At 48.7% G+C, this 144,179-nt stretch overlaps 2 protein-coding genes and 1 long non-coding RNA gene across 4 annotated transcripts; 2 read left to right on the forward strand and 1 right to left on the reverse strand.

Moving 5' to 3' along the window:
- The first annotated feature begins 20,446 nt into the window (after positions 1-20,446).
- LOC140409113 (aquaporin-3-like) lies at positions 20,447-55,944 on the forward strand. Of its 2 annotated transcripts, none has more exons than XM_072497231.1 (6): positions 20,447-20,591; positions 21,685-21,811; positions 30,045-30,182; positions 34,145-34,263; positions 54,523-54,740; positions 55,468-55,944. In XM_072497231.1, exons 1-6 carry the CDS (start codon positions 20,544-20,546, stop codon positions 55,640-55,642), a joined length of 825 nt encoding a protein of 274 aa, XP_072353332.1. In that variant the 5' UTR covers positions 20,447-20,543; the 3' UTR covers positions 55,643-55,944. The 2 variants fall into 2 exon arrangements, with proteins under 2 accessions (XP_072353332.1, XP_072353331.1); XM_072497230.1 differs by having other exon boundaries at positions 20,466-20,651.
- LOC140409114 (uncharacterized) lies at positions 31,968-66,239 on the reverse strand. The gene is made up of 5 exons (XR_011940281.1): positions 64,935-66,239; positions 63,857-64,081; positions 48,764-48,880; positions 35,552-35,737; positions 31,968-34,078 (listed from the first exon to the last, which is right to left on the reverse strand). It is a non-coding gene; the product is annotated as an uncharacterized lncRNA (long non-coding RNA).
- Positions 66,240-79,133: 12,894 nt separating this feature from the next.
- Positions 79,134-111,998, forward strand: LOC140409115 (aquaporin-3-like). The gene is made up of 6 exons (XM_072497232.1): positions 79,134-79,305; positions 92,776-92,902; positions 100,568-100,705; positions 104,460-104,581; positions 105,850-106,067; positions 108,237-111,998. The coding sequence occupies exons 1-6, from the start codon at positions 79,198-79,200 to the stop codon at positions 108,409-108,411; spliced, it is 888 nt and encodes a 295-aa protein (XP_072353333.1). The 5' UTR covers positions 79,134-79,197; the 3' UTR covers positions 108,412-111,998.
- Positions 111,999-144,179: the final 32,181 nt, after the last annotated feature.

Raw genomic sequence — 144,179 nt, forward strand, 5'->3', positions numbered from 1 at the left:
AACAGACGAAGCCTGTGTGGAATATAAGGAAAGTAGGAAGGAAGTTAAGCAAGGAGTCAGGAGGGCTAGAAGGGATCACGAAAAGTCATTGGCAAATAGGGTTAAGGAAAATCCCAAGGCTTTTTACACGTACATAAAAAGCAAGAGGGTAGCCAGGGAAAGGGTTGGCCCACTGAAGGATAGGCAAGGGAATCTATGTGTGGAGCCAGAGGAAATGGGCGAGGTACTAAATGAATACTTTGCATCAGTATTCACCAAAGAGAAGGAATTGGTAGATGTTGAGTCTGGAGAAGGGTGTGTAGATAGCCTGGGTCACATTGAGATCCAAAAAGACGAGGTGTTGGGTGTCTTAAAAAATATTAAGGTAGATAAGTCCCCAGGGCCTGATGGGATCTACCCCAGAATACTGAATGAGGCTGGAGAGGAAATTGCTGAGGCCTTGACAGAAACCTTTGGATCCTCACTGTCTTCAGGTGATGTCCCGGAGGACTGGAGAATAGCCAATGTTGTTCCTCTGTTTAAGAAGGGTAGCAAGGATAATCCAGGGAACTACAGGCCGGTGAGCCTTACTTCAGTGGTAGGGAAATTACTGGAGAGAATTCCTCGAGACAGGATCTACTCCCATTTGGAAGCAAATGGACGTATTAGTGAGAGGCAGCATGGTTTTGTGAAGGGGAGGTCGTGTCTCACTAACTTGATAGAGTTTTTCGAGGAGGTCACAAAGATGATTGATGAAGGTAGGGCAGTGGATGTTGTCTATATGGACTTCAGTAAGGCCTTTGACAAGGTCCCTCATGGTAGACTAGTACAAAAGGTGAAGTCACACGGGATCAGGGTTGAGCTGGCAAGGTGGATACAGAACTGGCTAGGTCATAGAAGGCAGAGAGTAGCAATGGAAGGATGCTTTTCTAATTGGAGGGCTGTGACCAGTGGTGTTCCACAGGGATCAGTGCTGGGATCTTTGCTGTTTGTAGTATATATAAATGATTTGGAGGTAAATGTAACTGGTCTGATTAGTAAGTTTGCAGACGACACAAAGGTTGGTGGAATTGCGGATAGCGATGAGGACTGTCCGAGGATACGGCAGGATTTAGATTGTTTGGAGACATGGGCGGAGAGATGGCAGCTGGAGTTTAATCCGGACAAATGTGAGGTAATGCATTTTGGAAGGTCTAATGCAGGTAGGGAATATACAGTGAATGGTAGAACCCTCAAGAGTATTGAAAGTCAAAGAGATCTAGGAGTACGGGTCCACATGTCACTGAAAGGGGCAACACAGGTGGAGAAGGTAGTCAAGAAGGCATACGGCATGCTTGCCTTCATTGGCCGGGGCATTGAGTATAAGAATTGGCAAGTCATGTTGCAGCTGTATAGAACCTTAGTTAGGCCATATTTGGAGTATAGTGTTCAATTCTGGTCGCCACACTACCAGAAGGATGTGGAGGCTTTAGAGAGGGTGCAGAAGAGATTGACCAGAATGTTGCCTGGTATGGAGTGCATTAGCTATGAGGAGCGGTTGAATAAACTCGGTTTGTTCTCACTGGAACGAAGGAGGTTGAGGGGCGACCTGATAGAGGTCTACAAAATTATGAGGGGCGTAGACAGAGTGGATAGTCAGAGGCTTTTCCCCGGGGTAGAGGGGTCAATTACTAGGGGGCATAGGTTTAAGGTGAGAGGGGCAAGGTTTAGAGTAGATGTACGAGGCAAGTTTTTTACGCAGAGGGTAGTGGGTGCCTGGAACTCGCTACTGGAGGAGGTGGTGGAAGCAGGGACGATAGTGACATTTAAGGGGCATCTTGACAAATACATGAATAGGATGGGAATAGAGGGATACGGACCCAGGAAGTGTAGAAGATTGTAGTTTAGTCGGGCAGCCTGGTCGGCACGGGCTTGGAGGGCCGAAGGGCCTGTTCCTGTGCTGTACATTTCTTTGTTCTTTGTTCAAATGTGCCCAAAGTCACACTTAGAAATGTTTCTGTTAAATCGTGCGCACTCTTAATGTTTTAATATGCATAATTTAGAAATATCTTGTGAAATAAACATTCTAGGACTGATCCCTGGAGCACTCTGCTGGTCACAGCTGTGCGATAGAACTGTTAATTACCACTTCCCTGTGCATCCTATTATTTAGATAATTCATTATCCATTTTGCTTTTACAAGTTTCTGTGAAGCTTCGTATTAAAAGCCTTTTGAAAGTCAATATGTATAGCTCTCTACAGTACTAGAATGCTCTTACCTTGTTGAACCCTTAATGGATTCCAACAAATTTGTGAGGCATATCCTGCATGTCATAAAGTTTATGCTGGCTGGGACTTATTGCCTTTACCCCTTGTTAAATGTACTTAAAGTGCTTCCTTTATAATAGACTTCAGTGTTTCTACTATTAATGTTAAGCTAATAGACCCATAACTCACAAGTTCACACTTCTGACCTTGTTTAAAAATTGAAACAACAGTTGCTAAGTTAAAATATTTTGTTATTATCCTTGTATTTAATGGACTGTGTAAAAATAAATTCAGCTTTCATTCTCTTCTGTTGGTTTACTGATCAATATGCAAACCACACCAGGGGTGGGATTCTGCCGTAATCGGCAGGGTGGGCAACTCCGGCGGGATGGAGTGGCGTGAACCACTCCAGCGTCGGGCCACCTCAAAGGTGCGGAATCCTCCGCACCTTCAGGGGCTAGGCCCGCCCCGGAGTGGTTTGCGCCCCGCCGGCTGGCGGGGAAGGGGCTTGGCGCCATGCCAACCGGCGGCGAAGGGCCTCCGCTGGCCGGCGCATGCGCGGGAGTGCCAGCGCGTGCTGGCGTCATCCCGGTGCATGCGCAGGAGGGTTCGTCTCCGCATCGGCCGCCATTGCGGAAGACCACAGCGGCCGATGCGGAGGAATAGAGTGCCCCCACGGCACAGGCCCGTGCGACTGCGGATCGGTGGGCCCCGATCACGGGCCAGGCCACCGTGGGGGCACCTCCCGGGGCCAGATTCCCCCGCGCCCCCACCCGAGAACCCCGGAGGCTGCCCGCGCCGCCAGGTCCCGCCGGTAAGGACCTACTCCAATTTACGCCGGCGAGATTGGCAAAAAACGAGCGGGTCTTCGGCCCATTGCGGGCCGGAGAATTTGGGCAGCCCCAGGGCCCATTGAGTCGCGCCGATCCCCGGCATTCTCCGAGGCGGGCGGCGCAATTCACACCGTGGCGATTTTTGGGGGCCAGAGAATTCGGAGGACGGTGGAGGAGGGATTCACACTGACCCCCGGCAATTCTCTGACCCGGCGGGAGGTCGGAGAATCCCGCCCCAGATTTTTCTTTTAAGTCTTATCTATAATTTGGATATTCCACTTCCACTGCGAAAACATCAGCCTTAATTTTGCACATGTATCGCACATGGAGGCCTCTTAACCAGCTGCAATTTCTGCTTCTGGCCATTAACGTAAGATGAACGTGGTTTCCCGCTGGCTGACCAATTAAGGGCTGGCCATTGTGAGACACACCCTGGCATTGGAGAAAAGCTGCCATCAGGGGCTGGAGGATGACGGGCACGGGTCCCATAGGGACCCAGCGGGGGATTTAAATGTGACAGGGGCAGCACCCTAAATGTTGCCAGGGATTCTTGAGGAGTCCCAGGGAGTTCTCAAGGAGACAATATAAACATTGTGGCCACAGCACCTGCTTGACAGGCCAGACGAGAGGGCAATGCCGGTGAGCATCCTGCTTTCTGCTTCCCGGACAAAAGCTTGCGCACTCTGATGGAGGCAGTGAGTGCCTGATTTTACATTCTAATGCCATGGAATGGCAAGAGGAGGCCGCTACACCAGACAAACGAGGCCTGGTCGGAAATGGCAGCACAGGTCATTGGGCACGATGTGGTGTACTGCACCTGGATCCAGTACCACAAAAGGTTTAATGATTGTCTGTGCTAAGCAAGGGTGAGTACTGAGTTGGCATGGCACTGTGTGGAGAACGTTAGAACGATGGCCATTCTTCATGGTGCTCAGCGGTGTAAGATTCAGAGTAACAGAGAAGACACAGAGACCTGTACTTGCCAAGTGCCTTGAAGGTAGGCAGTGGGCAGACACAAGACTTTGATTTGATTTATTATTGTCACATGTATTAGTATACAGTGAAAAGTATTGTTTCTTGCATGCTGTACAAACAATGCATACCGTACATAGGGAAGAAAGGAGAGACTACAGAATGTAATGTTACAGTCATAACTAGGTGGTGGTGAGTGCAAGCAATGGAGGGTCCTCGCATCTCAAATGTGAATTTCTAAGCAAGAGTCCTCAGTGATCCAGCAATGGCGATACCATCATGATGCTGCTGTCTATAGTCACACCAGGCCACCTAGCATGCACATTCAATATGTGATCATTGAAACCACTGATCTGTTGTCCTCCCTCCTCAGATGCACCAGCCTCCAGAGGCACCCAGAAGCCTGAGGAGCCTCCAGTGACTCTCACAGATTGACCTGTGTCACACCGTCTCTCACTATCACGCACCGACTCAGATACATGCACGAGGGTGGGCTTTAGTCCTTCGGCTCAGATGGTTCTGCATTATGGTGAGGGCACGGCACACTCCCGCCAATAGCTGGGGGATGTCGTGTTGGGTGCTCTGCTACACAGACGAACCAACACGGTTGCAGATGGTACAACTCTGTTTTATTACTATCAATAACAACATCTGTAAACTTGTTACTGTGGTTCGTTCATTACCCTTTAACCCGTGGACCTAGCCCTAACACTATCTTGGAGAGGCACTCAGCACATGGTGAATGTCTGAGTGGCTTGCTGTGAGCTCTGTGCTCTGAGCTGTCTCCTGCTGGAATGAGCGGGAACTGTGGTATTCCCCGTTTTATAGTGCGTGTGCCCTTGCTTGTGATTGGCTGTGATGTTGCGTGTGTGTTGATTGGCCCGTTGATCTGTCCATCAGTGTATATGTGTGTTTGCACCATGATGTTTATCTGAATATCATGACTGGGGAGGCTGAGGCTGAGACTCAGGACACCAGGTGTCAGAGGACTGCTGAGACCAGCATGAAACTGAGTCTGAGGCAGATGATGAACCTCTGGATTCATCCAAAAGTAGGTCGATGCTGAATGTCCAGCGGGATGTGCAGGGAGATCTGGCAGAGATCCCTGAGGGTCTGCATGCCATGTTTTCTGTCATGGAGGAGTCCATAACAAGCTTGAGTACTGCGTTAACCCTCACCACTGAGGGCACAGCCTTCTCGATTGAGAGAGTGGTGATTCTCATGGAGAAGCTGCACCAGGAATAGCCCTCACACATCAGCAATGACCTCAATGAGAGATGGATGAGGCACCTAGTCCACGTGCTTGCCTGGGAATTAGAGAGCTGGTTGAACTGCCCCATGCTGAGTTTGAAAGGAAGGTGAGAAAAATCAGATAGTGACATTACAGGAAAACAGCAAGTTCATTGCTTGGTAAGAAACTACTATGAGGGACTATCTTTAAATTTACTGTAAATTGTATAGACATATTATTTTGGAAGAAGTAGCTATACTTGAATTTAACTGAGAAACACTGGGAATAAGGGAAAGTCAGGGCCAGTATAACAAGTAATCCAAAGTAGAATAAAGTTTACGTAAGGGAAGTACAGTAAGAAGTCTTACAACACCAGGTTAAAGTCCAACAGGTTTGTTTCGATGTCACTAGCTTTCGGAGCGCTGCTCCTTCCTCAGGTGAATGAAGAGGTATGTTCCAGAAACACATATATAGGCAAATTCAAAGATGCCAAACAATGCTTGGAATGCGACCATTAGCAGGTGATTAAATCTTTACAGATCCAGAGATTAGGTAACCCCAGGTTAAAGAGGTGTGAATTACATCAAGCCAGGACAGTTGGTAGGATTTCGCAGGCCAGATGGTGGGGGATGAATGTAATGTGACATGAATCCCAGGTCCTGGTTGAGGCCGCACTCATGTGTGCGGAACTTGGCTATAAGTTTCTGCTCGGCGATTCTGCGTTGTTGCGCGTCCTGAAGGCCACCTTGGAGAACGCTTACCCGGAGATCAGAGGCTGAATGCCCTTGACTGCTGAAGTGTTCTCCGACTGGAAGGGAACATTCCTGCCTGGTGATTGTTGCGCGATGTCCGTTCATTCGTTGTCGCAGCGTCCGCATGGTCTCGCCAATGTACCACGCTTCGGGACATCCTTTCCTGCGACTCGGCCAACGTTGTCTACCTCATACGCTGCAGGAAAGGATGATCCGAAGCGTGGTACATTGGCGAGACCATGCAGACGCTGCGACAACGAATGAACGGACATCGCGCAACAATCACCAGGCAGGAATGTTCCCTTCCAGTCGGGGAACACTTCAGCAGTCAAGGGCATTCAGCCTCTGATCTCCGGGTAAGCGTTCTCCAAGGCGGCCTTCAGAACCCGCGACAACGCAGAATCGCCGAGCAGAAACTTATAGCCAAGTTCCGCACACATGAGTGCGGCCTCAACCGGGACCTGGGATTCATGTCACATTACATTCATCCCCCACCATCTGGCCTGCGAAATCCTACCAACTGTCCTGGCTTGATGTAATTCACACCTCTTTAACCTGGGGTTACCCCATCTCTGGATCTGTAAAGATTTAATCACCTGCTAATGGTTGCATTCCAAGCATTGTTTGGCATCTTTGAATTTGTCTACATATGTGTTTCTGGAACATACCTCTTCATTCACCTGAGGAAGGTGCAGCGCTCCGAAAGCTAGTGATATCGAAACAAACCTGTTGGACTTTAACCTGGTGTTGTAAGACTTCTTACTGTGCTCACCCCAGTCCAACGCCGGCATCTCCACATCATGGCTACCATCGACACCGTAAGGGAAGTAGGCAGCTTGTTTGGGTGGACTATGTGGTCTGTAATATGTGGGAAGTCATGAATGTTAGGGGTGTCCTAGAGTGGGGCTTTTGAAAGTGTGGTTATTACCTGTGGGTGGGTCGCGTGCAGATGTTGGAAGGGTCACGGAACGATCGGTTGCGCTGTTCCCGCGGTGGTCCCAATCGCAGGAGAAACTCTTAAAGGCCACTACCGGCTTTTAAAGTGAGAACAGTGGCCACTGCACCTTTTAGGTGAAAAGAAATAAGGCTGTGTGCAGTCTTCCGGCCAGAAATGGCGGCAGAGAGCAGGTCACGCGCCCTTAGCATACATTTGCCGTTAAGCGCCCTCTATTTGCGTGCTACTGTTGCCAAATTACGGAGGTTAACTGTTTTCATATTTTAGCTGCTAGCAAGCAAGGCAAGAGGACTGTGAAGATGGATCACTTCCTTACAAGTAAGAGACCGCCAGAGACACAAATAGGTTGTGTACCTACTGGCCAGGATCTCGCAACAGAATCTGCTGGAGAGAGCTGAACAGGAGAGTCCAGGGCAGGACAGAGCAGTGGTAGTGTTGGCTCTGTACAGAACTCCAGGGCCTTTGGTTAACAGCCTACAAAGAAGAAACTTAACTCAGGAACAAAGGCGCAGTGGTTAGCATTGCTGCCACACGGGCAGCACAGTGGAGCATTGTGTTAGCCCTGCAGCCTCACGGTGCCGAGGTCCCAGGTTCGATCCCGGCTCTGGATCACTGTCTGTGTGGAGTTTGCACCTTCTCCCCGTGTTTGTGTGGGTTTCACCCCGACAACCCAAAGATGTGTAGGGTAGGTGGATTGGCCGCGCTAAATTGCCCTTAATTGGAAAAAATGAATTGGTTACTCTAAATTTATAAAAAATGAAAAAAAGTTAGGTGGATAACCAAGTGTTTCTGTGGCCATAGATGTGAGTCTAGGATGGTGTATTGCCTCCCTGGTGTCGGGTTCAAGGAAGTTAATCAGTGGCTGCAGGACATTCTTCTGAGGGATGGTAAGCCAGCGGGCGTGGTCCACATTAGTACCAATGACTTGGGTAGGAAGGAGGCTGTGGTCCTGCAATCAGAATGTGGGGATCGAGGTAGAAAATTAGCAAACAGAACCTCAAATGTAGTAACCTCCAGATTGCTCCCAGTGCCATGTGCAAGTACAGAAAGAGGAGGATAGGGCAGGTGAATGCGTGTCTGGAAAGGTGGTGCAGGAGGAAGGGTTTTAACTGGGACACTGGGAATGGCTCTGGGGAAGATGGTATCTGTGCTGGCTGGAATTGAGTTCGTCGCGGGGCTTTTTTCTAGTGCTGTTGGGAGGGCTTTAAACTAGCACAAAATAGTGGGCGAGACAGATAGGATTAACATAGAAAATAGTAAGTTAACAGGTGACGTAGGAGTAAAGGGGAAATAATGAAGCCTAAATCAAGGTTACTGTGCATGTATGTGAATGCATGGAGTATAGTGAATAAGATAGGGAGTTACAGGCACACATTGCCATGTGGAAATATGATGTTGGGGCAATAACAGACCTAACTCAATTAAAGTTAGGACTGGGTGTCAAATATTCTTGGGTATAAGGTATTCAGAAAAGATACGAAAGGAAGTGTAGGATGGGAGATGAGGGAGAGGTTGGCGATGGTTATTGGTTAAGGAGAGCATTGCAGTGGTGGAGAATGATGTCCCAGAAGGTTCAAGGACAGAATCTAATTCTGATCCAGTCACAATATGTTCACTCCTCCTCAATGTTCTAAACATCTGACCATTTTGTTGTCCAATTGAAAGTACTCTGACTTTATTCTTTGGACACATTTCAACATATTGAGCAGAATTTTCTCTCTGTTATTTTGTCTGAAGTTAAGCAGGATCATGGCAGCTGAAGAGACAGAATTTGGGGTTAAGGCATCCTGCTGTATTCCTACTTGAGTGAGAATTCCTGCCTCTTTGCACCCACCTGGAGAAACTCTGGCCACCCCTTCTCCGTCAACCATATGCTAATACCAGCTAGTTAAAGTGCCTTAGACAGAAAGGTCGATCCATCAAGTAACAATGATGGATCTTTTAAATAGTTCTCCTGAATTGCTTGTTCAAACCCAGTTCTGGGCGAGTACAAATTTGATCCAATTAAATATTGGGAAGACTGAAGCCACTGTCTTCACTCTCCAACTCGAACTCCATTCCTCAACTTTACAAAGGCCTGAGGCTGAGCTAGACTGCTCAAAACCTTGGTGTCATATTTGACCCAAGACAAGCTTCTGGCCACATGCCCACTCATTGTTACGATCCCAGCTGATGTTACTGTTACGTTATAATACTACTCCTGGTAGCATGTTATATTACTGGGTCTAGTAATATGTATTGTTACTAGTTGCTGTTGATGCAGGTGGTCTGATGGTGTGATCCTGAAGAAATCACGAGTGTTCAACTTAAAGCAAACTAATTTATTAAGTAACAATCAATTATATTTGTGTTTGACACTCTACAGAACTATCTCTAGAAATCAAGTAATTAAATATGATTGAATTAACTGATTCACAACTATAAATACTAACTATCTATTATATACAACTGCTTACTAAACACTCCTGGGTAGAAAGAGACCAAGATCCTCTGGGTGCTGATACTTATAGATGGATCTAGTAGTGTCCTCTAGTGGTAGTGTTACAGCTAGATGTTATAATTAACCCTCCGGGCCCAGCTCCACAGCCACCCGAAACGGCTGCAACACCAGTGCTTCAGCGGTTGCAAAATACGATCCGGGCACCAGGCCGACTGAATCTGTAAACCCGTCACCCCCGCCGGACTTCTTTTTTTAAACAGGGGGTGAATGTGGTGAATGGAACTACTGTTAATTCACCAGTGCACTGTGATATCATGTTACTGTTGTATCGCGTTACGTTATGTGTTTAACCCTGTGGACTCCACCTATGGGCCATTGTACGGCTTCACCCACAGGGGGATATGTCGGGGCATGTACGGGCTCGCCCATGGCTCCACCCCTTACAGGAAGTATAAAGGCAGCTGACCTGCGGGGCCGCATTCATTGTTGTACAAGTCACAGGCATGCTCAGTTGTAAGCTGATTAAAACCATGGTTTACTTCTCAACGTGTCTCTCAGTGAATTGATGGTCGCATCAACCAGGTCTGCAACTTTTAGCTCTGTCTTTAACTGCAAAATTTTCTCTGGCCCTTTCATTAATTTCAGTGAATAGCACTTGTTCAGATTCCAGGTCTATGGCTTTTTGACTTCAGTCTTCCTGGACTTCTCTTTTATTTCCTGGTTTCTAGAACCATTTGTCCTTTCATTTCTGGGACCTGCATTTTGCCCCTTCCTCCATTGTCCTGCCTCTCTACTGGCAGTTTCTGAGAGAGCTACTTTCTTCTCAGGTACCTGATTCCAAACTCAAACTACAGGTGTTTACTTTTCAGTGTGGGATACATAGTTGCTAAGCAACAGCTTCGTTCTTTAAACTGTTTGTTTTCATGTCGTAGACCCTTTAATCACAATGCAGGCACAGTTTGAAATGAAACTAAAACCCACAGACATGCATTAGGTGAGCTAATTGAAGTTTTAATCCTTTCTTTGCAGAAACATAAAATTAAACAAAGCTATATTTTGTTTCTAATACCTGCAAGTACAAATATAGATTGCTTAAGGCTTAACTCTTATCCTTGCCTTTGTTATCTCTAGACTTTATCATTTCACAGCACTCCTGCCTGGCCTCCAATGGTCTACCCTCCATAAATTTGGAATCATCCAAAACACTGAGACCAAGCATTAACTCCTAACACAAGTCTCTTTGCCCCATTCTCTTTGAGCTAATTTAGCTGCCTTGGCATCAGCTGGTTAAGGAACACCACAATTTTAAAATTCTCATGCTTGTATTCAAATCCCTCCAGGGCCCTGCCCCTCCCTATACCTGGCATGTCCTCCAGCCCTACATCTCTGTGAGATATCTGTGGACCTCTAATTCTGCCCTCCTGAGCATCCCTGACTTTAATTGTTCCACACTAGTGGCCATGCCTCCAGTTGGCTCTGGAATACCCTCTACACCTCACCTCCTCCCCTTTTTTATTTTTCCTTCCCTCGTGTCTTTTAACTCTCCTTAAATCCTACTGCTTTGAACAAATTATGATCATCTTATTTTGTGCCTTGATATCATAGAATCCCTACATTGCAGAAAGAGGCCATTCGGCCCATCAAGTCTGCACCAACTCTCCGGAAGAGCACCCTGCCAAGGCTCACCTGCCCTACCGTGTATCCCCACCTAACGTTTCGGACACTAAGGGGCAATTTAGCATGGCCAATCCACCCAACCTGCACATCTTTGGACTGTGGGAGGAAACCAGAGCACCCGGAGGGAACCCACGCAGACACAGGACGAAAGTGCAAACTCCACACAGACAGTGACCCAAGGTCGGAATTGAACCCGTGTCCCTGCCGCTGTGAGGCAGCAGTGCTAACCACCTAAGGTTTGTTTTCTAAAGTTCTGCTGGGACATTTTACACATTAAAGCCATTATTTAAATACAAGTTGCTGGTTTTGTTGCCAAGGGCTCACTGCCTATTAACAGAATGCGTTGCTGAGTTTGATTCTTGTGTGGCAAGTCAAATACTAGGGCAGGTATTTTCACTATCATCCTACAGTAAGTGAAGGACACATATTTAATATTTAAATATATTAGTTACCATTTCATATCTTTTATGTGTACACCCATGATTTCTAGAAAAGAACATGGGAGCAGGAACATGATTAGACCATTCAGCCCTTCGACCGTCTCTGCTATGACTGATCTGTATCTCAAATCCATTTTACTTGCTTTAGCTCTATTCTTTAATGCTGTGAGGGACGAAGACCGCACACTATATTTTTATAAGCTATTTATCTGGATATCCTCATGACTATTTCTAAAATTAAAAAAAACTGAGCCAAGACCCTTAAAATGTCTGAATCGTTGTCTGTCTGCAAACCCCGAATGAAAGGAGATGCTTGGTAGTATCAGGGAAACCCCTGCACATTGTTATCTCAGGGAGCCAATTGTGGGCTGCACAGGCCAAATTCAAAGAGAGCTGTACAAAGGCCATCTGCACTTAATAACTTAGGCTCGTTAACAGGAGTCTGTTCACCTGTGTAGACAACGTGAACCGCAACCTTCCTTTCAATTCTTAATATTTGAGACATTTAACAATCTTGGGGTTCCAGATGAGGGATGTACATCCTTTGTCAAAGACAATGTGGAGAGGTGGGAGTCATGTGACATAGACCTCTGGCCTGTGGAGCCAGTAATATTGCCATGCTGAACTGCACAGTTCAGTCTGCTGTTTAATGTCTGACAGCCAACCTCATAGAAATAGAGCTCTGGCCCAGGTTGGACAGCTGGTCCTATCTGCCCTGCTTGCGCTGGAAATTCTGTAGCATCACTTACCGGACTGATTCATCTTTGCGTATCGATTTCATCATGTGACATCAACACCACTAGAAAAGTGAAATCTACAGCATTGGTTTTCTACCCACTGACCCCCAAGGAGGGATAGTTAATTTAACTTTGATTCTGGTCTCTGGAACCCATGTGAACCAATATTTATTTTCTGTGTGTGGGGGGGGGGGGGGAGGCAATCAGGAGGGGATTGAGGGGCAACACAGTGGCGCAGTGGTTAGCATTGCTGCCTCACAGCGCCGAGGTCCCAGGGTCAATCCGTGTGGAGTTTGCACATTCTCCCCGTGCTTGGGTGGGTTTCACCCCCACAACCCAAAGGTGTGCAAGGTTGGTGGATTGGCCATTCTAAATTGCCCCTTAATTGGAAAAAATGAATTGGGTACGCTAAATTTATTTTTTAAAAAGGAAGGGGATTGAGGGTGGACTGTTAGTGATCCACAGTTGTTACAAAGGGTGCGATTCTCCGGAAAGATTTCGAAGTATGGTAGCGAGCGGGAACTGCTGTGAGCTACCCGTTGCTCGGCCCAGTGAGGCCAGCAACGCAATCAACTGAATTGGTCCACTTAATGAGGCCCCATGTGATTCACACCGCAAATGAAGGCTCGCCAGCTGATTTGTCAGAACGCGCTTGCCAGCCCCCTTGCTAACAAGGACGAGCAGCACTTAAACGGCACTTGCACAGCCAACCCCGCTCAGCTTGCAGCCATGGTGCCGAGACGCCAGGCCCCAAGGTTTGGAGGTGCAGACCTGGGGAGGCTCCTAGATGTGGTCAAGGCCAGGAAGGATGTCCTGTGTCCCTGTGAGTCCCAGAGGATGAGCCATCAGCCACCGGCCAGAGACCTCAGTGGTCGGTGGGGCTGGTGGGCAGGGACAAGGGTTGCCCCCAGAATGGGTACACATGATCCAGGGGTTGGCATGGTGGAGCCCCAGCAACCCCCTATGGCGGCCCACTCCAGCCGAGGGTGCACTCCCCACCCTCCGCCGAGCACTGGGGCGGCAAGCCCAGCGCCCCCAGGCTCTTTGCCTGTCAGCAAAGATGGCTACTCACCTCCTCATCTCCCCGCAGAAGCCCTTCCACTAGGTTCACGTATTTCAAAAGGAGGACTACTCGGCGCCAGCGTGAGCACTTCTTAAAAAATATATATATATCTTTATTAAGGTATTTGAAAACTTTTATAAAAATAACATAGACAATGACATCAACATGGTATAATAAACATTTCCCCGCCATCTCAATCTTCACCCCCCCCCAACCATACAATACCAATCCGCCCCCCCCCCCGCTCCCCCCCCCCCCCCCCCCCCCCCCCGCACCCCCCCCTCCCCCTTGGAATACTGCACCTGCTGACATTTTAATTTTCCCCGAGAAAGTCGACGAACGGCTGCCACCTCCGGGAGAACCCTAACATTGACCCTCTTAAGGCAAACTTTATTTTCTCGAGATTGAGAAACCTAGCCATGTCACTAACCCAGGTCTCTACACATTAACAAGATCCATCTCCGGGCTACCAGGGAGGCGAAGGCCAAGACGTCAGCCTCTTTCGTCCCCTTAACTCCCGGCTCTTCCGACACTCCAAAGATCGCTACCTCCGGACCCGGCATCACCCGTGTTTTTAGCACCGTGGATATTTCCCCAGCAAAACCCTGCCAAAACCCTCCAAGCTTCGGGCATGCCCAAAGCATGTGGACATGATTTGCTGGGCTTCTCGCGCACCTTGCACACCTATCTTCTACCCCGAAAAACCTGCTCATCCTAGCCACTGTCATGTCTGCCCGGTGGGCTACCTTAAATTGTATCAGGTTAAGCTTGGCACATGATGAGGTGGTATGATCTCTCCTCCTAGCTCGTCCTCCCACTTGTCCTTAAGCTCCTCCACCAGAGTTTCCTCCACCTCCGAAAGCTCCTGGTAAATATCCAATATCTTCCCCTCTCCCACCCAGATACTGGAAACGACTCTATCCTGTATCCCCCATGGTGGCAGCAGCGGAAAGGCTGGAACCTGCTTTCTCAGGATGTCTCGCACCTGCAAATACCTAAACACATTCCCTGCTGGCAATTCAAATTTATCCTCCAAGGCTTTCAAGCTGGGGAAGATCCCGTCTATAAATAGATCCCCCATCCTTCTAATTCCTGTCCTTTGCCAACTCTGGAAACCACCATCTAGCCTACCCGGTACAAACCTATGATTATTGTAAATCGGGGTCCAAACTGATGCTCCTTCTACTCTCTTATATCTCCTCCATTGCCCCCAGATTCTCAGAGCCGCCACCACCACCGAACTTGTGGAGTATCGGGCCGGCAAGAACGGAAGAGGTGCTGTTATCAGTGCTCCCAAGCTGGTGTCTTTACATGACGCCGCCTCCATCCGCTCCCATGCCTCCCCCTCCCCCACGACCCACTTCCTAATCATGGCTATATTAGCCGCCCAGTAGCAATTGCAGAAGTTCGGCAGCGCCAACCCATCCTTCCCCCGACTACGCTCCAGCAACACTGTTGTCACTGGCGGGGTTTTACCCGCCCACACAAAGCCCAAAATAACCTTGTTCACCCGCTTGAAAAAGGCCTTAGGGATGAAGATGGGGAGGAGGCACTGAAAGACAAACAGAAATCTGGGGAGGACTGTCATTTTCACGGTCTGTACCCTCCCCGCCAGTGATAGCGGGAGCATGTCCCATCTCTTAAAGTCTCCTTCCATTTGTTCTTCCAACCAGGATAGGTTTAACTTGTGCAGTGCCTCCCATTCCCGGGTCACCTGGATTCCCAGATAACGAAAGCTCCTTCCTGCCATTCTAAGCGGCAGTTCTCCCAGTCTCTTCTCCTGCCCTCTTGCCTGGATCGGGAACATCTCGCTTTTCCCCATGTTCAATTTATACCCTGAAAAATGGCTAAATTCCCCCAAGATTCGCATTACTTCCCCCATCCCCTCCAACGGGTCTGAAATGTACAAGAGCAGGTTGTTTGCGTAAAGCCAGACCCAGTGCTCCCCCCCCCCCCCCGAACCAGCCGTTTCCAGTTCCTAGAGGCTCTTAACACCATGGCCAATGGCTCTATGGCCAGAGCAAACAGTAACGGCGAGAGGGGGCACCCTTGCCTCGTCCTTCGGTGTAGGTTAGCTAGCAACCCCACATCCAGCCTCCATAGTGGGCGTTGCCCTCTCTCCACACTAACCCGTAGGTCCACCCAATGCGGTGCATGATCCGACACTGCGATTGCCGAGTACTCAGTATCCACCACCCCCGGTATTAGCGCCCTGCTCAGAACAAAAAGGTCGATGCGAGAGTATACCTTGTGGACATGTGAGAAAAAGGAAAACTCCTTCGCCCCTGGCCGTGCAAACCTCCATGGGTCCACTCCCCCCATCTGTTCCATAAACCCCTTCAATTCCTTTGCCGTGGCCGGCCTCCTCCCTGTCCTGGATTTTGACCGTTTCAATTCCGGATCAATGACTGTGTTAAAGTCTCCTTCTATGATCAGGTTATGTGACTCTAAGTCTGGGATCTTACCTAAAACCCGCCACATTAATTCAACATCGTCCAAATTCGGAGCATATATGTTCACGAGTACCACCCTATCCCCCTCCAGCTTCCTTCTCACCATTATGTACCTACCCCCCTTGTCTGACACTATTCTCCCTGCCTCGAATGCCACTCGTTTGCTGATCAAGATCGCTACTCCCCTGGTTTTTGAGTCCAGACCTGAGTGGAATACTTTGCCAACCCACCCCTTTTTTAATCTCGTCTGGTCTGTAACCTTTAGGTGTGTCTCTTGTAGCATTGCCACGTCCACCTCCAGCCCCCTCAAATGTGCAAACACGCGAGCCCTCTTGCCAGCCCATTCAGCCCTCTGACGTTCCATGTAATCAGCCTGGTCGGGGGGCCTTCCAGCACCTCCCCTCCTCCCCCCCCCCCACCCTGCCGACTAGCCATCACCCTTTTTAGGCCAGTCTGTAGCTCGCGCCCTCCGTCTCCTTGAGCCCCACCTCGGGCGGTCGCCGTTCCCGACCTCCCATTTGTCCCCTAGTAACAGTTCCTCCCCTGTCAGCAAAGCACCTCCCCTCCCTCCCCCCATAGCAACAATACTAGAAACCCAACCCCCCAAGTCAAGTTCCAGCTTAACACCTGCTCACCCCCCAATGCGCTTCCAAGAGTCAGCTGACCCATGCTGACTTGATAGCGCCTGCCTCTGGCACCAAGCAGTCTGCCTGCCCATTGTTCTTTCCCCTCTCCCCCCCACATGGATAAACTTTTTTAAAAGCATTGCATTCCCCAGGAAACAAACACCAGAAAAAACAGTGAAGAAATAGCCACTTTAGAAAAATAATCACCCAAAAAGCAGAACCAACCCCAAAGCCCATCCGCCCTCTAACTAGCTCCCTGCAAGACAAAGTTACCGTTAGCCATCCAAACAGCCCCTTATTACACATAACACTACTTATATTTATATAACCGAGCACAACAAATCGCTGCCACAGTACTTCTCCAAGGCTTCAGTGTCTTTTAATTCACCTTCAGCCTCTTTTCTTTAATAAAAGTCCATGCTTTGTCTGGTGTTTCAAAGTAGAAGTCCCGTTCCCCATGTGTGACCCACAGACGGGCTGGGCACAGCATCCCAAACTTCACCCACTTCTTGAAGAGGGCTGTTTTTGCCCGATTAAACCCAGCTTGCCTCTTGGCCAGATCCACGCCCAGACGCTGATAAATGCGCAGCTCACTGTTCTCCCACTTGCTGCTCCGTTCCTTCTTGGCCCACCGCAGAACATGTTCCTTGTCCAGGAAACGGTGAAAACGTATCACCATGGCCCTCGGTGGCTCGTTCGCTAGGGGCTCCTTCTCGAGGGCTCTGTGCGCTCTACCCACTTCCAGGGGCCGAGGGAACACCTCAACCCCCATCAACCTCTCCAGCATGTCTGTCACATAAGTCCTCACATCCGATCCCTCACTGCCTTCAGGGAGGCCGACTATTCTAAGATTCTGCCTCCTGGACCTGTTCTCCAGGTCCTCCAGCTTCTCCTCCTTTTTTTCTGGCGGTCGTTCATCATCTCCACCTTGGTCTCTAGCACGGTTATGTACTCATCGTGCTCAGACACCTTTTTCTCCACCGCCTGTATCGCTATCCATTGGGTCTCTTGATTCTGCATAACTTGATCAATCGAAGCCTTAATCTGGTCCAGCGTGTCCTTCTTCAGCTTGGCAAAGCAATCTTCAAAAAACTTCACCTGCTGCTCCGTCGACCACTGTGCCGTCTTCTCCGCCATGCTTTCCCACGTTACCAGCTCTTCCTTATAGGACTTTGGCTTCTTACACGGCCACTTCTGGTCCAATTCTCCATACACCAGAGGGGTATTTCTCCTTTCTGTCTCACTCTTCACCGATTTATCCAATAAAATCCAGACAAAAACCAGGGGAAAAAGGTCCAAAAGTCTGTCACAGGTGGGAGCTATCAAATGTGCGACCTATTCCTCCATGGTGTTGCCTTTTTTTACCTGCTATAAATTTGGCAGTCAATAAGGTTGCCCTTCTTTTATCTAGATAGTGATATGATATGCTCTCAGAGTCGCCAGGTATCAAATGATACCGCCACAAGGTTCAACCGGATATTGATCAAAGAGCCAAACAAGAGTAGTTAGTTCAAGATCAATGGTACTTTAATTACACGCAAGATTAACTTACACATGCAACATAAACACTACTCGTTAAACTACACCTAACAGCTATGACAACCTGTACTTAACTTCAGGCACCCGGCTGAGGTCAGAGGAACAGTGGCCTTTGTTCGAATCTGGATCGGCTGGGTCTGGAGAAGTAACTGCGGTTCAGCTAGGATCATCCGTCTGGTAGCGAGCGTTGAACTTGAACTAACTTCTGGTGGTGCTGCGATTGGAGATGGACGTTGCTGGAGCACCTGGTCCAAAAGAGATCAAACACATGGCAGTGTCTCTCTTTATCCTTGGAGAGTTTCGCACTCTTTTGGGCGGTCCTTAGGTTTGGACCCAATTAATTGGACAGTTTTTGATCACTGTCTTCGATCTGAGCCAATAAAGGGGCGGCTGCCTTGATGGCTGGGCGTGTTCTAAGCGGTCATTGACCCTGTTGTTTATGCTTCCTGAGTAAAGGGAGTGGCGCCGAAATGTCTGGACTTGTATCGGTTACCTGAGTATCAATCCTTTGTCTTACGGAGATGGGCCATTAAAATGCTAATCAGTTGGGTGTTTCGATGCTGTCTGGATTCTTTGCTCACAAATATACATTCAGGCTCTGTGCCTGCCTGAATCTTACATGGTCCACGTTTCCCTTTAGGCTTTGCGAACGTCCATGTTTCTTGTTGTAAGTGGCCATCCCAGATGGCTACAGTGGCCGCCACCTGAAGTCCAGCGTGAGCACTTGCTGGGGAGGCTGGTGAATGACAGGAGTTGGATATGGGATGGCTCTCATTAATTGTATGGAAATAGGCTTAAGTGGTGATAACTGGCTCCTCGCCACGCTACGACAGGATTCCGATTTTGGCTATGGGAGAGGGCCGGGTGCATCACAAACTGGCGCCTGGCGCGGTTCTCGTTTTTGGCCTCCCCGCAATCTTGCTTGAGCACAACGAGGTCGGAGAATCGCGCCCCTAGTCCCAGAAAAAAACAATGTTGGACTTTTTGGTGCCTTCTTTTGAGCATCCTGCATTCGTCCCTTTATGGATTTGGTTTGACAGCTCAAGATCCAGAAACATTGACTACAACTAAATGCTTTGGTAAATCCTCACCACTTGGATGGTAATAGCCCAAGTTGGTGGATCACCACCATGTTCTCATGGGCAATTAGGGAAGAGCAATAAAAGCTGGTCTTGCTAGTGATGCCTGTGTACCATGAAGAAATGAAGAAAACGTAGGTTCCTTTGCCCATTTCAGACTTGGAGTGTTGTGAAAGATACTATATATATGTGGAAGTATTTTCAAAGCAAATTCTTCCAAATACTAGCAATAATGAATTTAAGGTGCCTATTTTTTTTCATTTGTTCATGGGATCCGGTAATCACTGGCAAGGCCCACATTTATTGCCCTAATTGCTCTTGAGAAGATGGTGGTGAGCTGCTTTCTTTGAGTACTGTTAATCCATCTGGTGTCGAAACACCCACAACACTGTTAAGTGTGGAAGTTGGGAGTTCCAGCGACAGTGAAGGAATGGTGATATAGTTCCCAGTCAGAATAATGTGTGACTTAAAGAGAACTTTCAGGTGGTGATGTTCTCATGCACCTTCTGCTCTCTTTCTAGCTGGTAGACGTCATGGGTTTGGAAAGTATTGTTTGAAGCGCGCTTGTTACGGTGCCACAGTGCATCATGCACACTGTAATTGTGTTGGAGGGAATGAAATTTAAAGATGGTGAATGAGTGTCAATCAAGCGGGCTGCTTTGTCCTGGATGGTGTCGAACCTCTTGAGTGTTGTTGGAGCTGCACTCACCCAGACAAGTGGAGAGTGTTCCATCACACTCCCATACCATGTAGACAGTGGTCAGGCTTTGGAGACTCAGGAGGTGAGTTATTCACTGTAGAATACCCAGCCTCTGCCCTGTGCTTGTAGCCATAGTCATGGCTGGTCCAGTTCGTGACTATTGTCGACAAAGATTCTGGCCAGCCAGCTTTGCAGTCGCTTGAACACTGTGGAGATCAGAAATGATTGGATATTGTCACACTCATTTTAAGCTCATAAAACTGTGGGACCAATGTTGCACTTAGGACTCAGAACGCCTATGAATTAGGTTTGAAATTAAAGTGAAAATTACTTGCAAAATTCAATGGATCCACAATTTTGTATCACCTAGCTTGTAAAGAATTTCAGTTACATAATAAATAATTGTGGCTGAATTTGCTTAGGTTCATGCATAAATATGAAATTTGATAGTTAATTCTTCTTTAGTCAATAGCTGCCTATGCTTTGTTCCCACTCTCATAATTTTGGTCTATGGATCGAAATATAACATTGTTAAGTCTTGGTTACTTCTGGTGGGAAGCTCGTGAATTTGATCAAAATACAAATGCATAGTTATTGCAGACAACATACTGCTTAACATAGCACGATATTTTACTTTTACAAACCATTAGATGATTTTGTGCCAGGTCGGCGCCACATCCCCTTGCTTTAAATTGTGTTTAATGAAAGTTTCAATGGCATTCTGAGCATATTTAAAGGAAAATTCAGAGCTCAAGGAACTGGCTGTTACACTGAACCCGGGACTGCATCAGCAACAAAGTCTCACAGAAATTGATTCAAAATGGAAAAACAAAAAGAAATCCTGCGAAAAATGACTACAATGCTAAAGGTCCGAAGCCTTCTGATGAAACAATGCCTTGCTGAATGTTTAGGGACTTTAATTCATACAGTGAGTTTTTCTACTGAGCTTTAATAACATTTTATTGCTGAGATATACGTTTCTCCATGTTACTGGAGGAATCTTTTGCCGCAGTTACAGAAATTAAATGGCAAAGTTTATTTGTTATGTAAATAAATATTTTAGCAGTTTGATAGATAGTAAATTTAAATTGTAGTAAATAGTAAATTGCAGAAGTGAACTTGAGTATGGAGCCCATTTGCAGTCCCCAACAGTATGTGGAAATGTTATAAGTAGTTATTATTTATTCATCTTAAACTTTCTAAAATAATGAATGTCCTTTTAATGTTTGTGATTATTTTATGCCAACAACTAGTTTATTCCACTCACTGCCTAAACTGTAAAGTAAAGCAAAATTTGTTGTATGTAATTAAACATTTTTAATCTTTGTTTCTACACAGTTCCACTTCAATTCACGAACCCTGGCGATTTTCGTTTCTTGAAATGTACTTATTAATTTATTTGAGATAGTTTATAGTTGAACTCTCCAATTTAGGAGAGGAAGTTAGAGTAAGGGGTGGATAACCTACAATTTGAAGCACAGGAAAACCTGTGCTACTCCCAAAACCATCCGATAGGAAATGCCTACATGCAAGCTGAGCTAGATAGCAGCTGCCATTTTCCTTTGATGAGTGGGAGCGCACTGGCACAATGCTGTCTTGAATAATTGACACAGCTAGCAAATCTTGGCCATTTCAGTGAGGTATCGGCTAAAGCTGGGATTTGAGCTCTCCCAATAGCTGAGAGTGCAATCTGTCAAATCTTATACCAAGCAACAAATACAAAATCCAAGAATGGAACAATGGTCCCACCGTCGTAACAGCGAGCTCCAAGAGTAGTATACCCTTCCCCCTCATCCTCATCCCCCTTACCTCATAACAACTATCTCCTTAAAAAACTTAATACACATCTCAAATTTTAATTCACCCCAGTCTATTTCACTTGGACACATTGGGGGGGGAATGCAAGTCAATCTACAAAGGGAGCAAACATTGTTTATTGATTATTGCCATTTACTTTGCAGATGCTGAGCTGTGGAGCGACAGCGCAGTTTGTTCTGAGTTGTGGTGCACACAAAGACTTTTTGACTGTTACTTTTGCTGGTGGATTTGCAGTGGCTCTGGGTATATTGGTAACTAGTAAAGTCTCAGGTATGTAAATATTCATGAAGGATTAAGGGGTTTTCATAACATTACACACATAGTTCTAGGTTGAACACCTCTCATAAAAGACAATTAATTTTCAGTTGAAAATACCTCTCTGAAAAGAAGTTAACTGAGTTAAAGGCGCTGCATCTTGTGGCTTTTCGTACGCTGACACGCAAAAATAAAAATGTCCGTACTTCATTGAGAATTAGTGGCATTAAGTGAAATTACTTAAAGTCTTCAAAATGCAGTGTAATGAACATGGTCCTTTTTTCCATTTTACTGCAAGTCCACATTAATGGGTGAAAGTGTTTTACTCTACAGCTCCAAAGATCAAACATGAGTTTCACCATTGCAGTAGAGACTGGCATTAATTTGGGGAGGCAATGGCATGAAGGTATTGTCACTGGACTAGAATCCAGAGGCCCAGGGCAAGATCTGGGAACCTGGGTTCAAATCCCACCATGGCAGATGGTGAAATTTGAACTTAATAAAAAATCCGGAATTAAAAGTCGAATGATGACCATGAAACCATTCCTGATTGTCGTAAACACCCACCTGGTTCACTAATGTCCCTTTAGTGAAGGAAATCTGCCATCCTTATCTGGTCTGGCCGACATGTGACTCCAGACCCAGCAATATGGTTGTCTCTCAAATGAACCCTGAAATGGAGGGAAGTTAGGGATGGGTAATAAATGCTGGCCCAGCCAGTGATGCCCATGTCCTGTAAATGAATTTAAAAATTACCTCATTTACCTGGAAAACTCAAGTTTGGCCCAAACATCTGTGGACATAGTATTGAAACCAGTGTGACTGATGGGAACATAGGGCAAAGGACATAGGATTTAAGAGTAGGGGTAGGATATTCGGCTCTATGAGTCTGTTGCAACGTTCAATAAGATCATGGCTGATTGCGGTCTCAACTCTACTTTCCTGTCTGCCCCACATAGGCCTTGAGTCCCTTCTCTATCAAAAAACTGTCTAACTCTGTCTTGAATAAATTCAAAGACCTGGCCTCCACTTGTTTCCTGTGAAGAGAATTCTGCAGATCACCTATCCTCAGAGACAATTGATTTTGCCTCATCTTTTTAAAAATAAATTTAGAGCACCCAATTATATATATTTTTCCCATTAAGGGGCAATTTAGCGTGGCCAATCCACCTAACCTGCACATCTTTGGGTTGTAGGGGTGAAACCCATGCAGACATGGGGATAATGTGCAAACTCCACACGAACAGTGACCCAGGGCCAGGATTTGAACCCGGGTTCTCGAGCCGCAGTCCCAGTGCTAACCACTGCGCCGCATGTTGCCCAATTTTGCCTCACCTTGATCGTAAAAGAGAGACTTCTTATTTTTAAACTGTGTCCCTCGTTCTGGCTTCCTCCACAAGTGGAAACATCTTCCCAGCATCCACATCAAGTCTCCTTAGGATCATATATGTTTCAATAAGATCACCTCTCATTCTTCTATACTCTAGTGGGTAAAGACCCAACCTGTTGAACCTTTCTTTGTAAGACCTTCATCCCATGAATGAGTTTGGTGAACCTTCTTGGAACTGCTTCTAGAGCATTATGATATTTCCTTAAATAAGGAGCTCAAAAAAGCTGCCGTAAATCTTCACCACTTTTATATTGTATTCCTCTTGAAATAAGTACTTACATTCCATTTGTCCTCCTAATCACTTGCTGTACCTGCATACTAACCTTTTGTGAATCATATACCATGACACCCAGGTCCCTTTGTATCACTGATTTCTGCAATCTCTCTTCATTTAAGTAGTATGCTGCTTTTCTACTCTTGCTGCCAAAGTGGACAAGTTCACATTTTGACATATTATAATTCATCTGCTGAATTTTTGTCCACTTATTTAACCCTTTATCCCATTACATACTCTCTATCTTCTCTTGCCAATTTACTTTCCTACCTATCATGGTGCCATTGGCAAATGTAGCTACCATACATGCGGTCCCTTCATCCAAGTCATTGAAGTAGATTGTAAATGGTTGAGGCCCCAGCATTGAGCCCTGTGGCATTCCACTAGTTACAGCTTGCCAACACAAAAAGGACCCATTTAATCATACTGTCTGATTCCTGTTAGCTAACCCAGTGTTCTTCAAACTCGGGGGCGCGACCCACTTCGGGTGACGGGAGGGTCGTGGAGTCGTCCTTCGCGGTGCTCCCGGTTTCGCTTTTAATAACGCTGGCTGCAAGCGGCCTTTAACATGGCTGCGAACATGTAAAAAAAATTTGGCCGCTTTGTGCATGCGCGCCCGATCATTGGCGCGCATGCGCAGTGCGGCCGCTATTTTTTTAAACAGTTGCAGCTTTGTGTTTTACAAGTTTGGGGAGTTTTTATTCATTTTATTCATTTATTTTATTCATTTAATTTTTATTTTTTTCATTTATTTTATTCATTTTATTTTGTTTTTACAAGTTCGGGGGGGGGTATTCATTTTATTCATTTATTTTATTCATTTAATTTTTTTTTCATTTATTTTATTCATTCTTTATTTTTTATTTTTTTACAAGTTCGGGTTTTTTTTATTTAATAAAATTTTACGGGAAAAAATGCAGAACTTTGGACAGATGGAGACTCCATACTTTCCGACACCGGAAGGCTTCACCTTCATCCAACAGGTTCCATTGGAGGAGCGTGTACGAGGGCCAAAGGGACCCAAAACAATTTCCTCCATTTTTATCAGCAAACAAGGTAAGAGAAAATGGTGGGTCGCTCAGGTCGGCCGGCGTGGGTCGCGAAGGTCGGCCGGGTTGGGTCCCGAAGGTTGGCCGGTTGGTAAAAATGGGTCCCCGGGAAAAAAGGTTTGAAGAACACTGAGCTAACCAACCCATGCTACACGATGAACTCTTATTTTGCATAGTGACCTTTGATATGGCACCTTATTAAATGCCTTTTGAAAATCTATATACACCAGGGGCGGGATTCTCCGACCCCCGCCGGGTCGGAGAATCGCCGGGGGGCGCTCCCACTCATCAAAGGAATATGGCAGCTGCTATCTACCCCACTACTCGGCGCCGGGACCCCTCGCCCCGCCGGGTAGGGGAGAATCCCGCCCCACATCTACAGGTTCTCCTTTATCCACCATGCTTGTTACCTCCTCAAAGAATTTTAATTAAGTAGTTAAACACAATTTCCTTTTCACAAAACCCTGTTGACTCAGCCTAATCGCATTATGATTTTCTAGGTATTCTGCTATAATCTCCTTAATAATGGATTCTAGCAATTTACCATGACAGACGTTAAGCTAACTGGCCTATAGTTTCCTGATTTCTGCCTCCTTTTTTCTTGAACAGAGGTGTTACACTGACTCCCTCCCAAACGGCATTGTGGGTGTACTGACACCATGTGGTTTGCAGCAGTTCAGGAAGGAAGCTTGCCAGCACCTATTCAAGGCAATTATTGATGGGAATAGCTGCCTAGTTAAGGATGCTAGGGGTGAAAGTTCTTTTTATTCATTTTTATGGGATTGGGGCTTTGTTGGCTAGACCAGCATTCATTGCCCACTCTTGATTGCCCTTGAGAAGGTGGTGGCGAGCTATCTTCTGGAGCTGTTCAGTCCATACGGTGTAGGTGTAGGTACACCCACAGTGTTATTAGGGAGGGAGTTCCAGGATTTTGACCAAGTAACAGTGAAGGAACAGCAATATATTTCCGGATCAGGATGGTGAGTGACTTGGAGGGGAACTCCCAGGTGATGGTGTTTCCAGGTATCTGGTGCCCTTGTCATTCTGGATTGTAGTGGCCATGAGTTTTACAATTTAAAAAAAAATCAATTATTTTTTTCCAATTAAGGGGCAATTTAGCATGGCCAATTCACCTACCCTGCATATCTTTTTGGGTTATGGGGGTGAGACCCATGCAGACACGGGAAGAATGTGCAAATTCCACATGGACAGTGACTTTGGTGAGTTCTTGCAGTGCATTTTGTAAATGGTGTACGCTGCTGCTACTGTGAGTCAGTGGTGGAGAGTTTGAATGTTTGTGGAAGAAGGAGCAATCAAGTGAGTTGCTTTGTCCTGGATGGTGTCGAGCGTCTTGAGTGTTGTTGGAGCTGCACTCATCCAGGCAAATGAAGACTATTCCATTACACCCCTGACTTGTGTCATGTGAGAGTACCTTTAAGAATTGGGTGTTTATAAAAAGGTATGTATATAAATATCTGTAGTGAGAGTACCTTTAAAAAATGGCTGTTTACTACTGCAGTGATGTCAGAGAGTGGGTGGAGCTGGGCTGTCTGTCAGCTTTTTACTTTCGTTTTAGGCTGTTTGCTGCAGGGTGTGTTTTAGTTTCGTTTTCAGAGCTGGATAGCTGCAGTCACAGCCAGAAGGTTTATGAATCTCTCTCTGTAATCTAAAGACTGTAAATTGATCCTGGTGATTTAAAACTAATAACAGTAGTGACTTTAACCTGATGTGCTTCTGGTAAAAGGTGTTTTAAGTCGTATGGATGTTAAAAGGAAAGCTTAAAGGATACTTAGTGTTGTAGTCTTTGGGGGTTGTATTTGAATTAATGGTTGCTAAGATGTTCACTGTTTGTTTTAAAAAGGTTAACTTGAGTTCATAGAATAAACATTGTTTTGCTTTAAAAAATACTTTTCCATTTCTGCTGTACCACACCTGTAGAGTGGGCCGTGTGCTCCCCATACCACAATCTAGTAAAAGTTGTGGGTCAGGTGAACTCCATAACATACTTTGGGGGTCTCTAAACCCTGGCCCATAACACTTGTGCCTTGTGGGTGGTGGACATGGTTTGGAGAATCAAGAGGTGAGTTACTAGCCTCTGGCCTGCTCTTGTAACCACAGTACTTTTATACTAGTCCAGTTCAGTTTCTGTTCAATGGTAGCCCCAGGATGTTGACAGTGGGGGTTCAGTGATGGTAATGCCATTGAATGTCAAGGGGTGATTCTTTCTTATTGAAGATGGTCAATGCCTGGCATTTGTGTGGCGGATATGCTATTTGCCACTTGTCAACCCAAGCCTAGACTTTGTCCAGGTCTTGCTGCATTTGGACATAGACTACTTCATTATCTGAGGAATTGAGAATGGTGCTGAACATTGTGCAATCATCTGCAAACATCCCCACTTCTGACGTTCTGATGGAAGGGAGGTCATTGGTGAAGCAGCTGTTTGAATAATGTTTATTGTTACTACACTTACATTAACACTGCAATGAAGTTACTGTGAAAAGCTCCTAGTCGCCACATTCCGGTGCCTGATCGGGTACACGGAGGGAGAATTCAGAATATCCAAATTATCTAACAGCACAGATACAGGGAGAACGTGCAGACTCTGCACAGACAGTGAAGATGAAGATGGTTGGGCTGGGGACACTATCCCAAGAAACTCCTGCAGTGATGTCCTGGGACTGAGCTGACAGACCTCCAACAACCATCTTCCTTTGTGCTAGTTATGCCTCCAACCAGTGGAGAGTTTCCCCCTTGGTTCCCATTGACTCCAGTTTTGCTATGGCTCCTTGATGCTATACTTGATCAAATGCTGTCTTGATCTCAAGGACAGTCACTTTCACCTCACCTCTCACAGTCAGCTCTTTGCCCATGTTTGAACCAAGGCTGTCATGAGGTCTGGAACTGAGTGACCCTGACGGAACCCAAACTGAGTGTCTGTGCACCGGTTATTGCTGAGTAAGTGCTGCTTGATAGCACTGTAGATGAGCCCTTCCATCATTTTACTGATGGTGCAGAGTTGGCTGAAAGGGTGGTAATTGGCCGGTTTGAATTTGTCCTGTTTCTTGTGTACAGGGCATGCCTGGGAAACTTTCCACATTTCCGGGTAGATGCCAGTGTTGTAGTTGCACTGGAGAAGCTTGGTTCAGGGTGCAACAAACTCTGGAACATAAGTCGACATTGTGCCCAGTCATAATATTGTCAGGGCCCATATCCTTTGCTGTATCCATGGCCTTTAGCCATTTCATGACATCACGTGGGTGAATTGAATTGGCTGAAGACTGGCATCTGTGATGCTGGGGTGCTCTGGAGGAGACCGAGATGGATCATCCACTCGGCACTTCTGGCTGAAAATATTGCGAGTGCTTCAGTCTTGTCTTTTGCACTAATATGCTGGATCACCCCATTATTGAGGTTGAGAATATTTGTGGAGTCTTCTCCTCCGATGAGTTGTTTGATTGTCCACCAACATTCATGACTGGATATGGCAGGGCTGTAGAGCTTGGGTCTGATCTATTGATTGTGGGATCGTTTAGCTCTGTCTATCACTTGCTGCTCATGTTGTTTGGTCACGTTGTAGTCCCACCTGTAATCCCACGTTGTAGGCCCACCTGTAAAGAGTTGCCAACCTATCAGAAGCTGACAGCTCTTTGTTACTTGACAGCACCACTGGGGAGGAGGCATTGTGGGCGCTGGGCTACAGGTGAGTGATAGTAGGCTGGGTTCGGGGGAGAAGTACTGTGTAGGGTTTGTGTTATGCGGACGGAGAAAGGGTACTGGCAGCAAGGGCTGGTGGTTCTCAGTGCAACCCTCCCACACAACCCCCAGCGCCCCCCTCCCCCCCTCCCCCCTTCGTAATGCTGGCACTGAGTGCATTTGAGCGAGGGACCACCCCTGGAACTCCAAAAGAAACCGTAATGGGGTTTGCTAAATTTGAGGCTGTGGGGACCGGGGTTTGAATCCCACCAAAGCAGGTGGTGAAATTTGAATTCAATAGAAATCTGGAATTAAAAGTCTAATGATGAGCATGAAACCATTGTCGATTGTTGTAAAAAGCTATCTGGTTTACCAGTGTCCTTTCGGGAAGGAAATCTGCCATCCTTACCTGGCCTGGCCTACATGTGATTCCAGACAACCTTTAAGAATTTTGAAAGTTTCAGTGAGATAACCTCTCATTTTCCTAAACCCTAGAAATACAGGCCCACCCTCCTCAACCTCTCCTCATTGGACAGTCGCGCCATCTCTGGAATCAGTCTAGTGAACCTCCGCTAAACGTCCGCTATAGCAAGGATGCCCCCAAAGATGGGTATAAATGCTGGCCCAGCTAGCGATGCCCACATTCCATGAACAAATTAAAAATACATTTCTCTGGATAGCCAGAGGCTTTTCCCCAGGACGGAAATGGCTGTCACGAGGGGACATAATTTTAAGGTGATTGGAGGAAGTTATGGTGGAGATGTTGGAGGTAAGTTCTTTACACAGAGAGTGGTGGGTGCGTGGAATGCACTGCCAGCAGAGGTGGTGGAGTCTGAGTCATTAGGGACATTTAAGCGACTCTTGGACAGGCACATGGACAGCAGTAAATTGAAGGGATGTTGGTTTGGTTGAACTTAGATTCGGATAAGTGGTCGGCACAACATCTTGGGCCGAAGGGCCTGTACTGTGCTGTACTGTTCTATGTTCTATGTTCTAAATGGTGTAGTTTCCATTTGTTCAATTCTATTGCAGGTAAACCACCTACCATTTTTGTCAATGATACTTGGTAGTACTTTGCTATGGATTTAAAAGAGCTGGCGTGCCAAAATACCTAATAAGCAAATATCCACTTTTTTTTTATTTCTCAGTTCCACTGCCCACCAATAATATAATAAATTTATACTATAATTTACATCTTGCTTCGATTGTATAGAGCTTTGGGGAGATCACACCTGGAGCATTGTGTGCAGTTTTGGTCTCCTTATCTAAGGAAAGACATCCTTGCTATAGCGGACGTTTAGCGGAGGTTCACTAGACTGATTCCAGAGATGGCGCGACTGTCCAATGAGGAGAGGTTGAGGAGGGTGGGCCTATATTCCTCGGGTTTAGAAAAATGAGAGGTAATCTCACTGAAACTTTCAAAATTCTTAAAGGGTACGACAGGGTAGATGCAGCAAAGATGTTTTCCCTGGCTGGGACCAAGGGACATAGTCTCAGAATAAGGGGTAGACCATTTCAGACAGAGATGAGGAGAAATCTCTTCACCCAGAGGGTAGCAATTCTCTACCCTAGAGGGCTGTGGAAGCTCAGCCATTTATTATGTTCAAGACTGAGATTGATAGATTTCTACATATGAAAGACATCCAGGGATATGGGGATAGCATGGGAAAGTGGCATTGAGATTAATTATCAGTCATAATCCAGTTGAATAGTGGAGAAGGCTCGAGGGGCCAAATGGTCTACTCCTGCTCCTATGTTTCTATGTTCCTATATCCTATTTATAAGTGCAATTTACCATTTACTGTGTATAAATTCACAACTCTTTTCTTCTTTATATAGGAGCTCACCTGAATCCCGCAGTGACCTTTGCTTTGTGCTTACTCGCCTGTGAACCCTGGTTAAAATTTCCTTTCTTCTTTTTGGCACAAACATTAGGTGCCTTCCTTGGATCAGGAATAATGTTTGGTTTGTATTACGGTGAGTATTGAAACCACCAAATTTCAATAATGTATAATGTAAAATAATTTTATACGTATATTAAAACTTAAAACAAGTTAAAGCTTTATATTGGAATTCAGTAATAAATTATTAATGATATAAATGCACCCAAATATTTCTATTTATCTTTGTATCATATTCACACAGGGTGCTGCAAATATTGTTTCTGATACTCTTCCCAACATTTATCTATTATAATCTGGAATTTATCTCTAAATTATGAACAGACTCTCACAACTGAATTTATTTAATTAAAATATTGATAATAGAGCTGATTTAGATATTTAACAACTGAGAGGAATGAGATGATTTAATGTGAGCAGGTTATTTTATTTGGACATGGCTGAAAGCCAGAGACATCAGAGACTAAAATTATGCCTGGCCCATTGCATGGGAGCAGAGGTTGCAATTCTCGACCTGACCATGCTGCTTCAGTTGTAGGTGTGCAGCAGGCAGATTTGGTGCTCCCGCCTCATGACTATCACAGTGATTTGGGTTGAATGGGTTCTGTGCTGCTAGCTACCTCTGTGTTCTCCTTTTTGTTTCCCCCATCCCCTCCCCCCACATCTACATCTGTCACAGTTCACCCTCTGGTGTTAGTTTCTCTGCTGTTTGGCCTTTCACATCTTTTGTCCTCTCTGGGGACTGCCATTAGCACTCTTTCCCCTTGGTTTCTGTGGCCATTAGCACCCGGTTTACCTGGGTTTCTGGGCTATGACTCATCTTTCATTTTCACTCCACAGTATAAATATTTCCCACTTTCTCTGTCTGTTAGCTTTGACAAAGAGTCATTGGACTCGAAACGTTAACTATTTTCTCTCCCAGATGCTGCCAGAACTGCTGAGATTTTCCAGCATTTTATCTTTCGTCCCCCAACCATGTTGATACTTTTGACGGATCTTCTGATTTCCATTCCAATAAAATTCACCTCCGGATGAGCAATATGGCAAAGACCATTACATCGGCTCCTTTCCTTTCTATTAGCCCTGATACTTCCAACACTCCAAAAATTGCTTCAAGAGGTCCTGGTAATATTTCCACCTCCACAATTTTTGTTAAAGCTTTAAATACCGAGATCCAAAACCCCAGTAATTGTGGACAGAATACATGAACATAGTTATCTGGTCCTCCTTTACACCTCTCATATTCATCTTCTACCTCTGTGAAGAATCGGCTTATTCTCTCCTGTGTCATATGGGCCCTATGTACTTCCATGAATTGTTTCAAGCTCATACTAGCACATGAAGATGTAGTATTGACCCTGTGCATAATGTTATGGGCCAGGGTTTAGAGAACCCCAAAGTGTATCATGGAATTCACCTGACCCACAACTTTTAATAGATTGTGGTATGGGGAGCACACACTCTACAGGTGTGGTACAGCAGAAATGGAAAAGTATTGTTTAAAAGCAAAACAATGTTTATTCAATGAACTCGAGTTAACCTTTTTAAAACATACAGTGAACATCTTAGCAACCATTAATTCAACTACACACTCCAAAGACTACAACACTAAGTAATCCGTAAGCTGTCCTTTTAACATCCATAAGACTTAAAAAACAAAACCTTTAACAGAAGCACATCAGGTTAAAGTCACTACTGAAAACATTTATAATTCTGAATTCACCAAATGATCAAGAGATAGTCTTTTGATAGCAGAGAGAACAGCAGTACACCTGCTTGGTCTGGCTTCAGCTCCAACACTGAAAATGAAACTAAAACACACCCTGCAGCAAACAGCCTAAAACAAAAGTAAAAAGCTGACAGACAGCCCAGCTCCACCCACTCTCTGACACCACTGCAGTAGTAAACACCCATTTCTGAAAGGTACTCTCACTACAGATATTTATATACACACCCATTTATAAACACCCATTTCTTAAAGGTACTCTCACATTACAATAATTTCAGTCCATTCTTCCCATTCCAATTCCATATCCAACTGTTCCTCACACTTTTGTTTTATCTCCTCATTCGGTGCTTTCTTTGTGTCTTTCAGTAAATGTTAATAATTTTCCCATCTCCCAACTCATTTGGCAAGAGCAATTTATCAAGCAAGTTGTTATCTGATAGTCGAGGGAAAGAGGACAACTCTTTTTTCACCAAATTTTGTAATTGAAGATATTTAAACTTCTCCTCCCTCTGCATTTTGTGTTTCTTCCTCAATTCTTCAAAGTTTGCAAACATACATTCTAAGAACAAGTCTTTCACCTGTCTCAACCTCCTTTAATCCACCGTTTAAATATTATATCCAATCTTGCCGGGGTGAATCGGTGGTTTCCATAAATAGGGGCGAGCACCAACATATTTACCAAACAAAAATGTTGTCTCAATTGGCTCCAGATTTTTAAGGAAGTTGCCACTACCAGGCATTCTGTAAACTTCACCGGGGTAAATGGGAGTGGTGCCATAGCTAAAGCCTTAAAGCTAGGCCCCTTTCACGATGCTTCCTCCAACTGTACCCATTCCGCTTCTTCCTCTCTCCACCATTGCCGAATCTTCTCTATATTCACCACCCAAAAATAATACAAAAGATTGGGGAATACCAACCTTCCCACCCACCGATTCCTTTGTAAAAACACACATCGCATTTGTGGAATTTTACAAGCCCATATCAAATCTGAAATTATTATTTCCATTTTATAGAAAAATGCCTTCGATAGGAATATTGGGAGGGATTGAAACACAAATAAAAAGTTTGGTAGGATGCTCATTTTGATCATTTGTACCCGCCCAGCTATTGAAAGTGGAAGGGTATTTCACCTTTTAAAATCTTCTTTTACCCCTCCACCAGGCCTGCCAGATTCCATTTATACATTGTGGCGTAATCATGAGCTGCCTGAATACCTAAGAAACTGAATCTACTTTTGGTTAGTTTCAATGGAAGGATACCTAAATCTGTCTCTCTCTCTCCCCAGGGTATTTATTGGAAATATTTCACTTTTTGTTATATTCCCAAGAAGGTTCCAAATTTTTCCAATATATTCATAATCTTTTCCATACATTTCAATGGGTTAGATATATAATAATAAATCATCCGCATGTAGCGAAATTCTATGTTCTCTACCCCCTCTAAACACCTGACCATTCCGGAGAAGGGGATTTAGGATCTGTCTTTCTCAACCTGAGCTTCAGAGGGATCATTTGAGAGGCACAGCTGATCTGGGATTGTCATAAAAAAGGGCTAGGGTTATAATCCACCGCATAATCTCCCCGCCCCCCCTCCTTCCTTTACACTCTCTAGCTTCTCCCTGTTGTTGCAGGACTCTTCACCCGATAGCCACAAAGCCTCTCAATCTGTCTGGCTGTGGCAGGGAAACAGATTTTAAAGAATGACACACTTTCTGTCTTTCAATTCTGCAGGGAACTCCCATTTCTGTTTTCTCAACTGCAAAACTGTACGCCCATTCTTCTGCCAATCATTGCCTCCCAGTGAATATCGGGCCCTTAGTTCAAGAAACTGCTAAACCTGAATCTGTCACCCTTTCACAGTTGTACTGGGCCTTTAAATAAGTAACTCGTGAAATAGTTAAAGTGGCTGAAAACTCTGTGGTCTCACTGCATGCTGAGCGCACAAAGCTCTATTCAGCAGTTCAAATTGGTAAAAACTAACATTGAAGTCTAAAATAAAACAAAATGATCTTCTTTGGAAGAAAATATTCTGAACAACCTTTTTAGGTTATTAAAACTCATCCTTTTATTATTTTCCTTGGGGTCTTTGGTACTCTGCTTTCAGCTCTGTTAAGTTGCATCTGATGATCGTTTCTGTACTGTATTTATTTTCAGTGTCCCGTTTTTGTTACCTTTTTACCTGTGTGAGCAAAATGATATTCAGGGGCGTAATACTTTCCTTCATCTTGAGAAAGCTGCAAGTGTCTGTTGGGGAAAAACCAAGAAAGTGAATCACAAACAGAATTTCTATTAATAATTATACCATTGCAGATAAATTGTGGCATTATGGTAATAAACAGCTGACAGTATTTGGAGCAAACTCTACTGCTGGAATATTTGCTACTTATCCACATGAACATTTGAGTGCAGTAAATGGCATTTTTGAACAGGTAGGTGAGCAGAACTTCAATGAATTACATGTGTTTAATGCGTGAGGGAGTGTAAACTTGTCATCTCTCAGTTTAAGCCAGATTTTCGTGAACAAGACAGGAAGCTCAATGACCAAGACCCATTTCTGTATAAATGCCCCTGCTTGCATTATATTCGGTCCAGTGAGAGAGTGAGATCAAGTCAACCCACTGTACCCAGGCATAGACTGGATGTGGCCAGGGAGGTGCCCCAGTATTGAGGTGGGCTGGTTAAAAGGCCTGCTTTAGTTCTCTGGGACTTCATCCCATATATATATATATATATAAAAAGTTGTTAAGCCCTCTATCCCTCACACCTCACACTCCTGTTCATTCCCCATGCCCCCTCCATGGCCCCTTGCCTCCCCCCATGACCCCTTGCCTCCACCAAGCCCCTCCCATGTGCTTCATAGTTTCATAGAATTTACAGTGCAGAAGGAGGCCATTCGGCCCATCGAGTCTGCACCGGCTCTTGGAAAGAGCACCCTACCCAAGGTCAACACTTCCACCCTATCCCCATAACCCAGTAACCCCACCCAACACTAAGGGCAATTTTGGACACTAAGGGCAATTTATCATGGCCAATCCACCTAACCTGCACATCTTTGGACAGTGGGAGGAAACCGGAGCACCCGGAGGAAACCCACGCACACAAGGGGAGGATGTGCAGACTCCGCACAGACAGTGACCCAAGCCGGAATTGAACCTGGGACCCTGGAGCTGTGAAGCAATTGTGCTATCCACAATGCTACCGTTCATGCCTTCCATGCCCCTGGGAACTGGATTGACAGAAACACATGGCCAGACCTGTGTTTCTCCAGAAGGCCTCTTTCTAGCCTCCAAGACTGACTAATTGATTAGCCTGGCAGGGATCTGTTTAGACAAGTGGAAAGGGAGTATTTTATTTCATTGATTGACATCTTTATGATGTTGTGATGAGTTACTCTTTCTTTGATGTGTTTTTTCATGTATATTTGTCTGCTCAAGAGTAAGAGGTGTAAAGTGAGGAAAGTTTCTGTTATTGATGTTAAAATGGGCTCGATTCTCCGGGCCCCCAGCTGTGTCTTTCTTGGCGGTGCGCCATTCGCTGACAGCGGGTAACTCCCGCGGCTTATCAATGGGAATTCCCATTGACGATACCACATGCTGCCGAGAAACCCGAGGGCGGGGATCCGCTGCTGGCGGGAACTGAGAATTCCAACAGCCGGAGAATTCCGGCCAATGTCTCTGCCTAATTGACATTTTATAGGGGAGCAAGGGCAACACTTACTTTCAAAACAGATTTCCGCAACTCAGCAGGGTTTCACTTGCTGGCCAATGCCAACCTCTGCCTCGGTGACCGCCCTCTCCCCGGGCTCACCAACCAGGTCCAGTGCCCACTGCTCTGCTGTGGTGAGAGGTCCGGCGGTGCCCCTCCAGTTTTCTCTCTCTCACAGTGGTTGCGCGCCAACTTCTCCTGGGGTGGGGCGGGGAGACAGAAAATGCACAATGCTATACAGTCAGACGCATGCAGCACAGGGTGTAGGCAGCTGGTGGTCTTCATGGCCAGGGCACCCCACCATGGCGGTCAGAATGGGTGCTTGTAGATGGTGCAGGGTGGGGGTTCGGCAGCCTCCCCCCACCCCGCCACTGCCCTCGGGCAGGGGGCAGAGGGCGGGATTACGGGTGTATGGGATGGGGTTATTGCCATGGGCACAGAGCTGCCTACTACAATAATCTTTGTTAGTGTCACAAATATGCTTACATTAACACTGCAATGAAGTTACTATGAAAATCCCCTAGTCGCCACACTCCTGCGTCTGATCGGATACACAGAGGGAGAATTCAGAATGTCCAATTCACCTAATAAGCACGTTTTTCGGGACTTGTGGGGAGAAACCAGAGCACCCGGGGGAAACCCACATAGGGGAGAACTTGCAGACCCAACGCGGACAGTGACCCAAGCCGGGAATCGAACCTGGGACTCTAGCGCTACCTGGGACCCTGGCGCTGCTCACCCTCGCCGCCCTGAGGAGGTCATGCAGTTTCTTCTGCACTGCTGGCTGGTCCTGATAGCGATGCCTACGGTGCTCATGACCTCTCCCACCTGCCTCCTAGGCCTGGTGCGCAGCAGTGGGTGGCAACCGCCTCCCCACCCCAGGGTACAGGGTGCCCTGCATCTCCTCCACTGTGTCAAGTAGGGTCTACAGCTCAGTGTCCGTGAAGCGAGGTGTCACTCTCCTTGCTGCCATCTTGTTGACTGGGGTGGTGAGTATGGGGAGTGGAGTGCTTATATGTGGCTGCAGCTTGTCAGCCTCTCGAGTGTCAATCCAGAGCCCGCTGAATCAGACACCATTTTTCATTGGAATCAGTCGTGTTCCACGTGGCGCTGTTGCTAGACCATGGATTGGCTTGGGAACGGCGCCAATTTTGCTGTCGTAGAACACCACCGATTCAGTCCCAGCGTCACCACTTAGTTTCTGGCACGGAGAATTCTGACAATTGTTTAACATACTTTCAGATTTTATTAGTTCATTCCTCAGCATGCTGGCAGACAAAAGAAGTAGATGGGAAATTACAGGGTAAGAGGTTGAACTGGATATCAAAGGAGAGCTGCCATTTCTTCTCCTATTTGCCCTCCACCTCAGGGAGACGGTGTGTAGAACAAGAAAATGGAATCTTATGCACTCAGGATATGAATATGAGTCAGGGCCATTTCTGAGCCCTGACACCGCTGTTGGGATGCCCACCTGGGAGATCTTCCTGGAGGCAGCCAATTAAGAAGCCATCTCCAGGTCAGGCATCCTGTTAAGGATGGCATGGGGTTCCACAATCAGAGGAGGCAGCCTCGGAAGGACAGCAGGTACACCAAAGGCTTCTCCATGATTTCACCCATTATGTCTGAAAGAGGTATTTGCATTTCTTAAATGCCCACAGCTGCCAAGCCCCGCTGAGGAAGGGAACCTACCATGGAGAATGGCCACCACAGATGTGGCTTGCTCAAAAATTGCTGCGGTAGGGGAGGGATGAGATTAGGAGGCCTACAGGCCCCATTGGTCTGGCCACCAGCAAGCTGCCTCCAGACATCTGCTGCGCTTGGCCCTCAATGGGGTACTTGTCCACCACCAGGCAGATCCTAGCAACATATCCAATCAGACCACAAATGGACATTTAATTTTGCAGGTTTGACTACCTGCTGCAGCAGGAGGGCTGGTCGCCTCTGTCACCTCCAGGAAAATCACCCAGAATCCCTTATATCTTTGACATTCCTCTCAGTCCTACTTCAAACCTACCTTGTGGGACCGGAAAAATTTCACTCAGCATGTCTGACATTATTTTTTCAAAATTGAACGATGCTTTATGAATAAATGATAAGGAAGAGAAAATGGAAAGAAAAATACTGGAAAAAAGTTGAGGACTGATTCTGCAGCCATGTCAAAAGATGGCATGCATTCTTTGTGCTCACAGGTACACACTGACTGCAATGTAAGGATCATGTTTTTTAAAAAATTCATTAATGGGATGTGCCTATCCCTGAGAGCACTTAAGATTCAACCACATTGTTGTGGATCTGGAGTCGCACGTAAGGATGACAGATTTCCTTCCCTAAAGGACAATAGTGAACCAAATGGGTTTTTACGACAATGGTTCGATGGTCACCTTTGTTTTGACTTTTAACCAGAATTTTTTCGTTTATTGAATTAAAATTTCACCATCTGCCATGGCAGGATTCGAACTTGGGTCCCCAGAGCATGACTCTGTGCCTCTGGATTACTCGTCCAGTGATAATACCACTACACCACTGCCTCCCTCTGAATCATAGAATCATAGAATCATAGAAGTTTACAGCATGGAAACAGGCCCTTCGGCCCAACCAGTCCATGCTGCCCAGTTTTTAACCATTAAGCTAGTCCCAGTTGCCCGCACTTGGCCCATAACCCTCTATACCCATCTTACCCATGTAACTATCTAAATGCTTTTTAAAAGACACAATTGTACCCGCCTCTACTACTACCTCTGGCTGCACATTCCAGACACTCACTACCCTCTGAGTGAAGAAATTGTCCCTCTGGGCCCTTCTGAATCTCTCCCCTCTCACCTTAAACCTATGCCCTCTAGTTTTAGACTCCCCTACCTTTGGGAAAAGATGTTGACTATCTACCTTATCTATGCCCCTCATTATTTTATAGACCTCTATAAGATCACCCCTAAGCCCCCTACGCTCCAGGGAAAAAAGTCCCAGTCTATCCAGCCTCTCCTTATAACTCGAACCATCAAGTCCCGGTAACATCCTAGTAAATCTTTTAATCACTCTTTCCAGTTTAATAATATCCTTTCTATAATAGGGTGACCAGAACTGCACACAGTATTCCAAGTGTGGCCGTACCAATGTCTTGTACAACTTCAACAAGACGTCCCAACTCCTGTATTCAATGTTCTGACCAATGAAACCAAGCATGCCGAATGCCTTCTTCACCACCCTGTCCACCTGCGACTCCACCTTCAAGGAGCTATGAACCTGTACTCCTAGATCTCTTTGTTCTATAACTCTCCCCAACGCCATACCATTAACTGAGTAGGTCCTGGCCTGATTCGATCTGCCAAAATACATCACCTCACATTTATCTAAATTAAACTCCATCTGCCATTCATCGGCCCACTGGCCTAATTGATCAAGATCCCGTTGCAATCCTAGATAACCTTCTTCACTATCCACTGTGCCACTAATCTTGGTATCATCTGCAAACTTACTAACCATGCCTCCTAAATTCTCATCCAAATCATTAATATAAATCACAAATAACAGTGGACCCAGCACCGATCCCTGAGGCACACCACTGGTCACAGGCCTCCAGTTTGAAAAACAACCCTCTACAACCACCCTCTGTCTTCTGTCGTTCAGCCAATTTTGAATCCAATTGGCAACCACACCCTGGATCCCGTGAGCTTTAACCTTCTGCAACAACCTACCATGCGGTACCTTGTCAAAGGCTTTGCTAAAGTCCATGTAGACAATGTCTACTGCACTGCCCTCATCTACCTTCTTGGTCACCCCCTCAAAAAACTCAATTAAATTTGTGAGACATGATTTTCCACGCACAAAGCCATGCTGACTGCCCCGAATCAGTCCTTGCCTCTCTAAATGCTTGTAGATCCTGTCTCTCAGAATACCTTCTAGCAACTTACCTACTACAGACGTTAGGCTCACCGGTCTGTAGTTCCCAGGCTTTTCCCTGCTGCCCTTCTTAAACAAGGGCACAACATTCGCCACTCTCCAATCTTCAGGCACCTCACCTGTGGCTGCCGATGATTCAAATATCTCTGTTAGGGGACCCGCAATTTCCTCCCTAGCCTCCCACAAATTCCTGGGATACATTTCATCAGGTTCCGGGGATTTATCTACCTTGATGCGCTTTAAGACTTCCAGCACCTCCTCCTCTGTAATATGCACACTTCTCAAGACATCCCTATTTATTTCCCTTAGTTTCCTAACATCCATGCCTTTCTCCACCGTGAATACCGATGAGAAATATTCATTCAGGATCTCACCCAACTCTTGTGGCTCTGCACATAGATGTCCTTGTTGATCCTTAAGAGGCCCTAAACTGTCCCTAGTTACTCTTTTTCCCTTTATGTATCTGTAGAAGCTCTTTGGATTCTCCTTTGCATTATTTGCTAAAGGAATTTCATGTCCCCTTTTTGCCCTCCTGATTTCCCTCTTAACTCTATTTCGACAATCTCTATACTCTTCAAGGGATCCACTTGATCCCAGTTGCTTATGTACGTCATATGCCTCCTTCTTCTTTTTGACCAGAGTCTCAATATCTCGAGTCATCCAGGGTTCCCTACTTCTACCAGCCTTGCCCTTCACTCTAAAGGGAATGTGCTTACCCTGAACCCTGGTTAACACATTTTTAAAAGCCTCCCATTTACCAGCCGTCCCTTTGCCTGCCAATAGTCTCCCCCAATCTACCTCTGAAAGTTCCTGTCTGATACCATCAAAATTGGCCTTGCCCCAATTAAGAATTTTAACTCTTGGGCCAGACCTATCATTCTCCATAGCTATCTTAAAACTAATGGAGTTATGGTCACTTGTCCCAAAGTGATCCCTCACGAACACTTCTGTCACTTGCCCTTCCTTATTTCCCAAGACGAGGTCAAGTTTTGCCCCCTCTCTAGTCGGTCCATCCACATACTGAATGAGAAATTCCTCCTGAATACACTCACCAAATTTCCCTCCATCCAAGCCCCTAATGCTATGGCTGTCCCAGTCAATGTTGGGAAAGTTAAAGTCCCCTACTATTACCACCCTATTTTTCTTGCAGCTATCTGTAATCTCCTTACATATTTGCTCCTCAATTTCCCGCTGACTATTTGGGGGCCTGTAGTACAGTCCTATCAAGGTGATCTCTCCCTTCTTATTTTTCAGTTCCACCCATATAGACTCAGTGGGCGAACCCTCGGATATATCCCCTCTAAGTACTGCCGTGATGTTCTCCCGAATCAAAAACGCCACTCCCCCTCCTCTCTTACCTCCTGTTCTATCCTTTCTATAGCATCTGTACCCCGGAACATTGAGCTGCCAGTCCTGCCCCTCCCTTAGCCATGTTTCAGTCATAGCTATAATATCCCAGTCCTATGTGCCCATCCATGCCCTGAGTTCATCCGCTTTGCCCGTCAGGCCCCTTGCATTGAAATAAATGCAGTTTAATGTAGACTTTCCTTGCTCTCTGCCCTGCTTTCTCTGGTCATGCTTTACACACTCTCCCTTCCTGCCTTTTGTTTCCGTCCCCACTGACTTCCTACATCGGTTCCCATCCCCCTGCCACATTAGTTTAAACCCCCCCCAACTGCACTAGCAAACACATCCCCGAGAACATTGGTTCCGGTCCCACCCAGATGCAGACCGTCCGATTTGTACAGGTCCCACCTCCCCCCAGAACCGGTCCCAATGTCCCAGGAATTTGAAACCCTCCCTCTTGCACCATCTCTCAAGCCACGTATTCATCCTAGCTATCCTGTCATTCCTACTCTGACTATCACGTGGCACTGGTAGCAATCCTGAGATTACTACCTTTGAGGTCCTACTTTTTAGTTTAACTCCTAACTCCCTAAATTCAGCTTGTAGGACCTCATCCCGTTTTTTACCTATATCGTTGGTGCCTATATGCACCACGACAGCTGGCTGTTCACCCTCCCCCTCCAGAATGCCCTGCAGCCGCTCCGAGACATCCTTGACCCTTGCACCAGGGAGGCAACATACCAACCTGGATTCTCGTTTGCGTCCGCAGAAACGCCTGTCTATTCCCCTTACAATTGAATCCCCTATCACTATAGCTCTGCTACTCTTTTTCCCGCCCTTCTGTGCAGCAGAGCCAGCCACGGTGCCATGAACCTGGCTGCTGCCACCTTCCCCTGGTGAGCCATCTCCCCCAACAGTTTCCAAAACGGTAAATCTGTTTTGGAGGGAGATGACCACAGGGGATCCCTGCACTGCCTTCCTACTCTTCCTCTGTCTGTTGGTCACCCATTCCCTATCTGCCTCAGTAATTTTAATCTGTGGTGTGACCAACTCACTGAATGTGCTATCCACAACTTCCTCAGCATCGCGGATGCTCCAAAGTGAATCCATCCGTAGCTCCAGAGCCGTCAAGCGGTCTAACAGGAGCTGCAGTTGGACACACTTCTTGCAGATGAAGGAGTCAGGGACACCAGAAGGGTCCCTGACTTGCCACATCTCACAAGAGGAGCATGACACGGGTCTGAGCTCTCCTGCCATGACTTAAACCTGAAGTTAAATTTGAACTACACTACACAGCTAAGAGAAAGTCAAAGAGAGAAAAATCACTTACCAGTCACAAGCCAATCACTTACCTGCTGGCTGTGATGTAATTGCTCCCGAGACTCCCTCACAGGTCTGCTTCTCTGCACCTCCTTAAGATGAGCACCAAATTCCCTTAACTAGTTAATTAATTTACTTAATTAATTGGATTTTTTTTTTTTTTTTTTGAAACTCAACCCCAATCACCAAACTCCAAAAAAACACAGTCTCACTCACCTCTTACCCAAACTCAGCCTTACCCAAACTCAGATACACTCTGTTTGCTTCCAGCACTTTGTTTCTGTAGCGCACAATGACTTACTAGAGAGACGAGTAGAGATGAAGTCGATGAGGCTTTATTAAGCGAGACTTGTCCCCAGCAGTTCAGCAACAGAATGGAGCGGCGGGGAGAAGCTCGGGTTCTTATACTCCGCCTTCAGGGCGGAGCCAGGAGTCAACAGCCAACCAGGACCCGGGATCTGTCAGCCAATAGCATCACGGCTTCACAGTCCTACATGACCCCTAATACATACTACCACATTCACCCCTTGTTAAAAATGAACCCGGCGGGGTGGTGGTTCGCATGGTGGTAGGGGTTTACAAGGCTGGTCCTGGGAGGAAAACTTCGGGCATGTCATTACAGTTTTAGCCCTACACTGGGCTATGTACAAGGTTTGTGAAACTATTTACAATATTAGTAAGAGAAAATTTTTTTGTTACAGTCCAACAACATTCTTGGTGTCACGCCGATGCCATGAGTCAAGCGGGCGGTCTGGTCATCCTCGTCGATCGCCTCAGCCCCGGTGGTGGTGCAGGTGCTTGTTCCGGCGTTGTCGTCTCCGGGAGCGTTTCGGTGTTTGTTGCTGTTTCACTCCTGGGCGGACACGGGAGGAAGACGGATCCTCCCGGGAAGGGGGCGGTCGCGGGGTGCGCCGGTGGCAGGGAGGGGATGATCGGTGTCGGGGGGGTGTGTGTGTTGCCGGCGGGCGCCAGGTCTCGCAGGGAGACCGTGTCCTGTCGGCCGTCGGGGTACGCCACGTAGGCGTACTGCAGGTTCGCGTGGAGGAGGTGAACCCTCTCGACTAACGGGTCCGACTTGTGCGCCCGCACATGTTTCCGGAGCAAGATGGGTCCTGGGGCCGCCAGCCAGGTCGGCAGCGACGTTCCGGAGGAGGACTTCCGTGTCGGGGTGAATGAAACTTTCGGTGCTCCCGGAGTCGATCAGGCATGATGTCTCGTGTCCGTTGATCAGCACCGTTGTTGTCGTCGTCTGGAGCGTCCGGGGCCGTGATTGATCCAGCGTCACCGAAGCCAGTCGTGGTCGTAGTGTCTCGGCGTCTTCTTCGGACCCTGTGGAGCCGTCGATGCTGGGGTCCTTTGTTGTCATCCAAGATGGCGGCGTCCATGAATCGCACGCGGCCGGGTGTGGAAAAAATGGCCGCCCCCATGGATCGCACGTGGTCGGGGTGGACAAAATGGCCGCCCCCATGAATCTCACATGGCTGGGGAGTCACAAGATGGCGGTGCCCATCCTCCACTCGTGGTGCCCGGGACCCAAAATGGCGGTGCCCGGGGGTTGCACATGGGGCGCTGGGGGGGTTGGGGAGTGTTTGGGATGCGCTGGGCTCGTTCTTCTCTGGATTGCGGCGACCCCCCGGGACCGGCACACAGCCGCGTAATGGCCCTTCTTGCCGCAGCTTTTGCAAATAGCTGCGCGGGCCGGGCAGCGCTGCCGGGGGTGTTTCGCTTGCCCGCAGAAATAGCAGCGGGCCCCCCCGGGATGATCTGGCGCTTTAACCACGCAAGCCTGTGAGGGAGGGGGGGGGGTTTGTCGCGACGGGGGTCCACGGAGCCCAAGGGGCTGCCGCGCGGCCGGGGCCGTAAGTGCGGGAGTTTTGCGAGGCCACATCTATGGAAGCTGCAATGGCCCGTGCCTCTGAGAGTCCTAGCGACTCTCTTTCTAAAAGTCTTTGGCGGATTTGGGGAGAGTTCATACCTGCCACAAACGCATCGCGAATTAGCATGTCCGTGTGTTCAATCGTGTTCACCGGCGGGCAGCTGCAGCCCCGTCCCAAAATTAGCAGCGCGGCGTAGAATTCCTCTAACGATTCTCCGGGACTTTGCCGTCTCGTTGCGAGTTGGTAGCGTGGGTAGACCTGGTTCACGGGGCGAACGTAGATGCTCTTCAGTGCTGCGAGCGCCGTCGGGAAATCCTCTGCGTCTTCTATGAGAGGGTAAATTTCCGGGCTTACCCTCGAATGCAGAACCCAACATTTTCCTCCCAGGACCAGCCTTGTATACCCCTACCACCATGCGAACCACCACCCCGCCGGGTTCATTTTTAACAAGGGGTGAATGTGGTAGTATGTATTAGGGGTCATGTGGGACTGTGAAGCCGTGATGCTATTGGCTGACAGATCCCGGGTCCTGGTTGGCTGTTGACTCCTGGCTCCGCCCTGAAGGCGGAGTATAAGAACCCGAGAACTGCTGGGGACAAGTCTTGCTTAATAAATTGTAGCGCACAATGACTTACGAGAGAGACGAGTAGAGATGAAGTCGATGAGGCTTTATTAAGCGAGACCTGTCCCCAGCAGTTCAGCAACAGAATGGAGCGGCGGGGACAAGCTCGGGTTCTTATGCTCCGCCTTCAGGGCGGAGCCAGGAGTCAACAGCCAACCAGGACCCGGGATCTGTCAGCCAATAGCATCACGGCTTCACAGTCCCACATGACCCCTAATACATACTACCACAGTTTCTAAAGGCACTTCAGCCACACCTTTTGTATCCTTCCTGATTTACAGTCAGCCAATAGGCCTGCTCCCGGCACTGAACTCCCGAAACTAACGGCTGACCTGCAAGGTAAGGAACTTTTTAAACAGTACTTACCTCACCCAGGCCGCAAACTTTTAAACTGTCCGCTCTGCCTCGCAGTTCCCGCGCTTTTTAAATCTCCCGCGCTGTTTTCAATGTCCCGGCTCTCTCTCTCTCCCGCTCCCAGCTGACCTGCAAGGTAAGGAGGTTGTTAAACAGTACTTACCTCTGGGGCGTATTCCGGACCTGGAGGCAGGAAATTTGATTTTAGGAGGGGACTTCAATACGGTGCTGGACCCGGGGCTAGATAGATCCAGCTCAAGGACTGGAAGAAGGCCGGCAGCGGCCAAGGTACTTAAGGGGTTTATGGACCAAATGGGGGGAGTGGATCCATGGCGATTTCTTAGACCCAGGGCTAGGGAGTATTCCTTCTTCTCCCACGTCCATAAAGTGTACTCCCGGATAGATTTTTTTGTTTTAGGAAGGTCGTTGATCTCTAGGGTGGAAGAAGCTGAATACTCAGCCATAGCGGTTTCGGATCATGCCCCACATTGGGTGGACCTGGAAGTAGGAGAGGACAGGGAGCAGAGAATACTCTGGCGATTAGATGTGGGACTGATGGCGGATGAGGGAGTGTGTGCAAGAGTGAGGGGGTGTATCGAGAGATACCTGGAGGTCAATGACGACGGCGAGGTCCCTGTGGGAGTGGTCTGGGAAGCACTGAAAGCGGTGGTCAGAGGAGAGCTGATTTCTATTGGGGCCCACAAAAGGAAAACAGAGGCCAAGGAAAGGGATAGATTACTGGGGGAGATTTTAAGGGTGGACAGGGAATTTGCAGAGACCCCGGAGGAGGAGCTGTACAGGGAGAGGAGACGACTCCAGACCGAGTTTGACCTTCTGACCACCAGAAAGGCGGAGGTACTGTGGAGGAAGGCACAGGGGAGGAGGTATGAATATGGGGAAAAGGCTAGTCGCCTGTTGGTGCACCAACTGCGAAAGAGGGCAGCAGCGAGGGAGATAGGAGGAATTAGGGATGAAAGGGGAGACACTGTGCGAAGGCCAGGAAAGATAAATGAGATGTTTAAGACCTTTTATGAGGAACTGTATAGGTCTCAACCCCAAGAGGGAGACGAGGGGATGCGGCAGTTCCTGGACCAATTGAGGTTCCCGAAAGTGGAGGAGCAGGCGGTGGCAGGCCTGGGGGCGCCGATTGAGGTGGACGAGGTTATTAAGGGACTGGGAAGCATGCAAGCAGGGAAGGCCCCGGGGCCGGACGGGTTCCCGGTGGAATTCTACAGAAAATATGTGGACTTGTTGGCCCCGTTGTTGGCGAGGACGTTCAATGAGGCCAGGGAAGGGGGGACACTACCCCCGACAATGTCGGAGGCGACGATATCGCTAATTTTGAGGAGGGGTGGGGATCCGGTGCAGTGTGGATCCTATGGACCTGTTTCATTATTGAACGTGGACGCCAAACTGCTAGCAAAGGTGCTGGCATCGAGGATAGAGGACTGTGTCCCGGGGGTGGTGCACGAAGACCAGACAGGGTTCGTAAAAGGGAGACAATTGAATGTTAACGCGCGACGGCTATTGGGGGTGATAATGATGCCCTCAGTGGAGGGGGAGGCAGAGATAGTGGCGGCAATGGACGCAGAGAAGGCATTTGATAGGGTGGAGTGGGAGTATTTATGGGAAGTGTTAAGGAGGTTTGGGTTTGGGAACGGATTTATTCGCTGGGTTAGACTACTTTATGGGGCACCAACGGCAAGCGTAGTTACAGGTCGACATAGATCAGAGTATTTCCGATTATATCGGGGAACAAGACAGGGATGCCCGCTGTCTCCATTGTTGTTTGCGCTGGCAATTGAACCTCTGGCCATGGCGCTGAGAGACTCCAGGAAATGGAGAGGGGTGGCTAGAGGGGAAGAAGAACACCGAGTCTCGTTATACGCGGATGACCTATTGCTATACGTGTCGGACCCAGCGGTTGGGATGATAGAGGTTATGCGAATCTTGAGGAGGTTCGGGGAATTTTCGGGGTGTGGGTTGAACATGGGGAAGAGTGAATTGTGTGTGGTACAACCGGGGGACCAGAGTGGAGAGATGGAGGGCTTGCCGCTTGGGAGGGTGGGGGGAGGCTTCCGATGCTTGGGGGTTCGGATCGCTGGGGGCTGGGGAACCTTGCACAGACTTGGTCTGGCATGGCTGGTGGAGCAAATGGAGGAGGATTTTGGGAGGTGGGACGTGCAGCCTTTGTCGCTGGCGGGCAGGGTGCGGGCAGTTGGGATGGTGGTCCTCCCGAGGTTCTTATTTGTATTTCAATGTCTCCCTATTTTAATCACCAGGACCTTTTTTAGTAAGGTAGATGGGAGCGTTGCGAGCTTTGTGTGGGCAGGGAGGGATCCGGGAGTGGGGGGGGGGGGTTCCTGCGGCGCAGTGGGGACAGAGGAGGACTGGCACTGCCGAACTTGGGAGATTATTATTGGGCCGCCGGTGTGGCAATGATGCGTAGATGGATGATGGTGGGGTGGGGGAGCGGCGTGGAGGGGGCTGGGGAGAGGGTCCTGTGGAGAGACGGGTCTGGGGGCGCTGGTGACGGCGCCGCTACCGTTCTCACCGAAGGGGTGCGCCACGAGCCCGGTGGTGGCGGCGACACTGAACATGTGGGGACGGTGGGGGCGACGGAGGGGGGTGGGGGGAGCCCTGGTGGGGTCCCCTATCAGGAACAACCATAGGTTCGCCCCAGGAAGAATGGATGGAGGATTTCAGAGCTGGTGCCAGTTGGGAATTAGGAAGGTGGGAGATTTATTTATAGATGGGACTTTTGCGAGCTTGGGAGCATTGGAGGAAAAGTGTAGGTTGCCCCGGGGGAATTTCTTGAGGTGTATGCAGGTGAGGGCGTTTACTAGACAGCAGGTGGGGGAATTTCCGCGGCTCCCGACACAGGGGTTGCGGGACGGGGTGCTTTCGGGGGTGTGGGTCGGAGAGGGCAAGGTGTCAGAGATTTATAGAGAGATGAGGGAAGAGGGGGAGGAGTCGGTGGGCGAACTAAAAAGAAAGTGGGAAGAAGAACTAGGGGAGGAGATAGAGGAGGGTATGTGGGCTGATGCCGTAAACAGGGTAAATTCCTCTTCCTCATGCGCCAGGCTTAGCCTGATTCAATTTAAGGTGCTACATAGAGCACACATAACGGGGGCAAGATTGAGCAGGTTCTTTGAAGTGGAGGACAAATGTGGGAGGTGTGGCGGGAGCCCGGCAAACCACGCACATATGTTTTGGGCGTGCCCGGCACTGGAAGGGTATTGGAAGGGAGTGACGGGAGTGATCTCGCAGGTGGTGAAGGCCCGGGTCAAACCAGGCTGGGGGTTAGCTCTATTTGGAGTTGCGGAAGAGCCGGGAGTGCAGGAGGCGAAAGAGGCCGATGTCGTGGCCTTTGCGTCCCTCGTAGCCCGGCGCAGGATCCTACTCATGTGGAAGGAGGCGAAACCCCCCGGACTGGAGGCCTGGGTAAACGATATGGCGGGGTTTATTAAACTGCAGCAGATAAAGTTTGCCCTGAGAGGATCGGCTCAAGGGTTCACCAGGCGGTGGCAGCCATTTCTCGACTACCTAGGGGAACGTTAGAGGGAAGACAGATGACCAGCAGCAGCAACCCAGGGGGGAGGGGGGGAGGAGGCTTGGTTGAGTATAGGTCAATAGAGTACGGGGTTTTGTTACTTGTATATTATTATTATTATTATTATTATTGTTAAAAAGTTAAGGAGTTTCTGTTTTGTTATTGTTATCGTTTCGCTTGTTTTGTAGGCGGGAGAAATGTTGCTCAGGGAAAAAAAATTTCAATTAAATATATTTAAAAAAAACAGTACTTACCTCACTCAGGCCGCGAACTTTTAAACTGTCCGCTCTGCCTCGCAGCTCCCGCGCTTTTTAAATCTCCCGCGCTGTTTTCAATGTCCCGGCTCTCTCTCTCTCCTGCTCCCAGCTGACCTGCAAGGTAAGGAGCTTGTTAAACAGTCTGCTAGTATTGTCCTCTAAGATCATCCACAGGAATTTTTCTCATAGTTCTCTGGTACCCCGCACAACCTAGCAACTGTTTTGTGAGGGAGGTACAATCTTCTCAAATATTACTGAGTCAGTGAAGTAGCTCTGCTTGGATGTACAGACAAGGAGACTTGGGAACCAGGGGTATGAGAGCCAGACACAATGTAAGGCAACTCAAGTGCCGCCCCGAAAAGGGGCGGAAAGGAAGTCCGCCTTTTAATTTTGGGAATAACATATTCCGATGCAATATATCATCACATATTAGGAAAGTTTGCTAATTAGGAGAGGAAAGGGAGCAGAGAACACTCTGCCGATTAGATGTGGGACTGATGGCGGATGAGGGAGTGTGTGCAAGAGTGCGGGGGTGTATTGAGAGATATCTGGAGGTCAATGACGACGGCGAGGTCCCTGTGGGAGTGGTATGGGAAGCACAAAAAGCGGTGGTCAGAGGAGAGCTGATCTCCATTGGGGCCCACAAAAGGAAAACAGAGGCCAAGGAAAGGGAAAGGTTACTGGGGGAGATTTTAAGGGTGGATAGGGAATTTGCAGAGACCCCGGAGGAGGAATTGTACAGGGAGAGGAGACGACTCCAGACGGAATTTGACCTTCTGACCACCAGAAAGGCGGAGGTACTGTGGAGGAAGGCACAGGGGAGGAGGTATGAATATGGGGAAAAGGCGAGTCGCCTGTTGGCTCATCAATTGCGAAAGAGGGCAGCAGCGAGGGAGATAGGAGGAATTAGAGACGAAAGGGGAGACACGGTGCGAAGGGCAGGAAAGATAAATGAGGTGTTCAAGACCTTCTATGAGGAACTGTATAGGTCTCAACCCCCAGAGGGAGAGGAGGGGATGCGGCAGTTCCTGGACCAATTGAGGTTCCCGAAAGTGGAGGAGCGGGGGGTGGTAGGCCTGGGGGCACCGATTGGGGTGGACGAGGTTATTAAGGGACTGGGAAGCATGCAAGCAGGGAAGGCCCCAGGACCAGACGGGTTCCCGGTGGAGTATTACAGAAAATATGTGGACTTGTTGGCCCCGTTGATGGTGAGGACGTTCAATGAGGCCAGGGAAGGGGGGACTCTACCCCCGACGATGTCGGAGGCGACGATATCGTTAATTTTGAAGAGGGATAAAGATCCGTTGCAGTGCGGGTCCTATAGACCCATTTCATTGTTGAACGTGGACGCCAAATTGTTGGCAAAGGTACTGGCATCGAGGATAGAGGACTGTGTCCCGGGGGTGGTGCACGAAGACCAGACAGGGTTCGTAAAAGGGAGACAACTGAATGTTAACGTGCGACGACTATTAGGGGTGATAATGATGCCCCCAGTGGAGGGGGAGGCAGAGATAGTGGCGGCAATGGACGCAGCGAAGGCATTTGATAGGGTGGAGTGGGAGTATTTATGGGAAGTGTTAAGGAGGTTTGGGTTTGGGAACGGGTTTATTAGCTGGGTTAGACTTCTTTATGGGGCTCCAACGGCAAGCGTAGTTACAGGTCGACATAGATCGGAGTATTTCCGACTATATAGGAGAACAAGACAGGGATGCCCGCTGTCTCCATTGTTGTTCGCGTTGGCAATTGAACCTCTGGCCATGGCGTTGAGAGACTCCAGGAAATGGAGAGGGGTGATTAGAGGGGGAGAAGAACACCGAGTCTTATTATATGCGGATGACCTATTGTTATACGTGTCGGACCCAGCGGGGGGAATGATAGAGGTTATGCGAATTTTGAGGGGGTTCGGGGATTTCTCGGGGTATAGGCTAAACATGGGGAAGAGTGAATTATTTGTGATACATCCAGGGGACCAGAGTAGAGAGATAGAAGGCTTGCCTCTAAGGAAAGTGGAAAGAAACTTCCGATACCTGGGGATTCAGATCGCTAGGAGCTGGGGAACCTTGCACAGACTTAATCTGACACGGTTGGTAGAACAAATGGAGGAGGACTTCAAGAGGTGGGACATGCAGCCTCTATCGCTGGCGGGCAGGGTGCAAGCAATTAAGATGATGGTCCTCCCGAGGTTCTTATTTGTATTTCAATGTCTCCCTATACTAATCACTAAGACCTTTTTTAATAAAATAGACAGGAGCATCACGAGCTTCGTGTGGGCAGGGAAAGTTCCGAGAGTAAGGAGGGGGTTCCTTCAGCGTAGTAGGGACAGAGGAGGATTGGCACTACCGAACTTGGGCGATTACTATTGGGCCGCCAATGTGGCAATGATACGTAAATGGATGATGGAGGGTGAGGGAGCGGCGTGGGAAAGACTGGAGAGAAAGTCCTGTAAAGGGACGAGTTTAGAGGCGCTGGTGACGGCGCCGCTACCGATCTCACCTAAAAAGTTTACCACGAACCCGGTGGTGGCGGCAACATTGAATATCTGGGGACAGTGGAGGCGACAGAGAGGGGTGCGGGGAGCCCTGGTGGGGTCCCCAATCAGGAACAACCATAGGTTCGCCCCAGGAAGAATGGATGGAGGATTTCAGAGCTGGTTCCAGTTGGGAATTAGGAGGGTGGGAGATTTATTTATAGATGGGACTTTTGCGAGCTTGGGAGCATTGGAGGAAAAGTATAAGTTGCCCCGGGGAAATTTCTTGAGATATATGCAGGTGAGGGCATTTACTAGACAACAGGTGAGGGAATTTCCGTTGCTCCCGACACAGGGGATACAGGACAGGGTGCTTTCAGGGGTGTGGGTCGGAGAGGGCAAGGTGTCAGAGATTTACCGAGAGATGAGGGAAGAGGGGGAGGAGTCGGTGGGCGAACTAAAAGGAAAGTGGGAAGAAGAACTAGGGGAGGAGATAGAGGAGGGTATGTGGGCTGATGCCCTAAGCAGGGTAAATTCCTCTTCCTCATGCGCCAGGCTTAGCCTGATTCAATTTAAGGTGCTACATAGAGCACACATAACGGGAGCAAGATTGAGCAGGTTCTTTGGAGTGGAGGACAAATGTGGGAGGTGTGGCGGGAGCCCGGCAAACCACGCACATATGTTTTGGGCATGCCCGGCACTGGAAGGGTATTGGAAGGGAGTGACGGGAGTGATTTCGCGGGTGGTGAAGGCCCGGGTCAAACCAGGCTGGGGGTTAGCTCTATTTGGAGTTGCGGAAGAGCCGGGAGTGCAGGAGGCGAAAGAGGCCGACGTTGTGGCCTTTGCGTCCCTAGTAGCCCGGCGCAGGATCCTACTCATGTGGAGGGAGGCGAAACCCCCCGGACTGGAGGCCTGGGTAAATGATATGGCGGGGTTCATTAAACTGGAGCAGATAAAGTTTGCCCTGAGAGGATCGGCTCAAGGGTTCACCAGGCGGTGGCAGCCATTTCTCGACTACCTAGGGGAACGTTAGAGGGAAGACAGATGACCAGCAGCAGCAACCCAGGGGGAGGGGGGGGGGGGGGAGGGGGGGGGGTTTAGTTTAGGTCAAAGATAAAGGGGTTTTGTTACTTGTGTATTGTTTAAAATTTCTGTATTGTTATTGTTGCGTTTGCTTTGTAAGAGGGGAAAAATTGTTGTTTGGGAAAAAAATTTCAATAAAATATTTATAAAAAAAAAAGGAAAGTTTGCTAAATATGGTAAAATAATTTAACGCTTAATAAGAAATCTGCAGTTTGGATATGTTCGTATTACAAATGCAAATCAGATAATAACAATCTTTATTAGTGTCACAAGTAGGGAATCGAACTCAGGCCCCTGGCGCTGTGAGGCAACAGTACTAACCACTGTGCTACCGTACAGTGAGCACTGAAACTGGTAGGTGGGTCCGGGGAGAGGGTGGTCAAAGAGGCAGAAACTGGCATTGGGCAGAGCAAGTGAGACCCCGTTGAGGTGCGGTTCCCCATGACACGTGTGTCACCATCCCTACCAACCCCACCACTCCAACACCCCCTCCACCACCACTACCCCCACACCACCACCACCATCCCCACACCGCCCCACCCCCTCACACTGTTCCTGGGAGGGGGTGGCCAGCTGGTCGGCAGGAGGGATGGGATCGGATGTCCGTGTCACTGGCTAGGCCCCCTAGTCGGTGAATCTGGAAGCGATTAGAGCGTCCCGTGCGCATCTGCCCTGGCGCACATGTTGTGCGGCGTCCCGTGCTTGCCTGGGCCCCAGGTCCTGCCCGTCTTCTCCCTCCCCCCCCCATCTTCCTCATCAAACAAAGCCTGGTGTTCATCTCCCTCCTCCAGCACATCGCCCCTCTGCTACGCGATATTGTGGAGGATGCAGCAGGCCATCACGATGTGGGAGAGCCTCCCAATGCTATACCGGAGGGCCCCTCGTGAGCAGTCCAGATACCTGAACCGCATCCTCAGGATGCCGAAGCAGCGCTCCATCAGGCCTCTGGTCGCGGCAAAGGCGTTGTTGTCGCGGTTCTCCATGTCGGTTTGTGGCCTCTGGATGGGCATCATCAGCCACGACTGTCGCGGACAACCCCCCGTCGCCCAGAAGTGAACCCCTCAGCGGGTGGTGCCTCGAAGAGGTCAGGAACCATTGAGTATGCCAGGATGAAGGTGTCATGCACACTGCCCGGGTGTTGGGCGCAGATGTGCATGATGTGCAGCTCATGGTCACATATCACCTGCACGTTCATTGAGTGGAAACCCTTTCGGTTTGTGAAGACTGACCTATCATGGGCCGGTAGGGCGATATGTAACCCATTGATCACCCACTGGACCTGGGGCATTTCGGCGATGACGGTGAACCCCACTGCACAGGCATCATGGTGGGCTCGGTCCACATTGAATTTGGTGCCCGTTCTTGCTGCCAGGGGTACTGGTGGCTGCTGCTACCAATGCCAGTGGTACGCTCTGCAGCCCTCGCCTGGCGCCCACCTGTAGGGGTTACTGTGGGCATTGCCCTTAGGTAAGCAGCGTGCTGCCATGTCGGTATGTGGTGGGCAGTTGAAGTGGTGGGGGTTGGTGGGGTGGGGGCTGGTGTGCAGGCGGTTGTGGGTTGGGGGTACCCATATGGCCGGTGTCACTCTGTACGACCAAGGGCCATGGTGCGCAGCAAGATGGCTGCTTTGCAGGCTGCCGCAATGACAGTCCGTGCCTGGACACCCCAATCCTGTGGGAGGGTCATCCCGACCCCATGGCCCATCACTTGGTCACCCTGTCACCTGCTACCCCCCGGCCTGGCGGAGGGCCCCCCCAGCTAGCCCTACCAGTGGCAGGTCAGGCAGCCCACGGTCGTGCCTCTGCTTGTCCTACTTCCTCTCTCTCCCTCATCGACCATGGCGCCTGTTTCCCGATGTTTAAAACCACAACCTAAACTCGCTGTCGGTAGTTCTTCTTGGAAGAGGCAGAGCATCGCGGAGGACCGGAAAATACCAGGTTAGGCCAGCTAATGATATGCGAACAGCAATTTACTGTAGGTGTAGATCGGATTTAGGGTTAGGGTAGGAGTCTGGGTTAATTTGAAGATTTCAGGTGTTTGTCAGGTTTGCTTTAGAGATTTGACATTTGATTCACGAGAATTCATCACAATTCAGACATTTTTTTGGTTCGCAAATGAAATAAAAGATGCTGTAGATTTGACATGTAAAGTAAGTACAGAAAACCCCTGATATTTAAATTTGGTTGATTTCTTTTGTTCTAAACAGGCAATTGGGACTGCGGCACTTATACTTTGCATCCTCATCATTGTGGACCCATTGAACAACTTAGTGCCAACAGGACTGGAAGCTTTTACCATTGGCTGTGTGGTTCTGATGATTGGCTGGTCAATGGGTTCAAATTCCCAGTACTCATTAAATCCCGCCAGAGATATTGGACCTCGCTTGTTTACTGCAATTGCTGGTTGGGGATCTGAAGTTTTCAGGTATGTTTTATTATTTGTAGACATGCTGTTTATTCTTCTCAACAAGGATATCTGTATTTTGATGAGAATGTAAGAGTATTGTTAACCATTAAACAATAAACAATAATGGGCCTTTCAATATATGAACACTTTAAGAAAATTGAATATCATCCTCAACAATGCCCCAGGGAACTGCAAAATATATTTGTCCCTGACCTTTAAGGAATAGCAAAGCTGAATTAAGGATTCCTATATATCTATTTTTTAACTGAACAGGGCAGAGAATCCAATGAGATATGAGCAAAAAGCCAGTCATCTCGACAGAATCTCCATTACTACCATTGGTCATGCAGTCAGACAGATAGATAGCCTCAAAATATTTGACTCCCGGGTGAAAGACGCAGTTAAAGAGGATTGTCCTCTTCATTTAGATAAGTGTTTTCTTGGTATAGCTAAAGTAAAAGTCTCCAGAAAATTCTCGCTTTCGGAGATAATCAATATACTACACTCCAGTTATAGGATCAGTTCCATTTGGCAGAACAACCAGTTTGCAAACCTTGAAATATAACAATTCCTCCTAGACCTTCTCACATTTTGAACAATTTTCTCCTCAAAGAATGGTAAACCTTGCCACAGATCATTTCAACTAATCAAGGGGATTGCCTGAAGACTCTTCTGATAAAATGTTTTCATTTCATTTTATTGATTTACTGAAAGTCCACCTTTGTCTTATTTCTCTCTTTTTCAGTGCTGGCAACTATTGGTTTTGGATCCCAGTTGCCAGCCCAATCATTGGTGCCATACTTGGTGTTCTGATCTATCGTTTCATTGTTGGATTGCGAGCTGAAGCAAAAACCAGTTGCTCACCCAATGCAGAACAAAATGTAAAGTTATTGAGCCAGAAACCAAAGGGGAGGTGCTGATGATTAGACAGCGACTGGATTATAATTCTGTGACAAATTTTGTTTTAATAATTTTCAGAATATTTACCACTTTGTTTATCTAGTCAAACACCATGTTAATCCCTTTGAGAGTTGCATTTGTTTTCACACTTTCAAAATATTCTCCATCTACATATTATCTGCAAAATCAATTTTTGTGAATTTCTAATGTGCAGGAGAAATATGTATGGTGATAGATCTTTTCATGATTTTCAGCATTTTCTGAATTTGTAATCTGTTTTGTTTGATTTGTTATGAATTAAATAAACTAATGTAGAACTCAAGGGGTGAGTGGCGGATAGAGTCTGTATTTCATCAATTTAATTGATTAAGCAGTAACAATAAAATACACCATCCAGAAAGCACTTGCCCTAACCACATAATTACATTTCATTCCATGCAAACACTGGAGTTTCTTCGAATTCAGGAACTGATTTTAGGGTCTGAGCACATAATGGAGAAAATCGCCAAAGCAGAAAAGAATAGCACAAGATATAAATCAAATAGTCATGATTTGAAATTGCAGCCCTCAGGGCTAGATTTTCATGTTTTGGATGGGAAACTGCAGCAGGACAGTCATTCTTTTGGACTTTGACTGGGGTCCCTGTCCAAGCAGCAAGTGGGTTCTCAAAGCTGGAGGATCAATGAGAGGCCATCGAGCTTCAGAGGAACAGTTGGCTGCAGTAACGTGAAAGTAATTCAAGGCGCATTTCAATATGGAAGTGCTCTCATTAGCCTTTTTAGAAATGTAAATAAAATTCAGAGAAAGTAACCAGAACCACCACTTTGGTTTGGGGGTGGGGTAGGGTCAGGCTGGGAAGGGGGTCGCCATTGTTGGGTTTGGCTGCATTCATGCCCAGGTAGATAGGAAAGCCTGGAGTTCTAAGGTTGCCTCGGTGGTGTTGAAGAACTGGAGGCTGCCTGGAAAATCCTTTTTTTGTTAGCGGCCAGATTCTTCTCATACCCTCTCTTTGCTTCTCATTTTTAAAATTTCCTCTCTGACTATTCAGCCTGGTTCTCACTTGGATTATCAACCTGACATCTGTCAGATGCACCCTTTTTCTGCTTCATCTTACTCTCTATCTTATTCATCACCCAGGTGGTTCTGATTTTGTTTACCTGATCTTTATGTAGCTCAAATGATTTGATTTATTGTCACGTTCCGAAGTACAGTAAAAAGTATTTTTCTGCGGCCGAGGGAACGTATACAGTACGTACATAGTAGACAAAAGAATAATCAACAGAGAACATTGACAAATGGTACATCGAGAAACAGTGATTGGTTACAGTGTGGAACAAGGGGCTGGTTTAGCACAGTGGGCTAAATAGCTGGCTTTTAAAGCAGACCAAGGCAGGCCAGCACCCGGACCAGCCACCCCGAACAGGCGCCGGAATATGGCGACTAGGGGCTTTTCACAGTAACTTCATTTGAAGCCTACTTGTGACAAGCGATTTTCATTTCATTTCATTTAATTTTCAAGGGGCCAAACAAAGCAAATACATGAGCAAGAGCAGCACAGGGCATCATGAATAGTGTTCTTACAGGGAACAGATCAGTCCGAGGGGGAGTCGTTGAGGAGTCTAGTAGCTGTGGGGAAGAAGCTGTTCCTATGTCTGGATGTGCGAGTCTTCAGACCTCTGTACCTTCTGCCTGATAGAAGGGTCTGGAAGAAGGCAATGCCTGGGTGGGAGGGGTCTCTGATAATGTTGTCTGCCATCCTGAGGCAGTGGGAGGTGACAGAATCAATGTAAGGGTGGCAAGCTTGTGTGATGCTTTGGGCTGAGTTCACCACACTGTATCAGAATGTCAAATGTATCAGAACCATCTCCTCTTTTTAAAGGCAATTCATTGTTCCATTACAGTTTACCTAGGCCAGATTTGTTCTCTCATCATTTTTTCTTTCAGCATGTGCAGTAATTACCAAGCCAGGCAATAGCTCCCGCAGTGGTAAATGGAGCTCTCTGAGCCCTCCGCTAAACCTTGTCAGGGGGAGTCTTCAATGATGTGAGTCATTGGTTGTTGTAGACCACAGATGCTGTCTGGGTTTACATAATTGAAATTTGCCCCCACCCAATTAGCTGTTTTTTACTCTGGATTGCTCCCTGTCCTTTTCCACAGCTAAACTAACCTTATGGTACAATGAGCACTGCTCCCAAAATGTTCTGACACTTGATTCACTTTAACCACCTCATTCCCAGAAGCAAAATTTTCTGGAAACATGCTAATATGGAAAATCTCCCTGGACACATTTTTTGCCTTCTTTGCCCATTCTATTATTACTATTGTAGTCTTTATTTGGATAAGTAAAGTCTTCTGTTATAACTATATGGTTTTTGCACCTCTGTAATTTCCCTTATTTCTTTCCCACTGGTTGGTGGCCTATCAAATACATCCATTGATGTAATGGTACCTCTGTTGTTTCTTAGCTCCAATCAAACCGATTTTGCTTTAGGCCCCTCGAGGCCAACACCTCTCTCCAGCTCTGTAATGTTCTCTTTAATCAATACCGCTACCCCTCCTTCCTTATTTCCTGCCCTATCATTCCTGAACACCTTGGGCTGGGTTTCCCCCTCCTGCAACTTGAAAAAAAATCATTCATGGGATGTGGGCATTGCTGGCTAGGCCAGCGTTTATTGCCTTTCCCTAATTATCCTTGAGAAGGTGCTGGAGAGCTGCCTTCTTAAACCACTGAAGTCCATGTGATAACCTGCCCAGGATTGAGTCAGGAACGAATAAAATGAGACCCGTTGGGCTGGAATTTCAAACATACCCCAGTATTCCTGACCCACACCATCTTTCCCTGGCTGGAAAATGTGTTGGGTTGTTTACGAGCATGCACATTCTATTATTTTTTGGTAACCATTAAAAAGGTTGAGAGGAAATTTGAATTTCATCTCGCATGCTATTTTCATCATGATGGGAGGAATTTGGAAACATCCTGGGAAAAGCCTGCTGAAGGATCAGGAACCTTTTGTCAGATAACTTTAAAACGTCTTGAAACTGCCCCCTCATATCCCCCATGCCCCCTCCGTGTCCCTAATATACCCTCCACCGGCTGTCACCAAGCCCTGCCTGCCCACTGTGCCCTTGCCCCCACCCATCCAGTCCCAAGACAGGTAGGCACAACACACCGCAGCTATGATCCCAAAAACTGCCCATTCCGTGGGCCCTGCCTGCACGCATGCCACCAAGCATGGAGCCGACTGGTGGCGCACTATGCCTATCCACCCCCCCCCACAACTGGATGCCACCTTTCTGGCGGGATGTCACAGGGCTCACCCAAGGAGAACTCCCTACAGTAGACCCCACAGACGGTGCAGGACAGAGGCTGCAGAGCATATCTCTGGAATGCGTAGCGGCAGCCGTTGGTACTCCTGCCAACAGGGATGGGTGGCGGGGTTAGACGCCTCCCATTGCCAAGCACCGACGGGGCCAGGGGTGTGGTGTGGAGAACAAACTGTCAGGGGAATGTCCGGGGGTGGAGGTTGAAATAGGAAGGAGGGGGAGCATGCGGGGGCTGAGGTTGCAGCGCAAGCCAGGGCCACTGGGCAGCCTGTTGGACCTGGTTGGATATTGGAGTGTTCACCATGCAAACCTTTAAAAAAAATGAATTTAGAGTACCCAATTATTATTTTTTTCCAATTAAGGGGCAATTTAGCGTGGCCAATCCACTTAACCTGCACATCTTTGGGTTGTAGGGGTGAAACCTACGTAGATACGGGGAGAATGTGCAAACTCCACACAGTGACCCAGGGCCGGGATTCGAACCCGGGTCCTCAGCGGCGCAGGCAGCAATGCTAACCACTGTGCCACATGCTGCCTGACCCTTCACCAGGCAAATATGTCTGCCCTTCACCTCCTGCAGATAATGGAATTTCAGTATCAATCCAGGAGTGGTTGGCATCTGCCTAGCTACAGCAGCCCTTGTGGTTGCACCGAGGCTGCATGAACAGGAGCTGCTTGGGGAGGGCCCTGCAGAACAGGGGCCTGCCCCAGAGGAGCAGCGGGAAGCCTTTGAGGATGGCGAGCCGACTGTCCAACAGGTTGAGGAGAAGTTGGGATGGAGATGTCACATCAGGCCTTGTATATACCAGAGTGCCTGTCGTTTGAGGACCTATTAGACCGAGCGTGTGCCGAAGACTCTGTCTAATCATATCTGTCGGATCATGGTGCATCTGGAACGTAGGGGTATGGGGGAAGGACACCCGCTCCCGGTGGCTGTCAAGGTGACGGTTGCCCTGAACATTTATGCCACAGGGTCCTTTCAGGCATCGAGTGGGGACCTGTCAGGGATATCCCAGACTTCCGTGCACAAGTGCATCCGTGCCGTAACAGAGGCCCTTTATGCCCGGGCGGCACAATACATCGACCTGAATATGGACCGAGCCCACCAGGTTGCTTGGGTAGTGAGATTCACTGGCATCGTTGGGTCCAGGGGGCGATCAACAGGACGCACCGCCACATGAGGAGGTGCCCTTCATAAACTGGAATGGATTCTACTCCTTCAACATGCAGCTGATGTGTGACCACCGGCTTCACATTGCGCCCGTTATCCAGGCAGCGTGTACGATGCCTTCATTCTGGCATACTCAACGGTGTCCGACACCTTTGATGCGCTTCCCGGGTAAGGGGTTGACTCCTGGGCGACAGGTGTATCCACTGCGGTTGTTATTGATGATGTCTTTCTGGAGGCCACAGATCAATGCAGAAACCTGCTGCAATGACCCCCATGCAGCAAACAGGATTGTCATGGAGCGGTGCATCGGTGTCCTGAAGATGCAGTTAAGGTGCCTGGACTGCTATGGAACGGCCCTCCAATACCCGAAGAGGGTCTCCCAAACCGTGGTGGCCTGCTGCATCCTCCACAACATGGTGCAGCAAAGAGGGAGATGCTGGAGAGGGAGGATGAACTCCAGTTCTCACCCGAAAAAGAGGATGCTGAGGAGGACCAGAGCATGAGGCCTGGGCAGCCACAGGAGGACGCACAACATTGTGCCAGGGCCACCACACACGGACAATCTAATCAACTCCAGGTTTATTGACTAGGCGGCCTGGCGACGGACAGGTGATGTGCTCTGGTGGTCCATTGTTTGACAAAGTCTGAATCCTGCCCTCGGTGGCGTATTCCATCGGCCGTCTGGGTGATCCCTTCATGTATGTTGGCCATTCCATCCCACGGTCCCATCCAACTCCTGGAGTGATGGGGATGGGGACATGGTTCAGGGTGTGGGTGGCGGGGTTGGTTATTGGGTGATGAGCGGTGATGGGTTACTCACTGGGTAGGCCCTACCACATAGCTCCCCACACATCTGACCGCAGCCCCTGCTGCCTCCGAGGGCATCCCCTCGGGCAACCTCCGACTGACCTGGGGGCTCTGACCCATGTCCATCTTCTTCTTTTAAAAAAAAATATATTTTATTCAAAATTTCTGACCAACCATGACAGTACATTGTGTATCCTTTACACAGTAATATAACAATATAAATAACAATGGCCATTTTTAAGCAAGAAATAAATAATATATAAACAACATCGAAATTAAAAAAACAAAACTAAGTGGCAACTGCCTTGTCCCAAATAAATACTCTCCAAAAATACAATTTAGCAGTCCAATATACAATTACCTATAACAACCTATACATATTTTACATATACACTAACATCCCAGAGAGTCCTTCTGGTTCCTCCCCCCCCCCCCCCCCCCCCCCCGGGTTGCTGCTACTGTCTTCTTCTTTTCCATTCCCTCTATCTTTCTGTGAGGTATTCGACGAACGGTTGCCACTGCCTGGTGAACCCTTGAGCCGATCCCCTTAGGGCGAACTTAATCCGTTCCAACTTTATAAACCCTGCCATGTCATTTATCCAGGTCTCCACACCCGGGGGCTTGGCTTCCTTCCACATCAACAGTATCCTGCGCCGGGCTACTAGGGACGCAAAGGCCAAAACATCAGCCTCTTTCGCCTCCTGCACTCCCGGCTCCTCTGCAACCCCGAATATAGCCAACCCCCAACTTGGTTCGACCTGGACCCCCACCACCTTCGAAAGCACCTTTGTCACCCCCACCCAAAACCCTTGTAGTGCCGGACATGACCAGAACATGTGGGTGTGATTCGCTGGGCTTCTCGAGCATCTCGCACACCTATCCTCTACTCCAAAAAATTTACTGAGCCGTGCTCCAGTCATATGCGCCCTGTGTAACACCTTAAATTGTATCAGGCTTAGCCTGGCACACGAGGACGATGAGTTTACCCTACTTAGGGCATCAGCCCACAGCCCCTCCTCAATCTCCTCCCCCAGCTCCTCTTCCCATTTCCCTTTCAGCTCATCTACCATAATCTCCCCCTCGTCCCTCATTTCCCTATATATGTCTGATACCTTACCGTCCCCCACCCATGTCTTTGAGATCACTCTGTCCTGCACCTCCTGCATCGGGAGCTGCGGGAATTCCCTCACCTGTTGCCTCGCAAAAGCCCTCAGTTGCATATACCGGAATGCATTCCCTTGGGGCAACCCGTATTTTTCGGTCAGCGCTCCCAGACTTGCAAACGTCCCATCTACAAACAGATCTCTCAATTGTGTTACTCCTGCTCTTGGCCATGTTCCAAATCCCCCATCCATTCTCCCCGGAGCAAACCTATGGTTATTTCTTATCGGGGACCACACCGAGGCTCCCGTCTTACCCCTATGCCGTCTCCACTGCCCCCAGATTTTCAGAGTAGCCACCACCACCGGGCTTGTGGTGTATTTCTTCGGTGAGAACGGCAACGGCGCCGTCACCATAGCTTGTAGGCTAGTCCCCCTGCAGGATTCCCTCTCCAATCTCTTCCACGCCGCTCCCTCCTCTTCTCCCATCCACTTACATACCATTGAGATATTGGCGGCCCAGTAGTACTCACTTAGGCTCGGTAGTGCCAGCCCCCCCCTGTCCCTACTGCGCTGCAAAAATCCCCTCCTCACTCTCGGGGTCTTCCCGGCCCACACAAAACTCATGATATTCTTCTCAATCCTTTTGAAAAAAGCCTTCGTGATCACCACCGGGAGGCACTGAAACACAAAAAGGAATCTCGGGAGGACCACCATTTTAACCACCTGCACCCTCCCTGCCAGTGACAGGGATACCATGTCCCATCTCTTGAAGTCCTCCTCCATCTGTTCCACCAACCGCGTTAAATTTAACCTATGCAATGTACCCCAATTCTTGGCTATCTGGATCCCCAAGTAGCGAAAGTCCCTTGTTACCTTCCTCAGCGGTAAGTCCTCTATTTCTCTGCTCTGCCCCCCTGGATGCACCACAAACAACTCACTTTTCCCCATATTCAGTTTATATTCTGAAAATTCTCCAAACTCCCCAAGTATCCGCATTATCTCTGGCATCCCCTCCGCCGGGTCCGCCACATACAACAACAAATCGTCCGCAAACAGAGATACCCGGTGTTCTTCTCCTCCCCTGAGTACTCCCCTCCACTTCCTGGAACCCCTCAGTGCTATTGCCAGGGGCTCAATCGCCAGTGCAAACAATAATGGGGACAGAGGACATCCCTGCCTCGTTCCTCCATGGAGCCGAAAATATGCAGACCCCCGTCCATTCGTGACCACGCTCGCCATCGGGGCCCTATACAACAGCTGTACCCATCTAATATACTCATCTCCAAAGCCAAATCTCCTCAACACCTCCCACGAATAATCCCACTCCACTCTATCAAATGCTTTCTCGCCCATGTCCATCTTCAACACCCATGCCCCACATCACCAACCTATGCCCACCACCCCCTGCCCCACCCGGCATACCCTCTGTTCCTGGCCCAGCCCATCCCTCACATCCTTCAGAGGACCGAGGCAGTTTGGAACGTCGGTGAACAGGTGTTTATTGTGATATATACAAGTATAGTTCACTAGCCACTATCGCTAACCTTTATGCTTCACTTGTGCCAACTTAACTGGTGTCTACCTTTTTAATCTTGCATGCCCTAATGCTCCTTCTAGGTGGCCCCCCCAGGTAGTGCATCAGAAGTGAGGCAGTCTGCTGCGATCCTTGCCCTGTGACCTGGGTCCCCTTAGGCATCATCCTTATCTGGGTGTCAGAGATGGCATAGTGCCACCTTTTTCTGCCTGCTGCCCATCAGATGCACCAGGCTGGGGGGAGTGGGGTCTGAGGCCCAAGTCCATCTTCAACACCCATGCCCCACATCACTAACCTTCTCTTGCGGGAGTAATTGGCACGGGCCCCGTCATTTCCTCCTCCCTCAGGGTGTCCGACAACCAGTAGCTCAGTGCCGTCACCGGACATGTGCTCCGGGGTTTTGCGGGGTTGTGGTAGATGCGTGGGTCACCAACAGGTCCTACCTTGTCACCACGTGAGTTGTGAGGTTGGGGCTGGGGGTGAGGGACTTCAGATGGACCCATCTTATCGGCAGGTGATCCTGCAAGACAAAAGATAAGACGCATGGTTAGATCGTGGGTAGGCGTGAGGTGGAGGCGTGTCATTCGTGCCATAGGGACATTGCAATTCATTGGGGGTTCACTTGGATCCCCAATGCTGTCCTCTGCCTCCAACCCCATTATGTGGAGATGCCGGCGTTGGACTGGGGTGAGCACAGTACGAAGTCTTACAACACCAGGTTAAAGTCCAACAGGTTTGTTTCGATGTCACTAGATTTCGGAGCGCTGCTCCTTCCTCAGGTGAATGAAGAGGTATGTTCCAGAAACACATATATAGACAAATTCAAAGATGCCAAACAATGCTTGGAATGCGACCATTAGCAGGTGATTAAATCTTTACAGATCCAGAGATGGGGTACTGGTTAGGTGGAGCTGAGTGACATCAACCTACATTGGAAACTGAAGCTAAGTTTTTGGATGATGTCGCCAAGAGGTCGCATCATCAGTAATGGAAGAAAGAAGATGGGAGGTTCGCCAGGAGAGCATTGAAATATTTGAGGAGAATGAAGGTATGGCTGCGAGTTTCAGCAGCAGTTGAGTTGAGGCAGGCATGGAGATGGGTGATACTATGGAGGTGCAAGTAACCTGTTTTGTATTGTGGGGTCAGAAGTTCATCTTCTGGTAAAGGCTGTGAATAGTTGGTTTAACCTCAGAAAATGGCTCGGGTGGGAGATGATGTGGGGAACTGAGCTTATGTCATGGACTGAAGGAAAAAGCTTCATTCTTTACGTAATTGAATTGCAGAAAATTTCTAGTCATGCAAAACGGGATATCAGACAAGTACAAACTTGGTATCTGTTCTGAAGAATTTTAAAATGTTTTGTATTTACCTACCTCCCTTGTTAGTTGTCCTTGCAGTGAACATTATATTGGGGAAAATGGATTGATGACCTGCTCATTTGACAGGCACTCTTGTATTCTCTATTCTGCTTTACCTGGATGGCTCGGATGCATAGAGTTGAATAAAGAACACAAAGGTTTGTTAACAAACAATACCATATATTTGTTTGCACTACTAACTAAGATTCATTCACATTCCTAAAGTAGGTTATTGTATAAAACTATGCTATCCCTAACTTACAGAACTCTCAAGTATACAACTGCTCTCTATGCCTGACATTCTTCCAGTTCTCTCCTAATTCTTAACTCCTAATTATCTAATCATTTTCTAATTTAATCCCAGAATCCCCTAGTCACATGATATATATATGTGACTGTTCTGTGGTTCCCTTTAGTGGTAAGAATCACATCATTAAATTGTTACCTCTATACCCCAGTCAATATACTTATCATTACATCCCCCTTTTTTCAAAGATGTTTGGAGATTTCTACAAACATATGTAGAGTAAGAAGCATTGTATATTATTTACATGTAATTGAGTACTGAAATTGTACAGTAGTTAACAATTGGAAAAAAAAAACTTTTTACAGTCCACAAATTTGGTCTGTACTCAGTCTTCACTCTGGTAGTGTGTTGAAGTACAAGTCATCAGCTCAAATCGATCGGGTGTTCGACTGGTTGAACCACTTTTGTTGTCTGACCTGGGCTTTTTTTCTGTGCTTGTGGTGTCGAGTTTGTGCACCCTTTCCCTCAAAAATTGGTTTGCCTTTTGGTCTTTGAGCAAATACGAACTCATTAATTTCGTTGACTTTTTCGTATGAACAATGTTCTGTTCTTCCTGGCATTGGTGCCATTATGCATGAATTTTGTATCGTTTACACACACATTTGTTTGTTCTACCTCGACCTGTAGCTGTGTTTGACACACTGTCCAGCAGTCCCTTGCTCGGTTGCCATCTGGATCTATTTCCATGCCGTATGGTCTGTCAAGTGTGACTGCAAGTTTCAACACTTTCTTGTCATTGCATTGGACTGTGCTGTTCAGCTGTCCTTCAGTTTCAGAGTCGTACCATTGTGTACAGCCTGTTGTTCCGTAGTTGCATTTTGTGCGTTCAAGATCTGTCCTTCTGGATCGTTTGATTCATTTTCAAACTTTTTAGTCTCAGTGTCCTTTGTAATATCTGGGGCGAGATTCTCCGACCCCCCACCGGGTCGGAGAATCGCTGGGGGCTGGCGTGAATCCCGCCCCCGCCGGTTGCCGAATTCTCCGGCACCGGATATTCGACGGGGGTGGGAATCGCGCCGCGCCGGTTGGCGGGCACCCACCCGCGATTCTCCCCCCCGGATGGGCCGAAGTCCCGCTGCTAGAATGCCTGTCCCGCCGGCGTAGATTAAACCACCTACCTTACCGGCGGGACAAGGCGGCGCGGGCGGGCTCTGGGGTCCTGGGGGGGGGGCGCGGGGCGATCTGGCCCCGGGGGTGCCCCCACGGTGGCCTGGCCCGCGATCGGGGCCCACCGATCCGCGGGCGGGCCTGTGCCGTGGGGGCACTCTTTTCCTTCCGCCTTCGCCACGGTTTCCACCATGGCGGAGGCGGAAGAGACTCCCTCCACAGCGCATGCGCGGGGATGCCGTGAGCGGCCGCTAACGGTCCCGCGCATGCGCCACCCGGAGATGTCATTTCCGCACCAGCTGGCAGGGCACCAAAGGCCTTTTCTGCCAGCTGGCGGGGCGGAAATTAGTCCGGCGCGGGCCTAGCCCCTTAAGGTTGGGGCTCGGCCCCCAAAGATGCGGAGGATGCCACATCTTTGGGGTGGCGCGATGCCCGACTGATTTGCGCCGTTTTGGGCGCTGGTTGGCAGACATCGCGCCGATACCGGAGAATTTCGCCCCTGATGTTTCATTGCACCTTATGATCTCAGCTTCCTGTGTATGGTCTGATGCATCGTTGAGCTTTGTGACATCAGTCCTTTCTGGATGATATGATTTATCTTTGATCTCTTGGTGCTCCTCTTCTGGAGTCAACTTCTCCAAGATGTGATTTTCTTGTACGTTGTTCACAATTGATGTGCTCTCATTTGATTCATTCATTGTGCACTCTGATTTTCATGTTTTGTTGTACAGTCCAGCTGGGATCTGTCAGTCTCGCTTTTGTCCTGCACATCATCTATGCTCCTTGTGATCACTTTGTCACTATTCGCAAATACAGTGGATAGATATTCATAGTCTTCTTGTTGTTGATCAAATAAACTAGATAGACCTTCATAGTCTTCTTCTTTCATTGCTCTCTCTCTGGTGTCTTTCATTGCTTTCACTATAGAGTCTTTCTCTTTTGGTTGTTCATTTGTCAGATTACTGCTATCCGATGTAGCAACGGTATGCAATTTCATCAATGTATTGGATTCATCTACCATTAGTAGAGTGGTATTTAAATTTTCAATCTTGTTACTAACAGAATAATCAGCGAACCCGAATATCTCTCATATCTGAGTAGTATTCTTCAATGTAGGATTTATCTTCTTTAGTTTTAGATTTGTTAACATTTTCTTCTTGTTGCATGCTGCAAACATTTTGTTCCATGGTGCTGAAAAAGTCTTCTTCAGCTGTTTGTTCCAATTCAGGCAATGTTCTGCTTTACGAGGTTAAAAAAAATCTGTTTTGTGGCTTTAAAACTTGTTTTTTCGATTTCCGGGCAGTTTTTCTTTAAGTGGGCATGTCCACAATATTCTGACGTCATCACGTCCGTGACGTCCTGCTCCAACATGCATTGCGCATGAGCAAATCAATCCCCGTCTGGAATGCGCTCTTTTTTCAAGTGTGCACTCTTCTGCGCATGCGCAAAACGATATTCTTCCGGATCGTGTCATTTTTCAATGCGCGCATTTACGAATTGGTCCCGCACAAGCGCACAACATTCAGAATCCAAATTGCACGTTTTTTCTTTTAACTGCGCATGTCTGAAATGTCTGACTTCTGAAGCGCATGTTTTTTACGGTGCGCTTGCGCATATTGATCTTTTTCAGCGCGGTGAATTTTTAACCGCGCCATAGCTTGAACTGAGGCAAAAAATGTTTTACTTTGATTCAACATTTCAGCACTTCTATTTTTAGATTCGTTACTCGCACTGCCCATTTTGATTGAATCTCCCAGCCTTATTTTTTGCTTCTTTTGCAGTCTTTTACACAGGTTTTCATTTCTTTCACAATAATGATCAAATTTTTTAATGACCAGTTCAAAGCTATTTTTTTCAACTTCATTCTCGAACTGGAATGAGTTATACACTTCCAAAGCCTGTTGTCCAGCCATTAGTAGCAATAAAGCAGTTTTACATTTATCACTGGCAGTTTCTAGGTTGGAGGATGAGAGATACAGTTGAATCTCTTGTTTGAATATTTTCCAGTTTACATCTACATGACCTGATATGCTGAAAGCCTTTGGAAACTGCAGACCTTCCATGACTCTTCGGTTGGGTATTTCTGTGATGTTTCTGGTTGTGGCTGGAGTCTTATTGTTGCTACTGGAGCCTGGTTGAGATTTTTCTTTACATGTTTTTTTTTGAATGGAGATTCTTTCTTTCTCCCTAAACCTGACTAATCTACTGCAGGACCACTGCTGGTACCATGTTGTATTCTCTATTCTGCTTTACCTGGATGGCTCAGATGCATAGTGTTGAATAAAGAACACAAAGCTTTGTTAACAAACAAAACCATATATTTATTTACACTACTAAGATTCATTCACCTTCCTAAAGTAGAAGGTTATTGTATAAAACTATACTATCCCTAACTTAAGATTTCTCAAGTATACAACTGCTCTCTATGCTGACACTCTTCCAGCTCTCTCAACTCCTCACCATCCTCTAATCTAATTCCCGAATTCCCATGTCACCTGATATTTATATGACTTCTGTGGTTCCCTCTGGTGATAAGAATCATTATCATTAACTTGTTAACTCTTTACTTCCCAGTCAATATACATATCATTACAGGCACTGCTGACTCAAGTGCTGGGGTTGCAAATGACCTACTCTCCTTCTCTCTTTGGAGGCAAGGTGACTGACCGGTGATTTGTCTTTATTGAAGCCAATTGCTTCCCTAATCGCGCGCCGAAGAATCCTGCTGGGCTGGCGGTCAGCAGCACCACCTACGCTGCAGACCTGGCGGAATTTCTCCACTTGGAGAAGATCAATGACACCATCCGAGGGTCGGACGAGGGCTTCCTCAAAGCATGGGGCAGTTCGTTGGCCTGGTCCAAGACCTGTTCAAAGCCAACAGCGAACAGGGAAAAAGCGAGAGACAGGAGAAAACAAACACAGATACACAACTCTAAGGGAAAGGGGGGAGGAAGAGAGGAGGAAACTCAGGAAATGCAGGGAGAAGCGTGGGGAGGGAGGTAGAGGGGGCGGGAAGGCCCTCCTGAACCCATAAGGCCTGTAACAGTAAACATAAAGGGATGGGGGAAGGGGAGAATAGGAGCTAGGGGACAGAACACCCTGAACGAAAGAAGGGGATGCCAAGGAGGGTTCAGGGAGGGCGGCAGGGAGAGGGGAAGGGGGGAGGAAACACCAAAAACGATTGTATGTACATAAGAACTGCACGAGCTATAAATATTGGGTACAAAATTCGACTGTGTATAATTGAAAATGCCAATACAAATATGTAAAAAAGAAATCTGAAGGTTTCAGCCTCCAGGAGTTTATTAATGCAAAATTGTAATATTTGTATTGTAAATTAAGACCCTTAGATGTAACTGAGAAATTAAGCTTGTTATAAGGGAGATGGAAGACAAAAGCCTATGAAAGACCATGTCAATTGGAACATTGGGGCTACTAATATATCTCATAACATAAAGATTATTTTCAAGGGACCATTTCAAAATAATTTAGTGTGATGGATCAGAGTGATGTTGGAAGTAGAGCTTAAACCATCCTATGTACAAAATGAATTTATGACATAATTGATTGTGGTTGTATTTTTGAAAAACACCTGGGGCGAGATTCTCCGACCCCCCCCACCAGGTCGTAGAATCGCCGTGGGCTGTCGTGAATTCCGCCCCCGCCGCCCGCCGAATTCTCCGAAGGGAGAAAAGTCGGTGGGGCGTCAATCGCAGCGCACGCCTTGGGGAATGGCACGGGTGGGCACGAGGCAATGGATTTCGGGGCTGCCGATACTCTCCCGTCAGGATGGGCCGAAGTCCTGTCGACGTGACCACGGGCCACGTCGGCGTAAATCAAAACACCTTTCAATCGGCGTCAACCAGTGCTCAAGGTTGACGCCGACCAGCGTGGAGGTGGGTGACGGCCTGGGGGGTTGGCCGCTGGAGAGGTGATGGCGTGGCCGCAGTCTGTATGTGTGGGGGAGAGGTGTGTGTAGGGTTGTGTGTGTGTGTGTGTGTGTGTGTGTGTGTGTGTGTGTGGCGGGGGGGGGGGGGGGGGTGGTTAGAGTGGGGTGGGCTCCGGGGGAGTGCCGGGAGGGGGATGAGTGCCGGGGACGGGAGGATGACTGCCGGTGGGGGGGGGGGGGGGGGAGGTGGGGGGCGGGAGGTGCGTGCCAGGGAGGGGGAGGGGGACGGGGGGGGTCCGTGCCGGGGAGGGGGCCGGGGGGGGGTGGGTCCGTGCCAGGGAGGGGGACGGGGAGGTGCATGCCGGGGAGGGGGACGGGTAGGTGCGTGCCGGGGAGGGGGACGGGGAGGTGCGTGCCGGGGAGGGGGGCGGGGAGGTGCGTGCCAGGGAGGGGGAGGGGGACGGGGGTGGGGTCCGTACCGGGGACGGGGGGGGGGGGGGTCCGTGCCGGGGAGGGGGACGGGGAGGTGCATGCCGGGGAGGGGGACGAGGACGGGGGGTCCGTGCCGGGGAGGGGGACGGGGAGGTGCGTGCCGGGGAGGGGGGATGCGAGGGCAAGTGAGTTGGTCCATCTGGCCAGGTGCCAGCCTCAACAGTCGGACCCATGCGGTCCATGCCACCTGGCTGGGGGGAGGAGGGGGTATGGGCAATGATGACATGTCGTCGTTCCCCCCCCGCGCGCCCCCCCCCCCCCCCCCACCCACAGGCCATCATGTTTTCCAGTCAGCCAGCGATGTTGGCCGCCGTGGCGGCAGCCGCTAATGTCCATGTAGCCCTGGATGAGGAGGAGGAGGAGGCTGCCGCAGAGGGGCAGGCGGCAGCCGACCAGGCTGGAGGGACACCCGCCCGACAGCACGAGGAGGGGGAGAAGGACGTCGCGGCCCCACGGCAACGGAGGCACCCGAGGGCGCCCCGTGTGTACCGGCCCCGGCAGTCATACCAGGACCTCACGGACCGGGAATGCAGGAGGAGACTCCGGATGAGCCGGGAAACCGTGGCACTCATCTGCCACCTGCTGGCACACCTGTCACCGCGTGGCACTGGCGGGGGACACTCTCACCCCGTGTCTGTCAAGGTTACGGTGGCCCTGAACTTTTACGCAACGGGGTCATTCCAGGCACCGAGTGGGGACCTGTCCGGCATATCGCAGACATCGGTGCACCGGTGCATCCGGGCAGTGACAGACGCCCTATATGCCATTGCGCTTCCCTGTGGACCGGGCCAGCCAAGATGCCCGGGCCGTGGGCTTCTCTGCCGTGGCCGGGTTCCCCATGGTCCAGGGCGCGATTGATGGGATGCACGTCGCCGTGCGGCCACCTGCAGATAACAGGGCCATGTTCACCAATAGGAAGGGGACCTATTCGATGAACATACAGGTGGTCTGCGACCACCGCATGATGATCCTGCACGTCTGCGCCCGTTACCCGGGCAGTGTACACGACTCATTCGTGTTGTCACGGTCATACATCCCCGGCATGTACGAGGGACGCCATCCCCGGCTGAGGGGCTGGTTGCTGGGCGACAGGGGCTACCCATTGCGATCATGGCTGATGACGCCTATACGGAGGCCACGCAATGAGGCGGAGAACCGCTACAATGATGCCCATGTAGCGACAAGGGGAGTGATCGAGAGGTGCTTTGGCGTGCTGAAGATGCGTTTCAGGTGCCTGGACCTCTCTGGGGGCGCCCTCCAGTATCGGTCAGATAGGGTCGGCCGCATCATTGTAGTGTGCTGCGTCCTGCACAACATAGCCCAGCAGAGGGGCGATGTGCCGCAGGCAGAGGACGGGGGAGTGGAGGAGCAGCAGGAAGAGGCGCAGTCCTCCCCAGATGAGGGGGATGGGGGTAATGGTCAGGGCAGACGAGGCAGACACAGGCGGGTGGCTGTCCACCGCTACCGGCTGGCCCAGCGGGCACGGGACAGACTGATAGACGCCCGCTTCACTGACTAGATGGGCGTGGGAATCGGGTAGTATGGCCACAGACCGCACACCATGGCAACAGCCGACCACCCACACCCCCCACCCATCCACCCACCCAGCACCCTCACCCCCCTCCCCAACCCCACCCACCCCACCCGCATGCACACCACCCCCCCATTGCCGATCCACCTGCGGCACAACGGGCCGGGCTCACACAGTTGCCGGTGGACGCGTGTCTATTGCAGGCCATGGAGGATGATGACAACCCGCCCTGCGATGAGCTCCTGGCTCTACATCGTTGGACTATGCCTGACCCATGGCCACAGTACCACCATCCACCCGGACCATCCCTGCATGTGTCTGTGACGCTGCAGCGCACGGTCCCGTCCTCTGCCCGGGGGGATGTTGATGGCGGCCCAGGGGGAAGGGGGCAGACTCACCTGGGGCTGAGGTAAGACCTCCCCTCACACACACACTTGCGCTCAACGTACATGACACCCCCGCACGCTTTGGACAGAGCACAAAGGCAGCTTCTGGACGTGTAACATTGACTTTAATAATGAAAGGAGTTCATGCACGTGCCCTAGCCCCTAAAACTCATCTGTGCCCTGCACTCGTGCCAACTTACTCAGTGTCTAATTGTTTGGCCTTACGGGCCCTTTGACTACGCCTAGGTGGTTCCCCAGACGGTACGGCAGAACTGGAGGTGGACTCCTGTAATTCCTGCCCTCTGACACGGGATCCCTTTGGCGGCCGTTTCCTGGGGCGTCCTGGCCTAGATGGGCCAGGCTGCGGCCCGGGCCACTGGATGGCGAGTTGCCAGCCTGTCCTGCCCGTTGCCCACCCGATGCACCTGGGACGGAAGGGGGGGAGCCCGAGGTGTTGAGGTGTTCCGGGACCTCCCCTACAATGGGACCCGGAACGGACCGTAGCACCTCCTCCTCCCTCGGGGTGCCCGATGGCCCCCAGGCCTCTACATGGGTGGGGGATGCGAACGGACTGGCCATCCGACACGCCCCCCGACATCTGGCACTGCCAGTCCTGGAGGCCCGTGCTGGTATCGACGGGTCTGCAGGTTTGCAGCCATGGAGCTCAGGGGGTTGGCAAACCCTGTTTGTGACTGTGCGACGCTGGCTCGCACATGGGCAATGGCGCCGATGCCCTCAGCGATGGCCTGCTGAGACTGGGCCACGGCCTGCTGAGACTGGGCTATGGACTGCTGAGACTGGACTATGGCCTTCAGAAACTGGGGCATGGCCTGCTGAGACTGGGCCATGGCCTTCAGAGACTGTGCCACGGAGTTGAGCCCCTCTGCCATCTGCCGCTGGCGCTGGCTCATGGCCTCCTGTGAGAGGGCAGCCATGTCCTGGGCCACAGACGCCGCCTGCACGGGAAGCCCCAGGCCTCGCAAACCGCTCCCCATGTCTGACACCGTCGCACCCATTGCCTCCACCGCGGACGCCACCCGTGGGGTGTCGGCCTGGGTGGCACGCATGACCAGCACCACTGCCAGCTTCTGGACGCGGGTGGACTCCTCCACCTGCGACTGCAGCCGCCGCAAGCTGGCCGTCACCCTCTTCGCTCGTCCCAGGTTTGGTGGTTGCATCGGACCTATGGGTGGGTGTGGTAACTCCAGGAACCCGGGATCCATCTGGGCAGCAGATGTTCGCATGCGCCGGGCTGCCCTCCGACCGCCCGGCCCTTCTGCTGCTCCTACCTCCACCTGCTGTACCGGGACGGCTGTGTTGTGCGCACCAGTGAGTGTACCAGACGCCTCATCACTAAAGTGCCCAACCGAGGTGAGCGTCTCTGCGATGGTGGAGGGTGTTGGTGACAGCAGTGGCGTTGTGTTGTGCGCATCGTCCGACTGAGTCCATGGCACTTTGGGGTGGCAGTTCGTCTCCACCCATCCACTCTGAGTCACTGTCCGGTATTTCAGTTTCCTGGGTAGAGGTGTCCTGGGTAGGGGTGCCCTGGGTTGTGGTTTCGTGGCTCGGCTGTGACGGGGGCCTGTGGCTGCCCCTCTCGTCGCTGGGTGGCACACGCCTGCGTCGCCGCACCCGCATGAGACGGGGGCGCCGTCTCCCTGTTGCTCCAGGTCTCTCCGTCTCCCATGGCTCCGAGGGGCATCGTGTGGGCGTCGCATGCCAGAGGGTCCGGGTCTCTCCGTCTCCCATGGTCTCCGAGGGGCATCGTATGGGCGTCGCATGCCAGAGGGTCCGGGTCTCTCCGTCTCCCGTGGTCTCCGAGGGGCATTATGCGGGCGGTCTGCATCTGCGGGGATGGGTGCCTCGACGTTTGCTCCTGCGATACTCAATGAAGCATGCATGGTTAGACACGCAGACAGTGATCAGGTGATATGGGGGCGGGGGGATATGGGGGAGGGGGGATATGGGGGAGGGGGGATATGGGGACGGGCTGTCGGTGGCTCACTTGCTGGTGGGCCCCCGACCTCTGCATCAGCAACCTCCCAGTCCTCAGGTCCGCCAGCCAGTTCCAGGGCCCTTTACTCATGTTCGGTCAGTGGCCTCTCATCAGCGGGGCCTCCTCCAGTCCTCACATGCTCCCTGGTGTTGTGTGTGCGCTTCTCCTGTGGGGGGTGGTGGCAGGGGTAAAAGGCAGCAGTGTTAGACAGGTATATGAATGCACGCCATCGGTTGCGCGTGCATTGCAGAGGTTAAGGTTAGGGCTGGATTCACTTGGGGATATGGGGGGAGGGGGGATATGGGGGAGGGGGGATATGGGGGAGGGGGAATATGGGGGAGGGGGATATGGGGGGGTGATATGGGGGATATGGGGAGGGGATATGGGGGAGGGGGGATATGCGGGAGGGGCGATATGGGGAGGGGGATATGGGGGCTATGGGGAGGGGAGATATGGGGAGGGGGATATGGGGGAGGGAGGATATGGGGGATATGGGGAGGGGGAGATGGGGAGGGGGATATGGGGGAGGGAGGATATGGGGGATATGGGAGAGGGGGGATATGGGGAGGGGAGAGATGGGGAGGGGGATATGGGGGAGGGAGGATATGGGGAGGGGGATATGGAGGATACACAATGAAGCATGCATGGTTAGACACGCAGACAGTGATCAGGTGATATGGGGAGGGGGGATATGGGGAAGGGAGGATTGGGGGAAGGGGGATAGGGGGGATATGGGATGGGGATATGGGGGATATGGGGAGGGGGATATGGGGGAAGGGGGAGATGGGGGAGGGGGGAGATGGGGGATATGGGGAGGGTGGTATATGGGGCAAATGGGGGATATGGGGGAGGAGATTTATGGTGATATGGGGAGGAGGGATATGGGGAGGGGGATATGGGGAGGGGGATATGGGGGAGGGGGGATATGGAGGAAGGGGGATATGGGGGAGGGGGATATGGGGGAGGGGGGATATGGGGAGGGGATCTGGGGGAGGGGGGATATGGGAGATATGGGGGATATGGGGGGATATGGGGGAGGGGAGATGGAGAGGCGGGATATGGGGGAGGGGGGATATGGGGAGGGGGGTATGGGGGGGATATGGGGGATGGGGATATGGGGAGGGGGGATATGGGAGATATGGGGATATGGGGGCTATGGGGAGGGGGGTATAGGGAGGGGGATATGGGGAGGGGGGATATTGGGGAGGGGGTTATGAGGGATATGGGGGAGGGGGATATGGGGAGGGGGGATATGGGGGAGGAGGGATATGGGGGAGGGGGGTTATGGGGGAGGGGGTTATGGGGGATATGGGTGATATGGGGGAGGGGGTGGGGGATATGGGGAGGGGGGATATGGGGATGGGGATATTGGATGTATGGGGGAGGGGGGATATGGGGAACGGGGATATGGGGAGGGGGGATATTGGGAGGGGGATATGGGGGGGAGGATATGGGGGATATGGGGGAGGAGGGATATGGGGAGGGGCATATGTGTGATATGGGGGGGGGAGGAGGTATATGGGGGGATATGGGAGAGGGGGGATATGGGGGAGGGGGTATATGGGGACGGGGATATGGGGGAGGGGGGATATGGGAGATATGGGGGATATGGGGAGGGGGATATGGGGGAGGGGGGATATGGGGAGGGGGATATGGGCGATGTGGGGGAGGGGGGATATGGGGAGGGGATCTGGGGGAGGGGGGATATGGCGGGGATATGGGGGAGGGGGAGATGGTGAGGCAGGATATGGGGGAGGGGGAATATGGGGAGGGGGGATATGGGGGAGGGGGGATATGGGGGTTATGGGGGAGATGGATATGGGGAGGGGGGATATGGGAGATATGGGGATATGGGGGATATGGGGAGGGGGGTATAGGGAGGGGGGATATGGGGAGGGGGGATATGGGGGAGGGGGTTATGAGGGATATGGGGGAGGGGGATATGGGGGAGGGGGGATATGGGGGAGGAGGGATATGGGGGAGGGATATGGGGAGGGGGGTTATGGGGAGGGGGTTATGGGGGATATGGGTGATATGGGGGAGGGGGTGGGGGATATGGGGAGGGGGGATATGGGGGACAGGGGATATTGGGTGTATGGGGGAGGGGGGATATGGGGAACGGGGATATGGGGGAGGGGGATATGGGGGGGGGAGGATATGGGGATATGGGGGAGGGGGGATATGAGGGAGGGGGGATATGGGGGAGGGGGCATTTGGGTGATATGGGGGGGATATGGGGGATATGGGGGGATATGGGGAGGGGGGATATGGGGGAGGGGGGATATGGGGACGGGGATATGGGGGAAGGGGGATATGGGACATATGGGGGATATGGGGAGGGGGATATGGGGGAGGGGGTATATGGGGGAGGGGGATATGGGTGATATGGGGGAGGGGGGATATGGGGAGGGGGATATGGGGGAGGGGGGATATGGGGGTTATGGGGGATATGGGGGAGGGGGATATGGGGGAGGGGGATATGGGAGATATGGGGAAATGGGGGATATGGGGGAGGGGGATATGGGGGAGGGGGTGGGGGATATGGGGAGGGGGATATGGGGATATGGGGGACAGGGGTTATTGGGTGTATGGGGGAGGGGGATATGGGGAACGGGGGATATGGGGGAGGGGGGATATGGGGAGGGGGTATATGGGGGATATGGGGAGGTGGGATATGGGGGGGATATGGGGGAGGGGGGATATGGGGACGGGGATATGGGGGAGGGGGGATATGGGAGATATGGGGGATATGGGGAGGGGGATATGGGGGAGTGGGGATATGGGGAGGGGGATATGGGCGATATGGGGGAGAGGGATATGGGGGATGGGGATATGGGGAGGGGGGATATGGGGGAGGGGGGATATGGGGAGGGGGATATGGGGGAGGGGGGATATGGGGGATATGGGGAGGGGCGATATGGGGGAGGGGGATAGGGGGGATATAGGCGATGGGGGATATGGGGAGGGGGGATATGGGGGATATGGGGGTATATGGGGGAGGGGGGATATGGGGATGGGTATATGGGGGAGGAGGGATATGGGGAGGGGAGATACGGGGAGGTGGGATATGGGTGATATGGGGGAGGGGGATATGGGGGATATGGGGGAGGGGGGATATGGGGGATATGGATATCGGGCAGGGGGGGCTCACCCTGGCTGCCCTGACGAGGTCGTTCACCTTCTTGTGGCACTGGGTGCCTGTCCGTGGTGTCAGGGCCACGGCGCTGACGGCCTCTGCCACCTCCCTCCACAGACGTCGGCTGAGGCGTGGGGCAACTCTGCGGCCGTGCCCGGGATACAGGGCGTCCCTCCTCTGCTCCACTGCATCAAGGAGTGCCTCAATGTCGCGGGACTGGAACCTCGGGGCTGAGCGGCGGGCGGCCATCCGGTCGGGTGTTCTGGTCGGGTGGGGGAGCAGCGCGTCTTATGAGCCGTCACACCGTGCGGCGTGCATGACGCCGCACGCCGTGAGCCAGCGCGGATAGCGTCACATCGCTGCTAGCCCATTCCGGGCCGGAGACTTTGCGACGTTTGGGGCGGCGGGATGCAGGTGGGATTTGCGCCGTTTTGGGCGCCAGTCGGCGGACATCGCGCCGATATCGGAGGATCCCACCCCTGAGGGGATTCTCCGTTGCCCGACACCGAAATCGCATTCAGTGATTGGGCAGAGAATCCCGTTTGCAACCAAATCGGGGCCGGCGCTATTTTTCCGATGCTCCGCCCCCTCCAAATTGGCGTCATCCAGGAGCGCGCCGCATGCCATTGCGACGGCAGCAGCACGTTGCTTTGAGGCCCTCCCCCGATGCTCCGCCCCCAATGGGCCAAGTTCACAACTGCGCAGGTCGTGTGTGGTATGAGTTTTCGTAAACCCGGCGTGGTGGCTGTGGACTGTGTCCGGCTCCGCGACAGTCGGGCGGGAGCCGTGCTGCTGTCGGGGAGGGCTTCAGCGAGGGCTGGGGGTTGGTCTGGGAGTGGCGAGGGGAGATCCAGGAGGACACTATTTGGCTGGCCGGGTCTGCGCGTGGTCAGCGCCATGTCGTACGGCGCGGCAGCTGCAGGTTGTCGCGTGCACAAGCACGGCCACGGCCCTGGCAATCATCTGGGCATTTATGTCAGGAACGCAGGGAGTGTCACGTGGCATGATAGTTAGCCCCCACCCGGCGGAGAATCAATGCGGGGGCGATGACAACATTTTCATTGTAAAACTAGACACTCCTCCGGACGTAGCCTCAAAATCAGAGAATCCAGCCCCTGCTTCCTTTGGAATTACAATTTCAGTCCATAGACCATTAACAAACAAATGCTTTGAAATGTAGCAGATGCTGTAGAAATTTGAAAAAATCCAATGCCACTAAATGGCATGAACACACTGTTCATTGAGATGGATATTATTTGTCAAACAGGTTAGTTTCGTGATGTGCAAATTCCAAACCATCCTGCTTTAAAAATTGTTTGTCTTGCAAAGCCTAAGGCTTTCCACGGCACTTTGAGGGTATTTAAATGAATAAGCGGAGCTCTAGTAATTTGCCATTGCACCCACACTAATCTGTTAAAACGTCCTCAATTCAAAATGGGAAAACAAAAGGCAATAATCAGGAAAATCGAAGATTCGTTCAGAATAAGAAATTTATTGGTCAGACAATGTCTTGCTGAATGTTTAGGAACATTGGTTCTTGTGGTGAGTATTTCATTATGTGATTTATCCATTATAACTGTCAAACACTTTGTGTACATGCAGCTGGCAGATCTTTTGCAAGTTATTATTTGATGCTGCTTGTTGCAGAGTAAAGATTATTATGAAAGGAAAATTAGAAAATAACGTGGAAATAATTTCAAATATTGAAATCAATGTTATTGTGGAACTTGTTCCGGTTTTTCAAATGCCCACAAGAAGCTTTTAGTTTTGAAAATGAATGAAGCAACTGTTTCTTTTTAAGGGAAACCTGACAAATTCTTTCTTAAAGTCTGATTATTTAATACTACCATCCCTTTCTTAGGTTTCCAGATTATTAACAATTTCTTCTTAAGAAAACTGCCTTATAAAATTTGCTCTCAGGTTTTGTACTTTGAAAATGTTTATTAAATTTTGCTCAGATTTGGAGTGGAGGGGAGTTGAATGCTCACAATGGCACGTTAGTTATATTTCAAATTGAAAGAAGATTTTTTTACTATTGAGCCGTGTGTGGAAAGATACAGGCTGTCGGTGATGGGAGAGCAGGTTTTGAATCGCCTTTATCTTACATTTGTGTATTTAAATAACATTCCATTTCAACTGTTTGAGAAAGGAATCAGTTTCCAAGGAAATGAGTTGACCTGTTGAAAAGTTTTGAAGTTATTCGCAAATATCACCATGCTGTGACTGCTCCTCAAAACTTTGCATGTCCTCAGGTTATGCGGCACCTCGGTTAATCCAATCTGAAACACATTTCGTTAAAATATGTCGCAGGCCTGTAAAATATTATCAGTCACCTTAATTCTTTAAAACAACGTCATAAGTTTTCACATACTTTGCAAAAACTTCCAGATTGTACAAGATCTGGAAATACTGTGAATTGTAAATGGAATATTGATGGACTTCATGAGGGCACAGACAGGCTGGTAGAAAGGGAAGGCTGAAGGTAGACAATGCAGGGAAGTGGTAAATGGTACACTTGATGTGAGCCTTTGAATTATGTCACCGGGGGGCAGCATATAGATGAGAAATAGGCAGGTGGGGGGGGGGGGGGGGGGTGACGACACAGATAGAACCTTGGGGACCACCAGAAGTGTGGGAGCAGGAAGGAAAGCCATTACAAGTCATATTCTGGCTACAATCATCAATCCTAAATATATAAAAATGGAATCAAGTCAAGGGATGATAGTGGAGAGGTGTTGGAGGAGGATGGTGCTGCGGTCAGCTGTGTCAAAGGCTGCAGAGAGCTCAAGAGCAGACTAGGAGAGATATTTGACATTTGTCACAGTTCAGAGAATATCATTTGCGACTTTTGATAAGAGTAGTGCGGCAGGAGTGGAAATCTGATTGGAGAGATTCCCTCCTAAAAAGATAAAGAAGCATTTCAGAGGCAACAGCATCATGTTTGAGGACTTTAGGGAGCAATGAAATGTTAGAGATGGAATGGTAGTTTGCAAGGATGATAGGGTCAGGATTATTTTTTTTTCTAAACGTCTGTTTATTGGAGTGTTTCAATTTTTACACAAATTTACAGAAAACAAGCTAAAGCAAAAAAAAGACAGCTACAGTGTCAATGTATAAACAGGTACAGGCCAAAAGAACAGTCATTACAGCGTTAGGAACAACAAGACCGGCTGAATCAGGGACAAAATCCCCAACAGTTTCCCCCTACTGATAAATGAGCATTCTGTACCCGAACAGGATACAGGCAACAATTTAGACCTACATCACACCCATAGCTTGTGCACGCGACTGAAAACAATACCCAAGAACCCCAGTACTAAGTGAAATTCGGCTAATTCTTAGTGTAATTTGAACTCTTCTCCAGATCCCAAGAGGGACAACCCCAACTGACACACTGCCTACCCCTAAAAATAGAAGATACTAAGGCCAAACACGCCACAAAGGTTCTGACAGCGGAAGAACGGGTCGAAAAGGAAGAACCAATTCGGGATAACTGACTGACTCCCCCTAAAGGAGAATTCGACAAACCCCAGCCCCCTACAGGATAAAACACAGTCTGCCTGGGCATGCAGAAGAATAAGGGCAGCCAAGAAAAGGATTTGATCTGACTATGGGGACCTTCCTCGAACATAGCGAGGACAAAACTAACCTTACCACCCATACCCACCGCCCCTCACTCCACTCAGGCTCTGCTCATCCTCTCCCCAAGGGTAAAGGGTAAAGAAACTGTGCACAAATCCAGCATCCTTATTAATTTAGGATAATGGATGGTGCAAGACATCATCCCCAAGAATTCGCTTCCTCTGCAAGCAGATAAAATAACAACATTAACAGACAGCATCATGATTAACAGGGAATAAAGACACGATAACAACTGAAGAGCGAGTTAGTCATTAGGATAAAAGATCACTCCATTGGCGCACAAAGAAAGTAGACATCGGGGATAAAGCAGGATCTATAATGGAGGGCATCCTTCAGGATCATCTAAGGATTTCAACAATCGGAACATGAGCTTCATTACTTCCAGCCTGCTGACCCGATGGGCTGAGGTAGTCAACAACCTGGGCTCCCAAAGTAGGTTGGGGGGAAACAACCCGGCCGCCTCAGGTAGTCCTCACCCCTCTTGACAGGAACACGACCACACACAACACGAGGTTAGATGGCCACCCCAACCCCAGGATTCGAATACAGGACTAATTGTGTTCCATCAAATTTAAGCTGCCCGCCCTCCAGATAGAGATTCCTGAAACATGGCAGCTAGTTCACAAAACTTGGCTGGGAACATCTCCATTATCTCACCGGGGACACCAATCTCAGCAGGGTTCCGAACTAGTTCCCTCTCATCAGCACCCCTCACGATGGACAACAGGCCATGCAGCAGGACCTCAAGTGTGTGGGGGTGGGCTTCCACCTAGGACAATGCAGCATGGTGGCACAGTGGTCAGCACTGCTGCCTCACAGTGCCAGGGACCTGGGTTCAATTCCCCTGGTGACTGTATGGAGTTTCTCCCCGTGTCTGCGTGCCCTCGGATGCTCCGGTTTCCTCCCACAGTCCAAAGATGTGCAGGTTTGGATTGGCCATGCAAAATTGGCCTTAGTATCCATGGATGTGCAGGTTAGGTTATGGGGATAGGGCAGAGTGGATGAGGGAGTGGGCCTAGGTAGGGTGCTCTTTCAGAGGGTTGGTGCAGACCCGATGGGCCGAATCGCCTCCTTCTGCACTACAGGGATTCTATGAGTGCTCTCTCTGTTGCAAGAACCAACTTATGTGCAGTCACTCCCTCATGAAGACTCTCAATTCCTGAAACTGGGTTTTGATGTCCCACACTGGTAGATCAAGCCATTCAGACGGATTAACTTCATCGCTAGTAGCCATCATCCACTGGTGAACACTGTACTATTGGGATGGGAATCCTCCCCAAAGTAGCTGCGTCACCAAAGACAGGGCTCCACCCCAACAAAGATTAAAGCCTTTCAACTCGGCCCAGTAAAACTGAAACACTGACCAAAGATTATTGGTACATTGCACTAACCATGCAGACCAAGAAAAGATAAAGAAAAAATGTGCGCAGGTTAGAGATAAAGATTGAAAGATGAGCAGAGCTGGAGCTCGTGAATATACAGCCACTCCCGCACTCACATCATGTGGTCTTCCTGATTTCTTTTGAAGGGAAATGTGATCACAGACGACCAACATCTGAGGAGAAAGAACAATAAAACTATCAGTTAAAAGGGGACTCGGAGGGGAAATTTGGTAGTCATCAGGTTAGTTGGAATAGGGTCAGGCGAACAAAATGTCAGTCAAATGAAAAGGATGAGCTTGGAAAGGCATGAGCGAATTAAGAGACAAACTAGAAAAACTTGCAAGTTCAAGGCTAGGGATGTGGGGATGTTCAGATAGGTGGGCTAATGGAAGGGAGGTACATGGCAGCATAAACTGATGCAATGTTCTCAGACAAAAGTGCGTGATAGAGGAGACAGAGGAGAGGGGTTTAGGGAGATGGTTCATAGCAGAGGAAAGGAGCCATTATCTTTGTGTTTCAGGGTGATCCTGAAATAGTGAGCAGTTTTAGCAAATGTGAGTAGACACCAATAGTGCTTTATTTAGTCCAGCCAGATCTGATGGTGGATGGTTAATCCAGTGTCCGCCATATCCATACACATCTGTGTCCCTTGGACTTAAAGGCATGGTAATGAGAGCTGTCCTGGGGTGGGGGGAAGGGTATGGCCAGAGTGAAGAAGAGAAATGGTTTCATTAAGGACTAGGACAGTAAAGAAGGAGGTGAGGGTGTGGTTGAGAAAATAAGTATCTCTGGAAATATTGTGGTGAATGGAGGGCGAAAGGCTAAACAGTTGGAATTTTTAAAGCACAATTGCAGGTGAATTGGATGATAGTTTTTATTCGAAGGACAGGCACAGAGGAATGTAGGGGGCGATTCTCCGAGCCCCGCGCTGGGCCGGCGAATCGCCGCAACTGCGCCCCGATGCTGGAGCGTGTTTCTCCGAGGTGCGGAGAATCGGCGCCATTTGCGCCGGCGCGTTTGGCGCGGCTCCGGCCACGGGCCGCTGGAATCGGCGGGGCCGCCGATTCTCCGGCCCGGATGGGCCGAGTGGCCGCCCCGATACGACAGAGTCCCGCCGGCGCCGTTCACCCCTGGTCGTTGCCGGCGGGAACTCTGCAGGAATGCTCGGGGGGGGCGGCCTGTCGTGGGGGTGGGGGGGGAGGGAAGCTCCTTCACCGGGGGGGGGGGCCTCCAATGGGGCCTGCCCCGCGATCGGGGCTCACCGATCGGTGGGCCGGCCTCTCCCCACCCCCCCCCGGACCTACTTCCTGGCGCGGCCGGCCCCTGAACACCGACCCCATGTTGGGTCGGGGCCGGCGTGCGTAAGCAGTTCCCCGCGCATGCGCAGGTTGGCACGGCCCAACTGCGCATGCACGGGTTGGCGTGGCGCCCTTTTGATGCCGCGTAAGGAGGCTGGAGTGGCGTGAACCGCTCCAGCGCCATGCTGGCCCTCTGTGGGGGCCAGAAAGGTCATGCCCGGGACCTGTCCGCGCCATCGTGAAACGCGCTGGCGTTCACGACAGCGCGAACACTTGGCCTCCATATCGGAGAATCGGCCCCGTAAGATATGGAAATTGGATGTGTTTGGAGTGTGGTGCAAGAAGGTGATCTGAGATAGCCTTATTTGTAATTGATATGATGAGACATGCAAGATCATTGAAATGACAAGGTCAAGTAGGTGTCTATTGTTTGGGAAGTTTACATGGAAGAAGAGATTTATGGAGGCTAAGAGGGCAGTGAACACTGAGAAGAGAGAGCATGATGAGTTGAGTTGGAGGTTGAAGTCACGAGGATGAGAAATGGTTTGGTGAAGATGCTAGATGCTGTGGGAGAAAAGTAGTGAGAAATTATTTATCCAATTTGGGATATAATCCAGGATTTTGTTCATGATTGATGAATCAGGTGATGGATTTGTCACAAGCACCCAGACTATTTCCACGATGCCCTAGATATCTTTGTAACTCTATCTCCCGAAAGGTATGGTTGTCCTAGTTGTAGGAGGTTTATGAGTGTTCCCTGTTGGTAACGTCACATATTTGATGCTCACTGTACATCACTACCCCAGGACAATAGTTGAATTAAAAGTAAGGGCTATTTTCTGGCAATTTCTCGGCAGGAGTAGGAAGTGTTTCGATTGGTAGATCAAATAAACAGTTAATGGCAAGAATATGTCACTGGAATATTTCCTATCGTGAATGTTCAGTGTCAGAAACACTTTGGAGGGCCTGGCATCCAATCACAGCAGCTGGTCGAATTTAAATTTGATTAATAAACCTGGACTAGAAAGGTAGTCTCAGTGATGGTTAGCATGATTGATTGTTGTAAAAACCCATCCAGTTGAATAATGCCTTTTAGGAAAGGAAATCTGAGGCGGGATTCTCCGGCCAGCGACACCAAAATTGCGTTCAGCGATTGGCCAGAGAATCCCTGTTTGTGCCGCAATTGGGGCCGATGCCACTTTTGCAATGCTCCGCCGCCTCAAAAACGTCACCTGAGGCCCTCCCCCGATGCTCCGCCTCCGATGGGCCGACTTCCCGACGGCGCGGGGCGCGTGTCCTCACAACGTTCGGGAACATCACGTGGCGGCTGTGGACGGAGTCCAACGTTGCCACAGTCGGGGAGGGGAGCCGTTCCGCTGGCAGGGGGGCTTTGGCGGGGGCTGGGGGCACTGGTAGGGGGTGGTCAGGGATGGCGAGGGATGTTACAGGGGGAGTGTTTTTGGCAGGCCGGGTCCGTGCACGGCCATGGATCCGGCAATTCTCCGGCTGTATCCAGAGGTAAAACTGACGGCTTTACGCTGCACGGCTGCTAGCCCCCTACTGGACGGAGGATCGGTGCGGGGGAGGTGCCATTTTTTCTGGCGTAAAACGCCACTGTCCCCACGCCGGAGTCACCACTTAGTCTGCAAATCGGAGAATCCAGCCCCTGTTCTTATCTGGTCTGACCTACATGTGACCCTATATGGCAAGCCACTCAGTTCTAGGCATTTAGGGATGAGTAACAAATGCTGGTGTCACCTACATCCTAGGAAAGGATACGTCAATCAAACGACCTAAATTATATTGCCAGGTAGCAGCATCCCCTCCTTCATATGCAAACATGTGAATGGAAGGCATGTCTGCCCTCTGGGGAAAGGAATTTGCAGACTAAAAACCCTCTGAGAGAAAAACAATTTCCTCATTTCCGTCTTAAATGGGAGACTCCTTTGGGTGGGTTTCTCCGTTCCGTGACACCCAGAGTGCGTTCCAAGATGGGACGGAGAATTGGGCATCGGGGGAAAATCAGGATTAGGCGCCCATCCGAATTCCATACTCCAACCTCCCACTGGCGGCATGAATGGGGTCCGCGATGCGGGGGGATGTAAAAAAATTATTTAGCGGGACTGGCGCCTATGTTCCGGCCTCCTGTGATTCTCCGGTCCCCGCAGCCAGGAAGCACATGGGCGCGGATGGCTTGTGGCCTCAGCAATTGTGAACCTGACATGGTGGACCACCGCGAGGTCCACCACGCCAGGGCCATGCTGCTCGAGATCATCCAAGCCCATCCGAGAGCCACCCCGCCCTCATCCCCCAACACTGCCTGCCCATGCTTCAACTAGCAGTCCCCCCCCCCCCCCCCCCCCCCATGTTCCCCCTGAGGCACCTATAATACGGGGACCTCCCATGAACTCCTGTAATAGGAAAAAGCCCCACAGAGACCTCTGTAAAGGCACTGTCAGGGTGCCCAGGTGGCAGTCAGGCTCACAGGGCACTGTCGAGGTGCCAGGCTTGCAGCGCCAAGGTGCCCGGGTGCTAGGTTGCCCGTGTCAGGGCCCAGGGTGCCCTGCCCTTAATGAGGTGGGGTGAGGGGGGGGCTCGAAGATCCCTTAACAAGTAAATTGGGGTGTTGAGGGGTGGGGAGGGGGTCCGTAAGCCATGGTGGATGGGCGAGAGCTTTCCCATTTTATATTCCATCTGCCAAATATTTTCCCACTCACTTAACCTACATACATCTGTTTGTGGACTCCTTATGTCCTCTTCATAACTTACACTCCATTTTATCTTTGTGTCATCAGCAAATGTATACATTCAGTCCCTTCATCCAATTCATAGATATAAAGTGTAAATAGTTGAGGCCTCAGGACTTGATCCCTGTGAAGAGGATGCAGAGATCCTTCAGTCTTATTTGGACAAGTTCAGTGAGTGGGAAATGAATGGCAGCTGCAGTATAATTTGGTAGCAAAAATGGGAAGGTGGGTTATTCTCTGATGGCCATAAATTAAGAGGGGGAATGTGTAACGATACCTGGGTGTCCTTGTACACCAGTTGTTGAAGGTAAGCATGTAGGTGCCGCAGGCGATAAAGAATGCAAATGGTATGTTGGCCTTCATAGTGAGAGGATTCAAATACAGGAGCAGGGATGTCTTGTTGCAATTATACAGGGCCTTGGTGAGGCCACACCTGGAATATTGTGCGCAGTTTCAGTCTCCTTATCTGAGGAAGGAGGTTCTTGAAATGGAGGCAGTGCAGAGAAGGTTTACCTGACTGATTCCTGGGTTGGCAGGGCTGACGTATGAGGAAAGATTGATGAAGTGCTGAATGGCCTCTTCTTCTTCTATTTTCTATGTTTCTATGTGACACTCCAGTAGCTAACTGAGTATCCTTACTCTCTGAGTCCTGTTAGTGCAACAATCTTCTGTTCATGATAATATGTTATCCACCTACATTATGAGTTCTTATATTGTGTAGTAACCTTTAATATGGCACTTCATCAAATGATTTTTAGAAATCCAACTACAGGTCCCCCTTCACCCACGTTACTTATTATTTCCTCAAAGAACTTTAATAAATAATTCAAACATGATTTCCCTTTCACAAACCATGCCTGATTGCATTAAGACTTTCTAAATGCCCTGCTATAACCTCCTTAACAATAGATTCCAGCATTTCTCCTATGACAGACATTAGGTTAACAAGCCTGTAGTTACCTGCTTTCTGTCTCCCACCTCCCATGAATAGAAAAGTTACATTCACTAATTTCCAATCATATGGGATCTTTCCAGAATCTGGGGAATTTTGGAAAATTAAAATAAATGCATCTAGTATTTCTGCAACTACTAATGTTAAGATCCTAGGGTGAAATCCATCAGCTCCTGGTGATGAGTCAGCCTTCAGGTCTCCCAGTTTTCTCAGAACCATTTCCCTGGTGATTGTAATTGTTTTATGTTCCTCTCTTAAGCATTGAATCTTGCATGATAATTAACTTATTAGAAATGTGGGTTTCAGTAATGCGCTTAGCGAGTTTGAGGTAGAGGTTTTTAATTCCCCTTCTGGACTTCCCTTGGTTGATGCTGAAAGACCTATGGTTGTTGCAATGCGCAGCAGTTGGACAGAATATCACGGCTGAAAGATTCTTAAGACATGCTTATTCAATTTTCCATTTCCCTATTCCTGCTTTATGGCTGAGAAACAGGTGGAGCACATGGAAGAATCTATCCAATTGTTAATGTAGCAGAGATTTTACTGATTTAGATTTTAAATATAAAGGAGTAAAGTTTCATCTTTAATACATGTGGAGCCAGTGACATTCTGGTTGCCATCCCGGAACATGTGACAGCAGCTATAGTGACATAGTGGTATTGTCGCTGGACTAGTAATCCAGAGAACCAGGATAATGATCTGAGAACCCAGGTTTGAATCCCACTTCAGCAAGTGGTGAATTTAAACCCAATAAAATATCTGGAATTAAAAGTCTAATGATGACCATGAAATCATTGTCGATTGTCGTAAAAAACCCAAATGGTCCACTAATGCCCTTTAGGGAAGGAAATCTGCCATCCTTACCTGGTCTGGCCTACATGTGACGCCAGCTCCACAGCAGTGTGGTTGACTCTTAAATGCCCTCTGAAATGGTCTAGTAAGCCACTCAGTTGTATTCAATCGCTACGAAAACACAAAAAAGGAATAAAACCGGACGGACCACCCAGCATCGAACCAGGCACCGGAAACAACAACGACAAATCCAGCCCTATTGACCCTGAAAAGTCCTCCTTACAAACATCTGGGGGCTTGTGCCAAAGTTGGGAGAGCTGTCTCACAGACTCGTCAAGCAACAGCCTGACATAGTCATACTCACAGAATCATATCTTACAGACAATGCCTCAGACACCACTGTCACCATTCCTGGGTATGTCCTGTCTCACCGACAGGACAGACCCAGCAGAGGTGGCAGCACAGTGGTATACACTCGGAAGGAAGTTGCCCTGGGAGTCCTCAACATCGTCTCATGGCTTCAGGTTAAACATGGGCAAGGAAACGTCCTGCTGATTACCACGTACCGGCCACCATCAGCTGATCAATCAGTATTCCTCCATGTTGAACACCACTTGGACGAAGCACTGAGGGTGGCAAGGGCTCAGAATTTGCTCTGGGTGGGGGACTTCAATGCCCATCACCAAGAGTGGCACGATAGTACCACCACAGACTGAGCTGGCCAGGTCTTAAGGACATAGCTGCTCGACTGGGACTGCAGCAGGTGGTGAGGGAACCAACAAGAGGGAAAAACATACTTGATGCATCTGTCCATGATAGTATCAGTAGAAGTGACCACCACACAGTCCTTGTGGCGACAAAGTCCCGTCTTCACATTGAGGATACCCTCCATCATGTTGTGTGGTACTACCACTGTGCTAAATGGGATAGACTTCGGACAGATCTAGCAACTCAAGACTGGGTATCCATGAGGCGCGGTGGGCCATCAGAAGCAGCAGAATTGTATTCAGCCGCAATCTGAAACCTCATGATCCAGCATATCCCCCACTCTACCATTATCACCAAGCCAGGGGACCAACCCTGGTTCAATGAAGAGTGCAGGAGAGCATGCCAGCAACAACAACAGGCATACCGAGAAATGAGGTGTCAACCTGGTGAAGCTACAACACAGAACTACTTGTGCACCAAACAGCATATACAGCATGTAATAGACAGATCTAAGCAGTTGTAGAACTAACGCATCAGATCTAAGCTCTGCAGTCCTGCCACATCCAGCCGTGAATGGTGGTGGACAATTAAACAACTCACTGGAGGAGGAGGTTCCACGAATATCCCCATCTCAATGATGGAGGAGCCCAGCAGATCTGTGCAAAAGACAAGGCTGAGGCATTCACAACAATCTTCAGCCAGAATGCCGAGTGGATGATCCATCTCGGTCTCCTCCGGAGGTCCCCAGTATTACAGATGTCAGTCTTCAGCCAATATGATTCACTCCACGTGATATCAAGAAATGGCTGAAAGCACTGGATACTGCAAAGGCTATTGGACCTGATAACATCCCAGCAATAGTACTGAAGACTCAGGTAATGAAACAGTCCACGTCCAAATGCAGCAAGGCCTGGATAATATCCTGGCTTGGGCTGACAAGTGGCAAGTTACATTTGTGCCACACAAGTGCCAGACAATGATCATCTCCTACAAGAGAGGATCTAACCACCTTCCCTTGACATTCAATGGCATTACCATCGCTGAATCCCCACAATCAACATCCTGGGGGTTACCGTTGATCAGAAACTGAACTGTACGAGACATATTAATACTGTGGCTACCAGGGCAAGTCAAAGGCTAGGAATCCTATGATGAGTAACTCACCTTTGACTCCCCAAAGCCTGTCCACCATCTACAAGGCACAAGTCAGGAGTGTAATGGAATACTCTCCACTTGCCTGGATGAATGCAGCTCCAACAGTACTCAAGAAGCTCAACACCATCCAGGACAAAGCAGTCCGCTTGATTGCCCCCCCTTCCACAAACATTCAAACCCTCCACCACAGTGGCAGCCGTGTGTACCATCTACAAGATGCACTACAGTAACTCACCAAGGTTTCTTAGACAGCACCTTCCAAACCCGTGACCACTACCATCTAGAAGGACAAGAGCAGCAGTTACCCAGGAACCCCACCACCTGGAGGTTCCCCTCCAAGTCACTCACCATCCTGACTTGGAAATGTATCACCGTTCCTTCACTGTCGCTGGGCCAATATCCTGGAACTCCCTCCCTAACAGCACTGTGGGTGTACCTACACCTCAAGGACTGCAGAGGTTCATGAAGGCAGCTCACCACCACCTTCTGAAGGGCAACTAGGGATGGGCAATAAATGCTGGCCTAACCAGCGACACCCACATTCTGTAAATGAATGCCAAAAATCTACACTACAAGCCCTCATTCATTAAAGTACAGCCTGTTGTCATGGAGGTGCGGGGTTTAGATTGGAGTCAGTTGTCTCTTCGAGCCTGGGATTGTGCTGCAAGTAGGCTCCGCCTATCTCCGTGGTGATATTTGATGTTTTCAATCACAGACCAATAGTCAAGAGAGAGAATTAGCAGACATGTATGATAGATGTGATATAAAGAATGAGGTTGCCTAGTGAGCTACAAAAGGCACCCTGCAGCACCCTTCTCAGGACCCAGCTGCTGTGAAATTCAGAGGCTCTTATTGGAATGAACTGTAACGATTCAGGTAACACATAGAAAAAGGACAAGGCTAGAAGTACAACTTCACACATGGCACACTAGTAGGGGGAAAGTATAGGCAGCAAGGCAGCACAGTGGTTAGCACAGTTGCTTCACAGCTCCAGGGTCCCAGGTTCGATTCTCGGCTTGGTTCACTGCCTGTGTGCAATCTGCACATTCTCCCAATGTCTGCATGGGTTTCCTCCGGGTGCTCCGGTTTCCTCCCACAGTCCAAAGATGTGCAGGTTAGGTGAATTGGCCATGCTAAATTGCCCTTAGTATCCAAAAAGGTTGGGCGGGGTTGCTGGGTTATGGGAATAGGGTGGAGGCATGGGCTTAAGTGGGCTGCTCTTTTCAAGGGCCGGTGCAGACTCAATGGGCCGAATGGCCTCTTTCTTCACTGTAAATTCTAGGATTCTAAGAATCACAAGGGTGCACACCCAGTATTGGCTTTCATTAAAATTGTCTTTTCACAAAGTTATTGCACAACTTGTTATCAGCAATGTTTGAGAATGCTTTCATTAGGTGATATGAATTGGTTCATGTGAGTTAACATGTAGAGAGAAGAGATTGTGGATAATAGACCTGTGTAGCTCTTTGCCACAGAAGGCTGTGGAGGCCAAATCACTGAGTGTCTTTAAGACAGAGATAGATAGGTTTTTCATTAATAAAGGGATCAGGGTTATGGGGAGAAGTCAGGAGAATGGGGATGAGGAAAATATCAGCCATGATTGAATGACAGACCAGACTCAGTGGACCAAATGGCCTAATTTTGCTCCTATGTCTTATGGTCTTATGGTCTTTCAGGGGCTGGTTTAGCACAGGGCTAAATCGCTGGCTTTGAAAGCAGACCAAGGCAGGCCAGCAGCACGGTTCAATTCCCATACCAGCCCTCCCTGAACAGGGGCCGGATGGAATGTGGTGACTAGGGGCTTTTCACAGTAACTTCATTTGAAGCTGACTTGTGACAATAAATGATTTTCATTTCATTTCATTTCAAATTCAGGCATCAGTGCTGTGAGTTATAAAAACAGAAAATGTTGGAAACACTCAGCAGGTCAGGCATAAGATCTAGGCTTAAAGGTTCTTTTGTTGGGCCAGGCTAATTCTGCTTTGTTGCTGTGTTGGAACACTCAGGAACTGCCCAAAGCTCCACTGGGAGATTTGACATGAAAGAAAATCTCAACCAATGAGGGATGATAACAGTTGAAACTGTGGTATAAGCTCCATCTCTTAATTTAGCCCAGGACTTTCCACTATTTAGAATGTACTTGCACAAACATGGAGCAGTAAAACCACTGTCATTATATTATATATCTAGTCCTCTTTTGACAGTAGCCATAAACATACCTGAAACCCATGATCTGCATGATCATGCTGGAAGGAGATGAATCGACAAAAAGGGAAATACAAGGAGCAAATGACAAAATAGAATGTATTTATCTTTGCCATTTCCTTTCCTTACAGTTATTTGGCTGTGGAGCAGTGGCACAAGTTACCCTCAGCAGAGGAACCCATGGACTGTTTTTGACTGTTAATTTTGCTTTTGGATTTGCAGTGATGCTGGGTGCACTAATAGCTGGCCAAGTGTCAGGTATAATCTCATTTATACATCTTTCTCTCTCTATATAGATATATTAATGTTTAAATAATATATATGCCATACTAAAGTACCATTGAAGACCTTGCACATGCTGATACAGGTAGAGCAACATTTTATCGAAAAATAACTACTTTTGGATCAGAGAAAATATTGCCATGGGATTAGTGACTGTGAACATTTGCTTCACTGAACTCTTTAGTGATGAACTGCCACACCTTATATATTTTCTCATTAATTCTTAACATTTCATATAAGAGTGGCTATCTGACCTCGTTAACCCTTTCTGTTAGTTAATGTCTTTTAAGATGTCACGGATCAATAATCCATCTTCCTAACATTACACTGCAAAACTAGGCAGAGGGCAACAGAGAATCTGGAGGAAGTGGCATGGAAGTCTTACTTTTCATTGGAATCCAGCCTGGACTAATGAGATGATGTCTAGCCCCTCTGTCGTGATCATAAGACAAACAAATTTCAACCGAGTTCTGTGAAAGTATTGGCAGGATACGGGGAAAGGACAGAGCGTGTCATCCATTGGATCACTCTTTGAATGGGCTGGCACTGGCACGCTGGGCTGAATGTCCTCCTGTGCTGTTCACTTGATGATTCTAGTGGCAGATGAACTGGGAAGCTTGGTGGAGGAGAAAGTCCTGTGAAAGGGTAGGAAATTGGATGGGATTCATTGTCTCAATAAGCATATGGGAGAGTGTGTGTTCAGGTAATTTCTGAGGTTTTAGCGTAGAAATTGATAAACATACACCTTTTTTCAGGAGTAAATGGCTCCAAGCATACCGATTAAGCAGTGGGACAATCTGTGACCAATTTGTGCAGACTTGGGTCCCAATTCAAAACGTGCGCTGCCTTTTTTTTTAGGTGTTACAGGCAGATAATCATGAGATCAGGAGAAACTCCGTGGAAATTCTACCTATCTTCCTGTACATGACAATTCTGTGCTAGACCTTCGCAGCATATGTGTAGGCTACTTCAGTATTACAAACCTACAACATTTACTTTGGATTATCCACCAAATAATCACCTTAAGTATTGTTTTCCCAACTGTGTCAGAAGCATATGGTCAATGTTTTTAAAGTACATCACACACTGGAATCCTTTGCACATGTTGAATGGTAATTGTATGACATATGGTACTGCTGTGTTTAGGTGCTATTAAACCGTAATTGACACCTGGAAGTACAGTTTTGATCAATATTCTGCTTCCTGCAGTATCATATATGTGGCTAGATAGGCAAACCAAGTGTATTGTTCAGTTAGGTACTCTTAATCAAGTAGAAAGCTATAGCTGCAGGGAAGGGAAGGAAGGAAAACAACAAAAAAATCTAAAATGCAGTCCTTAACATGATCAAGATGTTCCTGAAAATAAATCATGTTCCCCTATCATGGAACCTTAGAATCACAGAAGGAGGTCAAATGGCCCATCCTGCCTCTGCTGTCTCTTTAGGAGAGCTATCCAATTAGGCTCACTTTCCTGCTGTTTCCCCATAGCCCTGCACTTCTCTCCCTTTCAAGTATGAATCCAACGTTACGACTGAATCTGCTTCCACCAGTCTTTCAGGCAATGCATTTCAGATTACTATGACTTGCGTCAAACATAATTCTCCGTGTCTGTCTCTTTTTTCCAATGACTTTAAATCGGTTCCTGCTGACCCTTCTACTACTGGAAACAATTTCTCTTTCTTTACTCCATCAAAACCCTTCTTGATTTTGAAAGCCTATAGTAAATGTTACCTTCACCTTCTCTGTTACAAGGAGAACAACCCCAGTTTCTTCAGTCCCTCCATATAATTGAAGTCCTCCAGCCCAGGTACCATTCTAATAGATCTCTATCTGCTCTCTGAGGCCGTGACATCCTTCTTAAAATGTGGTGCCCAGAATCGGATACAATATTCCAACTGGGATCTAAGCAGCAATTTAGTGTTTTATGCAAATCAAACTTCGCACAGGCTTAATTTAAAAAAAAAGCCAAGTCAAAGGAAGAAATATTAGTGATGAGCAAAAGCTTGGTCAAAGAGAAGAGTTTTGAAGAAGGATTTTAAAGGAAGCGAGTGAGTTACAGTGGCAGAAAAGTAAATACCACAACTAAAAAAATGATGGAAAACATGACCACAGTGTAAATTACTTATAGGGGGTTGATGAAATTCTGCATAATTAATTGGCTGTGAAAATTAAGATTAATTCATAAAATGTTAGGTGGTAGAATGGACAGAGAGCGAGAGAGATGTAGACAAAGGTACAGATTCTGTTGGATAGGGTATGGCTAGTCGAATTCCCTAGGGTCATGGGTATTCTGTAAAGGAACAACTGGGATACTGTGCAGCTTTGGCTCTTCATTTTAATAACTCAGGATAAGGTGAAATACACCTTAATTAAATGGATATTCTCTCAAACTTGGTATTTTGAAGGGCACGTTAGATAATGGTATTGAAAAGAAAAAAGGTTTCTATAGATTATGTTGGCACACTGATGACATGAGACCAAGATCTCGAGTATTAGATTCAGAAAGGGTGAAATTTGAAAAAACATATTTATGCAAATGTTTTTGCCAAAAGTAGTAAACAATATTAAATTGATTGTAACCTTCAAAAAAGTATTGGGCTACTATATGGAAGAATATAAAATGGCAAGGGGAGAAATGAGGCACATTAGATTGGTTTGAGGAGTAAGCATGAAAATGCATTGCGTCAAAGCAGCCACAGAGTGGGGCCTAAAGGTAAGAACAGCTGACTGGATCCCTCTCTGTAAAATGTCTAGAGTTATAGAGACATAGAGTCGTACAGCACAGAAAAGGCCCTTCAGCCCATCGGGTCTGCACCAGCAATGCCTACCCCTTCTCCCAACCCCAGCCCCCTCACCCCCGACCTACCCACCCATCCCCTCCCACCCCCGCCCCCCTCATCCGGTGCCCTCAGTGATCCTCAATGTGCTTTGTCCTCCTAGCTCTACCGCTATATCTAGGTGTGTCCCCAGGATGCACATCAGAGGTGAAGGCAACCAGTTGCTTACCACATCCCTTGGCCTTTGAATCCCCCAGCGGGTGTCCTCTGGGGGCTCTGAGGCCAGAGGGCCACGGCTCACTTGTGGGCGGCACATGCACAGCCGTGCACATGTGCTGGCTGTGAGATGAGGCCTGATCAGAGGGTTGGAACTCGGGGGAGCTGGTGGCCACTGCCGGCACTTCATGGGGCAGGTCCAGATTGGCACCCAGAGCCCCCTCCTCCTATTTGGTGCCGATAGTGTCCTGCAGTTCGCCTTTGGACGGAGGGGCAGCTAGTTCGATCCCCGGCTGCCCATGCATCACCTGGCCTACCAGCCATGGCGGTTCCCTATGGTCCGCACCATTGTGTTGACACCCTCGTCGATGCTCCTCAGCAACTGGAGCATGCTCTGCAGTGCCTCGGCAATGCCCAACTTCGACTGGGACAAGCTCCCCAGCGCTCGGCATTGTCCATCTGAGAGCAGAACATGTCCCACAGACATGTTAGTATCTATTCACTTGTGCTGCCTGGTGTTGGTCGTTGATCTTTTTCCTGCACTGGAGGCCAGTCTTCCTGGTCACACTCCCGGCGCTCACAGACATGGCCATCTCGTCCCAGGCAGCACTGGTTTCCCTATGGCTGACTCTCTTGGACCCTCGGAGGAACAGGACATACCTCCTGGCCTCCACAGCATCTAGCAACCTTCCTAAGTCTGCGTCCCTGAATCTTTGGGCATGTCTCCTCAGCGCCATTGTTGCGAACTGGCTGGGCAAGTGCAGCTTAAGTGCTGCTCAACCTTGTTAGTGGGGGTCTGGCGAATGTTGTGCCAGCAAATCAACTCGTGAGCCTTCATTTGCGGCGAGAAGCCCATGAGGACCAATTAACGTTGAATAGCGTTGCCGGCCTCGCTGAGCTGAGCGCTGGGAAGTTCGTGGCAGATCCCGCTCACTACAAAACTTAGAAACCTTTCCGGTTTCCCTATCACTGACGTGAGAATCAGCGGTCTGTTATTCTCTGGCTTATCTCTACCATCCTTCTTGAAAAGTGAAACAACATTAACTGTTCTCCAGTCTTCTGGCACTTCTCCCGTGGACTGAGGGGAATTAAAAACTTGAGCAGAGCCCCTGCACTTCCCTGCCTCGCATCCCAAAGCAGCCTGGGATTCAATTCATCCAGGCCTGAGGATTTGTCTATTTTGAAGACTGTCCAAGCCTCCAATACCTCATCACTTCCTAAGTCAAAGTGCTCAAGGTCCTCACAATCCTAAGACCATAAGACATAGGAGCGGAAGTAAGGTCATTCGGCCCATCAAGTCCACTCCACCAGGCCTACCATTCCTGGGATCATCCGTGTGAATCTCCGCTGGACCCGCTCCAGTGCCAGTATGTCCTTCCTGAGGTGTGGGGCCCAAAATTGCTCACAGTATTCTAAATGGGGCCTAACTAGTGCTTTATAAAGCTTCAGAAGTACATCCCTGCTTTTATATTCCAAGCCTCTTGAGATAAATTACAACATTGCATTTGCTTTCTTAATTACGGACTCAACCTGCAAGTTACCTTTAGAGAATCCTGGACTAGGACTCCCAAGTCCCTTTGCACTTCAGCATTATGAATTTTGTCACCGTTTAGAAAATAGTCCATGCCTCTATTCTTTTTTCCAAAGTACAAGACCTCGCACTTGCCCACGTTGGATTTCATCAGCCATTTCTTGGACCACTCTCCTAAACTGTCTAAATCTTTCTGCAGCCTCCCTACCTCCTCAATACTACCTGCCCCTCCACCTATCTTTGTATCATCGGCAAACTTAGCCAGAATGCCCCCAGTCCAGTCATCTAGATCGTTAATATATAAAGAGAACAGCTGTGGCCCCAACTCTGAACCCTGCGGGACACCACTCGTCACCGGTTGCCATTGCGAAAAAGAACCTTTTATCCCAACTCTCTGCCTTCTGCCTGACAGCCAATCGTCAATCCATGTTAGTACCTTGCCTCGAATACCATGGGCCCTTATTTTACTCAGCAGTCTCCCATGAGGCACCTTATCAAAGGCCTTTTGGAAGTCAAGATAGATAACATCCATTGGCTCTCCTTGGTCTAACCTATTTGTTATCTCTTCAAAGAACTCTAATCCTGTACCTATGTCTTCCTCTTCCTGAGTGAAAACCGATAGGAAGTATTCATTTCACACCCTAGGCTTCACACACAGATTGCTCCCTTGGTCTCTAATGGGCCCTACTCTTTTCCTGGTTAACCTCTTGATGCGCTATCAATTACGACGAGACGAGAGTAGAATGTAATTGAGGCTTTATTACACAGAGATATGTGGCCTTCTACAGAAGCTGACGATTGGCTGTTCGGAGAGCACACACATTTATACTCCGCCTACTGGGCGGAGACAGCAGGCAGGGATCTACCCCCGTACCTGTAGTACAGGGGCCTTACCGTAAAACCCATATATATACAGTATAATAGATCAGTGGTGAGTACCACACCTCTTCCCCTTAATGTATTTATAGAGTATCTATGGATTCTGTCAATCTTATTCAGAAGTCCTTTTTCGTGCCCCCTTTTTGCTCTTCTAATTGCTTTCTTAAGTTCCCTTTTGCACTTCCTATATTCCTCTCGGGCACAGTTGAATGTGTCCCTTTGGACTTGCTGAAAGCCTTTCTATTCCTCCTAATTCAGTCCTGGATTGTCTTAGACATCCAGAGTTCCCAGAACTTATTGCTCCTACATTTCCCCCTAAATAGAACATGTTGGACCTGTACTCTCCCCATTTCCTTTTTGAATGCCCTCTGCTGCTCCGCTGTAGACTTTCCTGTAAGAAGCAGTTCCCAGTCAACTTGAGCCAGACCCTGCCTTATTTTAATAAAATCTGTCTTGCCCAAATCCAAAACTGTCTTTTGCACGTCATATTTTTCCTTATCGATAACAAACATGAACTGTACTGTGTTGTGGTTGCTATCACTAAAATACTCTCCCATTGCTACATTGCAGACTTGTCCGGTTTCGTCCCCCAGAGCCAGATCCAGCATGGCTGCATCACTTATTGGGTCTACTACATATTGATAGAAAAATATCGCCTGAATACATTTCAAGAAATTTGCCCTCTCTAAACCCTTTACACTATGACTATTTCAATTTATGTTGGGGAAGTTGAAATCCTCTAGTGTAATTACCCAATTATTATTCTTACACTATTGTCTATATATCTGCTCCCCTATTTCCCACGGATTCTATGGGGGCCTATAATACACTCCCAGTAATGTGGATGCCCCCTTTGTATTCCTAAGTTCTACCCTCATTTGAAGACCCTCTCAAGATATCATCCCTCCTCATTGCAGTAATTGATTCCTTAATTCATTGTACAACACAACCTCCCTTTTTACACCCTACTCTGTCTCACGTAAAGATTCTATACCCCGGAATGTTAAGTTGTCAGTCCTGCCCTTCCCTTAACTATGTCTCTGTGATGGCAATAATATCACAATTCCACGTGTCAATCCACACACCCTTAACTCATCAGTCCTATCTCTTACACTCCTCGAGTCCTGGGTTCTCTTTTATCCACTGTCCCAGAAGTATGTCCCTCACAGGTCTGATGCTCTCTGCTGCCCGAAGGTAGAAGAAGGTCTCGAGGCCCATGCTCTCTCTTATGGTGGGCGGGATTCTCTCACCCAGGGGCCGGGCCGGAGAATCACTGGGACAGGCGCGAATCTCGCCACACCAGGACCGGCGCGAATTGCGCCACGCCCGTCTGCCGATTCTCCGGATAGCGGAGAATCGCTGCCATTGGCGGCGGCATGGTTGGTACGGCGCTGGTCGGGGACCGCTCTACGGGGCACCCCACCGATTCTCGGCCTGGGATGGGCCGAGCGGTCACGCCAAAAATGCCGAGTCCTGCTCTTAGCCGGCGGGACCTCGGCGTGGATGCATCTGGGGGCCCCTATTGCCCTACGCCATGTTGTGTCGGGGCCGCGCGGAAAAGGAAGCCACTGTGCATGCGCAGATCCGCGGCGCCCATCTGACGCCGGGGATCAGCAGCTGAAGCGGTGTGGGTCACTCCAGTGCCGCGCTGGCCCCCTGTAGGGTCAGAATTTCAGCTCTTGAGGGCTTGTTGACGCCGTCGAGAAACGCGACGGCATTTACAACGGCGTCAACACTTCGCCTCAGGATCACACAATCCCGCCCCCTATGTCCCGAAAGCGTGTCCTTCACAGGTCTGTTGCTTTCTGCTGCCTGAAGGTAGATGAAGGTCTCGACGCCCGCGCTCTCTTTTATCCTCTGTCCTGAAAGTGTGTCCCGCGCAAGTCCGATGCTCTCTGCTGCCTGAAGGTAGATGAAGGTCTCGACGCCCGCGCTCTCTTTTATCCTCTGTCCTGAAAGTGTGTCCCGCGCAAGTCCGATGCTCTCTGCTGTCTGAAGGTAGGGCTGGGAAAAGTAGCCTAAGGAAATTCTCAGCTATGGTTTCCATGTGGAGGTAATCTATGCTGTGAAATATTACTGTATGATGCGATGTCCTTTTAAGAAAGAAGAGTAAAACGAATAAAGTAAATTAAAATAGCAGACAAAACCTTTTCATATGTATTTCTACTCATTTTGTGCAGTTCAATTCTGAAGCACAAAGATTAATCATCCATTGTGATTATTTTCTTCCTCATATAGGAGCTCACCTGAACCCTGCTGTGACCTTTGCTATGTGTATACTTGCTCGCGAGCCCTGGATAAAATTTCCCCTCTACTCTTTCGCACAAATATTAGGCGGTTTCCTTGGGTCTGGTGTCATTTTTGGTTTGTACTTTGGTAAGTAACAAAGGTATTTCTTTCTTTAATTGAATCGCACAGAGTAACTTTCCTTCCAAGAGAGACAAGTGGGATTTTCCAGTCGTTCCCAGGCCCGGGTTCTCCCGTGGCAGAGGGTGGGAACAATAGGAAACCCCCATTGACAGCAGTGGGACTGGAAGACTCCACTGCCAACCAATGGCAGCTTGTCTCCACTGCCGCAAAACACAGAACAGTAAATCCCGCCCAATATGGATAAAACAGAAAATGCTGGAAAGACTCACTCTGCCGGGCTGCTTGTCGACAGTTGATTTTTGGGTTAGTCAGATTCACTTAAGCAGAAGATTATTTTGTCATTGTCAACTTGCCCCTCGGTTTTGAGCTTTTCCATGCCTCAACACCTCCCCAGCTTACTTGCCGGGTCTTCTGAACCCATTTCTCCAGATATACAGAGCACAGCATCCCTCAAAGAACTCCGCTGTAGCTCTGTAGCGCCTGGGGGATGACAAGACCCGTCTCCTTCTGAGGGCACTATCTGCCGTTTGGTAAGTTTAAATGTCCATTGTGAATGTTAATGAATAGGTAGGGTAGTTGGGTGGGTATTTGGGTGAGGTGGTAGGTAGGGTGGCCAGGAGGTAGGGTGGCAGATTACAGTGGGGCACTTGGAAAATCTCAATTCAATCAAGCAGAATCAACATGGTTTTGCAAAAAGATTATGTTGTACAGGTTTATGTATGTTGTGAATAAAGGCGAATCTGGGGATACGCTGAACTTCAATTTCCAGAAGGCATTTGACAAGGTACCACCTTAAAGGTCATTATACAACACAAGAGGTCCTGGTGTAAGGGGTAACAGTAGCATGGAGAGAGGATTGGTTAGCTAATAGGAAACAGAATGGGGATAAATGGTTCACTTTTGGGTTGGTTAGTTGTGACCAGTGGAGTGACACAGGGATCAATGCTAGGGCCTCAATTATTGACAATTTGTATCAATGAATTGCATGAAGGCGCAAAATTTATGGTTGTTAAATTTGCTGATGATAAAAAGAATGGTAAGTAGGTTATGAAAATGATGTCCATGGGTCTGATGTGCCCTGAACCACCACCCCACACTCCCCCATCATGACAGCCCAAGTCCCAGCCCTAGCCCAACCCTCCCATCTGTGGGACAACAGTGAGAGGTACATCAGACTGGTGGGGGAAAAGTGTTTTGTGGTGCGTTTTTACAGATTGTGTCCCCTTTCTCCTGACTAACTATGTTCAACTACACCTCTGCCAACTTATGTGCCATCTGTCTTTCTGAACTTCTGTGGACTCCTGCACCTTCTCAGTTTACCCCCAGATTGCACATCAGAAGTGGAGGCAGCCCGGTGCTTGTCTTGTCCTCTGCTCTGTGACACGCTTGGCGGCTGTCCTCTAGAGGGACTGGACCTGGATGGGCCCAGCCGAATTTCAGGCATCACACATGATGATGTGTTCTGCCCGCTGCCCAGCAAATGCGGCAGTGTCAGGAGAGGGGGGATTCAGGTGTGCTGGAATGCTCCAGAGCCTCCCTTACATTAGGATTCCAGGATTGGCCCCATTCTTTCCTCCTCCCTCAGGGTGCTTGCTGGCCCCCTGGCTACTCCATGGGATAGAAGGGCAGCTGGAGTGATGTCCAGTGGCCTCAACATCATCTGCTGCTGCCAGTCCTGGAGGCCCTCACTTGTCTGAACCAATGCTCTCAGCCATGGTGCTGAGTGACTGGGACATGTCCCTCCCTCAGCAAGTGAGCTTTGCTCCTCATTGTCTCGGTCATGTCCCTCTGTGACTGGTTAAGATCAGTCAGTGCCCGGCTAATGCTCTCGGTGCCCTCATCCATGATCCTTTGTAAGTGGACCAGGCTCTGGAGCGCCACAGCAATGTCTTTCTGCACCTGGGACATGTTCGCCTGTGGCATATCCCTCCTGTCCTGTGCTTCACCCATGGACAGCTCAGTGAGACCCAAGCCTTGGACGTCCTGGCACATGACTCTGACGTCTTGCCCAGGCCTTCCACTGTGGATGCCACCCTTTCAGTGTTGGCCTGCATGCCATGCCTGCACCTGAAGGCGATTGGACTTTTCCAGTTGTACTTGCAGGCGCTGGATTGTTGCTGACACCCCCAAATGTAAATTCCTGTATTCTTGGGAACACAGAAAGGAGAAAGTGTGACACTGGCATGCCGGTTTTAGCGGAAGGGTTTCTAGTTGGTAATATATGTGGGTAAAGTGCCTGGCCAAAGAGGACAGGAAATGGGGTTCCTGGAGGGTGGCTTCTGTGGAACTGGTAGCTGGAGTGCTACTGGCATTTAAGGGTTTGGAAATCAGGGGTCAAGGGCGGGGTGATGCCAGGGTCACATAGAAGGTTACACACCTGAGCTGCTCGAAGGAAGGCAGTTCATCTTCTTCCTGCATTGCATGCCAGTCCTCTTGGTGAGGCTGCCAGCAATCACTGACTGCCACCTCATCACAGATGTGACTCATTACAGCTGGACGGTGTCTCCAACGCACCATGTGGAAGAGGGTGTGTCCGCTCACATTTTAAGATGGCGCCCTGATCTCTTCCTGCACTGGCGATCTGAGCTTGTTAGTGAAGCACCCAACGCACCCAACATGGGACTGATTCATTTCCATTAAATTACGCCCAAAGAGTTATCCAGACTCGAAACGTTAGATACCATCTCTCTCCACAAATGCTGTCAGACATGCTGAGATTGCCCAGTATTTTCTGTTTTTGTTTCACTCGACTGATACTGCGATGCGATGGGAAGTGGGGGTGGGGGGTTGGGGGGGAGTTATCTTGAGAGGAAAGATTGGACGGGCTGGGCCTGTATCCATTCGAGTTTAGAAAAATGAATGGTGGTATTATTGAAACATATAAGATCCTGGGGGGACTTGACAAGGTGGATGTTGAAAGGATGTTTCCCCTTGTGGGAGAGAATAGGAGGACACAGTTTAAAAATAAGGGGTCTCCCTTTAAGACTGAGGTAGGGAGAAATCTTTACTCTGAGGGTCGACAGTCTATGAAGCTCTCTTCCTCAGAGAACAGTGGAGGCAGGGTCACTGATGCAGAGAGTTTCTTGACCAGCAAGGGAGTCAAAGGATATTTTGAGTGGGTGGTACGTGGAGTTGAGTAAATCCGCTCGGCTGTGATCTTGCTGAATGATGGGACAGACTCAAGGGGCCAAATGGCCTACTCCAGCTCCCAACTTGTATGTTGTCATGTAGGGAGAAATGCATTGTTTCTGTGCTATAAATTCCATGTACTTCTCTTTAATCTGCTGTCAAGTGTAATGTCATATTAAGTACCTCTCTTAAGAAAATAGATCATCTACAATTGAGAAAATGTGTGAGACCGTGGCATATTCTCATTGTCATTGACCTTCTTCATTCAAGCAGATCAAAGGAGACCTACCTGAAACTGAGGGATTATTTTTGATGCTAATAAGTACACTAATTGAAAAAAGCAAGTTGGTTTCTTGAGATCATTTAATTTCCAGAATAAAAACAAGATGTTCCTGAAAAGGAATTTATTATAAATAATTATTGAGCTTGCAAGTTCAGAATTTTACTAATTCCTGTGCTTCTGAGTATTTTTGTTTAATCCCCATTGAATAAGAGGGCTAGTGTTGTCTGTATTCTTTTTTTAGTGTCAGGTATTTTCTCATTTCTAACTGAAACTGAATTGTTAAATATCTAAGAAGGCAGGAAATTAAATGTGTGAAATAATTGATTAATTGATCGTATGTTATTCCAGATGCCATGTGGGGCTTCAGTGGCCAAAACAAACTCTTAGTACATGGCCCCAATGCGACTGCTGGGATATTTGCTACATACCCAGCTCTGCACTTAACTCCAGTAAATGGCTTTTTTGATCAGGTAATTGACTAAACATATATCAAGTGCATGATGTATCCTGTATTCAGAGGTAAAAGTTCAGTTTGGTTCGGTTAACCGATAAGAAAATGTCTCAGTTAAATTCAGACCACACTGACCCAGATTAGACTGCAGTATGAATGAATTGTGATTCTCGCTGAAGGTTTAGCGGATTTTTTCGAATCACTCAGGAAACCTTTCAGATTAACAGAAATTTCAGTCAGCAGGATCTGCAGGAAATAGAAATTTCTGGGTGGAATTTTCATAAAGAATGGTGCGTTTCTCCCCAGAGAAACAGGCAAGTTTTCTGTCGAGATCTTACCACACTTTGCCATAAGGGGGTAAATTTTGGGCTGTCATTGTGAGGGGCGGAGCCTAAAGATTCAGGCAATCCCAGCTCCAAAGAGATCAGGGCGCTGCGTTTAAAGGGCGCCCCAATCTCAAAATGAAGTTAAAGACCACCCTTCCCCCCTCCCCCCACGGACATCAGGACCCCTGGCATCAACTCCGCCACTCCCCAGGATCGCTGGAATCAGACCCCCCCCCAACCAAAGGATTGTTCACATCAACCAGCCATCATCCCCCTTCTCCCCACAGATCACTGGCATCGGGATATCCTCAGTGGGCCTCTTTATTGGCTTCTTCTAGTCCCACCCCCTTCAGGCTCTGCCCATTGGCAGCGCCAACATGGAAGTGTCAGGCTTATACTGCCAAGGTGTCAGGGGGCAGAGCGCCAAGTCTCTGACCACCTGGGGATATATTGGCTTCCGACTCCTGGGCGTGGTCATCAACCCGGTCTCTGTTTTTGGAGAAGGGTAGTGATTCCTGCCAGTATGACATCATGCTGGCAGGTGGGAATATCCATTCCCAGAAGATTTAGCGTTAAGCCAACTTGGAATATTTAAAGATATTAAGATGTACGGTAATCAGTTTCATTCTCTCACTGGGTGGGAGGGGAAAGGTAGGGGGCAGGTGGAAGATCTCTTTTGAGAACTCCCTGTCGCAAATCCCGTTAGGGCCTCTTGCGAGAGTTTCCCTCTATACCGAGATTTGCACCGGGGCAAAACAGTCTGGAAAATTGTCCCCGTTGTTTGATTTGTAACCGCTTGGTCACAAAATCTGCCTGAATTGTATTAAATTGTAAATTAATGAATCAGGAAAATTAATTTTTATTAGTCACTTTATTCAGAATGTGCATTTGCTAAATGCAATATAAGCATGATAATGTCATTTTATAAGCCTGAATTTGCTTTTCCTTTTTCCAAATGCAGCTGATTGGGACTGCAGCTCTCATAGTTTGCATCCTAGCCATTGTGGATAAATTCAACAACCCAGTGCCAAAGGGACTGGAGGCATTTAGTGTTGGCTTTGCCGTGCTGGTAATTGGCATGTCAATGGGTTTCAATTCTGGGTACGCTATAAACCCTGCCAGAGACTTTGGACCTCGTCTGTTTACAGCACTGGCCGGCTGGGGAGCTGAGGTTTTCAGGTATGTTGTTTTTTAAAAATCAGTTCTTATGGCTTTGCTTTCAATTAATTATGACTTGGATTGACCAGCTAGATTCTGGGGTGCACGATTGACACCAATTATTTAAATTATGGACACATTTCTATGTGTAATTATCACAACTTTAATACTTTTGCAGCTATCAGTATCCAAAATGTACATAAAGTAACTCAATGGACACTGCCATTAACAACTTGTTGGGCCAAATGGCCTGTTTCTGCACCATATTTCCTGTGAAATCCTATGTAATTTCGTACTGAACAATGATCACAAGATGAGGAAAGCCATAGTTGTTGCCACTGGACTAATAAAACAGAGACCCAGAGTAATGCTTTGTAGACCTGGGTTCAAATCCCGCTATGGCAGATGGTGAAATTTGAATTCTATAAAACTATGGAATTAAAAGTCTAATGATGACCATGAAACCATTGTCCATTGTCATAAAAAAAGTAAAGCTTATCTGGGTTTCATTAATGTTCTTTTGGAAATTTTCCATCCTTGTCTGTCCTGCATGTCACAACAACATGGTTGACTCTTAACAAGGGCAATAAATGCCGCCCAGCCTACGTCCCATGACATTTAAAAAAAAAATGTCAACCATTGTATCCATTCAAAGAATCCAATGTTACCGACATGAACATCCAACTCACTCTGCATCTGAAAGTCTATCTCATATGTTGATCACATATTAGTATAGAACAACCATTTTTTAAAGTTTTCCAATTAAGGGGCAATTTAGAGTGGCCACTCCACCTACCCTGCACACCTTTGGGTTGTGGGGGTGAGACCCACGCAGACACGGGGAGAATGTGCAAACTCCACACGGACAGTGACCCGGGGCCAGGATCGAACCCGGGTCCTCAGTGCCATGAGGCAGCTGAACTAACCACTGCGCTACGTGAAGAACAACTTGACATCAGTTTAAGATTAGTATTTTGCATTATTTTAAACCCAATATTCTACCAAAATACATGGTAAAACTTTGAAAGGAGTAGAGAAGAGAGAAAGAGACACTCAGATATGCATAGCTTTAATGATGAGGGGACAAATTAATAAAGTATGAGCCTAGGTTTTATAAATTGAGGCATATAGCAGAAAAACAAAGAGATAACATTGCATTACTGGAGTTACGGCAAGATGGAATTTACACTCACCATTTTGACTCCATTCCAAATCACACCGTTTGTTATTTAAATAATACTGATCTAAAGAGGCTGGTTTAGCACAGGGCTAAAGAGCTGGCTTTTAAAGCAGACCAAGGCAGGCCAGCAGCACGGTTCAATTCCCGTACCAGCCTCCCCGAACAGGCGCCGGAATGTGGCGACAAGGGGCTTTTCACAGTAACTTCATTGAAGCCTACTTGTGACAATAAGCGATTTTAATTTTTTTTCAAGTCACAGTAGATCCCAGAAGAGTATCCTATAAACCCAGAGGGAAAGCCTCTTAGAATACCAACTTCTGAACTCTTGGATTCAATTTGACAACAGTCGAGATTTGGGTGATACTGTAGTTTAACAGCCTAAAACTGCACAATTTCTCATTGGCTTCCCCTTCTTTGCAGTCTATGAATACCTCACCTGTAATCAGCTTGCAGCATTATCTGAAGTTGAATGGAATGTCCCTCAGTGAGAAGCCTGCTTCACCAGGTGCCTTGACTGAACGAGACTGGCTGGTTGGAGTTCTGAGATTTTGCCTAATTCAGAATATTCAAGTCTGCCATAGAGGATTGACAACTATGTCAATCTCCACCTGCCAAACATGTTACCTTATAGACAATTCAAACCTAAAGAAACTCCACTTACCTCTCCAGCAATGAGGATAAGTCACCAGTTGGTCTTTAGACAAATGTGGGTTTGAGTTCTCGGTGAGTGAGGAGGAGTGACGTGGTGAGCAGCAGAAGCAGAAAGCTGGGAACAAAAAACAAACCACACAAATGTTGTCTGATTTTGTCAACCTATTAGGCACACTGGTTATATTGGTTTACACTTTATAAATTATAGGGTGAGGGTGTCACTAGCAATAGGATTTTGCATGAATGCATTTATATAGACCTGCATGTAATGTTGGCAAGTTTCATTTTGACACGGTTTGGTTTGGTACGTAAATGTCTAATCTCAATTTACTGATTCTTCATTCTTCTATTTTTTCTAGTGCTGGAAACTACTGGTTTTGGATTCCCATCGTTGCCCCACTCCTTGGTTCTGTATTTGGTATTTTGGTATATCAACTAATGGTTGGAATACACCTTGAGCCCATAAACCACAGTTCAACCACGGAAGAGGAAAATGTAAAACTTGCGAATGTTAAATTAAGAGAAAGTTCCTGATATATTATGGATCATGGTCAGAAGATCATGGAATTGATATTTGTGATATCCCATTCATTTTCTCGCAATAAACCACACCATTTGATCCTTTTTGAATATGACAGCATATTTAACTTGATATTTTGGAAGCATTCGGAATTTAAATTCCTGCTGCAATAATGTTTCTGTAGATTTCTAAGGCTATATATGAAACATGGATATGACCATGGACTTTGTCACACATGCATTAGTCGAAACACGAACGTTTAAAAGAATAAAGAAACTCAGTCACTTGCTGTTACTTTCGTCTGACCAGGGCAAGCACCTGGCAAATACAGAGAAACCTTCAAACTCAGTTACCCCCCAATTCACAATGGAATGCCAAGAACAATTTAGGCTGTAGCGGACCCTGATTTATGTTGTTCAAACTTTGTGTAATCAAAAGCAGACCCAAGTGACCAAAGCTTCCAGCTTATTAGAATGATAAATGAAGGCAGATTTTCTTCAAAGGGCACCCACTGGTGGGCAGGTAAATGTGTTTTGCCTGTGAGGAAACAGCTGCCTGAATTTATCTTTCCTGTGGACATTTCATTAGCACCAGGCTGAGTTTAGATGCTAGACCTGCTCCTGTCTAGGCAATGGTGTGAAAGAATGAGGAGGTAAATAGAGCAGAGCTGTAGGCATGAGATGTCTGTTCTTGGTTTTGGCGGGATTGAGGCATTCTGATCATTAGCAAACAGAAGGTTCCGACTGCTCGGAGCCCAGGGTGGGGCAGCACTTTTCAAAATTGTACTTTGACTCCATTATCTTCAACCTTTCCCCAGGACCCTCAGTTGTCAAGAATCTGGGGAAGATCATAATAGCTGTTTTCAAACATGCTCATGTATGTGCCAGGAGAATGTTATGGGAAGTCCACCTTTTTGATTTGTTAAATTTAGTTGAAAATAATAGCCATAGAAAGTAGAACAGCTAGTTTAAATCAGGTCTTCCTACCCGATAATATGAATAAATCCAGCTGGGTACTTTATGATATTGGTTGACTGCACAAAACCTGGGTGTCCAGAAACTGGCCTTGCTAAAATGCACCTGAATGCAATGTAAAATTAGCTCACAAATTAGCTAGAAAACATTGTAAATATACAGTTAAAGCCAATTAATTAGTGGCTGTTAAACCTGAGCTTTCCTTTAAAACCGCTGTTGCATTTTAAGTGATGGGATGTAAATACAGTATTTTGCAGTGTCCTTTAAAATTGCTCATTTCACCTTCCAAAATACACCTTTCCTCGATTAACTTGCAATTCTGATTTTTGATTTCATTAGTTTCATTTGTAACTATTGGTATTTGAACTCTGATTCAACAACCTTACGTTGCAATTCTCCATTTTGAAATGATAGTTGTTGAACTTTAAAGGTTTGTTTTCCAATAATGTTTTAATCTGATCACATTGCTCGAGTTTAGATTTTGCATCTCGTAATTCTTCAACAACTGTGGCTAGTTGGTCTTCAGTGGACTTAAGGTCATGATCACTTTTATTTTTAACGGTTACCTCTTGCTGTCTGCGAAGCTGTGCCATTATTGCAATAGACTATTGTGCACGTTTTTCACCGTTTAAGCATGTGGTTTTTCCCCATGCCCTTTTGATATTATCGAAAGACTGCTGACTTTGGGGATATCATATTTTGATTAAATTTTTCTTGAAACTTCAGACAGTCCAAATTGTCTACGAGTCAAAGATCCAAGATCACCCAATATATCATCAATAGAGACATCCGGTACACCGCAACCTCCCTTGGTAGTTGTGGGGAGTAGTTCTCTACCATTTAAAGATTCTGAATCTATTTTGGGATTTATTTCTGCCATAAACTCAACCTTACACTCAATGTTTTGGTCGTCAACTATGTGTAATCTGTGTACACTATCGTGACTATTTTTTCAGTCCCGTTTTATTTTAGTTTCAACGACTGGCACCCGATTGAATTAACACAGTCTATATAAATGTCCTTTCTAGGGGTCGAAGCATTGCTTGATGCGGCTTTAAGACTTTTAATGTTGGAAAAAGGTGTTTCTTACCTCAGTCTAGTCGTTTTTCTTTGGGTCTTCCGTCCTTCTGGGCTTCCGTTAGCGGTACGATCATTCATCTTCCGATGTCCTCCATTCTCCCCGATCGTCTCCGACTCGTTCCGAAGGTTTCCGAACCTCTCCGATTTTGTCCGATTTAATCTCAGCGCTGCTCCCCTTTTGCTGAACTATGCCAGTTGAAGAGATCTACCATGCGGATCTAGTGCCACTGGCGAACACTAAAACTCAGTAGAAATTTGAGTTAAAACTTCTCGGGTGCAAATAAGAATCGTTTATTGCCTCTATTTGATTATAATTGAGAATCACTTAAATCTTATTCTCTAATAAGTCCGGCTAGCAAAAAGGACTTAAAGAGAAGCAACTTGTACACAATTTAACTTTTAAAATAATACAGAAATGGTTTCTTGCTTATGGCAAACAGCTTGCATTTACTTCAAGAGTTAGAGTGGAAAAGTGAAAGTATAGAGAGAGAGAATAGTTTAGATCAAAGTATAGAATGATCTGGATAAAAATGGCCATACGGACCCACACGGTTATACTAAATCATATCAGTCTTTAACCATCTATCTACACCCCTATGTAATCCTAATTGGTTTGGGTTAGAATCAAATGAGTTTGATTTGATGGTTGGCTGTCAATCTTCAATGTGCAACATTAGTTTTAATTGTTTCATGTCTGAATACTTGTGCATGTTATGGAATGCGATTCTGTGCTGTTATCACGACCAGCTTAAACTGGTCTTCTGCTGACTTAGCTGTTATCTGCATTGCGAACAATGGTGCCTTCATATTACTATGGCGTTGCTATGGTGTTGCTCTGTCCTTGATCTGACAGCACAAGTACAGTGTCAAACTGTCTTGCAAATGTGCTGTTTTAATCTATAATGGAATTATGCTGTTTCATGCTGTTTTGTGTCTCTGTATGTTTTGAGATGACCTGAGGTTATGAGTGAATTTAAAATGGGTATTTAAAAAGTGGGGCTTAATATTTACACTACATAGCTATCTCTTACCTATCAGGTGTATTAGAAAATAATTGGTTTCGACACCAGCTGATTTGGGGTTTTATCTTTGGATTGTGATTTTATTAAAAATAGCTTCTGAAACTATAAACTGTAATAAATTTGAAAAGTACCAAGTTATTGTCATTTTGTACATATATGTGGGAACAAAGGAAATGAACATTGAAAAAGCAATTCGTATTGACGTGTAAAATATAATTCAGGACAGAAAAAACACATAGCCTAGGATATAACGGACAGTCATGTTGGGTAATACTAAATCCTGTGGCAGCAGTTGCTCTATTTATCACAAATTCACAGAGCTATTTAAGGTTGTTTCCTGAGTTCCTCAGAGACTGCTTTGTTCCGCTTGCAAATGGAGATCAGTAAAACAGAATTGGTTTTGAATGACATTTAATAATGGTACATAATAGTAACAAGCGTTTATGTAAAAGTAATACATTGTAGTTGTTTTCTAAAATAAATAAACTCCTGGCACACATCAAGTGTCAGCAAACATTTTGACAACTGTTGTCCAGTCCATCCTGAAACTGTTTGGAGGGTGATCATAGTTCAGCATTCACATTAACCAGTGTTGACAAAAAGAAACACAGAGAGCGCTATTCTCCGGCATCGTTGCGCTCTCGTTCGAGCGTAACGGGGCCGGTGATTAGCGGGAGAGGCCGAAAATGAGAACAGGGCCAGGTGATGCAACTGGCTCAATTCTACGGGTGAAATCAGGATCTCGCCTTAGCGTGGCGAGAAACCAATTATCACCGCTTAAGCCCTATTTCCATACAATTAACGGGAGCTACCCCATATCCAATGGGCTCCAGTCATTCAGCGGCCTCCCAAGCAAGTGGTCACACTGGCGCTGATTAGTAATCTTTTTAAAAAACGTGAACCTGGTGGAAGGGCTTCTGTCGGGAGTCGAGGATCTGAGTAGCCATCTTTGCTCACAGGCAAAGAGCCCAGGGGCGCTGGGCTCGCATCCAGTACTCGACTAGGGGTGGAGGCCCTTGGCGGGGGGGAGGGACCTTCGGATGGTGGAGGACCCTCCGCTGTGTTGGACCCCCATGGGAGGGTGGGGTGGAGGCACTGGGGGAGCAACCGCACGCGGCACCACCATGCCAACCCCTGGATCCTGTGTCCCATTGGGGGCAATCCTTGTCCTTCCCGTCTGCTCCAATGAACCCTCATAGCCCCCACCGACTGTTGAGGCCTCTGGCTGTGCAGCTGAAGGCTATTGCTAATCGTGGTTAAGTGAGCACACTTGGCACAACCCAAATGGGTGGGCCATGTAGCATGTGGGAGTCATTGTTTAGCATCCCAATCAGACTGTGATACCTGGACGCTGTACCTGAACACTGTGGGAGGCAACACCACACACACAGCAGCCAGCATCCAAACACCCAGGGGATGGGACACAGCTCCAGGGGACATGTACACGGGCAGAGGGTGAGTGCTATGGGGAGGGGACCAGCGCCTGATCCAAGTGACGTTATGAGCGGGTGTCTGGGGTATACAGTCTGGGGTCTGCTGAGGGGGGCCCGCTGCAGCCAGGAGTGCATGAGCAGGGCGTTCCGGGTGGGAGGGAGGGGGTTCAATGGGGCAATGGAAGGTTCCGGGATGGGAGCCACTGCTGTTCGTCAGTCTAACACCCTCTCCCAATGCCTTACAGATATGGCAGGGATTTTGGACCCAGACTTGCCTTAGCGGTGCTGCTGGTAGGCCGGGCGGCCAGGCGCCGGAGACGGCAGCAGCAGCGGTAGCAGATGCTCGAGGCAGCAGCCCATGTTCTGGACCCTGCCCCACACCTTGAGAAACTGGCTGCCCATCAGGCCAGGAACGGACCCAGTGGGGGAATCCCGCGTCGCCCCAGGGTGTACAGGTGTCGCTGGTTATTCAAACAGATGACGGATAGTGCTTGCCGCAGGAGGCTCTGCCTCAACAAGGAGTCGGTATGGCATTTGTGCCGTGTCCTAGTTTGCCCATGCGGAAAACTACATCATCTTTGACATGGACCAAGCCCAGCAAGATGTCCAGGCAGCAGGATTCTCTGCCATCGCCGGGATGCCCCAGGTCCAAGGGCTGATAGACTGCACGCATGTTGCCCTGCAATTACAGGGCCATCTGGGAGAGACCTACATTAACAGGAAGGGTTCCACTATCTCAACATACATTTTGTGTACGACCACCACATGAAGATCATGCATGCATGTGTGTGCATGCTTCCTGGGTACTGTCCATGACAGCTACATCCTGCGTCAGTCGGTCATCCCCGACCTCTTCGAGGAGCACCCCACCACGGGAAGCTGGTTCTTGGGGGTGGGGTACCTGCTGAGGACATGGCTAATGATGCCAGTACGGAGGCCGGAGAGCCACCTGGGCTGTGTTTGAGCTGTGCATTGGACCGCTCCGGTGCTGCTCTGCAGTACACCCTCCGGGGGGTCACCCGCTTTGTTGTGGTCTGCTCTGTCCTCCACAAACTCGCACAGCAGCGGGCAACATGTTGGAGGTTGGTGATAAGGAACATGTGGCCACCTCCGAGGAGGAGGAGGACGAGGAGAATGAGGCTGATGAAGGGGTGCTGGACCAGCAGGGGCTGGAGGACAATGCCGGGGAGGAATCTGAGGCCCAGCTGGAGGCTGCAGGACAGGCGGTAGCGGTGAAGGTCTGGCAAGCCCTGAGGGTCAGGGAGCCCATACTCCCTGCTTCACTTAGGACATGGCCTGGTTCGTCATCGCTACCTTACCCAGCCCCCACCCTCCCAGGGTATGTGTCACATCGCTCCAGGGTGCTGCGACTGTGTCGGGACTGTCAGCGGGTCACTGACGAGGGCAGGGGGGTGATGATAAACAGCAGAGAGTTGAGCACCAGTGCTCCTAAATCTATGCGATAGTCTGACCCCTGCGGGAACAAAGGAAATGAATGTGGTAATACCAGGTATTGCAGTACTTGAGAGGTGGATGACCATTGGCTAGACCTAGGAGTCTACCATTGGCTAATGTACATATACTCCGCCTCTCAGGGCGGAGTTAAGAACCAATGCCATCCCAGCAGCCTTCACTTTCTGTATCGAAGCTGCTGGGGAAGAGTTCTAGCTGATTAAAGCCTATTAGTTATGACTCACCTTGTCTCGAGAGTAATTGATTGCGCATCAATTTAATCAGCTATTACGTCAGTTGAAAGGATGGATCTCCGCATCAAGCCGTAGTGCCTTCAGCTCAGCCCCCACGCAGACAGCTCCGCTGCTATCTTCAAGTATTGGCTGGCGTGTTTTAAGGGCTACCTCGACACGGCCGCCGACACCCCCACGGAAAGACAGAAAATGCACCTTCTATGCTCGCGGGTCAGCCCTGGGATCTACCCTCTGATCGAGGAGGCGGCAAACTATGCTGCAGCTATCGAGCTGCTAGAAGGACATTACATCCGTCCTGTGTACCAGGTCTACGTCCGTCACCTGCTGGCAACTAGAAGGCAAAGCCCTGAAGAAACATTGGAAGACTTCTATCGGGCACTGCTGGTGCTGGGCCGAAACTGTGGCTGCCCACCAGTTTCGGGGAATGAGCACACGGAACTTTTAATTAGGGATGCTTTCGTGGCAGGTATGACTTCCCCCGACATCCGCCGAAGGCTCCTTGAAATGGACACACTGGGACTCACTGAGGCACTGGCCCTGGCGGGGTCCATAGACGTGGCATATAAAAACGGGCTGGCTTTTGCTCCCGGACGAGCGGCGCCCCCTGGGCTGCGTGGCACCCCGTCGCGGCAGCCCCCCAGACTTTTCCGCTAACCCCGCAAGCCTGCGCGGCGAGATGGCCTGCTATCGCCGCCGGCCAACGCTGTTTCTTCTGCGGGCAGGCGAATCAGCCCCGCCTGCGCTGCCCGGCCCGCACCGCCACCTGCAAAGGGTGCGGCACGAAAGGCCACTATGTCGGGGTCTGCCAGGCCCGCGCCATGGCCACGGTCTCCAGCGACTATCGGCAGCCTTTCTTTCTTTCAGGACCCGGCCGTCCAAGGCCCACCGCCGCCCTCCTATCCCCAGGCCGCGTGCGACCCACGGCCATTTTGCCCCCCGGCCACCATTTTGTCCTTCGCCGCCGCCATCTTCGGCATCCCCGGACTCCATGTGCGACCCGTGGCTGACGCCATCTTGGATGGGGCCTCAGGCCCCCAGCACAGCCGACTACATGCTGCCCGACCAGAACTCTCCTTTACTGCAGCTGGCCTCCGTAACCCTGGACAGAGTCGGCCCCTGACGCTAGCGAAAGCCACTACAATGATCGCCATCAACGGCCATGTGACGTCGTGCCTGATCGACTCCGGGAGCACGGAAAGCTTTGTGCACCCCGACACGGTAAGGCGCTGTTCTCTTGTCACCCATCCTGTAAACCAAAGGATCTCCCTGGCCTCCGGGTCACACGCGGTGGAGATAAAGGGGTTCTGTCTAGCGAACCTCACTGTCCAAGGCAGGGAATTCCGCAATTTCCGCCTGTACGTTCTGCCGCACCTCTGCGCAGCCAACCTTCCTGAGCTGGATTTCCAGTGCCACCTGCAAAGCCTGACCTTTAAATTTGGCGGCCCTATACCCCCCTTACTGTCTGCGGCCTCGCGACCCTTAAGGTTGACCCGCCTTCCCTGTTTGCGAACCTCACCCTGGTTTGCAAACCCATCGCCACCAGGAGCAGGCGGTACAGTGCCCAGGACCGGACCTTTATCAGGTCAGAGGTCCAAAGGCTGCTGAAGGAAGGGGTCATCGAAGCGAGCAACAGCCCCTGGAGGGCTCAAGTAGTTGTGGTAAAGACTGGGGAGAAACATAGGATGGTCATCGACTATAGCCAGACCATCAACAGGTTTACGCAGCTAGATGCGTACCCTCTCCCCCGTATAGCCGACCTGGTAAACAGGATTGCGCAATACAAGGTTTTCTCCATGGTGGATCTCAAGTCTGCCTACCACCAGCTACCTCTCCGTAATGGTGACTGCCAGTACACTGCCTTCGAAGCAGATGGGCCGCTCTATCACCTTTTAAGGGTTCCCTTCGGTGTCACGAACGGGGTCTCGGTCTTCCAACGTGAGATGGACCGAATGGTTGACTGATACGGCTTACGCGCAATGTTCCTGTATCTTGATAACGTCACCATCTGTGGCCATGACCAGCAGGACCACGACACCAACCTCCGAAAATGTATGCCCAGACATGACCACAACCACCGTCATCAAGGCCCTCCAGGGGATCTTTACACTGTTCGGTTTCCCCGCATACATTCACAGTGATAGGGGGTCCTCCTTTATGAGCGACGAACTGCGTCAATCCCTGCTCAGCAAAGGCATCGCCTCCAGCAGGACGACCAGTTACAACCCCCGGGGAAACGGGAAGGTAGAAAGGGAGAACGGAACGGTCTGGAAGACCGTCCTGCTGGCCCTAAGGTCCAGGAATCTCCCAGTCTCCCACTGGCAAGAAGTCCTCCCGGTGGCCCTTCACTCCATCTGGTCGCTACTCTGTACTACCACAAAAGCAGACACCTCACGATCGTCTCCTTGTTTTCCCCAGGAAGTCCTCCTCCGGGCTCTCGCTCCCAACCTGGCTAGCGACACCCGGACCCGTCCTGCTTCGGAAACATGTGAGGGCGCACAAGTCGGACCCGTTGGTCGAGAGGGTCCACCTGCTGCATGCTAACCCCCAGTATGCCTACGTAGCGTTCCCCGACGGCCGCCAAGACACGGTCTCCCTTCGGGACCTGCCGCCCGCCGGAGCCCCACGCGCATCCGCACCATTGCCCCCACCCCCACCCTCCCCGCAGCACCTGACCGGAGGGTCAGTACTGCCGACGCCCCTACCCAGCGCCGAACAAGCACCGACGCCCCCGACAGGCGGCCCTCCCCCTGCCCACTTTTCGCCCCAACTGCGCCGCCTAGGGGTGACGAAGCTGCCTGGGAGGAAGACACCACGTTCCCGGAGTCGCAACCGCCGGGGGCCCCACCAGGATCATCGCCGAAGCTCAGACGCTCCAGAAGGACGACCAGGCCACCCGATCGACTGATTGCTGCACCATAAACACTTTTCTGTTACCCTCGACATCACGGTACCTCCATACCTGGTCCTACCATGCGAAAGGCGACATTAACGCTGGCCAGCACCCCGCCGGGTTCTTTTTAACAGGGGGTGAATGTGGTAATACCAGGTATTGCAGTACCTGAGAGGTGGATGGTTATTGGCTAGACCTAGGAGTCTACCATTGGCTAATGTACATAGCTCCGCCCTGAGAGGCGGAGTATAAGAACCAATGCCATCCCAGCAACCTTCACTTTCTGTATCGAAGCTGCTGGGAACAGTTCTAGCTGATTAAAGCCTATTAGTTATGACTCTCGAGAGTAATTGATTGCGCATCAATGAACATTAAAAAAGCGGGTGCTTCACTGATGTTGAATCCATTGTCCACATTTTTATCTCTTCCATAATCAACGTTTTGAACATCTTTCTTGTTTGTATCATCTTCGTCTTTATTCCACCCTAATTTTGTAATCTCCCCCCATGTAGTACATCACGATATACATTCAATCTGCCAAGTCTGGTTTACTCCACATTCCTCTCTTCCTCTGTGCTACCAATGGCAGCAGAACCTGCAGCCATACCCTACTCTCAGTGTCCTGGGACTCTTTCCTGAAACCTTCATTTAAAACTTACTCTCTTGGTTAGTGCATCAGCCCACTCCTCTCACAGATGTTTGGGCGTCTGATTCTGAACTGGTAAGCACCTTGGGACAGAATCCTAACAACTTGAGTATCCTGTACAGAGCTATCTCAGAAATTACTGGCTGCTAACTGACAAGAAATAGTGTCATTGTCAAACAGGGTATTGAAGCTCAGAGAATAGTAATTCAAAGGCCCATGATAATGCCCTGGGGGCATGGGTTCAAACCCCACCAAGGCAGCTGGTGGAACTTGAACTCAACTAACAAACAAAAATCAGGAATTAAAATCTGACCTTGTTAACAGTGACCATGAAACTATTGTCGATTGTCACACAAACCCATCTGGTTTGCTAATGCCCTTTAGGGAAGGAAATCTGCCGTCCTTACCTGGTTTGACCTTCATGTGACTCCAGATCTACAGCAATGTAGTTGACTCCTGAACTGCCCCCACTGAAATGGCCCAGCAAGCCTGTCAGTTCAAGGGCAATTAGGGATGGACAACAAATGCTGGCGCAGCCAGCAACGCCCACATCCCATGAAAGAATAATAAAAAGTTAAATAGCCCCTTACTTAAAAAGGAAACCGTATAAATGCAGGTTGTTGCCATTAAAGGAACAGTGATGGATTGGGTAACCTAGGATTATACCTTTTGGAGATGAGTAAGTTATGAGATAATCTACTTCATACGTCAAGGTTGGGAGTGACGATGGTCACTGATTATTCTACAGTGTTCAACTCCATTCAGAATTTTTTGATAATAAAAAGCTTATGGAAGCTAACAAGTGCAGATGACATTTATGCCACGTAAGTGCCATCTCCAACAAGAAAAGGCCCAAACACCTCTTCTTGACACCTTCAATAGCAGTATCGCTGTTGAGTAACCTATTATCTATACCTTCGGTTATACCATTGACAGTTGGACAGGCCATATCAATGCCATGGCTACAAGTGCAGTGTAGAACCTAGGTATTCTGCAATGTTAACCTAGTGGAGTGGTGTAACGACAACAATCTCTCCCTCAATGTCAGCAAAATTAAAGAACTGGTCATTGACTTCAGGAAGCAAAGAACTGTACACACCCCTGTCTGCATCAACGGGGCCGAGGTGGAAATGGTTGACAGCTTCGAATTCCCCGGGGTACACACCTCCAAAAATCTATCCTGGTCCACCCATATCGACGCTATAACCAAGAAAGCACAACAGCGCCTATACTTCCTCAGGAAACTAAGGAAATTTGGCATGTCCACATTGACTCTCACAGGTGCACCATAAAAAGCATCCTATTTGGCTGCATCACAGCCTGTTATGGCAACTGCTCGGCCCAAGATCGTAAGAAAGTACAGAGAGTCGTGACCACCGCCCAGGCCATCACATGTGAAATGAAATGAAAATCGCTTTTTGTCACAAGTAGGCTTCAAATTAAGTTACTGTGAAAAGCCCCTAGTCGCCACATTCAGGCGCCTGTTCGGGGAGGCTGTTAAGGGAATTGAACCGTGCTGCTGGCCTGCCTTGGTCTGCTTTCAAAGCCAGCGATTTAGCCCTGTGCTAAATAGCCTCCTCTCATCCATTCACTCTGTTTATCACCTCCCGCTGCCTTGGGAAAGCGGGCAGCATAATCAAAGACCCCTCCCACCCGGCTTACTCAGTGTTCCAACTTCTTGCATCGGGCAGGAGATACAAAAGTCTGAAAACACGCACTAACAGGTTCAAAAACAGTTTCTTCCCTGCTGTTACCGGACTCCTAAACGCACCTCTTATGGACTGATGGACTTAGGGACTGATCTGATGTCTTCACACATCGTCACCCAATGCCTGTGTCTATGTATTTACATTGTGAATTTTATGTTTGCCCTATTATGTATTTTATTTTCATGTAAGGAATGATCTGTTTGAGCTGCACACAGAACAATACTTTCACTGTTCCTCGGTACACGTGACAATAAACCAATCCAAATTCTTTAAAGTTTCTCCACTATCTACAAGATTCAAGTTAGGAGTGTGATGGAATACTCATCACTCACCTAGACAGATGGATGCAGCTGCAAAATACTCAAGAAGCTTGATGCAATCTGGTAAACAGTGGGTCATGTGATCAACACTCTTGTTATTGGATTCAATGTCATCCACACGGCCAACAGTGCACACAGTGCATGGCTGCAATTTGTCCTACTCGCCCTGATTATTTTAAGAGTTGTTTTAACTGTCCCAATCTGTCCTCTATAGTCTGTTTTAGTCACAGTTTTCTTTCCCCAGTTATTTTGACATAATGGCACATATTTTTATTTTCTGGCCTGCTTTCCAAAAGCCTCTTCTCTACTTTTCTGCTGTTCTCATCCTCTAGCCATTACACTGTTTCTATGTTTGCTACTCTATATAACCCAATTGCTCACTGCTTTGATTCCCCACAACTTCAATTGAGTTCCAAAGAAGGGCTCTGTTTTTGTCTCCACAGATACTGCCAGACTGGTGGAGTTTTGCCAGCACTTTCAGGGTTATTTCAGTTCTCTCAAATGCTCACTCCTTTAATTTCTGATCCCTCACTTACTTACTCACTACCAATAGCACCCTTTCACTATTAAATCCCCCAAAACACCTAAAAATCTTCAATAATTCTTAACTAATGCTCATTAATTGCCACTCACTCCTGCAAATGACCTCATTTCTCTCACACTCCCCCCAAATAATTTGTTCCAACAAACCACATTGATTCATTTACCGTAACTAATGCCACAAAAGATCCACTTCCTAATAACAGCTTCATGTTCTCTGACATCTCATGAATAATGCTTTGTGGGATCAGATAATTGTTTCATATCATTACTATCATAATTGAGTTGTACAAACTTTATTTTAGGCTGTAGTGAATTATCGAAGGCATTGCAGTAGTGTTCACAAATTACTAGAAGTTAGTAAGCTCCTTGAATCTGCTGTGCCATTCACTAGACTGTGCTTGATTTTCAAACAGAACTCCACATTCTCCATTCCCTTTTCCCTTGATTTCCTTAGCTAAGAGATGAGTTGAGGAAGTAGTAGATTTGAAGGAAGGAAAAGGTGTAGAGAAAAACTCGCAAAGCCGAGCGGGTAAAATGGACAAGCCAAGACTCAGGCAGGCTCAGAGCCTGAAATGCATATTTGTAAGCAAGAAATCCAGACGGTATTGAAACTCTGTCCAGTTAGCATTTTAATGGGGCCGATTAGCATTTGATGGCCCACCTTCCCCAAAACAAAGGACTGGTACTCAAGCAACCGGGACCGTCCCAGACATTTCGGCGCCAGTCCCTGTTCAAGGGAAACGTAAACGACGGGTCAGTGACCGCTTGGGACACGCCCAGCCATCCAGATCCCCGCCCACTTATTGGTAAGGAATCGAACGGAGTGATCAGGGATCACCCAATTCATAAGGCCCAAATCTAAGGACCACCCAAAAGAGCGTGAAAACCCCCAAGTATAAGAAGAGTTCGCCATATGTTCGCTCTCTCTTGGCGCCCTCTTGGCCTTGGTACCCCGGTCACGGCCATCTCCAAGTGCAGCAACACCAGAAGCAAGTACAAGTTCAACGCTCGCTACCAGACGGATGAGCCCAGCTGAGCAGCAGTTATTACTTCGAACCCGAGAGATCCAGAATTGAACAGCGGCCACTGTTTTCCGACCTAAGCTGGGTGCCCGAAATTAAGTACAGGTTGTCTTAGTTGATAGGTGTGGTGAAAGGGAAGCACGGTAGCATAGTGGATAGCACAATTGCTTCACAGCTCCAGGGTCCCAGGTTCGATTCCTGGCTTGGGTCACTGTCTGTGCGGAGTCTGCACGTCCTCCCCGTGCGTGCTTGGATTTCCACCGGGTGCTCTGGTTTCCTCCCACAGTTCAAAGATGTGCAGGTTAGGTGGATTGGCCATGTTAAATTGTCCTTAGTGTCCAAAATTGCCCTTAGTGTTGGGTGTGGTTGCTGGGTTAAGGGGTTATGGGGATAGGGTGGAGGTGTGGGCTTCGGTAGGGTGCTCTTTCCAAGAGCCGGTGCAGACTCGATGGGCCGAATGACCTCCTTCTGCACTGTAAATTCTATGAAAAATCTATGAACTCGTAGTGTTTATGTTGCATGACTGATTGTGTGTAAATAAAGTAGCCTTGACCTTGAACTAACAAACTGGTGTTTGGCTCTTTGATTGATAGCCGGTTGAAACTTGTGGTGGTATCATTCGATACCTGGCGACTCTAAGCATTCGGACATAGATGACATAAAAAGAAGGGCAAACTCACTGATTGCCATAATTGGAACAGAGCCACAGAATAGACAGAGTAAAAGAAGCGTGCAACAGAACATAGAACATAGAGCAGTACAGCACAATACCGGCCTTTCAGCTCATGATGTTGGGCCGACCATTTATCCTAACCTAAGATCAACCTAACCTACACCCCTTCAATTTACTGCTGATCATGTGCCTGTCCAAGAGTTGCTTAAATGTCCCTAATGACTCAGACTCCACCATCTCTGCTGGCAGTGCATTCCACACATCCATCACTCTCTGTGTAAAGAACCTACCTCTGACAACTCCCCTATACCTTCCACCAATCACCTTAAAACTATGTCCCCTCGTGATAGCCATTTCCGCTTTGGGGAAAAGGCTCTGGCTATCCACTCTATCCATGCCTCTTAACACCTTGTACACTTCTATCACTTAACACCTTGTACACTTCCCGTACCAGCCTCCCCGAACAGGCGCCGGAATATGGCGACTAGGGGCTTTTCACAGTAACTTCATTTGAAGCCTACTTGTGACATTTTCATTTCAAGTCACCTCTCTTCCTTCTTCGCTCCAGTGCGAAAAGCCCTAGCTTCCTCAATCTTTTTTCATAAGACATGCCCTCCATTCCAGGCAGCATCCTGGTAAATCTCCTCTGTACCCTCTCCAAAGCATCCACATCCTTCCTAAAATGAGTATTCTGGAAGACTCTCCAAATAATGATGGACCAAGGTTGACATGCACAAAGGGAAAGGCAAAGAAGAAGGTGTAAGACAAACAAAGCTATTTAAACAGCCAAAATCTATAATAGAGAAACTCCAAGCAATGATTTGTGTAATGATAACAGAGAATATTTCAACAGTCTATCAGTTTAGCATTCCATTTACAAAACTGACTTTTCCCAATTGCTGGGAATTAATTGACAGTCCAATACTCCAAACTGCTTTCATGGTAAGTAATCAGCTGGTACTGCCTTACACTAGTAATGAAGCACAGCTGTAGGTAGCCGTGATAGAAATGCTAAGATGAATTGATGAAACTTCCACAACATGATCGCTGACTACTGAATGATTTAAATCATGCGCTTTTTCAAATCACGTTAAATAATCATTGCTGGGTGGGCATAGGCACATAGTAGTTTGCTGTCAAGAATTGTAATTTATAATGTTGAAGACAGATTGCTATGTGTTCAGGAGTAAGCTGGTAATCATGAATGTTGGGAGATGGGTAAGGCTGTGCCTGGTATTGAGGCTTTTCAGGGGCTCAATGAGATATGCCAAGTTGATTTTGATAGAGGAGATGGAAAGTTTTGGAGCTCAAATTAAGGTCAAATTCGTGATTTTTAAAAATGGATACTTCCCACATTAGTTCAATTAAATTTACTTCCAAGTGAATTTAATGGAATGGGACCAGTCTGGATGTTCTAACCTGTAGACTTTTTTATTAGATTATGATTGGGTATAATTTTAGGAGGTGCCATGTGACTGGGAAAGAGCACTGAAACCTGGGTCCCAGGTTTTAACTAATATGATGGATAGCCTTTAGGACTGCCCAGAAAAAACTACAATCTTTTCCAGTCTTGTACTTTCCCAGCATAATGAACAGGACAACAATTTGCCTTCGCCCGGCACCTTTAACATGAAAAAACAGTAAGAATGGAGAAAACAACTAACCAATAATAATAAGAAAACTAACAGCTACAATGTAAATGATAGTCAGAACAGGCAAAAGGGACGTTATTATCAATATAATTGTAGAGTGAAGATTCAGCGATCTTCAAACAAAGTCCGCTGTCGGGCGAGTTCAGTGGGGTGTTTGTGGGTGGCTGCAGCTGCTGAGAAACACCCAGCTATTCAACAGCACTTTGCAGTTATTTTGGCCTTAGGGAGTTTCTCTCCGCTGAGGCCACACTTAGAGTGATTTCCTGCTGGAAAACTGAAAGGCTGTCCGCAGATTGGGGTGCCCGATCGCCCCCATCCCCCCCTTTCAGGCCCCTCCTGCTTTATTGACCCCCCTCACCCAGGGGTCCCTGGGAACCACCACCCCCGCACCCCCCCCCCCCCCCCCCCCAGGGGCCAAGGTCCCCCCGGGCCTGAAATGGCAGTGCCAACCCGGCACTTTTGTGCAGACCAGTGTATCCTGGTGAGGTCTCTCAGGTGCAACCGTTGAGTCCCAGGCATCGGGTGAATCCGGTGTCCGGGTATTTAATTGATTTAAATATGCAATGAGGGTGAGATCCAGAGTGCGCCGGGCAGAGTGAGTTGGGTCACTCAGTGCCTGGCATGGAGCCCCATTTGGAACTCTTGCGTGATTATCCTATTGCTGAATCGCGCCCTTTGACTTTAAAATTAGTATGATGATATTTTGGGAGTAGGGTGTAGGGGAGACTGCATGCCTGAATTCAACAGTGTGTTCTTGGCTTGCAAAGTTACGTTGAAACTTTGAAGGCAAAGATTTAACCAACGACTCCCCTTCCCCCCACCCACCCCCCACTAACTGAAAGTGAATCTGTGGGCTGAAACAACATGGCAAATCAAGATGTATTTACACAAGTGCTCTTTCTTTTACATCAACCTCACCTACTCAAAACCTAGTCCTCTGACAATGTTTCATTTAACCTGCTTTATGTGATGGAATGGCATTTTTAGTAGCTTTCCTGACTGGAGGGCTACTTTCAGTATGTGACTAATGTGGTGGTTTATTTTGTTCCTTATCTGAAGGTGAGCAATTGAGAAGTGGGTATACTTCGACGTTATTTTTATTCACCCGTGGGACACGTGTGTCCCCGGCTAGTCCAGCATTTATTGACCATTCCTAATTGCCTGTGGGACAATGGTACTGAACCGCCTTTTTAAAACACTCACTGTGCTGTTAGCGAGGAGGTTCCAGGTTTTTGACTCAGCTACAGTGAAGAAATGGCAACATATTTCCAAGTCAGGGTGCAGTGTGCGACTTGAAGGTCGGAGATAAAATTCTTGTTTTCACGGTCTCGAGACAGTGGTCATGTGACAATGCACTCAGATATAAGTCAGGGCAGATCCGGTGATCCACACAAGATCATGAGGACTGTTGTGCATAGGGGTAGTTCCAGGGGAATCGAAAGAAACTCCATGATAACTTGCTCTGTATCTGATTGTTACCTCACCATCTTTAATAAAGATTCTGGTTTGGACAAGTCACCAGCAGTTCTGCGGATTCCTTGCTAGACAACGAACAGCGAACACAACATTGAGGTGCTGTAAAATTCTGAGTCTGCAATACAGAGAGTGCATCAAATCCTCCTCCTGAAACCTTTTTAATGAGTGGAGATATCTTCTTCTTTTTGAGGAAATGCAGATGTTACAATCGCCAACCCTGTTTTTTACTGATGACCGCTTTCCAGGCCTGGTGAACTGCATTAACTCTTGCACTGAAGTCGTTAGGGATGATTAACTTGTCTGACTTTAGGACAGTAGCGATCAAGGAGTGGATGTCATGATAGAAATGTATCTTTGACTTCATCAGGGTTAGCTATCATTGTGGCATACCTACTGATGTGAGTCATTTGCCTGTTGCCATGCACCATCAAGCGATCATTAAAACCCTTGGAAAGGCAAGAAGGGGTGGCACGGTGACACAGTGGTTAGCACTGCTGCCTCACAGCAGACACCTGGATTCGATTCCAGCCTTGGGTGACAGCCTGTGAGGCGTTTGCAGATTCTTCCCGTGTCTGCGTTGGTTTCGTGAACTCCCACAGTTCAAAGATGCAAAGGTTAGGAGGGGTTGCGGGGATAGGGCAGGGGAATGGGCCTAGGTAGGGTGTGTTTTCGGAGAGTCAGTGCAGACTCAATGGGAAGAATGGCCTCCTCCTGCACTGTAGGGATTCTATGGAAGACAACTTACTGATGCAATGGTTTATGACAACACAGCCTACGCCAACTTTGTGCTTTTCTTCTTTTCCTTGGCCACTTCAACAGAATGTGTAACATTCCTTGCGTTGACCTTTGTCAGATAGGAGAGTCTCGCTGAGGACGATGATCTAGACCTTGTACCTAGTCCTGCCAACGGGATGGACCAGAAAATTCCGCCACATAAGGATGACTTTAACCACACCCTCAAAGGGCCTTCATCCATCATTGAGGCCCGAACATCATTGTGTACCTGAACAGGTGCCGGAGGAAGGTGACTGGGGGATTTTCACAGTAATTTAATTGCAGTGTTAATGTAAGCCTACCTGTGACACTAATAAAGATTATTATTATAAAGCAGCAATCACCAAGCTGCCACCGTTTGCCATCCGTTGCTGTCTGAATGACCCCCCCACGCTGTTAGAAACGATGAACACAATCAAACACCTGTGTCGTAACTAAGTGACAGGAGCTGATGCTATCCCAGCTGAGGTCTACAAAGCTGGAAGTCAATGCGTGATTAAAACATTCACTAAACTCTTTAAGTCTATGCAAAAGCAAAGAACTATACCACAAGAATACAAAGCTGCCTCCATTGTCCATTGTATTGTCCAATCTATAAGCAGAAAGAAACTCGCCAATCTTAGAACATAGAACATTACAGCGCAGTACAGGCCCTTCGGCCCTCGATGTTGCGCCGACCTGTGAAACCACTCTAAAGCCCATCTACACTATTCCCTTATCGTCCATATGTCTATCCAATGACCATTTGAATACCCTTAGTGTTGGCGAGTCCACTACTGTTGCAGGCAGGGCATTCCACGCCCTTACTCTCTGAGTAAAGAACCTACCTCTGACATCTGTCTTATATCAATCTCCCCTCAATTTAAAGCTATGCCCCCTCGTGCTAGACATCACCATCCGAGGAAAAAGGCTCTCACTGTCCACCCTAACCAATCTTCTGATCATCTTGTATGCCTCAATTAAGTCCTTAACCTTCTTCTCTCTAACGAAAACAGCCTCAAGTCCCTCAGCCTTTCCTCATAAGATCGTCCCCCCATACCAGGCAACATTCTGGTAAATCTCCTCTGCACCCTTTCCAATGCTTCCACATCCTTCTTATAATGCGGTGACCAGAATTGCATGCAATATTCCAAATGCGGCCGCACCAGAGTTTTGTACAGCTGCAACATGACCTCATGGCTCTGAAACTCAATCCCTCTACCAATAAAAGCTAACACACCGTACGCCTTCTTAACAACCTTCTCAACTTGACTGACAACGTTCAGGGATCTATGTACATGGACACCGAGATCTCTCTGCTCATCTACACTGCCAAGAGTCTTCCCATTAGCCCAGTACTCTGTCTTCCTGTTATTCCTTTCAAAATGAATCACCTCACACTTTTCTGCATTAAACTCCATTTGCCACCTCTCAGCCCAGCGCTGCAGCTTATCTATGTCCCTCTGTAACTTGTAACATCCTTCCGCACTGTCCACAACTCCACCGACTTTAGTGTCATCTGCAAAGTTACTCACCCATCCATCTACGCCCTCCTCCAGGTCATTTATAAAAATGACAAACAGCAGTGGCCCCAAAACAGATCCTTGCGGTACACCACGAGTAACTGGACTCCAGTTTGAACACTTCCCATCAACCACCACCCTTTGTCTTTTTCCAGCTAGCCAATTTCTGATCCAAACTGCTAAATCTCCATGAATCCCATGCTTCCGTATTTTCTGCAGTAGCCTACCGTGGGGAACCTTATCAAACGCTTTACTGAAATCCATATACACCACATCAACTGCTTTACCCTCATCCACCTGTTTGGTCACCTTCTCAAAGAACTCAATAAGGTTTGTGGGGCACGACCTACCCTTCACAAAACCGTGTTGACTATGTCTAATCAAATTATTCCTTTCCAGATGATTATACATCCTATCTCTTATAAACCTTTCCAAGATTTTGCCCACAACAGAGGTAAGACTCACTGGTCTATAGTTACCGGGGTTGTCTCTACTCCCCTTCTTGAACAAGGGGACAACATTTGCTATCCTCCAGTCTTCTGGCACTATTCCTGTAGACAAAGATAACTTAAAGATCAAAGCCAAAGGCTCAGCAATCTCCTCCCTAGCTTCCCAAATAATCCTAGGATAAATCCCATCCGGCCCAGGGGACCTATCTATTTTCACACTTTCCAGAATTGTTAACAGCTCCTCCTTATGAACCTCAAGCCCTTCTAGTCTAGTAGCCTGAATCTCAGTATTCTCCTCGACAACATTGTCTTTTTCCTGTGTGAATACTGATGAAAAATATTCATTTAGCACCTCTCCTATCTCCTCGGACTCCAAGCACAACTTCCCACTACTGTACTTGACTGGCCCTACTCTTACCCTAGTCTTTCTTTTATTCCTGACATATCTATAGAAAGCTTTAGGGTTATCCTTGATCCTACCTGCCAAAGACTTCTCATGTCCCCTCCTGGCTCTTCTTAGCTCTCTCTTTAAGTCCTTCCTAGCTAACTTGTAACTCTCAAGCGCCCTAACTGAACCTTCATGTCTCATCTTTACATAAGCCTCCTTCTTCCTCTTAACAATTGTTTCGACTGCCTTAGTAAACCACGGTTCCCTTGCTCGACCACTGCCTCCCTGCCTGACAGGTACATACTTATCAAGGACATACAGTAGCTGTTCCTTGAACAAGCTTCACATTTCCATTGTGCCCATCCCCTGCAGTTTTCCTCTCCATCCGATGCATCCTAAGTCTTGCCTCATCGTATCATAATTGCCTTTCCCCCAGATATAACTCTTGCCCTGCGGTATATACCTATCCCTTTCCATCACTAAAGTAAACGTAATCGAATTGTGGTCACTATCACCAAAGTGCTCACCTACCTCCAAATCTAACACCTGTCCTGGTTCATTACCCAGTACCAAATCCAATACGGCCTCGCCTCTCGTTGGCCTATCTACATACTGTGTCAGGAAACCCTCCTGCACACATTGGACAAAAACGGACCCATCTAAAGTACTCGAACTATAGCGTTTCCAGTCAATATTTGGAAAGTTAAAGCCCCCCATAACAACTACCCTGTTGCTTTCGCTCCTATCCAGAATCATCTTTGCAATCCTTTAGTCTACATCTCTGGAACTTTTCGGAGGCCTATAGAAAACCCCTAACAGGGTGACCTCTCCTTTCCTGTTTCTAACCTCAGCCCATACTACCTCATTAGACGAGTCCTCATCAAACGCCCTTTCTGCCACCGTAATACTGCCCTTGACTAACAATGCCACCCCTCCCCCTCTTTTACCGCCTTCCCTGAGCTGACTGAAATATCTAAACCCCGGCACCTGCAACAACCATTCCTGTCCCTGCTCTATCCATGTCTCCGAAATGGCCACAACATCGAAGTCCCAGGTACCAACCCATGCCGCAAGTTCACCCACCTTATTCCGGATGCTCCTGGCATTGAAGAAGACACACTTTAAACCACCTTCCTGCCTGCCGGTACACTCCTGCAACTTTGAAACCTTACTCCTGACCTCGCTACTCTCAACCTCCTGTATACTTGGAGCTACAATTCAGGTTCCCAAGCCCCTGCTGAACTAGTTTAAACCCTCCCGAAGAGCATCAGCAAATTTCCCCCCCCTGGATATTGGTACCCCTCTGGTCCAAGTGTAGACCATCCCATTTGTAGAGGTCCCACCGACCCCAGAATGAGCCCCAATTATTCAGAAATCTGAAACCCTCCCTCCTGCACCATCCCTGTAGCCACGTGTTCAACTCCTCTCTTTCCCTATTCCTCGACTCGCTATCACGTGGCACGGGTAACAACCCAGAGATAATAACTCTGTTTGTCCTAGATCTAAGTTTTCACCCTAGCTCCCTGAATTCCTGCCTTACCTCCCTATTCCTTTTCCTACCTATGTCGTTGGTACCTATGTGGACCACAACTTGGGGCTGCTCCCCCTCCCCCTTAAGGATCCCAAAAACACGATCCGAGACATCATGCACCCTGGCACCTGGGAGGCAACACACCAACCGTGAGTCTCTCTCGTTCCCACAGAATCTCCTATCTATCCCCCTAACTATGGAGTCTCCATTGACTAATGCTCTACTCCTCTCCCCCCTGCCCTTCTGAGCAACAGGGACAGATTTTGTGCCAGAGACCTGCACCCCATGTCTTACCCCTGGTAAGTCATCCCCCCCAACAGTATCCAAAGCGGTATATTGTTAGTAAGGGGAACGACCACAGGGGATCCCTGTACTGACTGCTTTCTCCCAGCCCCTCTCACCGTCACCCATCTATCTTTATTCTTCGGAGTAACTACATCCCTGAAGCTTCTATCTATGACCACCTCTTGTGGCAATCAGAAAAGAATCTCACTCCCCTCTATCTCTGGAAAAGTCCTTGCCAGAATCTTACTGAACAACTTAGGGTAACACCTTGATCAGGATCTCCTGTCACAGAGTAAGCACTGTTTCAGAAAATGTCAAGGAACCACTGATATGGTGTTTGCAGTTTGACAGCTCCAGGTGAAGTGCCACAAACAGAACATGGAACACCTGCATTTTCTGTTTTTATTTCAGATCTCCAGCATCTGCAGTATTTTGCTTTTATTATTAGACCATAAGACCATAAGGCATAGGAGCGGAAGTAAGGCCATTCGGTCCATCGATTCCACTCCACCATTCAATCATGGCTGATTTCAACTCCATTTACCCGCTCTCTCTCCATAGCCCTTAATTCCTCGAGAAATCAAGAATTTATCAACTTCTGTCTTAAAGACACTCAACGTCCCGGCCTCCACCGCTCTCTGTGGCAATGAATTCCACAGACCCACGACTCTCTGGCTGAAGGAATTTCTCCTCATCTCTGTTCTAAAGTGACTCCCTTTTATTCTAAGGCTGTGCCCCCGGGTCCTAGTCTCCCCTACTAATGGAAACAACTTCCCTACGTCCACCCTATCTAAGCCATTCATTATCTTGTAAGTTTCTATTAGATCTGCCCTCAACCTCCTAAACTCCAATGAATATAATCCCAGGATCCTCAGACGTTCATCGTATGTTAGGCCTACCATTCCAGGGATCATCCGTGTGAATCTCCGCTGGACCCGCTCCAGTGCCAGTATGTCCTTCCTGAGGTGTGGGGCCCAAAATTGCTCACAGTATTCTAAATGGGGCCTAACTAGTGCTTTATAAAGCTTCAGAAGTACATCCCTACTTTTATATTCCAGGCCTCTTGAGATAAATTACAACATTGCATTTGCTTTCTTAATTACGGACTCAACCTGCAAGTTTACCTTTAGAGAATCCTGGACGAGGACTCCCAAGTCCCTTTGCACTTCAGCATTATGAATTTTGTCACCGTTAGAAAATAGTCCATGCCTCTATTCTTTTTTCCAAAGTGCAAGACCTCGCACTTGCCCACGTTGAATTTCATCAGCCATTTCTTGGACCACTCTCCTAAACTGTCTAAATCTTTCTGCAGCCTCCCCACCTCCTCCATACTACCTGCCCCTCCACCTATCTTTGTATCATCGGCAAACTTAGCCAGAATGCCCCCAGTCCCGTCATCTAGATCGTTAATATATAAAGAGAACAGCTGTGGCCACAACACTGAACCCTGCGGGACACCACCCGTCACCGGTTGCCATTGCGAAAAAGAACCTTTTATCCCAACTCTCTGCCTTCTGCCTTCTGCCTGACAGCAAATCGTCAATCCATGTTAGTACCTTGCCTCGAATACCATGGGCCCTTATTTTACTCAGCAGTCTCCCGTGAGGCACCTTATCAAAGGCCTTTTGGAAGTCAAGATAGATAACATCCATTGGCTCTCCTTGGTCTAACCTATTTGTTATCTCTTCAAAGAACTCTAACAGGTTTGTCAGGCACGACCTCCCCTTACTAAATCCATGCTGACTTGCCCTAATCCGACCCTGCACTTCCAAGAATTTAGAAATCTCATCCTTAACAATGGATTCTAGAATCTTGCCAACAACCGAGGTTAGGCTAATTGGCCTATAATTTTCCATCTTTTTCCTTGTTCCCTTCTTTTTTAAAAAAAAATATATTTTATTCAAGATTTTTTGGCCAAACATAACAGTACAAAGTTTTTCTTTTAAACAACAATAAAGCAATATAAATAACAGTGGCCAGTTTTAAACAAGTAAATAAATAATATATAAACAGAAACATAAACAAAACTGAGTGGCAACTGCCTTGTCAAAAATAGTTACTCTCCAAAGATACAATCCAACAGTCCAATATACATTACCTATAACAAATGTCTATACATATACAATGACATCCCTAAGAGCCCGCCCGGATCCTCCCCCCCACCCCCCACCACCCCCTCCCCCCTGGGTTGCTGGTGTTGTCTTTCTTTCTTTTCATTCCCTCTATCGTTCTGTGAGGTAGTTGACGAACGGTTGCCACCGCCTGGTGAACCCTTGAGCCGAACCCCTTAATACGAACTTGATCCGTTCTAACTTTATAAACCCTGCCATGCCGTTTATCCAGGTCTCCACGCCCGGGGGTTTGGCTTCCTTCCACATAAGCAGTATCCTGCGCCGGGCTACTGGGACGCAAAGGCCAAAACATTAGCCTCTCTCGCCTCCTGCACTCCCGGCTCTTCTGCAACCCCGAATATAGCCAACCCCCAGCTTGGCTCGACCCGGACCCCCACCACCTTCGAAAGCACCTTCGCCACCCCCACCCAGAACCCCTGTAATGCCGGACATGACCAGAACATGTGGGTGTGATTCGCTGGGCTTCTCGAGCATCTCCCACACCTATCCTCTACCCCGAAAAATTTACTGAGCCGTGCTCCAGTCATATGCGCCCTGTGTAGAACCTTGAATTGTATCAGGCTTAGCCTGGCACACGAGGCCGACGAGTTTACCCTACGTAAGGCATCAGCCCACAGCCCCTCCTCAATCTCCTCCCCCAGCTCTTCTTCCCCTTTCCCTTTCAGCTCATCTACCATGATCTCCCCCTCGTCCCTCATTTCCCTGTATATGTCCGACACCCTACCATCCCCCACTCATGTCTTTGAGACCACTCTATCCTGCACCTCCTGCGTCGGGAGCTGCGGGAATTCCCTCACCTGTTGCCTCGCAAAAGCCCTCAGTTGCATATACCGAAATGCATTCCCTTGGGGCAACCCATATTTTTCCGTCAGCGCTCCCAGACTCGCAAACGTCCCATCTACGAACAGGTCTCTCAATTGTACTACCCCAGCTCTTTGCCATGCTCCAAATCCCCCATCCATTCTCCCCGGAACAAACCTATGGTTATTTCTTATCGGGGACCGCACCGAGGCTCCCGTCCTTCCCCCATGCCGTCTCCACTGCCCCCAAATTTTTAATGTTGCCACCACCACCGGGCTTGTAGTGTATTTCTTCGGTGAGAACGGCAACGGTGCCGTCACCATTGCTTGTAAGCTGGTCCCCTTGCAGGACGCCCTCTCCAATCTCTTCCACGCCACTCCCTCCCCTTCTCCCATCCACTCACACACCATTGTAATATTGGCGGCCCAGTAATAGTCATTTAGGCTTGGTAGTGCCAAGCCCCCCCCTATCCCTACTACGCTGCAAGAACCCCCTCCTCACTCTCGGGGTCTTCCCGGCCCACACAAAACTCATAATGCCTTTCTCAATTCTCTTAAAAAAAAGCCTTTGTGACCATCACCGGGAGGCACTGAAACACAAAGAGGAATCTCGGGAGAACCACCATTTTAACCGCCTGCACCCTACCCGCCAGTGACAGGGACACCATGTCCCATCTCTTGAAGTCCTCCTCCATCTGTTCCACCAATCGTGTTAAATTAAGCCGGTGAAAGGTTCCCCAATTCTTGGCTATCTGAATCCCCAAGTATCGGAATCTCTTGTTACCTTCCTCAGCGGTAAATCCTCTATTTCCCTGCTCTTCTCCCCCGGATGCACCACAAACAACTCACTTTTCCCCATGTTCAATTTATACCCCGAAAAATCCCCAAACTCCCCAAGCATCCGCATTATCTCTGGCATCCCCTCCACCGGGTCTGCCACATACAACAACAAATCATCCGCATACAGAGATACCCGGTGTTCTTCTCCTCCCCTAAACACTCCCCTCCACTTCCTGGAACCCCTCAGTGCCATGGCCAGGGGCTCAATCGCCAGTGCAAACAATAACGGAGACAGGGGACATCCCTGCCTCGTCCCTCTGTAAAGCCGGAAATAATCAGACCCCCGTCCATTCGTAACCACACTCGCCATCGGTGCCCTATACAGCAGCTGTACCCATCCGATATATCCATCTCCGAAGCCAAATCTCCTCAGCACCTCCCACAGATAATCCCACTCCACACTATCAAATGCTTTCTCGGCATCCATCGCCACCACTATCTCCGCTTCCCCCTCTGGCGGGGGCATCATCATTACCCCTAGCAACCTCCGTATGTTCGTGTTCAGCTGTCTCCCCTTCACAAACCCAGTTTGGTCCTCATGTACCACCCCCGGGACACAGTCCTCTATCCTCGTCGCCATTACCTTGGCCAGAATCTTAGCATCCACATTTAAAAGAGAAATGGGCCTATAGGACCCGCATTGCAGACGGTCTTTTTCCTTCTTTAGGAGGAGCGATATCTTTGCCTCTGACATAGTCGGGGGCAACTGCCCCCTTTCCCTAGCCTCATTAAAGGTTCTCGTCAGAAGCGGGGCCAGCAAGTCCATATACTTCCTATAAAATTCCACCGGGAATCCGTCTGGTCCCGGGGCCTTCCCCGCCTGCATGCTCCCAATCCCTTTCACTACCTCCTCCATCTCAATCTGTGCTCCCAGTCCCGCCCTCTCCTGCTCCTCCACCTTAGGGAATTCCAGCTGATCCAGAAAGCACATCATTCTCTCCTTCCCTACCGGGGGCTGAGCTTTATATAATCTATCGTAGAATACCTTGAACACCCCATTCACTCTCTCCGCTCCCCGCTCCATCTCTCCCTCCTCGTCTCTCACCCCCCCTATCTCCCTCGCTGCTCCCCTCTTCCTCAGTTGGTGGGCCAGCAACCGGCTCGCCTTCTCCCCATATTCATACTGTACACCTTGTGCCTTCCTCCATTGTGCCTCTGCATTACCCGTAGTCAACAAGTCAAATTCTACATGTAGCCTTTGCCTTTCTCTGTACAGTCCCTCCTCCGGTGCCTCCGCATATTGTCTGTCCACCCTCAAAGGTTCTTTCAGCAACCGCTCCCTTTCCCTACCCTCCTGCTTTCCCTTATGTGCCCTAATAGATATCAGCTCCCCTCTAACCACTGCCTTCAACGCCTCCCAGACCACTCCCACCTGAACCTCCCCATTGTCATTAAGCTCCAAGTACCTTTCAATACACCCCCTCACCCTTAAACATACCCCCTCATCTGCCAATAGACCCATGTCCATTCTCCAGGGCGGGTGCTGTTCTTTTTCCTCCCCTATCTCCAGGTCCACCCAATGTGGAGCGTGGTCCGAGATAGCTATAGCCGTGTACTCCGTCCCTGTCACCTTCGGGATCAGCGCCCTTCCCAAAACAAAAAAGTCTATCCGTGAATATACTTTATGGACATAGGAGAAAAACGAGGACTCCTTACTCCTAGGCCTGCTAAATCTCCAGGGGTCTACTCCTCCCATCTGTTCCATAAAGTCCTTGAACACCCTAGCTGCAGCCGGCCTCCTCCCGGTCCTGGACCTCGACCTGTCCAGCCCTGGGTCCAGCACCGTATTAAAGTCTCCCCCCATTACCAACTTTCCCGCCTCTAGGTCCGGGATACGTCCCAACATTCGCCTCATAAAATTGGCATCATCCCAGTTCGGGGCATATACGTTCACTAGAACCACCGCCTCCCCTTGCAATCTGCCACTCACCATCACGTATCTACCCCCGCTATCCGCCACTATGGCCTTTGCCTCAAACAGAACCCGTTTCCCCACTAATATAGCAACCCCCCTGTTCTTTGCGTCTAACCACGAATTAAACACCTGCCCCACCCATCCTTTGCGTAGTCTGACCTGGTCTATCAGTTTCAGATGCGTCTCCTGCAACAAAACCACATCTGCCTTTAATTTCTTTAGGTGTGCGAGTACCCGTGCCCTTTTAATCGGCCCGTTCAGCCCTCTCACGTTCCACGTGATCAGCCGGGTTGGGGGGCTCTTTACCCCCCCCCCCCTTGTCGACTAGCCATCCCCTTTTTTAATCCAGCTCCTCACCCGGTTCCCACGTGGCCGTATCACCCCCCGACCGCGCCCTCCCGCCTCGACCACCCCACCCCGTACCAGCCCACAATTCCTCATCCTTCCCCCCCCCCCTCCCCCACGACATGGGGAAGAGAGAAAAGTTACAGGGTCGCAAGATTAACAGCTTGAGAGATCATCCCTTCCCCCTTTTCCCCCCCCTTCACCCCACATAATCACACCACCACTTTGTCCCAAACGTTCTTTTTCTGGCCCGCCTATTCCAGCTGCTCCTCCACAATAAATGTCCACGCCTCTTCTGCCGTCTCAAAGTAGTGGTGCTTCTCTTGGTGTGTGACCCACAGTCTTGCCGGTTGCAGCATTCCAAATTTGACCTTCCTTTTGTGAAGCACCGCCTTGGCCTGATTAAAACTCGCCCTCCTTCTCGCCACCTCCGCACTCCAATCTTGATATACGCGGATCACCGTGTTCTCCCACCTACTGTTCCGAGTTTTCTTCGCCCATCTGAGGACCATCTCTCTGTCATTATATCGGAGAAATCTCACCACTATGGCTCGAAGTATTTCTCCAGCCCTCGGTCTTCGCGTCATAACTCGATAAGCTCCCTCCACCTCCAATGGGCCCGTCAGGGCCTCCGATCCCATTAGCGAGTGAAGCATCGTGCTCACATATGCCCCGACGTCTGCCCCCTCCGCACCTTCGGGAAGACCAAGAATCCTTAAATTCTTCCTCCTCGCATTATTCTCCAACACCTCCAGCCTTTCCACACACCTTTTGTGTTGTGCCTCGTGCATCTCTGTCTTCACCACCAGGCCCTGTATTTCGTCTTCATTTTCAGCGGCCTTTGCTTTCACGACCCAAAGCTCCTGCTCCAGGGTCTTTTGTTCCTCCTTTAGCCCTTTGGGGCCAGCAGCTCCTTCTTCATCTCCTTTTTAAGTTCTTCCACACAGCGCCGCAGGAACTCTTGTTGGTCAGGGCCCCATACTAGACGGCCACCTTCCGACGCCATCTTGCTTTGTGCTTGCTTTCCTTGCCGCTGCTGTAGAGGATCCTCCACAATCCGGCCACTTTCCTCTCCTTTTTCCATCTGTGTCCAGGGGGAATTCCCTTCTGGTTTACCGCACAGTGTTTTTAGCCGTTAAAATTGCCGTTGGGGCTCCTATCAAGAGCCCGAAAGTCCGTTCCACCGGGAGCTGCCGAAACGTGCGACTTAGCTGGTCATCGCCGCACCCGGAAGCCCTTGTTCCCTTCTTGAACAGGGGGTTACAACAGCGATTTTCCAATCCTCTGGGACTTTCCCTGACTCCAGTGACTTTTGAAAGATCATAACTAACACCTCCACTATTTCTTCAGCTATCTCCTTTAGAACTCTAGGATGTAGCCCATCTGGGCCCAGAGATTTATCAATTTTTAGACCTCTTAGTTTCTCTAGCACTTTCTCCTTTGTGATGGCTACCATAGTCAACTCTGCCCCCTGACTCTCCTGAATTGTTGGCATATTACTCATGTCTTCTACTGTGAAGACTGACGCAAAGTACTTATTTAGTTCCTCAGCTATTTTCGTGTCTCCCATCACTAGATTACCAGCGTCATTTTGGAGCGGCCCAATGTCTACTTTTGCCTCCCGTTTGTTTTTAATGTATTTAAAGAAACTTTTACTATCATTCCTAATGTTACTGGCTAGCCTACCTTCATATTTGATTCCTCTTTCCTTATTTCTCTCTTTGTTATCCTCTGTTTGTTTTTGTAGCCTTCCCAATCTTCTGACTTCCCACTACACTTTGCCACATTATAGGCTTTCTCTTTTGCTTTGATGCATTCCCTGACTTCCTTTGTCAGCCATGGTTGCCTAATCCCCCCTCTGACAACCTTTCTTTTCTTTGGGATGAACCTCTGTACTGTGTCCTCAATTACTCCCAGAAACTCCTGCCATTGCTGTTCTACTGTCTTTCCCACTAGGCTCTAATCCCAGTTGATTTTCGTCAGTTCCTCCCTCATGCCCCTGTAGTTACCTTTATTTAACTGTAACACCTTTACGTCTGATTCTACCTTCATTCTTTCAAATTGGAGGTTGAGTTCTACCATATTATGATCACTGTCTCCTAAGTGTTCCCTTACTTTAAGATCTTTAATCAAGTCCGGCTCATTACATTATTCTGGAACTCTGCCACGTTTGTTGACCTGACCAAGGTCTTTGACACAGTCAAACGTGAGGCATTTGGAAGGTAATGGAGTATTTTGGCTGCCCTGAAAAATTCACCACAATGGTTCGCCAGTTCCATGAAGGCTGTTTATTTGTATTCTAGATGATGCATCTTCAGATGCATTCCCGGTCACTAATGTAGTTAGACAGACCGGCGTTCTAGCACCAACCGTCTTTGGCATGTTTTTCTTTGCCGTGTTCTCCAATTCCTTCCATGGTGGTGATCCTGGCACCAAGGCATTGCATGGAGTGGAACCTGCTGAATCTGAGATGACTCCAGGCAAAGACAAAGGTTTCCTGATTGTCGATAACTGTGTACTCACTGCCACTTCAGAGCTGAACATACAGTGCAGCTTGGACTTATTCGCCAATGCTTGCGTCAAGTTGGATTCGAAACATCGGGATAAGGATTGGCTCTAAGGGCCGTGTCGGTCGGGCTGGGGTGCGAAGTGGGACTGGCATGTGCCGCAGCTGGACTAGGTGCTGCCTCTGGACACGCACCGGGCCCTTCCTGTGAATTGCCCCATCTGCAGTGCCCTTTGGCCTCCTCAGCAGGCGAATGGCCTCGGCCGGCGCCTAGCAGCTGACTTAGAACTAGTGCGGACCAGGGAATCTGTCTGCTTAATTATAAACTTCAGCCGCACAATCACCACAAAGAAAACTGAAGTAATGTACTAGTCAGCTCTGGGAAAGTCCTATCTCAATCCCAAAGTTTCTGTTCATGACCATAACCTGTCAGTGGTGGATAAATTCACGTATCTCAGCAGCACAATCCATCAAACTGATGTACATATGCAAGAATGGCCAAAGCAAGTTCAGCGTTGAACAAACTTCGAACATCAGTCTGGGAACAAAGAGGAGTAACTCTGCCTACCAAACTAAAAGTCTATGCAGCAATAGTCCTGTACACTCTGCTGTACGCATGCAAGACCTGGACTGTGTGCCAGCGTCATGCCAAGAAGCTAAACCACTTCCACTTGAGCTGCCTTCGGAAGATTCTGAAGATCAGATGGCAGAACAAAATACCAGCCACTGGTGTACTCACCTGAACTGGCATGCCACACCATATTGAGACACCCACAACTGAGTTGGGCTGGTCATGCAGCCAGACTGCTTGACACATGCTTACCAAAGCAAATCTTCAATGGAGAGCGTGGGACTGGAGTGCGTTCTCCCGGCAGTCAAAGGAAGCACTACAAGGACACTGAAAGACCTCACTTAGGAGAATTGAGATCGACCCAGTGTCTTGGGACAAACTCAACCAGAATCCTAACACAACCAAATAAAACACAGTGCAGACTCCTTCGAAAGCAAGCACTTATCCCAGGCAGAGAGAAAACACAAGGAGAGGAAGTTCAGAGCCAGCAACTTGTCAAAAACTGAATTGTCTGCTTATCCTGCCCCATTTTCAGAAAAGCCTTCTGGGCACCGATCAGGTTTTCGCAGTCACCTGCATACCGACTGGAACTGTGTCAAACACCTCAGATGATAAACATGGTCACCTTTGCCTTGAAGAACAAAAACAATAAACCTGAATTAAATACTCCCCCCAGATTGGTAATATGTGAAAAATCATACAGTAAGGGAAACGGATCCACACCTGTTTTGCATTATTCATAGACTCATAACCCTCTGGTTAGGAAAATTACTGGAAGTTCCCTTCCCCCATTTAAAGAATGTTAATAGGATCGGTGCTTAAAAAATATTATGTATTATGCAACAAACACAAGGATACTTGTTATATCTTGTTTGACATAACAGGCATATTATCTCATTAATTAGTTAGTGAAGTAAGACCCACTTTCTAAAATAATAATAATAATAATCTTTATTGTCACAAGTAGGCTTACATTTACACTGCAATGAAGTTACTGTGAAAAGCCCCTATTCGCCACATTCCGGCGCCTGTTCGGGTACACTGAGGGAGAATTCAGAATGTCTAATTCACCTAATAGCACGTCTTTCGGGGCTTGTGGGAGGAAACCGGAGCACCCGGTGGAAACCCACAGATACGGGAGAACGTGCAGACTCCACACAGACAGTGACCCAAGCCGGGAATCGAACCTGGGACCCTGGCGCTGTGAAGCCACAGTGCTAACAGCACCACAGTGAATCTCTAGTTCAAATTACCTTATTCAGTTGAGGGAATCTACTGTTCAACTCCTTCTGGAAAACAATAGGCAGGATTCTCCGTTGTCTGACCCCGATATCGCAATCGGGGAAGCGAGGGTTTTTTCCTGCACTTAGAATGGGAGAGGTAGGGGGAGAGCCTATGGATGGGGAACAGGAGAGAAGGGTGTGTCACACAATGGGAGGAGTCGAAGGAGAGGTGGGAGTGGCCGGGGTCAGCAGGAGTCAGATGACTTGCGGAAGTGCAATTGGGGGAGTAAATCAGCTAGGATGGGTCCTAGCCGGGGAGGGGGGGGGGAAAAATTGAGTTGCTGCTGCTATGGTCAAGGAGGAGCTGGAGCGAGTGGGGGGTCGGGGGGGGGGGGGGGTCGAGACGGGGTATGCCACTGTGGGGAACGGGCTGGGTGTGGGGTGCGGGCGCGTGGCTGGCTGAGGAGGGGTCATGGCTAGTCGGCGGGAGAGGGGGGCAGGTTGCCCCCTGATCCGGCTGATAACCTGCAATGTAAGGGGACTGAATGGGCCGGTTAAGCGGGCCCGCGTGTTCGCGCACCTGAAGGGGCTCAAGGCGGATGTGGTTATGCTCCAGGAGACACACCTGAAGGTGGCAGACCAGGTAAGATTGAGGAAAGGGTGGGTAGGTCAGGTGTTTCACTCGGGGCTGGACGCCAAGAATCGAGGGGTGGCGATCTTGGTGGGAAAGAAGGTGTCATTCGAGGCGCCGAGCATTGTGGCAGATAATGGCGGTAGGTACATAATGGTAAGTGGTAAGTTGCAGGGAGAGAGGGTGGTACTGGTCAATGTGTATGCTCCGAACTGGGACGATGCGGGTTTTATGCGGCGTATGTTGGGTCGGATCCCAGACTTGGAAGTGGGGGGCCTGATAATGTGGGGAGACTTTAACACGGTGCTGGATCCGGCACTGGATTGCTCCAGGTCTAGGACGGGTAGGAAGCCGGCGGTGGCTAGAGTGCTGAGGGGATTTATGGACCAGATGGGAGGGGTGGACCCTTGATGATTTGCAAGGCCGGGGGCTAGGGAATTTTCATTCTTCTCACATGTCCATAAGGCTTATTCCCGAATCGACTTTTTCATTTTGAGTAGGGCGTTGATAGCAAGAGTAGAGGGTACTGAGTATTCGGCAATAGCCATTTTGGACCACGCCCCGCATTGGGTGGACTTGGAGATGGGGGAGGAGAGGGACCAGCGCCCGCTGTGGCGCTTGGAGGTGGGGCTGTTGGCGGACGAGGAGGTGAGCGAGCAGGTCCGAGGAAGTATAGAGAAGTCCTTGGAGACCAATGACAATGGGGAGGTCTGAGTGGGGATGGTATGGGAGACACTGAAGGCGGTGGTGAGGGGAGAACTGATCTCCATTAGGGCCCACAAGGAGCAGAGGGAGAGGGAGAGGCTGATGGGGGAGATGGTGAGGGTATAAAGGAGGTATGCGGAAGAGCCCGAGGAAGGATTGTTGTGGAAGAGGCGCAGCCTCCAGGCCAAATTCGACCTGGTGACCACCAGGAAGGAGGAGGTGCAGGGAGGAAGGCCCAGGGGGCGATTTACGAGTATGGGGAAAAGGCAAGCTGGATGCTGGCGCATCAGCTTCGGAAGCGGGGTGCAGCTTGGGAGACCGGGGGAGTTAAGAACAGGGGAGGGAGCGTGGTGCGGAGTGGGGTTGGCATCAATGGGGTCTTCAGGGACTTTTACGAGGAATTGTACCGATCCGAGCCCCCACGGGAGGATGGAAGGATGGGCCGCTTCCTGGACCAACTGAGGTTTCCAAAGGTGGAAGAGGGACTGGTGGCGAGATTGGGGGCCCCGATTGGACTGGAGGAGCTGATCAAAGCGATAGGAAGCATGCAGGCGGGGGAGGCACCGGGGCCGGACAGTTTCCCGGTCGAATTCTATAAAAAATATATGGACCTGTTGGGCCCGTTGCTCGTCAGGACCTTCAATGAGGCAAGGGAGGGGGGGGGCTTTGCCCCCGATGATGTCCCGGGCACTGATCTCCTTGATCCTGAAGCGGGACAAGGATCCCCTGCAGTGTGGGTCTTACAGACCGATTTCCTTGCTAAATGTAGATGCCAAGGTGCTGGCAAAGGTCTTAGCCACGAGGGTTGAGGATGTGTGCCGCAGATCATCCATGAAGACCAGACGGGGTTTGTGAAGGGGAGGCAGTTAAACGCGAATGTGCGGAGGCTTTTGAACGTTATCATGATGCCGGCGAGGGAGCGGGAGGTGGAAATAGTGGTGGCATAGACGCTGAGAAAGCCTTCGATAGGGTAGAGTGGGGGTACCTGTGGGAGGTGCTGAAGAGTTTCAGGTTTGGGGAGGGGTTTATCAGGTCGGTTAGGCTGTTGTATGAGGTCCCGATGGCGAGTGTGGCCACAAACAGGAGGAGGTCCGAATACTTTCGGTCACACCGAGGGACGAGGCAGGGGTGTCCCCTGTCCCCCCTGCTCTTCGCACTGGCGATTGAACCCCTGGCTATGGCACTGAGGGAGTCAAGGAACTGGAGGGGGTTGGTGCGGGGTGGGGAGGAGCATAGGGTGTCACGCTATGCGGACGACCTGCTGCTGTATGTGGCGGACCCGGTGGGGGGAATGCCGGAGGTAATGAGGATTCTTAGGGAATTCGGGGACTTTTCGGGGTACAAGCTCAATATGGGGAAGAGCGAGCTGTTCGTGGTTCACCCAGGGGACCAGGAGAGGGGGATTGGCGAGCTCCCACTAAAAAGGGTGGAGATGAGCTTCAGGTATTTGGGGGTCCAGGTGGCCAGGAGCTGGGGGGACCTGCATAGGCTTAATTTTACAAGGCTGGTGGAGCAAATGGAGGAGGAGTTCAAGAGGTGGGATGCGTTGCCGCTGTCCTTGGCGGGTAGGGTGTAGTCAATCAAAATGACGGTGCTCCCAAGGTTTTTGTTCCTGCTCCAGTGCCTCCCCGTGTTTATCCCGAAGGCTTTTTTTAGGCGGGTTAACATGAGTATAATGGAGTTTGTGTGGGCGCGAGGGACTCCGAGGGTGAGAAGGGTGTTCCTGGAGTGGAGTAGAGATAGGGGGGACTGGCGCTGCCCAACCTCTGTGGGTACTACTGGGCCGCCAATGCGACGATGGTGTGCAAGTGGGTGATGGAGGGGGAGGGGGCTGCATGGAAGAGGCTGGAGACGGCGTCTTGTGTGGGTACGAGTCTGGGGGCGCTGGCAATGGCGCCGCTGCCGCTCCCTCCAAGGAGGTGTACCACGAGCCCGGTGGTGGAGGCTGCCCTCAAAATTTGGGGGCAGTGGAGGCGGCATAGGGGGGAAGTTGGGGCCTCGGCGTGGACCCCAATACGGGGGAACCACCAGTTCGCCCC

Source organism: Scyliorhinus torazame, chromosome 3 (genome assembly GCF_047496885.1).
Source record: "Scyliorhinus torazame isolate Kashiwa2021f chromosome 3, sScyTor2.1, whole genome shotgun sequence".
Classification (NCBI taxonomy): domain Eukaryota; kingdom Metazoa; phylum Chordata; class Chondrichthyes; order Carcharhiniformes; family Scyliorhinidae; genus Scyliorhinus; species Scyliorhinus torazame.

Coding starts and splice junctions, on each gene's coding strand:
- LOC140409113 (XM_072497230.1), top strand. CDS start 20,544: ATGGAAAAACAAAAAGAAATCCTGCGAAAAATGACTACAATGCTAAAG. Junction 21,812..30,044: donor GGTAACTAGTAAAGTCTCAG/GTATGTAAATAT, acceptor TTCTTTATATAG/GAGCTCACCTGAATCCCGCA. Junction 30,183..34,144: donor AATGTTTGGTTTGTATTACG/GTGAGTATTGAA, acceptor ATACCATTGCAG/ATAAATTGTGGCATTATGGT.
- LOC140409115 (XM_072497232.1), top strand. CDS start 79,198: ATGGGAAAACAAAAGGCAATAATCAGGAAAATCGAAGATTCGTTCAGA. Junction 100,706..104,459: donor CATTTTTGGTTTGTACTTTG/GTAAGTAACAAA, acceptor ATGTTATTCCAG/ATGCCATGTGGGGCTTCAGT. Junction 104,582..105,849: donor TAAATGGCTTTTTTGATCAG/GTAATTGACTAA, acceptor TTCCAAATGCAG/CTGATTGGGACTGCAGCTCT.